Below are 119,660 nucleotides of genomic sequence, written 5' to 3'. Positions count from 1 at the left end.
TCTGAACAAAATTTTTTTTACACATGACATTGTAGTGATATCAACAATTTGTCTTGTTCAGGTTACTTTTTATCAAGCCAAATAATATTTCCATATATTTTATTTTTATAGTGTAGAATGAGTAATAAAATTGTTGTTTCCAAACACCTAAACTCATTAGACTTCAACAAAAGCAAACACCAACCAGTTATATGGCATCCATTTTCTTCTTATAATCATCTTCACCTCTCTTTCATTAGGATTCATCAAAATAGTTATTTTTTGCTTCCTCAAGTGGTTAAAAGTGTTGATAGCAATCTCGAAATTCTGGAAGTCTCAAGTTCGGTTCTCAAAAGAGGTGGAATCCATAGTTTATTGAACTTGAGTTATTAAAGGTATAAATAAAAATAAAGAAGCTTAGTTTGGTTTTAGGCTCATAGTTTAGTTGGACTTTAGGCCTGTAAAGATTTAAAATATGACAGTTATCGTGCTAATACATCTTTGATGTATCAATACCTTGTAATAAATTCCGTAGTCAATTTCCAAAAAACAAATATTAACCAAGATACAAAAATCACGAGTCGTTCTTGTTTTAGTTAGTTCAAGTTGAAATGTTTCTTCAAGTGCTACATCTATTGTTATCACGCTTCATATATCTTGTGGCACTGCTTCCTTCGAAGCCAGTACTTTTGTCAATAGCGCGTTAAAAAAACATGCATGGTAACATATGTCGTTGTATACATATTGTGTTGGGAGAGATTAGATCTTGCGATGACGTTTTTGGTCATATGCTGAAACCATGTAAGTCCTTTCCTAATTAAAAAAATGTTAAACTGTCACTAAGAAATAAGTGGATTTCCTACTAGTTATAATCATATTGTACAAGACAATCACGTGCCCCACACATGGTAGTGTACTAGGGAAGAGAGTAGTAGTTGGTGTCCTCAAATTGATTAAACTAGGGCTCAAAATGAATTATTCCTTTGTAAAACTAATACTCCACCATTTAGGAGATAGATATGGTGATCATTAAAATAGTAGGAGAAAAGCTTATTTACTTTTAATATAGATTTGGTTGAATCATGTACTTTTGCTAATTCCTACTATATTTTATTTCTTTTTTGAATAGTACTCCACTTGTCCTCTGACATTACCCTAAATCTCAAGATGATCCCCATGTCTCTTAACAAAAAAAAAAAAAAAAAAAAAGATGATCCCCATGTGTTGATGTGGCCCATGAACCATTATCACTCTTTGACTTTAAGTCATGGTATCAGGGTATGTGAAGCATCCACATGGGTAATGTAAATGGGCCAAAAAAATATAGGGCCACTTCAGACTGAATGTAAATGCTGCCCATTTCTATTGGATCTGTTCAATGAGACTCAGTGACATCAACATTCTGCTTGTAGTCGTCTCATTTTTCCGGTCACTAAGCATTTCTCCACATTTAAATGTCTATATGCGAGAGATAATAAAATGACTGTCATTTTCTTACAACTTTTGTAATGATGAATGTCATTTTCTTACAAGTTTTTGAATCAGGGAAGCTACCATCATGTGGATGTGGATATTGCTATGGCTTGAGCTTTCATAATCCCACTCAAAATTTATAGACATAGGCCAAGAAGACACGGTCCGCCCAATTCTAAGTGCATCGATGACACTTTCACATGCTTGATAATGTCTTCACTTACCCACTATCCATGTGATCCGAGACCCGTTGGCATCCCAATCTACCTAGAACAAGGTCTAGGCACTCGCCTAAGAGATGTGGGACTAAGTGTGGGCTTCATAAGTGTAACTGGCATCTAGGGTAACCACACACCCTTCCCGCCCCCCTTGAGTAGGAAAGGTTTTCTCGGTTCTGATACCATTTGTGACGACTCTACCCATGAAATCTTGTCTATGTAGTTCCCATTTTTACACCTTCATCCGAACCCAACAGATAATGAATTTGTTCTTCACATGTCACAAGCCCATCAAAAATACATTGATAATTTGACGTGACCAGTGAAGAGTCTGAAAACACACTATTTCCCTTTCCCATCATAGTACGCCGCAGTGACATTGTGGACCTGTCACATGCTCGATCTTGTCCTCACTTAGCATAGTGTGAGGTTTTGTTCTATGCCTAGAACCTTTGGAGAAAACACATGATTCCCCCAAGAATAAGCATTTTACCTTTTCGAGTTTGATATAAACAAAAACATTTGGAGAGAAGAATAAAATGGCATATTAATTTGATTAAGTTGTGGTTCACATTGTACATCTTTATTCAAATACAATTCTTGAAATCCCCATATACCCACCCCTTTATCAACTAAGTTTAAAAACAAAAGGAAAATTGAAACACAAAAAAATAAATTATTTTTGTGGACTGAGGTTAGCCCTTCAGATACAATAAAATTTACATTTCGAATCATTACAACTTACATAAGAAAAAAAACATTTACCAAATGCTCTTGTTGTTCGATGACTTCATAAGCAACGCCATTTGGTTTTTAAGACTTTACATAGATTCCTCCAAGCTGAAATTACTACATTTGAATCGAAGTCGAAATGGTTCTTCTTTAACTAGTTGACTAGTTCATGTATCGTCGGTAAAAATTTTGAAAATAAAATCACGAAAACGTTTAGAGTATTGTTTTGGATCAACGGCTGATATTGAAGTAGGGTCATACTGAATAGACTTATATGCATGTTCAAGCTTCTTGCTAATGTCATAATCTTGAAGTATATCTATTATACCAAAGAACAATACCACATCGTAAAATTCTCCTGTCGATTCTCCAATTAGTTGTGAATCAACATCACTTCTTCTTATCGTTTGTTCAACTCGTGCCGGCATGTTAATACCTAATCTTATAGTTGCCCACCTGTATACAGACGTTCGCTAATACATTTAGGAATTTCAATATGTGAAAGTTATAATATAAACGAAAATTTTCGTGGGTGGAACTCAATGTGTTCCAATAGTAGAAATAATAGGTTGTTTTCATAGTTACGTAAATGAAATGAGTTCGTTTTCATTAGAGTTTTTACCGTTGAGGGTCTAAAAGAAGCTGGTCTATGTCAACTGCAGAAAGACGAGGTTGTTCGCCCTCAGTATCGCCTGTATGAAGAGACCGAATATTCGTTTTAACCATAACGAAAACAATAATATATGATATTATAAGTAAAAAGGAGAACGAAGAATATATGACCCTTAGGAGTTCGAGTTCCAGAAATCTGACCATCCAAAAGCGGGTCTCGGTTATATGATGCATCTCTGAAGTGAACACCAACCAAAAGACTATAATCCATAATTCTTTCTTGTTCAAGCAATTCACAGTCCCTGTCCACTTGCCTGTATGTGTAAGTTATAAGTTAGACGAAACAAAACAGAGTTTCGTAGTGATTTTGTAATGGGATACTTATAATGTATACCTCTGAAATTCTTGGAACCACGCTTTTTGAAGTCGAAATATGAAGTTAAGATCAAGGTCTTTAAGAGTAGTGTTTTCATCAATATCTGCCTCTGCTTTATCCGTAGTTCGGCCATGGGAAGACCCTTTCAAATCAAAGCGCCTGTGAATTGTGTACTCTGTGCAGAATAGATTCCCCATTATGACGAACCGAACCTGATTCATTGACACAAATCAATAAGCTTACGAATGAACGTTTTAAGCGTACTTTGGTTGAGTAGTAACATGTATGTCTCACCAGTCACCTCTGGAGAGACTAGAGTTTGAATCTTAATGTTTCCAAATAAAAAATGTATGATATCTCAAATTCCTATTTTGGTTGTGCCGAGTGGTTTTACCTTCTTTTGTGTAGCACCGGTCAATTTTACACAATGTAAACCGTAAAACTTGGTCACCAAAGTATTCTCGAAAGCTCTAACATGGTTATAGTAGGCTGGAAGCATCCTTTGGAGTACCTGTGCGATGAATGAAACAAATCTCTTCAAATATAAGTTCATTTTGAAGCAAGAAAATGGTAGGATATAGAGCAACTCACTTTTACTTCTGATTTCTTCATTGTCTTAATCATGTAACGGTCGTCGTTAGTCAAGTAAAAGAAGCTTCCACTTTTTCCGGGAGAAGAGAGCTCTCTGAGGGCATCGTTCCCGCATATTGATAGCATGTAATCAGCTGGATCCACCTTGAATAGTTTCCGCAGTGTCCTGAAAAAAGATACTAGTGTTGGAAGAGAAAGTAAACATGATCGTATAATGCTTGAAAATGGTTTGAGTTTGAGGCCTGACTGACCTAAAGACCAATGGACAATAGTCCTTCCATCTGAAATCACAAGATTGGTGTGGTGGTGTATATTTGGTTCCTTCCGGTGGGAATTTCGTCCAAATTTTCTCTTTTGGATCAAAAGCGGAAGCCTTGAGATCAAGAGATGTTGATGGAGCTGGTCTTCCAACGGAATGCCTGTAAATCATATTGAATAAAAAGTTCATTCAGACAGTAAGATACATAATTTACAAGAAATAGTGCAAACTTATCAAACAAAAGCCATGTCAAAAGGCGAAGGGACGATCACATTCTAATCAAGAAACCACGAAGGCGAAGACAAAATTCGAAACTGAAAAGGAGGAAAGTAATGAACCTGATACCAAGTTGCAAATTGAGCATAAGTTCATAATTCTTGTGTCCTTTTGAGATTGTGGCACCTTGTTTCTTCATTTCTCTAGGTAACATTCCCATAAACGGCGAACGGGAACCACTTGAATCTCCATCTTCAATATGAAGATTACAAAAGTGATCTCTATCTCTCATAAACATAGAACTTCCATCAACACTATTGCGAACCATTGAATCGACATCAGAGGCCGAACTTCTACCATAAACGGTATCTGTAGTATGACTACCCGACCTTCCATCGACAGAATTTCTCCTCGGATTACCACTCGAATCTCCTCCTTTCGCTATCCTCCACCCACCTCCTTGCTTTTGTAACAAATCAACCTCTGCTGCAGACCAATTAATAACCTTTTGTGATGGCAACAAAGTGATTTTTTCATTAGGACAAATCTTAGAATCACTCAATTCGACATTATAAACCTCTTGAGGGTTCCAATCAGAACTATTCTCCATGGAAGAACCAGATGGAGATGGATAATATGTCCCACTTTGTTCATCTGGATCCTTACTCCAATTACCAACATAAAAACTTCCATCTGCCCATCGATATGTTCCATTACCTTTAGGTAATCCATCTTCCCAAGCTCCGTCATAACGATTACCACTAGTCCATATGAAAGAACCATTACCCGTAATAGAACCATTTCTCCATTGCCCAGAGTAAGAGTTTCCGTTTTTCCATTGGTATCGGCCATTACCATCTTGAGCTCCACGGTGCCATTCGCCATCATAAACATCACCATTAGAGTAATGTTTAATACCATTGCCATGTTTAAGATTCATGACCCAAGACCCTTTGTAAGTATCGCCGTTTGGGCTTGTATAAGTGCCTTTACCATCCATATAACCAGTTTTAAAATCACCTTCATAAGTAGCACCAGAAGGCCATGAGAATTTACCTCTACCCATGGTTTTTCCTCTGAACCATTCACCCATATACATACAACCATCAGTCCACAGATACTTACCCGTACCGTGTGGGTAGTTATCGGATAATTGACCTGTATAGAAATCACCATTAGAGAGAAAACGCTCCGAATGGTATATTTCATTGCTGCTGTTATTGGTGGTGGTGGTAGTTGTGGTAGCTCCACCACCTTCATCATCATCTGCAACTTGAGCAGATGACATTGGTGAGCTTGCAAAGAATCCACGAACACGGTTCTTTGCAGCGGCTTGTGTTTTACGAACCGTGGCTTCCCATGCTTTTACACCTAACTGTTCTCTCTTCATTCTTAATTTCTCTTCAAACTCTCCCCTGCCTCTCTCTGTCTATGTTTTATGTTTCCATTGTCTACACAAGTTTCCTTATCAATCAATCTCTTGAAATAAATCAAACCTAAACACAAATAGTCATCAAAACAAATGTAATAAGATTCCAAATGGAAATGTAATAGTCATCAAAACAAATGATCTATTTTAGATTGATGGAAAGAGAGAATGTTGTTTGAAAAGAGGGTTGGTTGAAGGAAGGAAGACAAATATAAGTTATTGTTTTTTGGGTGTTTGAGAGGTCAAAGATAGGTTTGTGCAGAATCATTTGGTTTTTGTTTACTTTAACTTTGTTTTGTGTAATTTTGTTTGATACCTTACAAATTCCTATTCAATCTCCTACAAATAATGGGGAGCCACACATTTGGAGGGAGGGCCTGGATGAATGGGTGCTCATTTTATGCATGCCATTTTTAGGTTCAAATTGTAGGCAAAGCCCATTCCTAGGCATATGTGGCTTGCCCACCTACCTTTTTCTACAAATTCAAATAGGAAAAAAATACAATCCCTATTGGTCAATCTTGCAATAACTATATATGACTAGACAAAAGATCACATAAACATAGTACTTTTAAAAGTCACACTCTTGGAATAACTATCTTCAAACAAAAAAGAATTCTTGGAATAACTATATATGACAAAGTTCAACAAAAAAAAACTATATATGACAAGCCAAAAAATCACATGCCCTAGTACTTTTAAAAAATTTATTCTCGTAATGTACTTTCATACAACTACACTACGTGTCATTATTTATACCCTTAATAAACAACAGTTTCTAAATCTTAGATTTTACAATGAGAATTGGATTTGTGACCTCTAAGACATCTGAATTTTGGAATGAGTATTCGACCACAGCATCAAGAGACACTGGATCTTTTTAAAATTTCTCCGTATTTTTTTGGTTCCAAAAATACTTTTTGTGTAAGTTCAAATATATGAGGAGAAGATATTTTTCTTATAAAGTTGTAGGAGGAAAGTTTGTGGAAAAAAAGAGTTGAAATTGAATATGAAAAAGACGAAAGAGAAACTTATTAGGATCATCCTTACAACGAGTTGTCAATATAAGGAATTTCAATCTTAAAAGGCCTAATTGGGACCTACATGAAATCAAGGGTTTCCATTTTCAAGTCAATGATCTTTCTCTCTCTTGAAGAATTTGTTCATTCTTGATGAATGGTTGTTCCTGTGGGGGTAAGAAATCGCGGGTCAAGAAGTCAGCTGGACCGGCCCGTTGGCCGGATGTCGAACCTCCACCTGTTAATATTTGTACGGGCACCGACGACGTCTTTGGACTTAACCTGTAACAAAAGAGACAAGAACACACGTAACCGTAAGTCCCTTGGGACACCGGGATGGTGTCGGCCTAAGGGAGCTCCGACGGTCAAGTCAGTAAGCTTGCAAGAGAAGTGATATGTACGTGGGTATTAGCCTTGGAATTTTACCGTTGGTTGGATAACGATCGGAGTTTAGGCACGGCTCGTAGAGTGGTCGGAACTCGCCCTCTACGGATTAACTAACTTTGTTGGAGAGAGATTATGACAGCCTATGGGGTCTGTCCTTGACTCAGGCAGTGCTGGTGAGGTATACCTTACACGAGGGTATGTATCGTAAATAAGTGGGAAGCTTTAAGGACCTAACCTTGTAAATATTCATGTGGGTGAGATAAGGAAAGTCTGACCTCCAGGAGAGTTAAAGTAGCTTGCCTACGTTGATCATTAGGAGAGATAATGGTAGGCCGCCCTTCCTTGGTTGTCAGGTCGCCCAAGAGAGAGAATGTAATGGTCAACCTTCCTTGGTTGTCTGGTCGCCCAAGAGAGAGAAAGTAATGGTCGATCTTCCTTGGTTGTCTGGTCGCCCAGGAGAGAGAAAGGTATTAAGTGATCACTCAGTATGCTCGTTGATGATCGGATGGTCCCTCTGTATGAGAGAGAAAGTAGTCGAGTGTCTTAGGTGATGATCAGATGATATTAGAGTGCTTGATAGTGATATCAGTGGAATATGAATAAGTTCGGCGATAACCAGATGATCGAGTGTTTTAGTCGGGAATTTGATGATAGTACTGAGTTTGTACTTGATGTGTTTGCCTAGAATCAGATGATCCGTATCATCTTCTTCTTGGTCCTTTTATAGAGTCTTTGATCGATCGCTACTCGGTGATGAGTTGTCATCTTTAATGATGGTAACGCATGGGTTGTCACAATTAATATGGATTTCGTAACTTCCTAACGGATATATCCAGGATATTGTCATCTTGAATGACTGTAACATCTCTCCAACGGATAGACGGCAGGAGGTCCGTTGAGGATTTAAGGGTGGACCTTTTCATCCAAGGCTGGATGTGCTTCCGTACTTGGGTCTGCTAAGAAGGCGAGGGCAGGCCTCTTCTCCTAGGACTGGAAGTGCTTAAATATTTCAGCGAGAGCGGACCTCTTTCTCCAGGGCTGGAAGTGCTTCTTTACTTGCCGTTGCTTAGGAGTACCCGAAGGTAACCGGGTCGGGCCCATTAACGCTTAGTTCATGGGTTTGATCACCGAGTAAGTCCGTTAATCGTGAATTTCTTGGGGCACTCCTGGTGACGTATTTTGGCCCATACAGTTCCTATTTAGGTCTGGAGTAAGTCTACTTTTTTAGCCTCTTCTATAATTTTCTAAAAGAATATCCAAACGAGCTTAATTCGGAAGTCGAAAAGAAAGACCAAAGGTAGCCAAAACGCAACGCCGAAGAAGATCCTAATGAGTTCAATTCAGAAGTCCAAAAGAAAGACAAGAGGCGCCCCAAAAGAAAGACAAGAGGCGCACCCATGCCAAGAGGCCCCAACCACCCCTGAGATGCCCCAACCAAGGTTCACCTCTTGTTTCCTTCCATGAAGATAATAGAAATATTTTCTAGTATTCACTTGTTCTCAAATATTCCACTAGAATGCTTTTAAAGAAGAGATTCAAGGAAAGATAAGGATTCATATAGAGATTCAACTGGTTGTACATTCCTCTAAAAACTAGAAGGTCGTGAGATTGATACTTGTTAGTTGTGCACTAAATAGACATAAATATCAACTATTATGGCCTTCAAGGGTTAGTTTCAATTGCCTTCAAGTTTAGTTAACATAGCAATTATTCTCTTTAAGGCCATTGGAAAAAAGATATTTGAATTAATGTCTCAGTCACTCAGACTGCATCTGCCATCTGATTGATTCCTCGAAATCGCAACGAGCTAAGTTTAAACAAATTATCACTATTTCAACAATCTCGGGTCGAGGTTCCTATTTTCCTCTTCTCTAGTCTAACAGATTCTGAAACCAATGTTGTTAAGTAAACAAACACAAGATACAATCCAAACAAGAAATGCACATTTGCCCTAGTAACTGATACATGATATTGTATCTTCTGCCTTTCTTTGCGAAACAAAATTCCGGGACTTCTAAATGAACTTCAGGTCAGCACAACTAAACTGGTCGCTTTTACTGAGGATTTGAACCATGTTGTGGTGCTGGTGGCGGTGGTGGCAGAGGCATACCGGTAGGATGACCCATGTGAGGCCCTGGATTCCCACTCTACAAAACACAGGCAATACAAATCAAAAAACGATGTGAAAGAGGCCCAAAACTATATGGGAGATGATGTATTTCTCATTGGCTTTTAGCCTATATATGAAGTTGGATTCCAAAAAAAAAAAACTATATGGGAGATATGCCAAATCCCACCAATCAAAACCCCAAAGCAGCAACTAATGACTCGTAGAGTGATAGTTGAATAACAAAGATTTGTGGAACTTCATTAGATAAGTCGGGTTTTACTTTCAAGACGGGAAATTATCCCGAAGGGCTAAATATGTATCTGAACTGAAGCACCTACAATATGTATGCTAATCAATGGATTTACCTGGTAGGGGTTGAGTCCTGGAGCCATTGGCAATTGTACACCTTGAGGACGGTTGAATGGCCCACCCATTGGATACATTTGCCCAGGTCCACTTGGACCAGAAGGCCCCTGCATGTTAGGCATTCCATTACCAAAACCACCCTGTGGAGGTTGCAGAGAATTAGGAGGTATTTGATTCATGCCCATGATGTGGCCTTGTTGCATTGGAGGGGCCATCTGATTTGCGGAACCTGACATACCCTGAATGAGCACATGAAACCACAAGTTATCAAATGCTATTCTAAATAGAACGATTGATAGGAAATTGACATTTGGCAATGAAGTCAAGTACCATTTGACCAGGCAATTGCGGAGAGTTAGAGAGTGTAGACATGGACGAAGAACCCGGCACTGATGGTAGTTGAGGTGGGGGAGGCCGAGGTAAATGAGGATGTGATAGCATCGGTAAATGAGACGGTAGTGGCTGCATCTGTGGCATATTAGGAGGTGGCATTTGAGGTAGAAATGGTTGATGCTGTTGTTGCGGCATACGATGAGGGAATTGTTGATATGCTTGACCAGAAGCAAGAAGGGATGGATGTGGGCCTGGTGGAAGTGGAGGAGGTCCACCAGGCATAGAAACTGGTAGAGGCTGCTGGTGCTGCTGCTCTCCTTGATCAGACATGTCAAGGGATGGTATAGATAATGGCATCGCTGCCCCAATACCAGGAATGGTTCCTTCATTTCGAGGCATACCAGTTGCAAAGGGTCCTGGAGTTGTTGGCCCTTCAGGTACTGGGAAATTACTGGCTATACGTCCTGCAAGTGCAGGATTTTGCTCACCAAATCCTGAAAAAGATCAAAGTTGATGAACAAATTGTCAAAAACTCAAACATAAAAGGAAAATAGGCAAAATTAAATGACAAAAAGAAGCAGGGATGCGAGTGGTTCAGCAAAAAATACATCCACTTGGAAGAACTCTTTTCTTGTTCTCTTTTGTGACCTTGATTATGATATACACAGCAAAAGGTGGACTTGGAGGAAAGGGATGATAAGAAAGATATGCTGTTACAAGTAAATCTAGCAAGAAGTTATAAAAAGAAAATGATAAGCGAGCCAGTACATCGCCCCTAGTTTTACCATACAAATAAAGGAAAAGGATTTTACACCCCAATTTGCCAGTTCACCAACTTTAGCCCCACAACCTAACTTCGTTAATCAGTATTGGTTCTTATTCTTCTCCTGTAGTATCTACTTCCTCTTAGTTCAGGTTTTATGTACAAAATTTTCCTTTGTTACTCCCATCTCTCCCAAGATATCAACCATCTACCCACGACAAGTTTGTGGAACCACCATCAACGTCTAGTTGCTCCTTAATTATCCCTCCAATTATGCTCTGATGCAGATCATCTTTATCTCAATTTTGTCATTAGAACACATCTTAAGAAAAGAACAAACCAAGGTACTGAAATAACTCTACCCAATTAGACTTGATAAGAAACACACTAAAATGTAGATTGTGAGCTTTAAAATGATCAAGGTGGAGAACTGGAGATGAATACTTATAACAAACTAATATACTTATCTCCCTCAGGTTGTTGGTTGCTTAGTTATGAAATATGATAAGTAGAAGAATCCTCCATATCAAGCAAATATGCGAAAGACAACTAACCTTGATTGTAGCCAGTATTGACTTTATCACGGGGAGGATCTCCTGGTCTGTTTCTACACCAAAACCTTGTTGTATGATCATTGCTACCACTGCACAGGATATAGACTACATAAATTACATCAAAATGGTGCACATTCAAATTCGAGGTTTACTTCAAGTATAGTCCCAAGGCTAACACTCGCAATGCATTAGAAATGTGTCGACGAAAAACTTCAAAGGAGATCATACAGAACACAACTAACAAACGGTACCTGCAAAGGATATAACCAATAGGATGCCAAGCAAGATCCCAGACACTATTTTCATGTGCACCATTTATTTCAACCTGAGGACTGTCGTGCCTGTGCATTTGAAGCAAAATGAGTGATATTGCATATCTAACAGTTACAAAATTGAGGGTTCGCCAAGAAAATGAAGAAAAAGAGTAAAACAAGTATGTTGTGGGCCCAGTTGCTATTAGGAGCTATTGTAGAAACACCAAATAACCATGTCATAAAATGTACTCCTCTTTCTTGAAATAGGTTTTATATCCTTACAAGAATGATTGGAGTCGAGGTAATCACTAGAAATTTCGATAAGGAACCAGTAGTTACCCGACAAGCCAATGAAAGATGGACCCATCAAAACTGCCGCTGACAAAATATTCTTCATGGAATGGATGCCAAGCAAGAGCTAGCAACAAAGAGCATAACTTCAGTAACAAATAAACCATATTCCACCAGATGAAAAAAATAACAAAGTTACAAATCTGTTAGCCATAAACATAGAAGCAACGGGTGCTTCTCAGTCAACAGATGCTTCTCAGTCAATTGCCTCAGCAAGATTACCATACCTTTTTTTGGAGAAATTAGAAGAACTCGTCTATGCCAACATGCACTATATACGAGTAAAGGAAAGCTCTGTGAATTTGGGTTTGGTCCAAAACCGAGAGAGATAATAAGGTCTAGTTACCCCGATGCCAGACCCCATTAAAATTTAAATATAAATTCTATCCAACTAAAAATGTAAAACAGCAAATATATAGATCCATTCTAACATATACAAACAAATACAAGTGACAAAAATCACTGTGTTATTCATAGATAAGCAAGAGCTTTACTAACCAGTAACATCCTTCCGATGCCCCCGGAACGATTCAAGTTCTTTCATAGCTCTTATATCGTAGAGCTGGAAAACAATGAGGATGATTGATGTTAAGTGTCATTCTTAACCAGTAAGTTAAATAATAAATAGCAGGGCTTTAGGTCCAAACTTATACAGGGCAGAGAGAAACAAAACTGGACTAGGAAACAAATTATCTTGGTTAATCATACGAAAATGTTAGCAACATAAATGCAATTATCTGGTAAAAATCAAACGAATATCTGATAGAAATACTATTACTGTGATAAAATGATGAGGATAAATGAATAGGAACCGAATGATAGGTATGAATTGAGTTCTCAAAGCCTGCCTCTACAAGGATACCTCATATCCCATAAGAAAACCAAGCATCTAGTGATTCCAAGACCACGTCACCAAACTAAATATACACCATTTTTTGGGCTTCATACTATGTTTTGGCTGATTATGGTCTGTTGATAGTGGATACTATGTTTTGGCTTTTCACGGACTCAAGTGGTGCACATAAAATCATGGAGTTCAGAGAAAGGCGGCAAGGAACTAACTACATCAAAAGTGACATTAAGGACTTGCTCGGGAGATCACTATACATTTTGGATTACTTTCTCGGCTTAATCTGAAGACTTTCATCTTTTTGTGCTTTAGTTGTTAAGAAAAATGCTCAAGTTTAAACCGAAATTAGTCGAGTGCTCACGCCCAAGTAGTTTGTGACTTATCTTTCAAAATATTGTATCTGATGGATGCCATAAACTCATATTCATGTTATTCTCCCACTCTTGTATAAGAATAAATTCTGCACATGGGATTCTTTAATTGCAACGCATATCCATCCGCAAAACAAATATTGTTGCACAAAGTTTAAAGTATTGACACCTTTAAGCAGGATGTAACAATACTACTAAAAAGCCAATTATTTTCGCGAAATTCTAATAACCACAGAACCGGCACGGCTTCACTTCTGTGTATGCTTGCTATTGGACGGGAGATGAGAGTAATTAAAGGGGGAAAAAACGAAAGAGAGCGATCATAGCCACCAGGGGCCGGCTTTCGTTAAAGCACCTACAGGTGATGGCCGATCTAACACTTGACTTGAAGATAAAGAGCCACAGTGATTATATAATTCATTTCGAAAGTAAAATAGTTTGAAGAATACTAAATGTGTAGTTCATATCTGCTTTTCTTCATCAGCTTGAACCACAAGATTGGCAATACTTAAATCAAATATAAGAAATTGCTCAATTTTAAAATTCAGAAAATACTTCCAAGGGCATACCTTGATTATTTGATCCTTTGAAGCAGTCAGCACCCAATTGCCGTTTTCATTCCATTTAACACAGAGAACTGTATTCTTATGACCATGGCTGCAAAACACGTACATACATAACCAAACAGCAAACAAACGATAGAATGATGACTTCACAAATTAGGAAACAATACTTACAAAGAAGAAAGTTCTCTCCCACTTTTAGCATCCCAGAGTTTAACTAGGTTATCTTTGCCACCTAATAAAGATGGTAAAATGTCAAGGTTGGGAGCAAGAGTTAGATGCCTAAGAAAAACAATGAAAACAAAAGAGTGTGCAAACCTGAAACTAGTAGAGACTTTGTCGGATGCCAATCAACACTCTTTACATCCCAACCATGGCCTGCCTGAGTTCAAAGCCCATACACTAGACTCTTAGGTTTTCTCGAGAATATTAAAGCACATCGAATATACTTGAGAACATTCAGATGTGAAAAGGCTCTAAGAAAAATTCAAATGTGCATTCTCAAAGAAATTAACTAATATAAATAACTAAAATGGTAATCCAAGCAACAGGGATATGAAGTCAATGACATAAATAAAGCATGATCTCATGTCATAGCAACAAATAAATAAATATCTTCTATATTCAATGTGAGAGAAGCAAAGTTTGAGAACTGAACCACCCAAATGATGCAGTTGCAGAACAGCAGAAGCATGATGAACCAGTTGTTGTCATTGTTACACATACACCCTACTAGCCATTTTTACTTCACGTGAGTCGTGCCAGTTTCAAGAATCAAGAGTAAGAAGTTGAAACCGAAGGAACAGAACAGAAATTAAGAACCAAGATCCAACTTAACTTAAACGGCACGAGAGTGGCATGATCACTAAACATATTTGACACCATCATCAGGATGACTTGCCATGCTCAAGGAGTTACAAGTTTAGGACCTCGAAACATTCTGAATAGAGATGTTTCCAGCACTGATTTATCAGACATGAAATCGTACATGTCTACCTCAAGGGACACAGTGTATATGGGGCTCACAGGTTCCTCAATTATAGTACTCCTAGCATTGTCAAAACTAAAAGTGCTGAGAAATGTTTACAGAGTCAGAGACAATAGCTCCTTTAAACTGCATTCGGTGAAAGATATTGATCTATATGACCAACAAAGAACCTCTTTTATTAGAAAATAAAAGACCAAAGTTGTTTTCGTTTTTACATCACTTCGAATCCCAAATCTGAACATTTTTAATGTTTTTACTGGTATAAAATGAATTCCTAAAGGCATTTATCTCTCTAGTAAAATCAAATATTCTTCCTGACATAAACGAACGTGATGATTTATATAAAAACGTCTATTCTAGGTATTATATTAAAGATAATTTCACATCGGCAACAGATTGTCAGCTCACTCGTTCATCAAACAATGAATGATAATTGCACTGAAAGCACATAACTGCATAAGTACCAACCACTGATGAACCTGATGATTTCTTAAAGGCACATTACCAGATAAAGAGCGCTCTTCCTGGCACCGTGCAAAATCCCATACTTTAACAGTAGTATCATCAGAACATGAGCAAAACTTCAAATCAGTCCTGGAGAAGCTGTTCAACAAAAAGGGTTGTTAAACAACCTAATACGAAAGACTTCATGCTGACTGAACTGTAACGAATATAAAGATGTACCTCAGGTCACGGACCGATTCTTTATGGGCAGATTTATTTGCCTTCACATTATTCATGTTATTCTGCCAATACCTAATAAAATATTTAACATACAAAATATATTACAGTTCTTAGAAAAACATATTTATCTCATATAAACAGGAGCCCAACCAAATAGTAAGAGGCTAATCATACTTAATTGAGCCTCCATCGTCCCCAGTGACCATCCAATTTTCATTGTGACTCCATATCATAGACCGAATTGCTTGATCATGAGCCTGCACAGAAAGAGGTGTTCGAGACGATATTCAGTCTATGTTTCTTTTTCCACTTTGAAATATTGTGACTCAATATCTCATAACAGGAACCGATAAAGAAACAACCCAACTACAAGTCCATTTGTTATACCTGAAGAATCATTTCAAAGTTAAAGGACTGTCCGTTCCAAAGAGTAAATTCACCACTTTGAGAACCAGTAATGAGTCGTCTTCCTGTAGGAGTCCACTTTAGTAGAAAACAGTAGTATGTTAGGCATTAGATGGATAAAATCTCTTCAACCGACTGAATGCAACTGTTCCATCTTCACACTAATCGATTCATTTTTAAGAGACTAACTCACGAGATTTTAGTATCATTTTATTGACAGTCTTGCTTTTATTGGTAAACACTTTCTTCCAACATTATGCACATTCAAGCTTTGGCATTTCATAGACCTAAGCAACATCGACGCTCATTTTGATATATTTATAGTGCAGATACTAAGATACAGCTACTCGTTTCAGGCTTTCAGCTACTTGGGTAACTAAAAGTCACTTAAACTTGTATAATGTGAGACTATGAATTTACATCTTCCTTTTACTACAAGCTCTAGAGAAGTTTCCAGGTTTCCAACACAAGATTGCTTAACAGGAGGATGCACTCTCTGCAAGACATAGGCTGAGTCTTTTTTTATGAACAATTTGATTTAATTGGTTGAAGAAAGGGGATGTACAAAAGGCCCCTAGGGGCAATGAGGACATATGATGAGTCTGTCAACCACTTATTTCTGCATTGCGAGGTAACGAGAGTTTGGAAATTCTTGTCAAATTTTAAGTCTCAATAGGGCACACCTCAGAAGGTGAACAATGGCGTGGAGCAATGGGGAGGGCATCTAATCCCCAAAAGAGGCAAGCATAGTTGGATGGTGATCCCTAACGGTATCATTTGGGGCATTTGGGAAGCTAGAATCAAGCTATTGTCAGTGGGAACTCAGACCCTTACCTTCTCTTGTAGAAGAGATCCAAGGATATATCAACTTCTAGAACTGAGCTGAAAAGTGGGCTAAACTCCTATTTGGAGTTCACTGTTTCTTGGGAACCCTTACTAGCAATATTAAAAAAAAAAAATCGTTCTCTGGGATTACAGTGTCCTAAACTGATCTAGCTGCCCTTTTGGTTTCAGAAGGGCAGCTAGCTCTTGTACCGCTTTTCCTCTATCAATATTAATTCAAATTGTTCAAGAAATATCTTGTGTTTATTTGAATAAAAATGTTATGGATCCATAACATACCACTCTATGTTAATATTATTTCTGTATAGTTCAAATTCCAAATTTAACAATACTTGATCCGAGATTAAAGAATTCCTAGGCTGAAGGACCTGACTACAGAGAACAAAATTGGGGGCACGATCACAGGCCCGTATTAGGATTCTTTCATGTTGGCATATTAAACACCTGCACCAATTTCCACTTTACATAGACATGGACTGTGAACTCTATACTTAATGTAGGTCAGAGTGATACTATCCCATTGGAATGGACTTCAATGAACTCACCAGGACACGGTTTATAGAACACCTGTTTTTGTTAGTCGATGCATGAACAAACTTTGTAGCAAAGCTTGTGGATGGATTATCTGCATAGGCAATTGTCGGCAACATCTGCACATTGGTAACAATATATTCGAGGAACATCATTAGCATATCAGCACCATTATCGTGGTATGGACGACTAACGAAGAATATTTAGGTCAAAGTAAAACATAAAAGAAGAATCACAAATAGGTGAATGCATGAAGAACAGTAAGCAATTGACAAGCTAGGGAAACTAACATCTATTGCCGCAGCTGGTGTAGGTTGCAAGACAGTCCTATCCCTTGAATCTCGTTGCCAATTACGAGTCTGGAAAAAAATATATCCAATTTATGTAACTTACATTCAGAAGAAAACAACATAAAGTGAACAAAACTTTATCAGTGAGGTCAAGTTCGTGGAAACAAAATAGTAAAAGACCTTGGTGGAGTCAGCAGTGCTAACTGGTCGATTGCCAATGTATCACCTATATACCATATATCAACTAGCATCCCAGTACCAAATACAATATACCAAAAGACAACCTATATTACTCTATAATTTATTACCCATATATCTGGATGAAAATAACGGCATACCGTACATACTGCAGATATATCAACCATAATGGAACATAAGCGGTCTTCTTCTCTAATTTTTTCCCGATATTGTTCCCAATATATCAGTCATAACGTTTATTACCCTTTGCTGTTAAAGAACTATATGAACACATCGATATAGATATAGTGAAAACGTCTTTTGCATTCTACATAGTTAAGCAGTCGTCCAACTAATTACTGACTAATGCGCTTACAGACCAAGTTCCACACAATAACAAAATTCACCTGCATATACCGCACAACAGTGCTTGTATAATCAACTGCTTTCCTCTGCACTAGCTTCCTAACTCTTTTAGCAGTGAAACTGTCTGCATGAGCTACAACAAATCCATAGAAGTGAGAAAAATAATGGGAACAAACAAGAATATGACAGGGATTGCCTAGTATCTGCCAAATCGTTAATCATTCATCATAAAGCACAACACGGATGAGGGAATGAAAAAAGACCATGTATCAATATACATAACACAGACGAATACCTGAAAGACTACTTTAACGAGAAAATACATCTTAGACCAATATGTTAGATGGAACAAAATATGAAAAGTTCCGAGACGTCATTTACACATGAGTTAAACTTGGGAAATCCAGAATTAAGAGTACAATTCTTGTTGAGGTTTATACATAAAAATGACTGCCGAAAGTAGAAATACAACCTCAGAAATAACTGTTCACATCCAAAAGAAAATTCTTTTTTGGTCCTTCCAATTAACAACAAGATGAATTTGGTCATTTGGTGCACGTCCTTCAACTGCACTTCTTCACGCTATTAGTGAAGAATAATGTTTCTGACATTTGAGGTTTGTGTAGACTATCAAAACCAATCTAAGTTTGACATTTCTTTCTCAAATTCTAACTAATGGACGAACCAAGCATATATTCTGATATCCTAGAACTTGCATCGATGGGAGTACAGATACAAAAGCAAACCAATTTTGGCATCCTTTGCAGCCTTTATATTCAGCTTGGAGGTAATAGTGAGTAAAATGTAATCTTCTCATTGGTGGTACTTGACACCACAACCCTAAGGGTGCCAACCCTTTGTACAAAATTCTTGTATATATTAAATCAAATGTTTCAAACAAAATAAAACTGACCCATAATACTAAAAAAATAAGGTACAAGAAACTAAAAAGTTGTGCACTGTACCATCATAAGGAACCGGACCAGTGGCGTGTTGATAATCAGAGGTAAGATTTGTCGAAGAAGCTGATGGCTGTCGCATTGGTGGCCCCCTATGAAAATCCATGCCTTGTTGATGTTGCTGCATCTGATGAGGGTGCTGCTGCATCTGATGAGATTGCTGCTGCAAATGATGAGGTTGCTGCTGCATCATATGATGTTGCTGCTGCATCTGATGAGGTTGTTGCTGCATCTGATGAGGTTGTTGCTGCATCTGGTGAGGTTGTTGTAGCAGTTGAGGCGGTGGCTGCTGCTGCAGCTGATGAGGTGGTGGCTGCTGCTGCAGCTGATGAGGCGGTGGCTGCTGTTGCAGTTGATGAGGCGGTGGCTGCTGCTGTAGTTGATGAGGCGGTGGCTGCTGCTGCTGCATCTGATGAGGTGGTGGCTGCTGCTGCATCTGATGAGGCGGTGGGTGCTGCTGCATCTGATGAGGCGGTGGCTGCTGCTGCATCTGATGAGGCGGTGGGTGCTGCTGCATCTGATGAGGCGGTGGGTGCTGCTGCATCTGATGAGGCGGCGGGTGCTGCTGCTGTTGAGGTGGCGGCGGTTGGTGTTGTTGCTGCTGTTGTTGATCATTATACATCATCCTTTACTCGAAGTTGTTATTGTAATCCTAACTGAAAAGATTGAGCAAAAAATAGAACACATCATCCTTCAGGTATCTTCACCATAAAAAGGGTTACCTATCAATCTATCAATACTTCATTTTCATATTGTATAGTTCATTTTACAAATTTGAAAAGTACAATGAAGAATGTTTTATATACCATGGGTCAAAAAAAAAATCCCACCAACAATTGATGGGGTTAAAAGGACTAAACAAACTAAAATCATATAATCACAACTTAGAGAGATTCTTATTCACCTAAAATTAGTAAACCCGCTCTCTCACTCACTCTTAATCAGAATCCTGATTTGCGAACAACCATTGACAAATTCACAAACACATTATGAGCACATATCTTGATTGTAGGTCTGATTATAAATAAATAGATATCAAATGAGCATAAAGAAACTCAAATCAATGCCTATAAGTAAAACAAAACCCTAAGAAGAAACTTTGTACTCACCGAACTTACTGATATTTCCCCTAACTTGCAGAAAAATTCGACTTTGAGCGAAATCACGAGATCAGTATCGATGGTGAGTAGATTTCGTAAACCCTAGCGACGTTGTTAGTGGCGGGAGAACCTTTTGGTGTTTTATCTTGTACTAAATCTTTTCATTTTGTCCTGTGGGATAGAGAGAGAGAGAGAGTGAAGAGTTTGCGGGGTTATGAACCGAAGAGTACTTCTTACTTTCTTGATCTCCCTAAACCCTTCCCAATTGGTACAAGGAGATCGATGTAGAGATTAAAAAATAAATAAATATTTATTTTTAAGACCCATTTAAAAAAAAAAAAATTAAAACATGATTACATTTAGGTAGAGGTGGGAATCGGGCGGGCTCGGGCTCGGGCTCGGCTTAGCCGAGCCCGAGGTAGTGAGTCGGGCAGATCGGGCCGGGCGAATCAATGACTTGAAGTGCCCGTAGCCCGTCCGAGCCCGGCTACTCGAACGGGTTTCAAAGGGCTCGGGTCGGGCGGGCTCGGGTTTTAAAGAATTATTAAAAAAAATAAAATAAACAATAATTTAATAATAAAACAATTATTTAATAAAAAACAATAATTAATTAAAATACCAATCATTATATATATGATTATCAGATTATATAATAAACAAAATTACATAATCACCCATGTTAATAACAAAAAGTACCAAAAGGTCCAAAATATAAACAAAAAGTTACATTTTCCTCCATTAATCGAGCAATTGAACTTGAGACATGCTAGGACTAGGAGTTGGTTCGGGAAACCCGTCGTTTAACGGATCAAACTCCTTCAAAGTAACATTAAGCTCATGTTTCCACCAATCCTTAAGACAAACACAACACTCCAACATTTCCGAGGTTAGGCTACTCCGATAGTCCCCCAAAATTCTTTTACCTAAAGAGAAAGCCGAATCGGAAGCAACAGTCGAAACCGGGACGGCAAGAACATCACGTGTTATTCGGGACAATATCGGATACCTCTTTTCGTTCTCACTCCACCAACCCAAAACATCAAACTTTTCAATATTATCGACCGAAGGATCTGGCTCCGACTCATATCTAGATATTTCTTCGGAAGCGGTAGCTATGGGGTCCTTTCGGACTCTCTTAATACTTCTCCAAAAAGCACCACGCCTAGACGATCCATCAGGCTCACTCTCGGGTTGATCAACAATAGACGATGAAGAAACGGATGTAGGCACACTCAAATCAGCCGTATACTCTTTAAATAATTGACGTAACTTGCCGATCATGGTGATAGATTGCTCAGTAGAACACTTGATAACATGAGACGAACTATCGAAACAGTTCTCAAGTTCAGTTAAGAGCATATCAACTTTCATTTTGATCCTTGGATCTAAAATACATGCAATACCAAACAATACGGGAGTTTCACCCCAATACTTGCAAAATTTAGCTTCCATCGAATGAATAATGCCCGCGAACATAGGATCATCTCGATTATCCAAAAATACCATCCCAATATCAACCAAATACTCCAAGACGGAGTTAGAAGTCACATAATCAACACCAGAAAAGAAGTTGGTTGCCTCATAAAAAGGATTCAAAAACTTGTACAACAAATTGGCGCGCTGCCAATCACTACTCGATAAGACAAAAGGTGGAGATCGATCAGATAAGAACGAGTCAATCGGATCCTTAAACGGAAAGGCACTTGTCAACATAAGATAGGTTGAATTCCAACGATGTTTTACATCCAACTGCAATTTTTTAGGAGAATAATTCTTTGATTCACAATGTGTTCGAAATTGTGCATTTCGAGTCTCCGATGCAGCGATATATTCAGGACAACCTTTTAACCGTGTAAGCATTTCTTTAAACTGAGGAACTTTAAAACCATCCTGAACAACTAAGTTCAAGATATGACAGCAACATCGAACATGAAATAATTCGCCTCTCAATGGTAAATGAGGCATTAACTCGATTAATCGAGAAACAGACACTGTATTTGCACTGACATTATCCATTGACAGAGAAAACACTTTGCCAGATATCATCCAATCATTAGTTAACTTATCATACAAAACATTGGCAATGTGTTCCCCAGATATCAGAAGTAAGAGCAATTCGACCAGGACACACCAAATCTCATCGATGTAATGCGCAGTTATGCACATGTAACTAAGCCTCTGGTTCGAAGACCAGATATCAGAAGTAAGAGCAATTCGACCAGGAGCACTAAGTAAATCATTTCTAAGTGCATCTTTTTCTTCCTTAAAATATTTAAGGATATCATTTCTAACTGTGCTCCTAGAAAAAGACTTGAACCCAGGATGGAAGGAATCAGTAATATAAAATTCAAAGAAAGGGTCCTCCACAAATTGCATCGGCAACTCGCGAAGGATTAAAAGCTTGATCGTGTTTTTGCGAGCTCTCGACTGACTAAACTGGAAATGAACCATATTTCCGCTGTTTGGATTTTGTACCAACTTTGATTGAGATAAGTCGATTTTTAGTGCTTTAGCACACTTAAATGTGTGTCTCTTGAAATGGGTTGTCCCATTAGAAGATTTCGAATTTCGAGAAACACCACAAAAGTTGCATTTGGCCATTTTAATGTTCTTGCCTCCATTTTTAGGATCAGGAGCATCATGAAAGGAATAAAAGTCCCAAACCTTAGAAGTTCTGCCTCTCGTACAGGTTGATTTTCCAGTCTGCACATCTACTTCGCCTGTGGGAGAACCAGCAGGAGCAGACACACCAGGAACAGGAGGATCAGCAGTACCAGCAGGAGATATTTCTCCATGAGCACCACTCTGACTCTCCGTCAAATCAACCTAAGTAGAACCACAACCAACATAGAAAGTCATTCTACTAAGCTGAGTTCATGTGAAGAGAACTAAGATAACGAAATTCATCATCGGTTTGTAGGAACATCAATTTTCGTTCGGACATTCAATTTCTAACCAGCTTCCTTGAATCACCCATTTTGGTTACAGTGTTCTAACAACAAAGAAGTGTCCACAATTGGGAGAACCATTTAGGTTCTTCATCAATTCGGTCCTTCTAAGTGTTTAAACAAAGCATCCAAAATTGGAATGACAAGTGATCCAGTCTGAAATCATGAGTCCTACAGAGAAGGTAAGAAACATAGAAGTTGGAAATATACAAGTTCAGAACAAATAAGTTTAAGAACTTAGAAGATAGAAAAAAAGAAGTTGGAAAAGAAGGTAGAAACAAAGTAGTTAAAACTTAGAACACAGAAGTTTTAAAAAAAAGACAGAGAAGGGAGAAGAAAGAGAGAAGAGAAGTTTTAGAAACATAGTAAGTTAGAAATATTGTTGTTTTAAGAAAGAAAGAGAGAAGAAGAGTCTTGTTGTTTTAAGAAAGAAAGAGAGAAGTTTAGAACCAAGTTTTAAGAAAGAAAGAGAGAACTTTAGAACAAAGTTGAAAGAAAATAACTTAATTGTTTTAAAAAAGAAAACTTGGTTGTTTGAAAAAAACCAGAGAGAGAAAGAGAGAAGAATAGTTGAAAAAAAAAAAATTTGAAAATGTTGTTGTAGAAAAAGAAAACAGAAAGAAGGGAGTTTAAAAAACTTATTTGTTTTAAAAAAGAAAGAAAAACAGAGAAGATTAGTTTGAAAAACAGAGAATATTGGTTTAGAAAACTCCTAATGGTTGATGAAGGCAAGATCATTAGGGCCGATCGTATATTTGTATGATATCTCTATGACTATCCATTATTCCATTCCATCTAATGGTTCTGAAACAGAAAAATCTTATCTATTTGATCAGACAGATCGATAGTCAGATCTGTCTGATTAAATAGATCAGACTCAAATTAGATAGATCTGTTTCAGAACTAAAAAAATATTTAAAACATCCTCTACTTTGTATGTGATAATCATAGTATCATACTTATCAATGAACTATGATAGTATGATACTATGATCTATTTATGTAATCGTTCTGAAACAGACACTCTGATCTGTTTGATCAGACAAATCGATAGTTAGATCTGTCTGATTAAACAGATCAGACTCAAATGAGTTGAGTTCTGTTTCAGAACTAAAAAAAAAATAATCCACTATTTTTTCTTGTTTACAAGTACATCAACCACAAAAAAAAAATTACATGACAAATACATTATAGATCTGATCTATTTGATCAGACAGATCAAAGGTTTAGGACTGTGATCTGTCTGATCAAACAGATCTGACTCGTTAGAGTCGAGATCTTCACATATAATCATAACAAATAATGTTATAAACATTATTCATTACACATTACAACCGTTAACAAAAACATTCAATAAATAACATCAAATAAATTAAATAACATCAAATAAATAAGAGATCTGACCCTAAGATGAGTTTGAAGGCTTAACCGTGTCCTTTGATCCGAAGATCATCAGCGTATACCCATTATGAACTAACCATCAGAGAGATCAGAGACTTCGACCATAAGTAATCATAAACTTCGACCAACTTCAACCCACATGTAGTCTTTAACGGAAAATGACAGAGAGATGATGATGTACTAACCATATTGAGAGGCACCAAGGCAAGGACGATCAACAATAACCTTCGAGTTCGCAACAATGTTTAACCCTAGTGTTCTTTAATGGAGATACTAGAGAGAGATAATAGTTTGAGGCTGAAAGAGAGAGAGAGAGGGGCGGAAAGAGAGAGAGAGAGCGGCGGAGAGAGAGAGAGAGAGATGCAGATAGGGTTCGGTGAGAGGCATTAGGGTTTTTACCCAGAGAAGAGGGGGGTATTTATAGGTGGTCTGATTTAATCCAACGGCTGAGATATTATTTAATCTCAGCCCTTGGATTAAAGAAAAACTCGCGGACTTTCGGGCTTACCGACGGGCTACTATTCGGGCTCTACAAACGACCAACTTATCGGGCTATACTAACGGGCAACCAATCGGGCCGGGACTCGGACGGCTTAACGGGCCGGGACTCGGAATTGAGAACCTGTCCGAGTCCCGACCCTATTAGCCCGATATATCGGGCCGGGTTAGCCCGGCTCGGGGCTGCTTCGGTCATCGGTCTCTCACGGTTCAGGCCGGATCGCGGGTTTCCGGACCGTTTTCCCAGCCCTACATATTTACATTACATTTATGGTTTTGTGACCTCAAATGACAAAATATGCTTGTAACTGGCGTTAACTATTTTGATAAGACTCTTTAAGGCCGTATAGATTACCCTATACGTCATTATTTATACCGTCAACCTCTGCTCTGAATCGAACTTGGGATCTTCGGGGTTCTAGAGTTGATATACTACCGACTAAGCTAGCAATTGTTGGGTCAAAATCACTTGGAAAAAGATTTGATATCTCTATTTTAGATCTAAATATAGGTAGGAGATTTTGTTTCGTCAAAAAAACAAGTGAGAGATCCACGGATTGGAAAGGGAGTTTTGTGCCCCTCCGCATTTTCAACACGACGCACCGAAGAAATGACCTAGTGGGAAATAACGTATTATGAACAAATATTTATGTAGTACGATAGTTTACAATGTGTTGTGAAAGTACGAAAATTCTAAAGGGAGAAAGAAACGCCTTAAAAAATATGATTGCTTTTTGTTTATAAAATATTATGAACAACTGTATCATGATAAGCTTGTTAATAAGGTATTTTGTTGTCTTGTTTGTATTGAAAAATCATAATGCAATATGCGAATTTGCGAAATTTCATAAGCGGTGGATATTTTGGTTCTGGAAAAATTATTTTTCTTCCATTAATTTTGTCTAAATATAAGATTGATTAGAAAAATTGGACTAATCACTTTTCTTTTGTCGAGCGATGACTAATTACCCATTCCGTGTCACAAAATTGGATTTCGGGACTATCTTTTCAAAAATTTATAAAGACTAAAGAAAGCGAGATTAAAAAAATTAACCCTTTTCTCTTCTTTTTTCAAACTCAAATTTGAATAAATCATAGATAAAGATACAAAAAAAGTATAGGAAACGAAAGCAAATTGTTTATGATTTATTTTTTTTAGACATACCAACAAACTACAATATCAAAATCAATAAACATCACTCCAAACAAAATTGAGTTGAACATATCGATAGACTTCAAAACAATTGCGTTTCAATTTGTGTTTCTAACAAGAAAAATAAATTTAAGAATATAAACTTGTTTCATTTATGTTTGATTATTTTTCGAGCAAACAAACAAAAGAAAGAAATAAATAGATTACTCTTCGAGCAAACCAGATCTTAATTGACATCAACCGTAAAACTTCTTATTCCACGTGGTTGCATAGGCCCCCTGGAGTTCAACGGGGTTTCTGGTCTAGAAAAAGAGAGAGAAGATGGTGAAGTAGATGGTAATGGTAGTAGGAGAGTGGAAAGACGAAAAAAATATTTACGGTTAAGTTTGACTAACGAAATCATTATCTCGGGGCCAAAATTGTAATGTTAGACAAATACGAGGGCCTGATTTTTCAGTTGGTCACAAATCGGGGCCAAATTTGAAATTAACCCAAAATAAAAAGAAGAAACTCAAAAGTCAAAACACACACAGTGAAAGGGTTTAGGAACCACCATCATCTTCAAGTTCAACAACAAAAAAAAAAAAAAAAAAAACAGGCAACAGCAGCAATCAGAAGTAGTTGTGTTTTATATGAGTGGAGATTAAGGAAAAGATGAATATCCTGATCTTACTTTCAGCCTCAGTTGTTGCTCTTCTCTCAATCTTCTTGCTTCCATCTTTTACTCTTCATAGATGTAAGTCTATAATTCTTCTACAAAACCATAACCAAATATGAACTCTGGGTTTTGTTTTATTTTGATTGATTAATTAGTTAAGGAAATTTTCTTCTCCTTGTTCTCTTGATAGTGGGGTTAGTGAGTATGATGAAATCATCAACAAAATTAACAGAGTCAGAGGTGGGAGCAGCAGATTTGGTGGTAACAAATGCTTTAATCTATACCAGCAATTCATCTCTTCCTTTTGCTGAAGCTATGGCTATTCGTAGTCATCGTGTTATCCGAATAGGCAACCTTTCTTTTGTTCAGGTCTGTTTGTTCTTTACATTTCCATTCTTCTATGATATCAACTCTTCCTTCAATTTCTTTTGAGAAGAATAAAACTAGAAACCCATGTTTGGCGCTTGAGAATGAAATGCAATTACCAGGAATCACATTCAATATTAGTGTTTGGTGCACGGGAATGCATCAGGAATCACATTCCGAGTGAACACTATTGTTATTCCTACGCAAGGGGAATCCCGAACACGTCAAATTGGTGTTACTTTAAAATGTTTGTTTATGTTAGGCATGTATCTTTCAAAATGACTCAACTTATTTCTTTTGTATTAAATTTTTCTTTTTCATCCTCTTGAAATATTGATTATGGTATTTGTGTATATGTCGTGACTTATAAAGATGTAGTGATTGCAGGAGTTACTTGGCGATGGAACTAAAGAATTGGATCTTCAAGGGAAGATTGTAGTTCCAGGATTTTTTGATTCTCATGCACACTTGATTTCTGGAGGTTTGCAGGTTTTGAAACACCCTAATTTTGTGAAGTCCCCCTCCCCCCTTTTGTAGTAGTCTATGAAATTTTTTAGTATGGATGTGATCTCCTAACTTTATCAACTTATCGGTGATTGAATCCGGATATTAAGGGTGTCAATATGAACCACATTCTTGATCCTGGGCCAACCGTTTTTTTTAATGAGTGAACCTAGGTCCAGGGTTTAGAATCTTGGCTTCGTCAAGGAACCTTAAGCCTTGTTTGAACCTGGACTGACGGTAGTTCAAGTATTTTCTCTTTCAAAAAGAATTTGGCTGATCACGCCCTCCCCGTCCAAGTCCGAAGGTTATTGAGCTTATAAAGTTTTTGATTAGCCTATCTGACCTTGGTTGCTTGGATAGAGTGTGGTTCTAACCATCCCAGGCAGGACTGAATACTGAACGGAGCCCGAAATCACCATGGCCCATTGCTATGCCTAATTCCAATTGTTATAGAGTTTTAGTAGGAAGCTAATTTTGATTTTCATCAAGATTTGACAATGGCCCATTTCCTCTTCAATCTGTTCAGCTATTTCTTCTGCATCAAATATCCTAACATTAGTCAATCCTTTCATTTCTTATTGGAGCATGTTTTGTCTCGTGCTTAAAAAAGTGTGGTCAATTTGTGAACATGTCATACAACTATGCTGTATACTGTATACGTATCTGGCCAAATGTTAAACTGATGGTAATATGATAACTGTGGATCAGATGGAACAAGTTGTACTCTATGGTGTAACTAGCAGAGAAGAGTTTGTACAAAAGGTGGAAGAAGCTTTAAAAGGTAAACAACTTCATTATGCTTCTTACATTTTTCGGATTTCCTTAATATACCCAGCATCCTATACTGTAACAGAATAATGTCGACCACTTGTTGCTGTTTTATTCTTACATTTCAATGATTTCATAATAGACTAGACAATTACATTGAGCGTTGGATTTGATTTCCTCACTCCGAGTAGCGATCCATGTTCTGTTTTAGGACCTAGGAGCGAATCAAGCGAAACAGCTTACCTATCAATCACAAAAATATCCAAACACTCTCTCGACCAACAGTACACTAAACCTCACGTACATCTCTGGGCGGGAGAGTTGAAGAGATGTTTCCTTCCCCTGTCTCACTGTGTGCAATTGATTAGATGAATTATCTTCAAATCAATTTGAAAAGGTACAACTGTATACAGCCTAAGGCTGGACTTTGTAAATACACTTGCTAAATAAATTATGGGTTTTAGGCTCTTTCAGTCCTCTTGAACTTCAGTCACGTTCTCTAATTTATGCTATGAAACATTTTCCTTACTATTTGCGTTTTCAGATAAGCATCAAGGATGCTGGATATTAGGTGGTGGATGGAACCACGACCTATGGGGTGGAGACTTGCCGACTGCATCTTGGATTGATGATATTACGCCTAACAATCCTGTGAGAAACCACAAATTTTTAAGTATATAAGCGTGCTTACGGCATCTAGTTGTGCATAATGACGGCTATAAGGATCCTCTAAAATCTAGGTCTGGCTGTCACGCATGGATGGTCACATGGGGGTTGCAAATTTATTGGCTCTAAAGATGTCTGGAATTACTAATTGTACAGAAGATCCTGTTGGTGGTACTATTGTAAAAACCGCTAGTGGAGGTAAAATTTGAACTTTCTATTTTATCATGTTTTATGTGTGCAGTATTTAATATATCATGTCGTCGTTGACAATTGGAAAAAGCTTTGACAGGATAATTTACGAAAAAATACAGTAGGATATAAAAATGGTATGAAAGCGAAATAAATTCCTAGTGTTCTAAATAGTAATTGCTACTATTTCTTTAGACATCGGTCTCAAGTGGTCTTTCTGCATTAGTCGAAATTAGATTTATATGTAATAATTTCTATGTAATGAGGTGTTTAATCTGAGGCTAAACTAAGTGAAATACTTTATCTTCACATGTAGAACCAACTGGGTTGTTGATTGATTCTGCAATGAAGCTTCTTTTCCCTTTCATTCCCAAGGCTTCAGTGGAAGACAGACGGAATGCATTAGTAAGAGCTAGCGAATTTGCACTTACGAGAGGGGTGACAACAGTTGTTGACTTTGGAAGATTTTTTCCTGGTGCAGATGTAAGCAATGTCTGGGAAGATTTTTCAGGTTTTACTACTCTCCAACTTCCATTCTTACTATGATGCTATAAAGAGTTATTCCCTCTTCTCTTGCTTCCAATATATGTTTTTCCCCTCCTGTTGAATTCCTTCAAATTTTGGTGTTTATATTCTTCGACTTCAACCTTGAGTGCTTGCAGTAATCCTACTTTCATTTCCACAGATGTGTACCAATGGGCCGATTCAAAGGGGCAAATGCTGATCCGAGTTTGCTTATTTTTTCCAATGGAAACATGGTCACGTTTACTAGTACGACATTCTGTTAGACGACATTAAAACTTTTTCACTCTTTTTGTTAATATGTTTCAATGTTTCATTATGCTGGAAATAGAGAACGATACATTTTTCTGGTTAGATAATCCACGATGCTTAACAGTGTCAGTTCATCTGTTGTAACAACCAAACCTATGTATCGTGGACTTACTAAGCATTACGAGTGATACTTTGAAATGGAAAAAAGTGTGAGAAGGTAATGACTAGAGCAGAATTCTAGATATCTTTTACTGTCAAAATCTGGCCAGCTTCTCCATTGAAGTCTTCGACTCTTTTCTTCTTTGAAGCAACAACTAGGTAGTCAGAGTCTGAGAGTTTAGGGAAGCTCCAGATCTGTAATTTTATGTGCTTATTCATTTCTTCTTTTTCTATCTTTTGTTAAGGATCTTGTCAGCAGAACAGGTAGGGTTATAAGCGAATGGCTTTACTTGGGTGGTGTTAAGGCTTTTGCTGATGGATCCCTGGGTTCCAACAGTGCACTTTTTCATGAGGTTATGCTCGTTATGATGTCATAAATGCACTTTTGAAATATCTTTAACAATAATATATTTTTTTTTGAACAAGTATGTGATGTTTTCATATCACTACATGGAGCTGCAGTTATAAGTAACCCTACCCAGAATGAGATTCATGAGAGAATATATCCGTCCAAGTCATTCATGAAATGTCTAAGTTGTTTAGGTTCTATCTTTATTGTTTTTTAGAACTGTATAGAAATGCATGTGAAACTGAATATCTTAAGCCTATCCCTGTAATCATACGTAATTTATGGCAAGCTCTCAACGGTATATATAGTTTGCGATATCAAGATATAGGTTAGTTTCTTAAAACATGTTTTTTATCCCGAATGATATTCTGGTTTGATTTCTCCACTGCTGTTTGGTTGTACTACGAAGCATGATTTCTTGGTTTTGTATATGGTTCGAGTTTTTTCACTATAGACTAAAAGTATCTTATGGCTGAGTTTTACAACTATTTTCTCTAGCCTTACGTGGATGAACCTGATAATTATGGTCTTCAAGTGACACAACTTGATGCACTTCAAAATATGACGTTGGCGTCGGATAAATCAGGTCTCCAGGTTGTCTCTCCTCCTAACAACTCCCCACTACTCCATTACTAAATTTTCTCCCTAAGCTTGTTGAATGTAGAATTATCATTAAAAGTTCGGGTTGTCTAAATTCAGGTTGCAATTCATGCTATAGGTGATAAAGCAAATGACTTGATATTAGACTTGTATAAATCTGTTGCATCTTCAAACGGGAAGAGACATCGAAGGTTCAGGGTACTCAATCTATGAGCTCAACTTTTTTTATTTATCTCTTACAAATATTTAAGTAATCGATATGATCTTAATGGTGAATCTGAAATTTATATTGTCATGGAAATGAAACGTTTTCAGGTTGAACACGCCCAACATTTGGCACCTGGATCAGTAACCCGTTTTGGTGAACAAAGTATCATTGCCTCGGTGCAGGTTCAGCTAACTCTTTTCATCAACATTACTATTCATGCTTTTTCAGTAACATTCTATTCGACTCTTAATTTCCTCTTCTGGGTACTGAAATATTGATCTAACGTGTTATATGTTAATGTGATTGAATGATACCCTCAACAGCCAGATCACTTATTGGGTGATGCTGAAACAGCCGAGAAGAAGCTTGGTGTGGAAAGGGCTGCAAAGGGACCATTCATGCTTAGATCGCTCTTAGCTAGCAATGCAAAGCTAGCCTTTGGTTCCGATTGGCCAGTGAGAGATTTATCCTCTTAATTAACGATTTGTTTACTCTGTTATTGTTTAATTTTATGTTATGTTATCATTTAGCTATGATTGTGGAGAATCTTGAAATCATGATCAGCTCGTTGACTGCAGGTAGCAAAAATAAACCCATTGGGAGCGATTAGAACTTCAATGAGGAGAATTCCTCCCGGTTGGAAAAACTCATGGATCGAATCGGAATGTATTACACTTGACGATGCTTTAAAGGCGTAAGGAAACCTAACCCATTTCGATTCTTCAACATGATCTTTTGCTCTATCAAATACCAACTAAATATTTTTATTCTGTTGTCTCATATGACACTGAGAATTCATGGATTTCACTTTCCTTTTTCTCTTCTTCGTCTTTCAAACTTGGTTGTACTGCAAAATCCATCTCTTCATGGATCGGCTTACCTATTTAACATTGATTTCTACTTTGACTAATGAGCTATGATGTTGTTCTGAACTGATATTTGGTACGACTACGACATGGCAGGTCAACAATCTCAGCTGCTTATGCCAGCTTCCTTGACAATGACTTGGGATCTTTATCTCCTGGAAAACTGGCGGACTTTGTGGTGCTTTCTACCAGTTCATGGGATGAGTTAGAAGCAGAGGTATCTGCATCCGTCGAAGCAACATTCGTTGGAGGCATACAAGCCTACCCACGCCTTTGAAATTATTCTGGAATATTCATAGGTACTTACTTGGACAAAAGGGAATATGGGTTCTTATCGTACGATCAAAATGGTGGATGTCGGAAATTGCTGACAGAAGAGCGGCATATCCCAAGATTTCTAATGGCTGTCTCTATTCCATAAGTCAGGCATGTCAGTTGTTCAAAAAGCTGTATAAGATCTTAAATAGTGTTTATCACCAAAACATATTCCTGCAACCTTGCCTTGTTCACTATTTGGAATGTTGATGTACAATGTTTGCTTGTACTCTCTGTCACTTTATCCAGTATCCATAATATAAGTGGTCATTAAGGATATATTAATACTATCATTTTACAACATTTTAGGGACGCCAAAAGCGAAGCTTATTAATTTATTTGAGGTGAAGCCTGCGATAAACTCTTCGACTGATTGTGGTGGTGGTACGGAAACAAAAGTGAAGATAAAAAATGATTTCATTCACGAACTCGACAACGAGTTATACCATTAGTAATACATCATCTCTGATCTAGTCAATTGATAAATACAATAAAAGAAAGATATTCTCAACACAGAATCGACCGAAAAGAAAAGGGCCGAGTAAAAAAGAAAATGTGGTGCAAGTAGAGTAAGCATCACCTTATAAAAGAGGTCCAGATCTAATTGCATTATCTAAGTCAGCAATCAAATCATTTACATCCTCAATACCCACAGATATTCGAACAAGATCTTCAGTTAAACCCCTTGACTCACGAACTGAAGCAGGTATGCTTGCATGGGACATGAAACAAGGCATGCTAATGAGTGACTTCACGCTTCCTACAAGAAGCGATAAGCATTGTGGTTATAGTCGATAACTGTAAGCAGAACTTTTCAACTATTAAGATGAAAGGGATCGATATTTACCAAAACTGACGGCTATGCTGAAGTATTTAGTTGTGTCTACTATGTGCTTTGAGAGTGCTACTGAGCCAGTTAAAAAGCTAAGCACTGAACCTGCTCCAGTTGCCTGAAAGAAGACTTGGTTAATTTCATGCGAGTCAGTATGAAAATTCAAAAGGGAGACAAGATTTTGGTACCTGAGAATAGTGTAAAGATCGTCCAGGATGCCCAGGTAGACCAGCATAATTAACTTTCTTCACTCGAGGATGAGATGAAAGAAACTCAGCTATCTTTTGAGCATTCTCCTGACAAATGAAAAAGACACAAGAAAAACGGTTTAAACGCAAAATTTCTATCTAGAGGAACAAAAATAAGGAAAACTTAAAATCTCGACCAAGAACCAAAACCGAGAACAAGGCAGCGGCGCAGCAGTAAGTTGTAACCATCAGCTGCTAATAAGCAATGAACTAAAAATCTGCAATTTATTACACACCTGCTGCTTCTCCACACGTAAAGCCATGGTCTTAATTCCCCGCAAGCAAACCCAACAATCAAATGGAGCCAACCCAGAGCCTTCCGCATTTTGCAAGAAAGCTATTTCTTTTGCCAAGCTGCTCCAAATAGGGAAAGATGGGAACAAACAGAACACGAAACCTTAAGTGACCCACCACTGGATATATGGAATGTTGAGATGTAGAAGTATAACTCGTAAGGAACTCGAAGTTATAAAAAATGAGTAGCATGTTTGCTAAGTCACCAACCAAAACCACAAGCAAATTTACATAAATGCAGGGTAACTGTAACTAGGACAGTTGATAACTCAATGATAGTATATGTACTCAGCAGTCCAGACTCAGGATGAGGAAAAGGCTATACTGAAAGGAAAACCCACATCTGTTGCAAATACCAATCTCAAGGTAAATCAAATTTCTAACTTTCTGAACTGCAAAATCTCGTTTTGGTCAAACTTATAGTTTGAATACCAATAAATAATTTTACTCTTTTTCGATCTGGAGAGAGATAAAAAATAATAATAATCTAAATAGATCTAGCCGATATTATTCTAAATTTTCACATTCTAATTTTTCTTCATCTTCAAATCTCGTTTTACATGCATAAATAGGCACACGGTGTCATCATCATCGTCTTCTGTGGGAGCAAAACGATTTTGTTTTGCTTTCTAAAACAATCATATCCTTTTAAATTTTTTCTCTGAGTACTACATCAACTGTTCAGCAATGGATTTGATTTCTCCTTTATTAATCACCATTATGTAAATAAGCTTACACTTTGTTTGCACTTGCAAATGAAAAGAGAGAGATGGCTCGGCTTGGTAGCAAATGAAATTTCGCAATATTTCACATTCCATTTATGCCTTAATCGTTTAATATGGTTTTCTAGCTAGCCCACATTAATCAAGATATGATTAGTTTAGCTAAACTTCATGTATGCTAGCAAGAAATTGTCCCGTGCTACGTTACTCAAGTAAGCACCACCATCGCATCAATGAGGTGCAAATATTTGCAAAGGGTGCCTCAGCTAATTCAAGCCTATAATTCCATTACTTGCATAATATTTCCACTTAAGTTGTTACTATTTCCACATTGCAAAACTATTTGCACAGAATATTTCTCTTTCCATTGGAAAAAAAATTTAATTAATTCCTTCAAGAGAAGTATCGTCCGATTAAAAATAAACAAGAAAAAGATTTCTATCATGTTAGTCGAGCAAAATGCAAACCTTTCTCCCTTGACAGCAAGAACACCTGCCATGACGTCGCTATGCCCAGCTATAAATTTGGTAGCCGAGTGCATCACTATATCTGAAAAGATGGAAAAATCGAAATTAGCAAGATAAATCATGATTAAATTCCGGTTTCACGCACTGCTGAAAATTGTAATACTTCGGCTACTCTGGAGATAATTGCAAATTTATATAATGCGACATATCATACAAACATTAATATATCATCTCAAATGTTGGAAGGAATTTCAGGATGATCTACTTAAGAAGAAGACTATGTTCCCAAATTATCATAACCTTAGCTTGTTGCATGTCCCCTTCACGTATAAGTGTATGCAGCATTTAAGCTTAATTACGTCTAATTTTTTGTATTTCACAGCAATATAGGTGTATTTGTATCTTGAGGATAGGAGAACACATGAATCGTGTTTCTAGAGGAGAAGAAGACAATGAAGTCCTAAATTTATTTCTTTGGTCTTTGGTGGATGCACAAAATCTTGAAGATGAAATTAAACGATGTGTGATTTACAAGGCGTTTCTCTAACTCTATCAAGATATGTTTCGAGCATATTTATTCTACAATTCTCTCTAGATATATTTGATTACTCTATTGTTTGCTCGCAATTGTTCTTCCATATTGTTTTTTTCGCATGTTCTGACTGAAGGCCAAATAACATTCGACGTACTAATATTTTGACTCTTTCTCAAAATTTCGGTCAAAACATATTCTTCGGAGAAATAATTCCTCATTATTATGGTCATTTTAGTGTAAATCTGAACCAGAGATATGATTTTGAGTGTACGTGTTATCTGAAATTAAAATATTTCATACTTCTCGCTGGAAACTGTCAACATTTAGTACCATGATTACAACCTTAATACACATGTAATTACCTGCTCCAAGTTCTAATGGTCGTGATAATACAGAAGTCATTATACTGTTGTCCACTAGCACAATAGCACCATTTGCATGAGCTATCTCCGAGACTTTCTGGAATCAAAATAAATAATGCGAAAAGCCTTGAGAAAGAGATAAATGAATCATAATTTTTTCCTCGACCAAAGAAAGCTATATAAAAGATATGTTACCACAAGAATGCAGCAAATGCAAATTTTACAATATTAAAGGGAAAAAAACTGCCATCAACAAGAGCTCAGGTAAACCATAAACACGACAAAAGCCGCCTAAATGCCATAATTTATCGTTCCACAAGCACAAATTTGACTCAATTCCAACATAAAATAGCATAAATACTTAATGACTTCATTTTTCCAATACTCTGAAACTATAGGCATCAGATACTGTATAAGTTAAACAAGACGGTAGAAACAGCCACTAAAAGTGATATCAAATGAAGATTTCCCCAAGAAAAGAAAGATTAAATCTCCATATGGTATTTCTCAAACCTCCGAGCAACAATAGTACTACACTTTTCAACCCACAAACTGGTTAAGAGCATATGTATGAACAAAAAATGATGAGATGAACTCTTCTCATCAATCTACTGTGGTATTTCTTAGGAGTTCACTTTCTGAACATTTAAACTATTATCTACAAGTTAAAGCAGACAATATGACACTTGAAAACTTCCAGAAACAAGAATGTAGTGATCACTTTAATCTTAATATCACTTCTCTAGTCATTCAAGGTAATCAAAATATCCTTGGTTGCTAGTTATCACCTCCATCCACATCGTTTTATGACTCCATTTAGCATATTTGAAGTGTTCATCTTGTAACAAAAACTAATTCGGTACTTCCCGTTGGTGTCACTTCTGATTTTAAAGTATATTCGCACTCCTCAGACATGTCAATCATGTTCCTTTGATCATATCCTTTATGATCCGTGCCACCCAGTGACCCAGGTTCCCTGCCCCCCAATGTAGTCATTTTTATTTTTCGGAATCATTACTTATTTTTACGGGCGCACATTCATGAAGTTCATAAAATTATAAAATCCAAGAAAAATTTCTATTGGGGCATAATCGTCAGACCTCTATTTTTACATTGAGGCATGTACCTAAGGCGCCTGTCAATGAGATCAAATTAAGATTTCACCAGCAAAAAATTTTGAAGTCGAAAATATATTTTTGCATTTCAAAAATCTCTTCAAACGAAGTAAAAAAAAATGTCTTACGCGTATATCAGATATCTGGAGGCGAGGGTTTGTTGGACTCTCCATCCATACTAGCTTTGTCCCCGGGCCAATAGCTGATGCAACCTCGCTTAGATCGGTCATATTTACACGTCTGCATATTCAAAGTAACACAATTTCAGCTCTGACTTATAGAAGTTACAGACACAAACAACATTAAGAGATAACAAACTAACTTCACCACCACTCCTTTTCCCGGAACCACTCGCGAGAGCAGCCTATCAGAGCCACCATATATATCATCCCCGGCAACAATTTCCTGACCTAGATTTGAAAGATTTGTCCATTTCATATCAGAAAGAGCAGAGTCTAGATAGAGCAAATGCAAACAACATAAAATTAAAAAATATTGACGATTTTAAAGAGTGAGTGAGAACCTGCTCCAACAAGATGTGTTACAGTAGCCAAAGCAGCCATTCCGCTAGTAAAACAAAATGCACGATCTGCCTTATCGAGCTTGGCTAGGAGCCTGTTCATTTAGCTCGAGCAGTTATTACGCATAACCTTGTAAGATATACATATATATACATACACGAAAAACAGTAATTTATACTTTTCCAACACGTCTCTGGTAGGATTTCCACTTCTAGTGTAATCATACGGGCCGTTTTCTGTTCCAGATGGCTGCATAACAAAGACAAAAGACGAACAAAAAGAGGAACATGAACCTGAGTGTTCCATCGCCCAGATGAAAATTTATTTCATATGTATACAATTGACAATCGGACACTCTGTCAATATATACAAGTATAAGCATATGAAGATGCAATGTTAAACCATATATGACAAGATAAGACATCAAGTATAGGAGCTCGGATGTTAATAGAAAATACATCAATTTCTAGGTCGTAGAGCTCTCTCTAAAGTGCACTTGGGGTCCTGCTCCAGCAGTAGTGCATCCACTCTGAGGGTAGAAGACCAAAACTCGGTGGAAGTGGAAATCCATCATTTGTTGATTCTATGCCACTAGGATATGAATAATGATCTATAGGGTAGTTTCTATCATAGTGTTTGAGTGTCTTTAAGACAATTTCATGGCAGTTATGAGCATATTTAGTCCTTATGGTGTATTTAAGCCGAAAGATATACAATGTCTGATTGTCTATTATAATCTTGTAATTCTGATGTTCAAAAAAAAAATCTTAAAGTTGTTACCTGCTTAAATGTAGCAGTTTGGTAAAGAGGGGTACTAAGAGCACCATAAGGATCAAATGAATTATCAAAATTCATCAAAATTGTTGAAACACTTGGTTCTTTATCCACCACTATCCCACCTAAATCAAGTAAAAAAAAAAAAAAAAATGAGGGGAATTTCAAGAATCACACAATAGAACAAAATTGAAGTTTAAAGAAGTGAAATTGAACAATGAAATTAACCGATCAAGCATTACCGTCCGCCAAAGATGATGTTTTTACATCCATTTCCCGATTAATAGAACACCTTAATTCAAGTTTCTTAAGAACAAATGATGATCTAAACAACTTCCTGCTACTTGCAAATCTCCCCCCTTGAAATCCACGCGATAAACCCTATAACATAACATTTTTCAAAAGAGAGATATTAACCCTTTATATCGGTTAGAGAGAGAGAGTGTGTGTGTGGCAGTGTGGGTGTTACCTGTTGGTTGTTGAAGTGGGTAGAGAGAGAGGAGAAAGAAGGGTTGAAAGTGGAAGCAGTAGGAGCCATTAATGAGTGAAAGAAGGAAGATGAGGGTGGTTTAGGGTTTATGGGTAGTGTGCTTCCAAATTAGTCCGACGCGACCACAATAGTCAAAACTTACAAACAACCTCCATGGACGGTGAGAAGGTGATAGAGGGACATAGAAGAAAGCCACTAAGCTAGTGTTTGTTTTTCTTCTCCCAAGTGGAAAGCACTTTTTCTTTCAACATAAAAAAGGTGGAAAGCACTTTTTAGTGGGTGGGGCCTTTTGAAATGTTAAAAAAAAAAAGATAGGACCACTTTTACCAGGTGAAAAGAAATAAAGTGTGTGGCAATAAGGTGAGGTGGCAGAGAGAGGTAACGAGATAGAAGAGAGAGAAATGATGACTAAGTAACGGTGTTATAACGGAATCTAAAAAAGGGGGCCATTTGGGTATTTTTGATAAAGTAGGGGGCTAGGCAGGAAACCGGTCATAAAGTTGGGGGATATTAGGGAAATAACCCTATAAATTATCTTGGTAATTATTATATTCGGAGAAGGATAAAAATGTTTTTTTAGCACTTAGAAAGTAAGTGCAAAAAAATAAGCTCCAAGTTAGAGCTTACTTTTGGCCAGCGCTTTGGGGAAAGCTAAATAGTTTCCGGGGTGTGAAGACTTGGTCAAAAATTGGTCAATTTTGTTTGACAATTTTATTTAGGGGCAAAGCAAAATACTTCTCCACCTCAGCTCTCTCTCTCCACCTCACCTCATCTCACCTCACTCTCTCTCCACCTCACCTCTTTATCTTCTCCGATTAGGTCGCAGGTCTGAAAATTTTCCGGTCGGCGACCATGAAAAAAAAAATAATTTTACGCTCTCTCTCTAGCAACTCCGGCGAAGGGGTTTCCCTTCGCCGGAGTTTCTAGAGAGAGTGAGTGAAAATTTTTTATTTTCTTTTTCATGGTCGTCGGGCGGAAAATTTTCCGGGCGGCGACCTAATCGGAGAAGACAAAGATGTGAGGTGGAGAGAGAGTGAGGTGAAGTGGAGTGTTTTTTTTTTATTTCCCCGGAAAATTTCTAAAATTCTACATATTCCCTTTAAAATTTCACGCCCCGGAAACTATTTAGCTTTCTCCAAAACACTGGCCTTACTTTTTTGCACTTACTTTGGCCCCACTACAAGTGATATTCACTTATTAAGTGAAAAATGAAACAACTTAAAATTGCCGGCCCACAGTCAACAGTTGGTAGCCCAAGTGGTTCCAAGGTGTTGACATAAACTCCAGAAAGCCCTGGAGGTCCCAGGTTCGAATCCCAGAGAAGGTGGAATCTTTGGTTATTTGAATTGGGATTATTAGGGTGTAAATAATGTTGTTGGCCTTTAGGGCATGTTCTAGTTGGGCTATAGGCCCGGTCCTGTGAGTGTTTGAGTGGGCGGTTATCGAGCTTATCACATCTATGATGTATCAAGTGCCAAATGTAACGATATACGTAGATCGTAGTCGACTTCCAAAAAAAAAAAAAAAAAAAAAAAAAAAAAAAAAAAAATTGCCGGGCCACACTTATTAAGTGATGCAAAAATCAAACACCCTCAAAGTGTTTGTCCGAGAAACGTCCGACTATCAAATCAACTGAATCTCCCCCTATATATTGTGAAATTTCAGGACCCAAGCCCTCTTTCTCCAGTTCTCCCGCCTCTTTCTTCATTTTTCTCGTGAAGTCCAGGAACTCTAGCTCCAAGATAAACCGGTTACTCAGGTCTCTCTCTCTCTAATTGATCTTATTTTGTTCAGTCAACTAAAACTTACTAGTTAGTTTGCCTCCTCTAGTTTAATGATGTTTAAATTTTGGGGGTTTACTTTCTCTCTCTCTCTGTCTCTCTCTTTGAAACTATGGGTTTATCAATGTTTATGGTCTTAGGTTATGTGAAGATAATGAACCCAATACAAATTATGTGATCGTTTATTTTTTGTTGTTGCTATGGCCTATGTGTGAAGACAATGAAGTAGTTCAGATGGTTCTTAATGTTTAGAGAAAGTAAAGATTTTTAGTTGGTTTCACTTGTGCTTTACTTGGGAACACTTTATGGATTAGACCTTGATTCACATTGAAAAACAGCATACTAATGGTTACTGAATTCAACCAAAACACAATTTGGGTTTAATCTGAATTCTTATTTCAATATCTTAGGATGCCGACTACTGGTCACGATTCACGCATCAGGTACAAAGGATTTGATTTGAGAATTCGAGTTTTGTAGTTAGGGCCCCACCAAAACCCTCATACCCAAACTAGAGAAGAGAGGCACAAGCTCTTGCCAAGCCCCTTCGTCTTGTCTTCTTCCCTCAGCAGAGCCATATATTCCGACAAGCGATCGATTTTGCTAGAAATCACCCTTTCTAGTAGTATTAGTAGTTGCTTCCCTAAATTTAGTTGGGATTGAAGTAACCAAATTTTATGGTGTTGTTAATTGTTGTCATATTGTAGGTACGAACCAAGTGGCGGAGCACAGTTAGGAGGGTATATTTGGGGCTTCTCTTAATATCTCTGCTTTTCAAAGAAAACATGAATATGGTATGTAGTTTCTGGTTTGCTCTTTTCTACATATCTCCAATATGTTGATTGAAATAATTGTTTCTTTTCCTGTTCAATATTTAAAGGAACAAGGTCCAGGCTTAGAAGATTGTTTGAAGCTCTTGAAAGGAGAAAGAGATGAACAACGACTAGCTGGTCTTCTTCTGGCCACTAAATTTATTAAAGGAGATGACTATACTTCAATTCAAAGGGTTTATGATGCCGTTGGAGTCCGATTTCTTGACCGGCTTTTAATGAGTGGTATCTTATCCAAGTTTTTGTTATAAAGTTAGTGTCTTTCATATTTATTGGCTTCATTATTATCATTTTATCTCCTTTGTCAGGGATGGGGAAAGGGGCAGCGGCTGTCAAGAAAGGAGATAATCAAGATTCATACTTAGAGCTTTCAGTTACTATTCTTGCTGCCCTTTGTCGCGTCCCAGAAATTGCTGCTTCGAAAGATATGATCTCAAAGGTTCCAGTCATACTTGAAATTCTATCAGATAGGTGAAGTTTTTCTTTTCAACTCCAATTCTATTATAAGTACTATGATTTTGAAAAATTACTTTGTTTCATTTTGTCGATACTGACAGTTAGCTGTTAGCTCTCTATATTGATAGTATATGATATATCCTTAGTTTATTTCATTCGAGTGTACTGTGTTTAAACCAAGGAATGAAATGTCGAAAAGTTTCGGTCGAAATGACCGAAACTTTTCGGTTTTTCAATATAGGTATACAGAAACACACATACATAAGTTTCGTGTATGATTTCGCTCGAAATCAATCGAAATTTCGCTCGAAATCAGTTTAGGATACTTACTTTCATTTGTTCTTCATTTTTCTGGTTTAATATTCATTTTTCTTCACTGTTTCTTCTCAGATCTTCAAGAAATCCTTTCATTTCTTCTTAACAAGTACTTTATCTCATATTACAGGTGAAGATTCATCAAGAAATTGGGGTTTTTAGGGGTTGATTGTGATAGAAATCTAGAGAGAGAGCATGTCAGCTGGAGAAGAAAACGATTTGGGTTTTAGGATTTTTTTTTAGGTTTAAATGATAATTTATAAAGGCGCTCTTCTTTACAGTAAAGGGCGCCTGCTTCACTCACAGGGGATGCGATTTTCATACTTATAAAGGGCGCCCTTAACACTCCTTTGGGATGTCTCACTCTCACATCATTTCCAAATTTCTAATATTTACTCCCTACTATAACGGCTTCAAGTTATCTTTTTTGAAGTCAGCCCCCTGGTATTACTGTTTTATTAGAGATTAACCCTGAACTTAACGAATTTTGTCACAAACCCGTCAATTATTTTTCAAGTTTATCCCGTATTTCATGTCAGAGTCAAGACTACATATTTTTCATACTTAGTTATGGTTGAAAGTCTTGTTATGCACAACTAAATCACATTTATATCATTTCCGTAGATTTGTTAAATTTCCACACTGACCGAAACGTTTCCACGAAACGTTTCCACTTTTGGGCCGACCGAAATTTCCACCGAAACCGAAGTTTCATTCCTTGGTTTAAACCTTTCATAATGGAAATGGATTAGGAGGATTCGAGAAGAAAAGATATATTATTGTTACTATTATCTAATAAAGATGCGACCAAGTCCAGTTACTTTTTTTTTCTTATGTTATTTAGGATTTGTAAGGATTGAGGCTTGTTATAGCCTTATAGGAGGGCACTTTCAATTTCTATGGTTTATTAATTCAGGGTTCAGTAGTGTCCTAAAGTTTGAAACCTAGTAGCTGAACTGCTTACAAAATCATCTTGGTTGATACTTTATATCTTCTGTATACCTTCTAGCTGTTATTTGTTAATCTTAGTTTTTATTTTAATATAATCTAGTTATAGTTGTTTTGGAGCTTAATTCCGTTAAGGTGTAGCATGTGTGTTTGTCCATAGGGAAGTTCGAATCTCACTCTAATCAGAAACTTAAGTAAGCAAGTATTCGAGGTAATAATCCAGAAAGAGTTGAAGGTGAAATTAGACTAGAACATATTAAGTAACCAAAATTCGAAACTCGAAAGTAGTATGAAGCAGAAGACTATTTCTTCTTATGCGTCACTCGAAACTACATGAACCTGGATTTGTGAGAAAGACACTGCAAAAAATCGAAGAAAGTAAAATTAAAGCCTCCTCTGTTCTCATATAATGACTAAGAATCCCTATGAAATGTCCAGCTAACATAGCTAACACATTGCCAGGTAGCAGGTAGTATCATGCAGTTATATCACTCCCCATATAAGAACATTATTGTAATTACATTTGTCACGGTTATACTTACGATATGGTGTATCGTACAGGGCGAGCCCTTCTATCTTCAATGAATGCTATGAATTCTTGTTCTTGGTGGCAAATGCTTCCGCAGATGGAGTTACTAATCTCTACGAGTCTAAAGGGATGAAAGTTCTTGCTTCTTGCATGTCTTCTTTGCCAGATGGTAATTTCCTTAGTTGATTAACAGTGTCTGATGTAAATTTATTACGTGGCTCCAAAGGAACAGATACAGATCCTCACAAAGATAGCAGACTTTTCCTCCTTATAACTATTCAGCCTCTTGAAACAATAGGGTGTTTAACTGCATCTACATGATATGTCTATTTATGATAAACTGATGGTTGGTTGTGATGTAAAGGTTCTAACTCAGTGGAGCTCACTATGAGGATTGTACAACTAATATTGACTAAACTTCACCAAGAAATCATTTATACTGAGTACGCGTCCGAGCTGTCACGCATGGTTTGTACCTATGTCATTTCTAAGTGAGTTCATTGTCTTGTTAACTTTCTTTAGGTCTTCTACTAGTATGTAATTTTTTTTCATCTTTGTAATTTGTATTATTTCAGGTGGCAAAAATAGCTAGGCAGTTCGCGTTGTTGCACAACAACCTCAAGTTTGATGCTCTCCATCTACTCTCTGCTATTCTGTCCTCAAGATATGTTGTATGTAATCTTTCTTATTTCATTATTATTCACGGAAGACTAGTAATGCTTCTGATGTTTTTGTCTTAAGAATGAGCAGTGGCCACCACTTTTTCTTCTTGCATGCCCCCACTTGAGCTTGTTAGTGGTGTTATTAGGGATTCTTCGACATTACTAGCTGCTGTTTTAATTTTTAAATAGGTGGATTATTTGTGTTAAGAAATCAAATATACATGAAAGTTTCTTACTTGGCTCAGCAATCGGAATAACACATCAGTAATTTATGTCGTAGTAAATGGACTTTACATGACCCTATTTCATTGCCGCTCTTATTGTAAAATCCTGTAGTTCCAAATATATTTTCTTAACTTTGTTATTAGGTCTTTTGTTTTAGTTTTTTACTTACAGCTCTCTGCTTTTGGATGTCGTTATTGCATTATTTGCATAGGATGTTAACTCAGGTGACATTTTATGGTTCGTACACGGTTGTGTGCATGCTCCCAGGAGATTTATATACACAATGGAAAGTCTGAAATAATGTTATTGAATTGTATGAATTGGTTTTATGTTTTTAAATCAAATTGTTAAATCAAATCCTAGATTATGAGATTCATTTCTTGCATAAGAGTTATCCACACAGATATCATGCATATTATCATTATTATGTTTCCCATTTATTTCTTATGTAATATTATGCTAATTGCTACTCAAGAAAATATTATTTTCATGGATGCGTTTCTAGTGATATTGATATAAATATTACGTGCTTTATGTAATTTCATTTGTTTCGTACATGATATCTAAAAAATGTTATGCATATTAGGTTTGAGTTAGAATTTTATTTTCCTGATTGGGTAGAATAAGTATATATCATGACTTCCCGTTGCTACTTTTTCTTTTTCTTTTTCTGTTATCCAATTGAATTTGGTCATCATATCTCAAATGTTTCAAGGTTATTTACATTCACATATAATATACTAGAAGCTTGTGAATCGACAGCAATATTCTTTCAATATTTAGGCACCAGTTCGTGATGCACTTCGTGTGATGTCAAATGATGATTGGGCAACCTATATACGTGTTGGTGTTGTTGCAGTTCTGCAAGATTGTTATGGTATGTTCTTCTAGCCTAGGTTCCTTGATTTCATTCATACCTATCACTTAGTATTAGTTGCGCATCTTTAGGGCTGTCTACATCCTATGAAAGGAGGCCTCTTGTTCTCTTTTATTCAGCAGTCGAAAATCAAAATACAGTAATCCTTTTGGTTGCAACCTTGTCTTTCTTTATTGCTTTCGTAGTTCAGAATGTAGTTTATTTCACAATTTATATGATATTAATATAAGTGATCTAATTAATGGTGAACTATGAGCAACTCGTCAGTTACTCGGCTTGGTTCAGGACTCAAGTCACACTGATCCACAATTGAGTTCTGAGACCAGCTACTTGGGTGTAGTGTATGTTAAATGTATGATTAGGTTCATCAATCCTAAGCTATAAAGGAAACTACTTGAGCTCCAAGCAGATAAATCTGTGTAGTCGGACTCCGGTCCCAGACTCGAGAGGAAAAGAGAGCTTAAGTATACGTAAAACATCTGCTCTCTGATTACGGCAACAAGTGAATTTCACCTGTGTAGAAGCAGCAATCTAAACTGTATATTCCTAAAAAATCAAAATAAGAGTGCATCTGTCCAATAATAGATATTAGTCTTTCTACAAATAAATTTCCTTCTGTGTACGTTGCTCTCTGTTACCAAAAGGAGTTTGAAGTAGTAGTTAATGCTCCTCACCTCTTTGTGGATTTTGTAGCTGGACTCTGTGGTTTCCTCTGCATGAAAACGTGTTGATCTTTCCTTATGTTTCAACTGATTTTATGCTGTTTTTTCTATGACAAAATTGGGTTTCTTTGAAGTGTTGGGTTGTGAAGAACCTTGTGACATGGTATAGAATGCCTGCAAAACGTTACTCTCTTGAACTTGACATATTTGGTTTGATAATTAAGAAATGCGTGCATCATTCAACTGATATCCTTTCATAGTGTTTCCACCGTAAAAGTAACTTGTAATCCAGATTGAAGTAATTGATCTTTAATCTTGTGGCAACCATTGTGCAGCTTCTAAAAAGCTTCAAGCTCTTATTTTGGCGGAGTCAATAATGTGTATTGTGGGAGAAAGCTGGCTGATTGATCAGAAGATTGTACCCGGCGAGACAGAACCTATTGCAGTTGACAGGTAAAACATTGTTTTTTTTTTTCTTTGCAATGGTTTCATTGAGATATTATTGTTGGTAGTTTAAATGGTCTAGTTTTTTGTCAACCATTCCAGATGTCTATTGCTTGTCTTGGAGTCTTCAAGGGTCGAAGTTGCTGTCCTTCTTAATGACATTTCCTGCTTGAAATATGAAGCTTCTAAAGATTCCTCATCCACAGCTGAAACCTTAACAATGAAGCAACAAAACCTTGCTGTGTCATTTTCATTGATAGAGAAAATAATTAAACTGATTTCAAGCATCTGTGGCGACGAAGGTATTTATTTATTTGGCTATTTTGATTTATTTGTCTACTATCTCGTTCTAAAGTTCTCATCTGAAGTTTGACATGTCCATATAACTTGAGCTTTATCAAATTGGTATTTAAACTTAAATCCAACTTTTGATTACTTCCTAATTTGAGTTCAGTAAACTTCCCTAGTGCTGCATTATTTTCCAAGAAAATATAAAAAAATCAGGTGAAGTAACAATTCGTAATGATGCATTGAACCGCTACGCCTTACTATCTCTATTGCTACAATAGATTGATCATTTAGAGAAGGATAGAAACCATCTAATTCCATCTCATCATATGCTTCTAATGTCTTATGGACCCCAGCTATCTTCCTGTGAACATATGCAGAGAGCCCAATCAGTGAAGGGACTTTGAGCAAGGTGATTGCTGGGCTCAATGAGACGACCCAGGTAGTGTTGGAGTTTCTAGAAGATGCCAAGGTAACACTTTTGCTGTTGTGATTATGTTTGATTTAGAAAATTGTGTATTTAGTTAATTATTTATAATTATCAATTGTAGGATCATGGACAAAGGGAAGGAAACGATCTTCTTGCATCAGTGCGCATTATTGGGAGGTATGTCTGACGATCATTTTGGTTAAGAAAAGTATTATATCAGGTGAGCCATACACCACAAGGCATATGCGTATGCGTGTGTGTATATATGTACATACCCATCACCCATGTATATCAATGCATATAATACATGGATATATGTATGTATATATCATATATGATATTTGTTTTATAGATAGGCCTGCCACAACTCTACTCCACGTAGTGAAATTTCAAAAGAAATCGGTCGTGAATGATCGAAATTTCACATTAGGGAACGAAATTGAACATGCATAAATATGAGACTTGTGCCAAGTGTTTTGATGTTTAATCAAAATCGTATAAATCAAGAGGTGAAATGTCAAATTACTGAAACTGTTCAAGAACTGGTTCCATGTTGCATTTATGATGCAGTTGTTCTTCCCATGGTAGTGATTTATCTTGTTTCCGTCTCTCTTAAATATTTTTATTCTCTCCTTGTTGAGTAAATGACAAGGCAATTCTTAATTCTTTTTTCTTCTGTTCCTTTTTCATTTTCTTTTTGAGTAAATGACAACGCAATTCATAGAAAAAAAAAAACAAGATCCTGAGAACTGTTTCGCCTGGTTCAACACCATCTTTAACAATTCTGTCACATTCTTTTCATAAGCTTAAAGCTCTTCTTCTGCAGCTATTTAGCGGAAACGCCCTATGCATCCAAGGAGAAGGTTCAAGATCTTTTGGAATATATGCTCTCTATTAAGGGTGCAGATGAACCAAGGTTTTTGACAACCTCAACGGCTATCAGAATTTACTTTGTTGCTTGTATTTACAACCTAATGGTCATACTGACATTGAAATATTGCTTATTTTGTTACAGCCCTTTCTACTCTATATGCTTTTTACTCCCAATGCTGTGCCAAGTGACGATGGAGATTGAAGGATGTAGGATGTTAGTTTCATTTGGTGGGCATAAAACTGTAAGTCTATTTGGTTAATCATGGCATTTTCGCTTCTGCTTTTGTACATATATTCTGCTATGGTCTAATTTAAAAGGGAATCTTTCCTGTAGTTGCTATAATATCTGTTCCTGATACCACTTCCTCAGGTTGGTATTTCTTGAATATTTGTATGTACTGACACTCCAAATTATGCTTGAGCTGTACAGTTCTATTGGTTATTTGTATACAAACCTAAGACTGTATCTGCATTTAGCATACACAAATTAGGCAAAGTGAGTTTGGTACTTGATTTCAAATGGATGCAAATCTTGTGGCGAATTAAACATCTATGCGATACCAAGTGGAGCCAACGAGCATACTCACTTCCCTCACTGTTGAAGCTATGATGAACCATGATTTCACGAAATTTATGTTTGACCTATCACTATTACCACTTGGTGGAATGTTAAAATGATATTGAATTCTTGATAGAGTTTATTTTTTTATTATTGGCTATGTATATTAGTATATCTTAGTAGGTGTGAGAATAAGAGAAGCTGGATTGTTCTCTTCTACTAGTTTTTGAAGATGTTAATCGAGAAATGCATTTTGAATTTATTCCTTCAACAGGTTGTGGAATGCCTAGTCAGGATGATCAGTCATAACATACCAACGGCAGAGGAGAGCAGTACCATCTTTTTGGCATGTGATACCATCATGAACCTTCTTCTGAAGGTAATTAATTGCTTTTGGCTTCAAGCTTTGAAATCCTTTAGCAGTTATTAATTTCTGATTCATTTTTTGTAACTAGAGGGGGGAAATTCCGGTCCCATTAGATGGATCTAGCGTCGTTCATCTTTTAAGAGCATTGGCACATTGGGCAGGTATATCTGGTTTTCAAACTTTCCAATTTTCCTGTTTTATATCTTCCGTTGTCAGCTGTGTGTGTTTTAACTATTTAACTAGACCTTCCATGCTCATAGTTTCTTATACACTCTTACTCTTCCAGTTTGTAATTTTGTGTGACCTGTGTTTTCTGTTTTGTTATGGTTCTATTTGCAAAATTGCAAACCGAAAAGTTAAGTTCCTGGTAGAATAACAGATTGTACATAAATGATATTTCTTCTCAATTTTTATATATCTTACTGAATATTAAGGTGATGCTAGTCCGAAGATTAACCTACTCAAATACATGTAGCCATGGCCCATGTGGACACTACAACCACCAACTATAACCACCCGAATTTGGGCAACAAATGGCCGAAGGAAAAATGAAAGAATTCTTTTGTATCAGGGACACATACCTCATCTGTAAATTCCTTTATGCCAGTCCACCACATTATTGGTTTGACGGGACTTGCCTATTCCTGTAAACATCTCTTTTGCAAATCAATAATACATGCATTGACATTGTGTTACTTTTAACCTCTAACTCAAATCTCTTGATGTTGTCTCAGAGAATATAAATGACCAATCTGTTATCATGATGGCTGCGACTATAAGTTCTCTGATTTTTGACTCAACATCGGAGAAGGCTCTTCTGAGACATCCTGACTTTGACCACAGCATTCTCAGTAGTCTATCAAAGCTCATTGTAAGAAGTTTGGCAACATATGGTCAGGTAATTATTTCACCCTTCTCTGAAAGTTGAAAATGGACAGAAAAAGTAATGTGCTGTCTAAATAGCTAAATTGTTAGGGGCAAAGGCAAACAGAGTGGCGAAACAGAAAAACCTGCCATCAGGATGCTGGTGGTGCACCCATGTCAAATTAGATATATAATAGTATGGCTATTGGTATACATTATATTATGATAACTAATGGAGGTGACTGATAATACACACATAAATGTGTATATATATATATATACATATATAGGAGTGTCAAAGGCCCCTTGGGCAACATATCTAAATGCCATTGCGCTACAGTGTACAAGATTTCGTCATGCTTTGGAACATTACTATTCATTATGCCATCGTACCATTGTGATAATCTACAGATTTCGTTGCAGGGAATGTCTGATGACTCTAACGGAGATGCCGATCTTCAGCAGGTTATTGCTAAAGGTTAGTGTTATCGATTTTGCAGTTTTTCTATTATCATCTATTCGTAATTAACAACCTTTATTTCTAGTAGTCCTAGTTCTGAAACTCGACAATGGGGCGCCATGTTTAAAACGATCTTCTCAGATTGAAGAGCTAATTGTTGGGTTTTATTTCTTTTTTGTACACAAGTTATACATTTTTACCGATTAACATTGGAGTTGTAAAATATAAAAATACCTTCACGCATATTATGCTGAGATACCAGGTTTTGATCCGATGAGTGTTAAATAAGTCACCATTTATGAGGAGATATCATGTTTAAATGTTTATACAAATGTTTTCGTACAGGGTATGCTAGTTGGGCTGATCGTTTCCCCTCCATTAAAAATCATTTGAGCTGGTGAACCCCTCAGATTGAAGTTTCATGCTTTTGTATTCAAGGTTTGCATCTGATGCTCGCTGCGCTTGCTTATTTAGTAAGATCGTTTCACTTACTGGTTCTTCTTTGTTCCCTGACTGCAGATTTGTTGGGTTCACGAGAGTGCCGAGACTTCTGGGTTTGGATCATAAACGATGTGGCCATTGATCATGCACCGTAGATGAAGGAAACCCGTCTTCATTTCTCTGTACTTGCTTAAAGCGATTGGTGTTGATAAGTAACTTACTTTCTAATCAATGTAAATTACCCTTATAGACCCTTATAGATCTTGGTCTAGTCTGGACTTGAGGTCTCCTTCAGCAGTTCCATACTAGGTCAGTTTTGTTCTAAAATTGAAATACAAGCTGGCAGATGCTTTTGTTATAGGTGGTTATGTGCATTTTCTATATGGCCCAGTTTGGAATATGTAGCGACGCTCTGAGTCAGAACTTTAAATTGGAGCCTCACTGACCATTACCACCATTGTCAAGCTCAGCGGACATCACCACAATTGTCTCGTTCACCCACCACCATAATCACGACCGCTGTCAAGAGCTCTCACTGTCTCTGGCTCTCTTTATCTCTCTAGGGTTGTGGGAGAAACCCATTTGTCTTAGTTATCACACCCAGATTCTTATCGTCTTAGTTATCACACCCAGATTCTTATCTCGGAAACACTACTTCAAAAGGTTCTGTCAAGGATAGAAAATTCAAAATGCCGCTAATGAAATAATATAGCGCTTCGGTCTAGTTCCTCTATTTATGGTTGATTGATTCCACTCAAAAATATTGTGTTCTAAGTTCTAACTGCTACAAGTTAGGAATGAGAACTCATCCAATGCTGGTACTTCAGGAAAAAACAAGAAAATTTTAGGTACAAAATCTTGGGTGAACAAAATTTTTGCCCAATTTTTTTTTATGGGTTACTTCCCAAAGCCCGAACACCATTTAAATCTAGTATATCTTGGAAGTTTCTCGGCTAAAATCTAGTATATCTCTCTCTCTCTCAGCTTTCTCGATTGAATGCACAGGGATTCAGTCGACTAAACCCCCATGGTTTTAGTTAGCTGAAACCTAGAGCCTCGGGCGAGAGAGAGCTTCGGTCGACCGAAAGTCGAGCCTCAGTCGAGAGAGGAAAAACAAATGATGGTTTTGGAAGTGGTAGTGGTCTAAGATTTGGTGGGTGGGGGGGGGGGGGGGGGGGGGGGCGTGGAGTTCTTCACAAAATTTGACAAAACCACAATTTTCTTTTAAAATTGTCCCGCATTTTTTTTTGTTTGTCAAGGGAGGTCCTTTGCATTGTGACTCAATCTACAGAAACAAAGAATTATAAAGTTGAGCAAGGCATCTGAGATATGGTCACTGACAAGTACTGACCCATTAGAAGTTCTTGATACTCTCCATTCATATCGACAAAAATCATAGTATTCCATTTTCCTTAGATCACAGGAGGTCAGAAACATGATTGTGCTGTGTTTGCTGCCATGTTCGACCGACACCAACAATATTGCTCATTAAATAGAAGCAAATGCATAGTTATGCCAAAGGGACCACCTTTATTTCCAATGCAAAAGCTAGAAAAATAACAAAAACATGGCCTACCTAAACCAGACATGAAAGGAGTCATAACATGAATACCTTACTATAAAATAAAATAGAAAAAAGGAGAAAAAAGTAGAGATGAGTAAAGTTGAATTAGATAAGGGAATGGAAGTATATACTGGACATACATTATTATGCTGAAGAGACCAATGGCTGTGTGCTACTAGACTCTAGTTGAGCAGAGTAATTTATGGGCTTCATACAAGGTTGAAGATATGCTTCGATTCTGCTCCCATGCTCCGTTTCTTCTGTCAAGCCATCCTTCTCATCACGCTCGTCATTTTCTACCGCATTCTGAAACAAAAGAAGACTCGTCTTAAGATCTGATTTTGTATATGAATCAACTTGTGTAAAATATGAAACTACCCTTAACTATTAATCATATCAAGATTAATCTTTTAAAGAAAACAAGCATACCCAATTTCTAAAAATGAAGACATGTTGACGATTTGTACAAAGATGCGAGAATAGATCCACATGAACAAAGAGCATTCTCATGATCAAGAAGATATCTAATCTGCTCAATGCTAGCTGGTTTTGAGTTGGATAACTACGAACTTAAAATGAAACCAGAGTAACCCTAACACGTGATAGGACCAAATCACAAAGACCACATGTGATAGGCCCCGCAATCCACACGTGCTACACTCAAAGAATGTCAAGGGATGGAGAAAGCTTGAATAATCCTACATGGACAAAAGGTATGTTGATAACAAAGAATACAATATCGACAGTTCCACTTTGTCCCATTTGGTTTTGAGTTCGATATCCACAAACTTGACAAAAAGTTCACCCATATATATAACATATACATCACGTGGTGAGGAGAGCGACATGATCAAAGACTTCAAATCCGAGTACATGAGACACAATAAATGAAGAATTATTCAACTACTATAGTTTAGGATTTGCTTTCACGTTATTTCAAGCACCACATATCAATAAAAATGAAAAACTACAACTTTGTTGCAATCAAGTATTTTCGTGTTGGTTACATGTTTTAGTTCCATGATGAAGTAATAATTTACAGGATAAAATAGAGTATACTACGTATTACCTAAAGCAATAGTTTTTTCATATCATAATCAACATAACAAAATATTATAAGCATAAACTCTTAGATGCGACTGGAATTTGTAATACCTAATATTTAGCATTAGTTTTTACCTGTATAGGGTAGTTTGAGAAAGTTGGAAGAAACCGGATCTTGCAGTATTCGCTAAACAAAATAGTGAACAAGGAGAGCAGTATCGTTGAAATTGATGCCGCTGGCTTTGACTTCAAACCGAACACACCAATCATGGTGATTTGCATAAGAATTATGGCAGTTATAATATACTGATGAATGTGCGGCCAGTATTCTCCACAGGTCTCGTAAACAATGTCATACACATCTTGAATCTGTCAAAACAAATAACCCATGGATAAAATTTACAACTTTCTCTAAAACTACGAGGACCGCCAAAACAAACATGCATGGAAATAAAACGATTTGCTACTCATTCTAGTCTTTCAACTTAAAGTGTATCGAACTCGAACTAAGCTTTTTCATCTGTTTTAGAGAAGAACATGTTATGATACCTAGCTCACTATAATGAGGTGCTTGAAATAATATTTTTTCTATCTAACCAAATTCCCAAAGACGTCTCAATAGTAAGACTCGCCAGAAAAAGATACGACCTCTCAATAGTAAGACTCGACAGAAAAGTAATTTGTATCTCATAGACACCATATGTTATGAACTTGTGATCATAGAAGACAACCTATAGCCGTTGTTCTGTTTCGCTTTCTTACAATTCAAAAACGTTTTATGTCCATGATATCTCTAACTATGAAAGTGATGAACGGAGCCATATCTAACTGGCCTAGAAAACGAAGTGAATGCTTTCTCGCATTTAGGGTCATCTAAAGTCAGCGACATCTATGCTTATGAGAGAAACTTATTGCACCCAATAAATAAAAGCGTAAATGAGCCCAAGTTGGTACGCTGAGAATACAAGAAAATGACCTCGTTACAAGCTTAAAACGCAATATTAATTTGAAAAAAAAAGTTTACCTGATTGACCCAAACCATGTAGCCAAGAAAAAAGTATCCAATGAGAAACGGAAGCAGCAGCGGGGCGATGACTGCATATACCATCCCAATTAGGATAGCAAGTGAGACGTAAGGAATAACTCTGTAATACGGCATAGAAAAAAGATAAGGATTTTCATTTTCGCTTCGACCAAATGTGTGACTTATCAGACAGTCCCAAATTAGTAATCCAGGTTGAAGAATCTCCAGCGAAAACCCTGACAACCCCGTGAGGATGTATGTCATAAAGAAATCTGCCTAAAACACAAAGAATTATAAAATTAACAATGTGCATAAAGAAATCTGCCTAAAACGTATTACAGAGTTATTCCTTTCGTCTCACTTGCTAAGGAGTCAAATGTATGTGGAAAATACAAATAAAACCTACTTGGGCAGAGACAGCACTTGCAAGATGGCTAGGGAACTCCCTCGGGTGAGTTACTGATTCTCCAATCTGATCTAGTAAGGAACCCGATAGCAAACTCATAAAGAAAACGTTTCCAACTAGAAAGTAGAAAACCATGCTACAAGCTTTGATCTCTCTCTTGCTCCTTGATACAAAACCCTCTTGTGTGGCAATTGCTAACATTGCGAAGGGAATTACATATATGAACATGTTAAGAATGAGGCTTGGAAGATACCCAGTCACGACAGAGCTAAGACCTGGTCTGCAGAATCCCAAGAAATGTATCAAAACTACTTGATTATCATGTACCTTCAATTGCCTAACCAGAATAAGCATATACAAAATGGAGGCAGACGACATATCAAAGCAAAAAAAATAGCTTAAACTCAACATGTAAATTTAGCTCGCTCTACAGGTATTCTAACATAAGATCATACAACACACCAGGAGATCTATTGGATGGAAACTATTTGGTCACATATAAAAACCCCAGAGACGAAAAATCATGTGATATAAAAGCAGCTCTTAAGCGGACTACTTACATCAGTTGTATGGCCATTGCGGGAGGAAACCATTTCTTTAGTGATTCGAACTTCGCTATTCCTTGAACCGCAGTGACTGGTATAGCGAAAAAAATGGTGAGAAGCGAAGCTGCGAGACCAGATCCAATTTTGTGAAGGGGCAGATAGTTATATGTGATAGACAGATTATGCCATAAAATATCCCTTGGTTCTGGTGACAGTTGAGTAATCCATAAAAGCGGATTTTCATGGTGTTGGGATTGGGCAGCCAATATAGCACCCTTACGAGACTTGAATGAAACAAATGCAACAGGCAACTCCTATAAATGGAAAAAATTGATCATCAGAATCCTGAACAAGAAAAAAAAAAAAGACATATTTAGTTCAAAACTTTGAAGAGACAACTAACAAATTCATCCTGATACCTACCGAAAGACAAACAAAAGATTCTGGATATGTGGGACAAGTTATATTCAGTACAAGAGTGAAACCAAGAGAAAGCAACTCCTTGGATGTATATGGTAAGTTTGATTCAGTAAAAAGAATGAAAACAAAAATTATCCATATTTACATTATAAAGCCCATTCAACAATTTTATTTAGTCGTGAGTGCTTATCATGTAGTTGATGAGCTCCTCCAAAGGGAGCCGCTCTACTATTTAATTACCATTATTAATATTTTCATCGGAACTAGCAACCAACGAAATCAAGCTACACATCCAAGTTATCGGTAGCCCATAGATAATGTTTTCTATGGTAAAGATTACAACTATAGTTGCACGTCTAACATTGGGGCATAGGATGTCTCAGAACAACTGAAAGGATCAAACTTGGGGACATATTTTGTTTTTCTTATATCTATATGTACAAATGCTATAGTTGGTGATCCCACTATTTGAAGACCCGAAGGTCACAGGTACAAACATTGTCTCCTTCTTCATGTCTCCTTTTCTATCACCTATTCTTGTTACCCTTATTATTGTGCGGTTGTAAAATCAAACATGTGAGAGCTTGTAACTCACTTGGCGTTATCACTTTAAGTAACCCGGAGGTAGCTGCTGCACCTCCTTGTCGTTCTCCCTTTTTTTTTATTACCCTTATTGTTTGTTTTTATGGTGTATTAAGTTAAGTACTTTATATAGGGAAAATTGCGCACTAATCAGATATTCATGACAGTGGATGCATTAAACATAATTTTCATGCACAAAAGCTCAAGAGCAGCACCCAGGGTAAAATACTGGTTCTGCCTATGCAGGAAACGAAAACAAGCATATAATAGAATTACCTTCTGTTTGAGCATATTTCCACACTGAATATGGCGTATCTTATGACAAAGCTCTTGAAGCTTTTTTTGATGTGGCCCAATATCTTCGACGACACTTCGCTGAAAGAAGCCAAACAATCGGGATTTCTTACTATGTTTCTGGCTCATGGATCTTTTTTTCAAGTTCTTAATCTTTTTCGCAGTAGACTTTGCCTCGTCCTAAGTAAGAAAATATTAAGTAATTAGCAAACATATATAGTACAAAATTGGATTTGGCAGTCTTGTATCAAGAATTTGGAGAAAACAACTAATTTGTGAAATGAAAGTTTCAACTACTGCAACTTTGAAGCCAGATTTTGGACATCTATGAATTCTTTACTATGAAGAGTCCTCTCATTCTCCAAATTTCCATATGAGTCCAACCGAAAGAAGATAAAAGGCTCCTTTACATCACAGTCGATAATGAGTATCTTCGATACTTCAGCGAACCCAACTCCGTACAGGAGAGGTAAGGAAAATAAAAAACTAGCAAAACGGGACGGTTTTCGTCAACAATACTATAATCCTAACAAACCAGTCCACTACTCCACTTACATTAACCCTCTTTGTATATATATATATATATATATATATATATATATATACATATATAATGTTGGATCAAAATCTTCATTCAGGAGAAATCAGATGATGAAACTGACATCAGACTCCCAAGATTTCATACTATCAATATACCACTAGATGTGAGCATTACGGATTATGGAACCTCTTTAATGAAGCTATCGTCTAAATCATAATAAAACTGTTTCCTTTTTTCTTCTATATCATGCCAAAAAGTAGCTTACCAGGAAATCCTTCAGAACTGTTGCATCATATACCATCTGATAAGATTGATAAGCAAATGGATGGTGTTTGGTGAAAAAGTGATCCACATGGCATCCACGTGCCTTGTGTTCATTGCAAAACGGAATCTCTCGAACTAGAATTGTGAATTGATCAGGACGACGCCTTACGGTGTGGAGGTGTTGAATTCTTCTCACTAGTATTTCATTATACTCCTGCAGAAAAACGGAGCCAATGATCCAAGTTAACTGTACTGAAGTTAATCGGTACAACGTAAAGTAACAAAAGAACCAAACACAAATATTACCTTGTACAGTAGATACATCCCATGAAAAGATATAATGCATAAGCATAAAAAATGCGCCCAAAGCCTGAATCAAGTAAGAAACATAAAGTGGGTTTCATTGATTATTCTCATCAAGACATTAACTCTATTGAGAAAATTTGAACGGGATAATACATCATTCATTTTTATCTCCATTTCATTTCATGCTTTTCCAAGTAATAGATACGTAAGTCGACTCTATACTTTCAAAGATAAATATGTTGGAAGCTCTTGCTTGCTATTTTGATCGCAGATGTTAGCGTGATACAAAACGCTCTATCATTAACTCCATTGCTAGTAAAAACAGAACGGAAGGGACCAAACGTCGGCTAAACTACCTAAGTCCCATATGCCTTCTTGTTCATAAAAGGGATAACTCATGTTATCATCTACACAGAAGAATGCTTAAACCTGTCCAAACTGTTACATTTGATCCAATTTCGAGCATAAAGTATAGTTTATATACTTAAGTTTAAAGACCAAGCAGTTAGGAACGGGAATTGTCTAATTGTGATAGTCCCTCGTCGCTCACGAGAGAGTCCATAGTCTGGGCTATAGGTGACGCTCAAGCTTAGTAAGTGTCAAGGCCTTTTGGGGGGGATCGTGGAGCCTTGGCCAAGAGAAAAACCTCGTGTCCTGCCCAAATTCTTTCCTTCAAAAAAAAGATGTGCTCCTTCTCTTTCACCTTTTTCTCTTCTCTCTCTATGCATCAACAATTTTTTTCAGGTTAAGTTTTGGATCACCAATTCACTTGACTTGAGCACGGGTCTGTGAGTTACTTGGGTTTTCACTTAGATCAGAGAGTTGACGAGAAATCAGCTCAAGCTACCAGCCCGAGTTGATTCCAAGTAAATTAAAAATCCATCCTCATCCCAATTGCTTAAGTGCAAAACCAAAGAGCCAATAACTCAAAAACAAGCTTATAAAGTTTCACTTCTTTGTAAATTAACTTTTTCTCATTGAGCAATGAAGAAATTCATACCTATTGGAACCACTTTGAATATTAGAAATTGTAAATGCATCCATGGAATGAGATAAACTGCATTTTGGTGGAACTCCCTGACTGGTATAATTTACTGGAAGAAGAATGACCAATCCAGCGGCAGAGCAAGTCAAGAAAAATTTTATGCTGCAACACGAGAAAAACTTAAGAGACAAAATAGTGTACTACGAGGTTCATCCCCACTAATGTGCTACATGAAAATCCTTACTACCTATTAGGTAGTTCGGTTACTAAGCAATATTGATTAGGACAAGTCTCGAAACAACTCAAGTAGTGGTTGTTATAATATCCTCAGTATCTAATGATACAACCAATGGTGCTCCCACCTCTTGGTGTAGTGGCTGGACCATCCTCAACCCGGAGGTCCCCATTCGGTCCCATGTAAGTAGACATCCAGGATTTATTAATTTGGTATAAATGAAGTAAAGGTAGATTAGATGGGCTTTAGGCCCGTTAGGATGGCCCTTTAAGGTTTGATATATATGACCTATAAGGGCTCAATATGTCTTAAATCAGGTTGTTATAGTGCTTATTCACTTCATGAATCTTGATGTATCTTTATATTATTTATTTACGATGTATCAATGCCTTGTAATGACTCTTGCAGTCTCTGTCAAAAAAGAAATATGATCCTACTAGATGGTTGTATTTAAAATTCATCTGCTCATGTCATAAATTGCTTTTGAAATGTATCTATCAGATAACGATATCATGATGCTAATTGATAATGTGAGGTACCACAAACAAGTATAACCCAAGATATTTCAACAAAAAAAAGATATTGCAAGTAACTAGGCTTTCCACTTCTTTTTTTAGTAAAAGCCATAACTGGGCTTTCCACTTCTAATTAACAGTAGGAGGTGCAGTTATCCCACTTTAACATCCAACGAGTTCTACTACTTTACCTACGTATTATATTCTTATGTCACTGGATCACTTTTTTTCACGTGGAACTATTCTCACACGTCTATCGATATGTGGGGTTCTATGATCCTAACACATGCTTATTTTCTATTCGGAGCCCAAAGAGCACGTGTTATTTAAACCTATCATGGGTGGGTCGGAGTCACATACCAAATTATTTTTTGGTCATCCAACTCAAAACAGGTGAAGGACAGACTATTATATTAGGCCAGCGTTTTCGGAAAATCAAAATAGTTTCCAGAGTGAAATTTTTTGAAGGGAATAAGAAAAATTTTGGAGATTTTTTTGGAAAACAAATTATAAGGAAAACACCACATTTCTTTTTCCTCTTCTTCTTCATCATCTTCAACTCCGACCACCAACACGGGTCACCACCATCCTCATCTCCTCACTCAGTCTCTCTCTCTCTCGAGGAGGGTTTCGCGGGTTTCGTAGTGGGCCGCCCACAACTTTTCGTGGACAGTCGGCCCACGAATTCTAGAACTCCGAGAAAAAGAGCGTAGGGGGAATGAGAGTGAAACGAGTATTAGGGTTTAGTGATCAGAGAAACCGAGATACAATGAGAGAGAGAACGAGATATAGTGAGAGAGAGATTTTGGTGATGATGGTGGTGGCCGGATTCCGGTGACCTTTGACAGAATGGAGAAGAAATAGCAAACAAATTTGTTTTCCCCGTGACAATTAGAAAATATACTGGTCAACTAAAATTGGCCAGTGACAAAGTCTTCATACCCCAAACTATTTTGATTTCCCAAAGCACTGGCCTTATATTATCTCTTTTTCCAAGGTGGGACTATTCTCACATTAATAATAGTACCATAGTAGGTTAAAAATGTAAGCAAACCTTAACAAGTGACTCCAATAAGAAAAGAAGAAGAAAATAAATTAATCGACTAATGACAAAGAATTAATGGATTAATCGAGTAACAATATTGAGTTAAGAAGAGTGTTAATTAATTACTAACCCAAGTTTGAAGAGTCTGATAACAACAAGAGCATCAAGACCACTATTTTGAAGAATCTCATCTTCAGAAACCCTAAAAGCATTACGAATCCAAGAAACAGATGGGAGAAAAGATGAGAGATAAAAAGTGGGAGAAAAATGAACGCGATCTCCTTTGGAAAAACGACTGGCGTAATAAATGAAGGAATTAGAAGGATGTTTTTTGAAGATAGAGAATAGAGAGAGAAGGAATAATGATAGGCCTATGTTAATGGCCGCCGAAGCAAATAAACTCTGTATATTCATTTCATCCAAGAAGAAGAAGAAGACGATTTACTGATGTAGAGAGAGAGAGAAACAGAGGAAGAAGTGGAATAGAGAGAGAAAATTTGATGTTTGGCAGTTACATTTTCTAGTACTCTCTGTACTACGTGGCGTTTATAGGTACGTTCTAATAGGGTGACGTGTACTCAAGGGCCTAGAAAGAAAAGGGAGTTGCGGGATTACAACCCAGATAGGGGTGGGATTTTGGCCCGTGTGCGCACGTAGGAAGAGTTCGTGGACGTCTGGTGACCGAGTCGGTTAAAATCTGCTTGTGTCCGAACAGTCTGTTGACGCCTAGTGATCGGGTTGGACAAAACCTGCATGTCTGATAGATGTCTAGCGGAATGACGCGTGCAAGGAGGCATAACCGGTGTACTATCCGAGTCAGCTCGTTTAGGTTGTTCGTTTACCCGTTCGTATAATATGTCTGTAATAAATATTAACCATTAAATGTTTAGATTAAGATGGTAGTGTTAGATTAGATTAGGCTATGACATATAACTTTTGAAATAAGAAGTTCAATCTTTTCTTTCCTCTTCTCTTAGACTCTCTTCAACTCATGTCTCTTCTTAATGATTGGAGAACCTCCACTATGGACATGCTTCAAAGGAGGACATTGCTAGCTTTCTTGAGTACATTGGAGAACCTCCAACTCTCAATCAAGAGTCGGATAATAGGAAATGGAAATCGTCCGAGGATGAAATTTTTAGTGTAAAATCTTTGTATGACATTGCTTCCAATCAAGATCATAGTCCAACCCAATTTCCGGTGAAGAAAGTTTGGATGGAAAAAGTACCCACTAAGGTCTCCTTCCTTTTACGGGCTTGTATCCTCAATTCAACCCCCACTATGGACATGCTTCAAAAGAGGGGCTTTCAATACCCAAACATGTGCCTATTATGCAGATCGGCTGAAGAGAATGCCTCTCACTTGCTCATCTCCTGCAACTTTACTGAAACCATGTGGAGATACTTCCTCCCGGTGATCGATTGTCCGTCTCCAATGCCATCCACTTTGGATACTTTCTTCAGGTTTTGGAAGTTTGAGAAGTCAGATACGATGAAAGGATTCCTTCGGCAGATTACTCCCTTTGCCATTTGGTGGTGTATATGGTTAGAGAGGAATAATCGTCTTTTCGTGATGTTGCTAACTCCACTGATAGAGTTATTATGTCGATCAAGGCCACCCTTTTCAACTGGGGCTTGCCAACTAGGTACTTTGAGAATTTATCTGTCGGTTTTTTGTTCAATTCTTGGGAGACTATAGTTTCTAATATGTTAAGTCTCTCAATCTCCATTGCTTTTGTAGTTCTTTTTTCGTGTTTCCTAAGCACTCGGTTAATATATTATCCTTCTTAAAAAAAAACTCATGTCTCTTTTGATTCTCAAATGTGAAACCCTTACTCATAATCGATGTGATAGTCTCACATCGCTCACGAGAGTGTCCGGAGCCTGGGTTATAGGTGTATGCTCAAGCTTGGTAAGTACCGAGGCCTTTTGGGGGAGTCTGTGGTGATCTCACCAAGAACAAAACCTCCTACCATCTGTGCGAGGGTGGTGGTGAAAGGGAGGACACTATCGGCAACTGCTGGGTTTGGGGCGTCACAAGTGGTATCAGAGTCGAGGGCGGCTCTTCGCTGAGGGTGGGGGATTGTGATAGTCCCACATCACTCACGAGAGTGTCCGGAGCGTGGGCTATAGGTGTATGCTCAAGCTTGGTAAGCACCGAGGCCTTTTGGGGAGTCTGTGGTGCTCTCGCCAAGAACAAAACCTCCTACCATCCGTGCGAGGGTGGTGGTGAAAGGGAGGACAATATCGGCAACTGCTGGGCTTGGGGCGTCACAATCGATGCTTTCCTCTCTTTTGATTTTTCTCTAAGAAAGTTCTTTCTAATTGACGATCATTTATCTCGGTGTTTTAAATTTTGTTGTTATTGTTCATTAAGTTAATTTGGTGACTTTTATTTTTTTACAAATTATGATGTATACTTGGTCCCCCCCCCTCCCCCCCCCCGACCGGTGTCTGGGATGTCTGGCTAGAAAAACGAACACGGTTGGACGTTTTTAAGAGAAAAATTGAAATGTCTGTTTTATCCAGTTGTCTGAATGGACAAATTTGAATTACGTCTGTTCCACGTGGACCAGATGGTAGTCATTAGACTTTTTATATTTTTTTTTTTTTTGGCTTTTTTTGAAGATTATGACTGGACTTAGGTGTGTTCATGAGATGAAGTAATTTGGATGAAGATAGTTTGGTCATTCATGCAATAGTTGTCATGAAATGTCTTACAATGAGTTGAAATGTGTGCAGAGACATTTTGTTCATAAATATCAGGTGGAACTGGAAATCTCTATCCACTACAATCCAACAGAATAATTGAGGGAAAACAGGTATTTGGCGGACAAATTTGTTCTGGACATATATGTGGCTCAAAAGTTTCCATTAATATTTACAAAATATACTCCACTTGGTTACAGAAAAGTTGGAAAGAGTGGAAGACAAGGAAAGTCCTTCTTAATTTCTTAATTCTTATTTAGGTATGGAAAGCCTAAAAGAGCAAGTCTTTCTTCCCCAAATTAATGGCATGGCTCTATAGAGGAAGATAGAGAGCTAGAGAGAGAGAAAGTAGAGAGAGAGATAGAGGGAAGTTGTCTTTAATAGGGGCTACAAATGGCAACTAATGATAACAAGGAGTACACCACCCCACTGCTAGACAATAACACAAATATTGAAGAGACCAATAGGAGGTTTTTTATTGAAGGTGTGGTGAATTATAGAGGAGAAAAAGTGATTGATAGATCAAAATATGGTGGATGGAAATCAGCTTGGTTCATAATTGTGGTTGAAATAGCACAAACTTTCACTTACTTTGGGATCACATCAAATTTAATTAGCTATCTCACCGGTCCGCTCCGACAGTCCACGGCCGTTGCGGCTGCCAATATTAATGCTTGGGTTGGAGCTATGTGGATGCTCCCTCTCCTTGTTGCCTTTATTGCAGACTCTTATCTTGGTCATTTTCGTACCATCATCTTCTCTTCTGTCATTTACATCTTGGTTAGTCTTTATTCCATTATATTCATCACTCATTTGACTTTTGTTTGTAGATTTTTTAACATGAAAATGTTAAGTTAGTATTTTGTGATGTGCTAGGGACTTGCATTGTTAACTCTATCAGCTGTACTTCCTTCTCTAAAGCCACCTACCTGCACAAACGGCATCGACAACAATGACAACAACGCTTGCGCAACTCCTACTTCTTTCCAAATCAGTTTCTTTTTCAGTTCCCTTTACTTGGTAGCAATTGGTAATGCTGGATACAAACCATGTGCTCCGGCATTTGGGGCAGATCAATTTGACGAACGAGATCCTAATGAATGCAGATCCAAGAGCTCATTCTTTAATTGGTGGAATTTTGGAATATCATTTGGTGGCATTGTTTCATTCTTGGTCTTGAACTATATCCAAGATAACTTTAGTTGGGGTCTTGGATTTGGCATTCCATGTATCTTCATTATAGTAGCACTACTTGTTCTCCTTGCCGGAACTAAAACTTATCGTTATCGTCTCAAAGAGAATAAAGACAACCCATTTGTGACAATCACTAGAGTATTTATTGCAGCTGTAAAGAATTGGAGACTCACCTATTCTTCAGCAACCATTATTGAAGAAGAAGAAGAAGAAATAGGAATATCTAGCTACACTCGCCCCATCGACACTCACCAATTCAGGTAAGAAATATGTTTCCATCTTTCAATTGATCATAAACTTGAAGTTGTATATCTATTTTGTAATAACCCAACCCCAACAGTCTGTGCAATATTGTGCTTGATTAAGCACCACCATAAAGCTCGATCACGCCTCTCTCAAGCAGCAAGCCTCGCAAGTTCGGGTGATGTAAGAATAGTCCCACATGGGAAAAGGGTGGTCTCTTAACCAATAAGATAATGTCTAGGTCTTCCACACTCATAGCCAATTGGTTTTGAGTTGGACGACAACGAACTTAACGTGGGAGACCATCCTTAGTGTTACATCGCTTAGGGGAGTTACCAAACATTGGGCTAGGTAAATGCCGATACTTAGGTTGTTGTGTTTAGGACTTTTTAATGGGTTTCTCTGAGCACATACCGGTTACCAAACCCCGACCACTCAGTATGGCCAATTTTGGGGCCTATTGCACAAGTCATTGAGTCTTGAGAGTTGGGTTACCCACATATCTTCACATTTTGAAATACTTTTTTACCCACAATTGCGCTATTATCTTTATCATTTTACTAATGTTATTGTAATAATATACGTAAACAGGTTTCTAGAAAAGGCATTGGTTAACACATCAAGTGATCAGAATGGTTCGGGTAGACACAATCTGCCGTTTACCATTAATCAGGTAGAAGACGCTAAGGCAGTATTAAGGTTGGTTCCGATATGGCTTACATGTTTGGTATATGGTGTTGTAGTTGCTCAACCTTTGACATTCTTCGTTAAGCAAGCTAGCACCATGGACAGATCTATAGGACTTAACATCCAAATACCAGCTGCCTCAATTCAAATTTTCACTAACTTGTCTTTTAGCGTGTTCATTGTAATATACGATCGTATCTTTGTTCCTTTAGCTCGAGTTTCTACAGGTAAACCTAATGGAATTCAATTGCTTCAAAGGATTGGCGGTGGATTCCTTTTATCATCAATATCAATGGCAATTGCAGCTATAGTTGAGAAGAGAAGGCTTCAAGTGGCTTTAGATTATGGGTTAACCAACATACCTGAAGCGACGATTCCTATGAGTGTGTGGTGGTTGGTTCCTCAATATGTTTTCGTGGGTCTTACTAGTGTTTTTGGGATGGTTGGTTTGCAAGAATTCTTCTATGATCAAGTGCCTCGAGGTTTAAGGACTATGGGTATCTCCATTTACTTTAGCCTTTTTGGCATAGGGAGTTTCATTAGCAGCCTTTTAATCTCTGTCATCGACAAGCTAACTAGTCGGGGCGGTCGGCATAGCTGGTTTGACAATAACCTTAATCGAGCACATCTTGACTATTTCTATTGGCTCCTTGCTGGACTTAGCATTTTACAGTTTGGTTTTTACATGTATTTCACAAAATCCTATTTGTATAATAATAGGACTATGTGAGTGATGCTCATACACACATTAAGTTTACAAGATTCACCCTTGGATTGCCACTGCATTTGTTTTGTTTGTGGATGATTTTGATATTTCTTATTTAACGAAACACCCATTTGAGAACTAGGATTTCTAGGGTTTTCATGACTTGACTGAAGTTGTATCCTTTGATGCTTCTCAATTATCCTCTAAACTATGAAGATGGTAAGAAGATGAGAGAAAGAGAGGGGGGTGTGGGTGACTTCAGTTAATAGCCTTTAAAATGGGTAGTTTTGTCATGTACAAAATTTTTAACACACTCTTTGACGTAATCCGTCGATTGGAGGGGTACTTTCAAATACCAACAATACAAAGGACCGTCTACAATATAATTATATTTGCCTGGGTGTAAGTCAAATAAATCAATTCTTTATAAAGTTCTAGGGCTATTTTGTCATTTGAAAAAACCACTGTCAAAAAGATAGAATGCTTTTGTTTGCATGTGAGATTTTCAATCTTCAACAACTTTTCAAGTGGGATTAGTTGAGTTTCAAAAAGTTAAGCTTAAACTAATTTTAAAAAGTTTTCAATTGTTTAATAAAAAATAAAAACAATTATTTAATTATGAGCTAATTCCATTTAACCTTCAATTTGTGACCAACTCACCATTTTGGCTTCTAATTTGTGACCAACTCACCATCTTGGTCTCCATAAGTATCCGACAGTTTGATTTAGCTCCTGACCATTTTGGGAAGCCTGCGAGCGTTCCAGTGTTATCTTGTGAGATATGAGGTAGATCACAACCATTTTGTCAAGAATCTTTACATTTATTGAACATGCTGTAGTGCCCCTAAACAAGTTTGAGGTGCCTTTAGCACCACTACCCACATGCCTATTTAATAACCCTAATCACCCACCATTCTTTTCCTTTCTTTTTTCTCTTTCAGCCGTGGGTTTTAGAGAGGTAGGGAGGCATGAGGTTCTAGTGAGAGAAAGTTTGGAGGAGGGGTGAAGCCAAGAAAGGGAAGGAGGAATCAAGGTGTTGGGAGATCTTTTGCTTGGTTGGTTCTTAGTGTGGGGGGGTTCTCTTCATTGTTTGGCTTTGGACTAAGGTAGATTTCTACTCCTCTAGGGCTTGAATAGCCATTTTTATAGAAAACCTAGACAAATTAGATAACACTACAAACCCTAGATTTTAGTATTACTTGAACATAGATTAGGGTTCTTGACATAAATATATATGCTAGAAGTAGTAGATCTATATTTGTACAAACTCATTTTTGGTCACTTTGAATCTCATCTATGTGTTAGATTTTTTAGGATATTTGCTATAATGACATACGTGATGAACCATACAACCTTCATTTACATTTCCATGCTAGATTCATGTATGACAATGATATTTAGGGCTAAACCTCTCTATTTGCCATGATTTTAGTATATAGCTCTTATTATTATATGTCTCTCACTATTGGACAATACTCTCTATATAGATACATGAACATTCCCTAGAACTCAACATGATATGAGAATTTTAGGTTATTATCATCATTGATTCATTACTTGCAAAATTACAAATATGGAACTCGTATGTCGTAATATGTTATCGAATATGATTTTGATTTATGTATGTTGTGGTGTGATGCTATTATATGTGTGTGATGTGATGGAGTTGGTGGAGGGTTGTGAGAGTTTTGTGGTTGGTTCGACCCTCTCTACCGGATGTGATATTGGTATGGAGCGTATGGGGTCGGCGCTGACACAATGGATGACCTTGTGGGCCACACTCTCATACAACGTGGATACCAACTTGTCATATTGCTTTTGGTTGTTTATTACAAATGGTGCGATATTATGTATGTGTGACATGATGGAGTTGGTGAAGGGTTGTAAGAGTATTGTGGTTGGTTCGACCCTCTCTACCGGATGTGATATAGGTATGGAGCGTATGGGGTCGGCGCTAACACAATGGATGACCTTGTGGGCCACACTCTTACATAAGGTGGACACCAACTCGTCATGTCGCTTTTTGTTGTTTGTTACATATGTGGTACATTTTATTTCTAATGGTCACAACTCGGATACTATACTTGGACATCTTCTCATGATAAGTGGTTGTCTATTTGTTTTGGTAGCTCTTGAAACTGTCTATTGAGGCTTTAGAGGTTTCGAAATCTACTTGTTGGGGTCTGACCCAACCTTTTATTTTTCAGGACAAGGAAATCGGGAAGTGCCACCTGCTTGAGTCATAGTTAGCATTGGAGGAGTTTCTTTAGTGATTTTTCTTTCTTCCTTTAGGTAGTTATTTGGAGTTGTATCTCCTAAACACTTGGTGTTATTTACGTTTTAACTTGTCCGACATTTGTGTCGATGATTTAGAGACATCCTATGAGTTTTGAGAAACTTGGTAAAGTTTAAGTAGTTGATTTATTGTTACTTTTTGAGCTTCATGTTCGATACTATTTGTCTCCTTGATGAGTATATCGTATATGTTTACTGTTCTGCGAAGGAATGCTTTAAGTTTAGGTTTTCATGGCGGCCGACGTGGAAATCTGGATTTGGGGTGTTACACATGCGATACGAAGATACAACATAAACTGAATAATACAATGACCGAGATACTACGACACTTGAGATCCTTAAAGATCAAAAGATCACCCTTAAAGGCCAGCTCTAAAAAGCCTTATAGGATTTAGGAGAGGATGGAAACTATTGACCAAAGGCTCATTTGCCAAAGTTTATTTTGTTATATGGATATGTTATAGTTGGAAGCAGTCCCATTAAGCAAATCCAAGAACCAACATGTCGACCAAGTGAGACGTTCTATGTGCCTACATTTGTACGACAATAACTTTCTTCGATGAACATTCTCGTTATGGATTGGCTTTTGGAAAACTAGGACGTCGTGATTGCATATCCCCAATAATAATAATTTTTTATATTCTCTAAAACACCATTTTTTTAAATTTTTATGGGAGAAAATGCCACAAGACAAGCACTTTTTAACACACTATTGGATACATAGTACTGTGATGATGATCTTATAGGTATAAGCATTTTTAAGTTAGTTTCCACTCTCACAAACTTTGTCATGGCTTCATGGGGTAGATGGATAACCCTAGGAAATCTTTAGAAAGAAATATTTTGGAAGTTTCATTTAATTTAGAAAATTTGAGATAGCAAAACTAATATCCTATTTTTTTGGGCAAAGTCATACTAGTGTCACCACCTAATTATGAAAACTACGATGTTGGTTATGTACATTGTCTATCTATTGGCGAGCAAAGTTCAAATTTATTATTACTTCTCAAGACACACAGGGTAGAAGCAATCTCCTATTCTCAATCACTCTATTTTTTGTATTTTACTCTCGTATTTCTTTTATCAATTACAAAGTCCACCCAAATGATGGTGGGAGTTTGGAAACGAAATAAAAACAAAAATTTTGCCAACTTTTATGTTTTCACCCAAAATTTTGTACTACCAGAAGTTATTTTTCCTAATTGGTGGCTAAAAAAAAAAGTAGATGACCAATTGAATGGACTCAAACCGGTTCAACAGATTGGACTGACTCCTAGTCACTCATATACCTAGTCCCAATGTGTAGGTAGTAATTCTTAAAAGGAGAGGAGAGGAGAGGAGGATATGATAGAAAAGGCTGTATGGTCCCCCACAATTACTAAACTTGGTTGGGATCATATTACCAAGAGGAAAAGGGAAAACAGACAGTCACTGTTTGGATGCTCTTGGACTTTTTTGTCTCCCCTACTAACCCTTCCAACTTTCGGCAAAATCAAGTGTAAAAAGTATATGTATAAGTTCTCTCTCTCTCATATCACAAACTAAACTACTCCCATTACTTTATTCATCATTAACATCATCTTATAAGAAATTATTAATAAGAAAAAGATTAAGAAAGATGAGCTGAGCTAGGGTATGGAGTCCCATTATTTTATCTTGTTTATTACTTGTCTCATATAAGGAAAGTTTCTCTCAAATTAGAGTTCACTATAATATGCTATTTAACAATGTATGTGGTGGTATCTACAAAAAAATTTGTAAATCTTTTTTATTTCTATGCTGATTTTACAGTAGAAACTAGTCTCTAGGTAAAATTGTTACTTTCATTCGTAAGATGATCTTATAGCAATAACCAATAAGAAGGAGTTGAGTGGTAAACTTTGTACGTAAATAAGTTGTAATTTTATAAAAGTCAAAAGTGGGACTCTCCCATATAAAATATAGGAATTCTCAAAAATAAAAGTGAAGATGAAGATTTGAGTCACACTACAAATATACCAGACTTAGATAGACTAAAATATCTTTCTATACGCTTATTTACATACCATCTACCTAAATGACTACGTTGATATCTCATCGGGTTAGAAGACTTTTATATGATGATCATCTAAAGTTATATAGAAAATTGACATCCACATTATCCATATTCTTGTGTTTCTCTTTTCTAATGTTTGTGACATTGCCCTATCCCCTATCTTAGGAAAATAAAAAATGCTAATCTTAACAACTCTGTTCCTTTTTGCCACTATGAGTTGTCCAAAACAGGCCTCTTAACTAATTCACCAAGATGCCCTCCTAGAAGTGACCAACTTTTGAAATGGTCCTTTAAACCTCCGAGAGAGAACATCTTATCTTGATCTGTTTGTACTACAATTTCTTTATCTTCATCCTGGATATACACTTTCATTAGATGAAACCTCGAGACCTCTGTATTCTAAAGTAGATGCACTGCCAACTCCGCTACGGATTGAGGGCAAAAACCCTTTTTAACACATTACCTATTGTATTTCCATTAGATGAAACCTGGATATACACTTCCATTAGATGAAACCTCGAGACCTCCGTATTCTAAAGTAAATGCACTGCCAACTCCGCTACGGCTTGTGGGGAAAACCCCTTTTTAACACATTACCTATTGTATTTCCTAAAGAAAAGTATAAGGTCAAGGGTAGTTTAGTCTTCTCAGTATATCACTCCTTTGAGTGAAAATTACAAAACACTGACCCCCCTTCCTCTCCTCACATGCTCTCTATTTCTCTCTCTACATGAGCAAGAACCAAGACAAAAACTTACTGGATTTCAGAAACATCTCTGCTTGGTTCTAAACATTCTCTACTTACTAGATGATATAATCTCTGCAAAACCAAATCCAACCATTAAGTACCCATCTTTCATCTCTTCTTCCCTTTCTTCTTATTCATTCTTCTCTCTCTGGAATCCTATGTTCTGTTTCATACCATCCTTTAATGGCTACTACTGCAGATATCTTCCATAACAACAACAACAAAAATGAAGTTAATAGACAAGAAATTCAAGGTGCCATTGCTAAATCTGTTGAACTTAGAGCTTTACATGCTTCTTTAATCCAAAATACAAGCCCTGTAAATCTCAGAGTCTTATCAAACTCTGTTTCTCCATCATTCTCTCGCCCTTCTTCTCAGTTATCATCTTCCCAAGATTACCCTGTTTTTACTCCTGTAAGTTTTACTCTCTCTCTTCTTTTTTTATTAATTTCATCTTAAATCTATTATAATCTTGTTTGTTTATGTTTAAATCTGATTGTTCATGAGTTTTATGAGATGGGTTTTTGATCTTAATCACTATAATAAAAACTTCATTTAATAATTTGTAATCTGAGTTGGGTAATTTTGAAACAGAGTTATGAAGATGATCCATTACCTGGGTATCAACAAATTAGGTTAAATAACTTGACTTCATCAGAAAATTTTGATGGATTTAGGTTAGATAGAGAAGATAAAGATGACCCTGATTTCTTAAGTTCTAAAAAGGTAGCATCTTTGAGAAGGAAGACATTATCTCCTAACTCATTTAATGGGTTTCAACACAACAATCCAGCTTTCGAAGATCATAAATCGGTTTCGAGTTCTAATTATGCAGATCATATAACTAATCTTCAATCATCACCAGGTCCAGATATTTTTAGGTCAAGTAGAAGAACAACTGGTTTACAAGAATTCAAATCTTTTACAACTTGTAATAAATGCAGCAAACCTACAACAACTATAAGTAATTTAGCACCCGTATCGGATTCTCATTCGTCTTCTCTGTCTCAATCGAAGAATAAAGGGCAGAAATTTTCATGGTTATTTCATAGATTGAAGAAGAAAAACAAGATCGAAAGATCGCCAAATCGAGCCGAATCTGAAGATATGTCACAAATGTTCAAAGATTATGGGATAATGTCTATTGAATCATTGAAGAGAGAGTTGTTAGAAGCTAATGAGAACAAACTTGCAGCTTTAAATGAGGTTGCTCAAATGAAATCATGTTTAGGAGAACTTAAATATAAGTTGGAATACCTAGAAAAATATTGTGAAGAATTGAAGAAAGCTTTGAAAGAAACAGTACAAGTAAAGGAAACCCAAGTTTCAGAATGGCCTAGAAATCTTCTTCCTACAAGAGGAGAATCCATTAATGGGGTTAAAGAAAATTTCATGCCAGTTAGCCATGAAGTAATGGTGGAAGGTTTCTTACAGATAGTTTCAGAATCAAGATTATCAATCAAGCATTTTTGCAAGACTTTGATAAGTCAAATCGAAGAAACAGATTCGAACTTAATCGAGAAGTTAAATGTACTTCTTGAACCGTATAAGCTAAGTTTGAATTCGAGGTATTCGAAAGTGGTTTTATATCATTTAGAAGCTCTTATAAACCAATCTCTTTACCAAGATTTTGAGAATTGTGTATTTCAGAAAAATGGGTCACCTTTAGTATTGGATCCTCAAAAAGATCGAAAAAATCAATTTTCATCATTTGTGGCATTAAGAAATTTGAGTTGGAATGAAGTGTTGAGAAAGGGTACAAAGTATTATAGTGAAGAATTTAGTAAGTTTTGTGATCAGAAGATGAGCTTCGTTATTTCGACATTGAATTGGACTAGACCATGGCCTGAACAACTTCTTCAATCATTTTTTGTGGCGGCAAAATGCATTTGGTTGCTACATTTACTAGCTTTTTCATTCAATCCACCAATACCCATTCTTCGAATCGAAGAAAATAGAGATTTTGATTCTCATTATATGGAGGATATTTTCGGCGAAAGGCAAAGATCTCAATCTCCAATAAGAGTAAAGATAATGGTTAAGCCAGGGTTTTATGTTCAAGATAGGATTCTTAAGTCTAAGGTTCTTTGCAGGTATGAAAATGTTGTACCCTAAAATTAGATTTCAATTTGTTTTAGCTTTATCTGTCAAAATTTGTTCACTTTGTAGTTTTAGTTAGTAGAAGGTTTACATTCAAATTGTGGGTCACTTTGAAGTGTTTAAAAGGAGGGTTTAGTTCTGTTCTCAATTTGCAAGAAATATAGAACTTTGAAGCAAGAATTTGGTTTATAAGAATTTGAAATGTGCATTGAATGTGATATTTGTGTATATTTAATTGTTTTCATGTTTTTACCTAATTATACATTTGAATTTGAGAATAAAACATGTTTTAAGATCTGATTTTAGTGGATTGAAGAGTAAATGCAAGAACTTACTTTATACAAGTTAAAAATATATAACGATAAGTTTTAAGCGTATTATTGTATGGGTGAGATTGATTAATCAATGCGTGTTACGTTGGCTCACTTTATGTAAGATCGATATAATTTCTTCATATTTTAAACGTATGTACATTGTTAGGACACTTATACTGTATAAGGTATATGTATAACCTATACATTCTCTAGATCATAAGTTTACTTGGTTTGTGTTCACATATTGTACTTTTGATTTCACCTCTAATGAAGCATGGTTTTTGTTTATGTCTTTTAACTTTATGTTATTCATCCTCTAGATCATAAAGTAGTTTTTGGGCTACTTTGTTCTCTGAAAAATCCTCGTAATGACACGTTTCGAAAAAGATTATTTGATTGTCGTAGTGTTGTTACTGATTTTTAACCCACGATGAGAGAATCCACTTTCCATTATGCTCGGGGCTTTGTCTGAGTGAGACTTGGATAGAAGTTCTTACATAGATTGTCATGACAAACCGTGACTCGGAAAATATATGGTCAATACACACATAGAACTAAAACAATCAATCTAAACAAAACTATAAAAAGAAAAGGAAGAAGACCTGCATTTGTCTTGGAATCAATCTAAAATTTATAAGGACACAAGCTCGGTAGAAGACTTTCGAGATTTTCGGATTTTTGGTCTAACAAAATGGGCTTAAGAATCACACTCGTAATAACATAGGTTGTAAGCCCATACATTGGAAAATGACGTTTCGATCTTCTGACTTATCTATGCACAAAAAATAATAGTATGCTATAAACAATTATATTGTCGCTAAAATGACTAGTTGGTCACAAAAACGGTCCAAACAAAATTAACACAAATAATTGTGGGGTGGGTCTATAGGTGTTCCGCAAAGATGCCCTTAACCCGCCCTCCTTCTTATCGTTCCCACAGTCCGAGCCTAATTTTGTTTTTTTTTTAATAAACCTTTCATTCATCAAATAACAATGTCCACAATTAGTAACATTACATCAAGGATTACATAATAATAGAACTTGAAAGGGGCAAAAACACATGTTGCCGATATTTTGGACTTATGTTGAATGCGCTAAGTCAAAACGCATCAGTGGTGCTTGCTCTTCTGGTGAATTGAATGGTAATTGAAGGCCTAGATTCTCTTAACGCTTGGTTTCATTCCGTTATCTCCGAGGGATGTTGTATATGCCGTCCGAGGAAGAAAATACCAAATCTTTGGAATCAGACTTCAAAATATCTCTTGAATTCCTTGATCCTATTTTAAATCTAACCCCAAACTCCACAGAATTTTGGAGTTCAATAGAAAAGAAAAGAGATTCTAAGAATTACAAGATAACAACAATAAAGTAACAAAACTCTAAAGGTTACGAATCAAGGACCCTAAAGGTCACGAATTAAGGATCATATAAGATCAACAATAATAAAATTATACTAAATAAGTAGTAATATGACGATACTAGAATGAATGCCATCCAACACAGAGATTATGATGTCGATTCTCTTCTAGTGATTTTATACTTGAAACACAGATCTTAGTTATTTTTATACACAATATGTGCCTCTTTTGATAGATCTATTTTCTCTCTCTAGGAGTACAATCTCAATTCTCAATTAGAGAGATTTACCACAATCTTCTAAAGTTCATCTTCATCTTCGTTCAACACTGATGCAAAAATCGATTCTCTTTTAATGGATCTAACTTTTGATGGAGAGTTGTCGATTTGGAACTTATTTCTGTCGAATCATGAAGTTTAAAGTGAATATTAACTGAGAAGATGTATAGAAATGGAAGACCAGGGATAGATTTTGGAGTCGGTTTGAGGAATTGTAGGGAGAAAATCAAAGATTCAAACAAAAAACCGCCAATAACTGCTCCGGTAGGAATTAGGAGGTTGCGCCACCAACCCCTAAAATCCCTCCGCTGCATGAAGAAGAAATAATTTATTGTTGGAGAAAGAGGTGTATTAGTTTATTTTCAATCCCTCTGTTCCCTCTTCTTTTGAAGTGGTTAGGATAGATCCTAATTTTGTTAGACTCGAACAACACAGACTCAAGCCAGTTCGAGTGTCTTCAGGTGCCCAGTCTGTAGGTCTCGGATTATTGAATCCGAGGCCCATGGAGAGTGGTAAGACAGGAGCCGGCCCAGAACCAAAAGACGGGGTCTAAGCAATGCGCGCTAAAACCCTATAAAAAGTAGACATGAAAATGGCGGGAAAACTAGCTCCACCACCAAATCTGCCAATCTAGAATTTCCACAGGCCTGATTCGCACCTCCAATAGGAAACCCTAACCCCCCCCCAATTAGTCTCAATCTTCATGGACAAATATGTAGTTCATCACCCATCTCATCCCGAAACCCCTAAACCCATCACTCGAAGGTAATTAATTATCCATTCACTCTCAGTATTTTGATTTCTTTCTCCTAATTCCTTGATCAGAGATTTATCTCCAATTTAACGAATTGATTAATGCCATTCTACTTGTAATTCTAGGTCACCATGGAAAAGAAGTGTTCTTGAATTGACTGGCAAAGTTTCTTCAAAGTATCGCCATGAAATTTCCTCTTTGTTGCTTGAATCTTATTCTGAGGTATTTATTTCAAAGACCTTTCATTTGATAGTTGATATATGTTGTAACTATCCAGTTTAATTCGATATGTTCATTTGGGTGTTTATTTTTTGGGCAGATTGGAGCTTTTGCTCATGTATATCATATTGGTGAATCAAACTGTCAAACTCATGTATGGATTTCCATTTATTACCACATCTTACTTTAGGTTTTACATTTTGTAGCTTAATTTGAGTTGAGAATTCTTGGATTTGTACAGATGAATCGTATGTTCAACATTGCAAATGTGGGTAACCAAGTACCTCTTAGAAGGTTAGTAATCATACTACCTTCACACTATCCCAAACAAAAGATTGACATTTAGGTTGAGTGTTCGAACGTGGTAGTTGATTGTTGCCCTCTTGTTTTTGAGTCTTAAGTTTGAAATAATTCTCTCTGTAACTCACCCGCAAACCCATATTCAATCTTGTAGGTCGGCGTAGTATTATAATTAATATTGCGGGTAAGTTCATGCCTTGGTAGATTGGGATTCATGTCACAATTGACCATGAGATATTGGATTTGCTCCAACTAATAATTAAGCCATGAAAGTAATAGGTAACAATTTCAAATTTCCGACTATTCGATATTGATCGTTGATGCCCCATAGCCTACGTGTAACGCCACAAAACCTGATTACGAGCAACGCGTACCTTTTGATGTTTCCAATCATACCCGCTTCCTGTTCACCATGTCTTGCAAAAACAAAATGTAACTAAAACCACTTTTAATCATAAAGTTGACTTCCCTTGAGGGAGTGCCCTTATGGTAACTCGATTTACATCAAACCTAACTGTGTTGTTAATATGTTTATACTGTTTTACATGTATCTTCTTCAACCATTGTCGTTTGCTCAACTTTTTATTTTATTTTAATCTACAACTTTTGCAGGGAGGGCGTAACTGGACTAGAATTTGACACCAAGGTGAAAACTAGATCCTTGTATTTAGTTTCACATTTTGTAAAATGAAATGAAAACTCCAAACAATTCATTCACTTTAACAGGTTCATACTTCATTTGATATGCACTTATTTATAGGTTCGCTAAATGTTATAATTGTTTGCAATAAAGTTGTAATTTAAGGGGCCCATAGTTTAATTTTAATTTTTTATCACTGCTGGTTCGAATTGATGGCTTTTAACCACTTGATCAAGTAGAAATACATCATTTCTCACACTTTTGTCACAAATATTGGACATTTAATTTCCTACTATTATTAATGAATTGTTGATTTTGATATTTGTAGGGAATATATCTGGCTTCAGTAACAAGTTCTGGTTGTCTCACAGTTCATGACTTTGAAACTCTATATTGCCTCAGCAATGGCCTATCGCCATGTAAGTTTCTGATTAGCCTCCATTACACTATAGCATGTAGTTAGGGTGAGGAATGTAGTCCAGATAGGATGTCTCATGTCTATGCATGTTACATTCCAAGTTATCATCAGAAAGCCAAGTCCGAGGTGAACCATTTTTCCGAAGGAAAAAAAAAAAAGTTTTACTCCTTCAAGTGAACCCCACTTTGGTGGGGTGGTATCGTGTATGTTTCTCCACTGCTGTACCAGGGTTCAGTTACAGTACATTATGGCATGTAGTTAGGGGTGAGTAGTGTCGTCCGGATGTCTATCATGCCTCCAGACTTTCCCCGCGGGCAACTATGGTAACACGTGCACCTTGCATGTGCCTACGCAAAGGTGCAAAACAAGGAAAAGGTGTTTCATGTGGACTTAGAAACCCTTCGCATTTGTTATGTATTTTATGCATTTTGTTGGGTTTTATTATGTTCGTGCCTTGCTTCACACAGGCATGCTTTCTGCAGTGCCCCTTGTGCCTAAGATTACACCGCTACCAAGAATGATATTGGAAAATGGAAGTAGATCCGAACTCTTGACATATCGCTCTTTGTTTGGTTCAGGAAGCAATGTTACATAAACATGCTAGAATGCATTGATATTTTTTGAAAGATTAGAATGGATATATTGAAGAAAAAAAGGATTTACAAAGAAAAAAGAAAGGTTGTAAAAACGATCAGTTCGGATTGATGATGCATTGATATTGTGTACATTATGTGAATTTGTTGGCAATAACGATCAGTTCGGATAGATGATGAAGAAGAAACTATCAAATTTAGGTTTTACTAATGAGACTTTCTTACTAAGTTAACTTCAAGTCATCATAAATTCTTGATTTATGTTAACATGTACTCTAAGTAGGCTTTTATGATTGAACTACCGAAAGAAAAAACTCTAGAACTTACAAAAAACATAAACATGTGCACACTAAAGAGGAAATGGCAGCTGGGGCTGATAGCTAGTGCCAGGCTTTTCAGGTTCAATGCGGATCAGTAGTAGTTTTTTTACTCCTTCATTACCATTCAGCTCAAAATATGTGGTAGCATGCATGTTCGCGAATCAATTCAACTGCTATTTGAATTTATATGTGCCAGAGAGTGACGGCATTATTGAGAAAAACATTATTGTTCTCAGAAATTACAGAAAAAATAACTTTTCTTCATGAGTTCTAAGGCCTTCTGGCTTCAGACTTAAAATAAAGTACCGATTGACTTAGTCACCTGATTCCGGAATTCCTGCTGCTGAAACTAAAAGCTCTCTAATAGTTCTTAAAATTGTTATATCCACTGAAATTATGATCTGTGGTTGACAACTGGTAGGTTTGCAGGAAGATGAAACAAAACAATTGTTGCACCTTAACACTCGCCAACAACTTGATGTTGTCCGATGGAATACTGCCAACCAAGATGAGGTTTGTACCTGGTTACTCTTCCAATCTTGGTTTTATTTCATTTGGTAGAGTCCCCTTATAATATTGTTTATATGTTGTTAATGTGTAAATTTTGACCTTTCTTGTCATAGATTGAAGTTTGCAATATGAGAAGGCATAGTTGGACTTTAGATATGTTGTATGCATGTCCTTTACTGTAGATCAGTTACACCCTTGGTTTCCAATTATGATTTGCTAAGTACTAGTTCTTATTAACAATCAATTTCTTGCTTTCCGCTATATATAGAAAAAATTGAGCTCCGATACTTCAACTTAGTTTCCATCTTTCTTGGGTAAATCAGTAGCAAGGGTCGCAATTGCGCTTCCTATATGTAGTCATAAACTCCTAGAGGGGTAACTTAAATTATCAAAAATTTGAAGGATATATCTACCTTTCCAAATCCCAAAATTAGAAAGAAAAAGGAGAACATGATGCCTCATGTCTACTACTTCCTTTACTACCTATCCCATCGCGCAGATTAGTTCACATTGCTTTTAACCAAATGGTCTTGTTAACTAAACAGTTAATTTACGTCTAAATTTTTACCCAACCTTAACTTTTTAATGATAAAACATCGAAAAACATGTTGTTTTGCCAGCCCCACAACTCACCTCCCTTGAGACACTATGAAATATAAGCAGTGCATGTTAAACCTAAGCATATAAAATCAAATTTATTCACATTATATATCAAAGCTAGCACACTCAATCAAAAATTCAAAGGCAATATGATAAAAAACCGAAGTAGGTGCTTGTTTCACAGGCCGTTATCTGTTTTGTTGTCTGAATTGCTTTCTGTTGTTAAATTTGAAGAGCTTAACTATGTTGTTATTTTGTTCTGTAGGTTGCATGTACATCTAGGCAAAGTAATGAAGTTCTTATTTTCGATATTGGTTATGTGTCTTCAGAACCAGTTGAAGTAAGCATTTCTTGTTACTTTATATTTTCCACATCAAGTACTTCATGCCTCGGTAAATATGTTGATGTGTGTAAACTTCTCTACAATATGACATGAATAAGTTAATTTATCTTGAGCATTTTGGATCAAGTCACACTTCTCTACATGATGACATGATATCACATTTAAGAAATAAGAACTGCATCTTGCAACTTTCTCAAAGCTTTTTGACTTGAACACCCTACTTACGGCAGAAGTCTTATCAGGTGTTAAGGAAGAAACCCACTGTCACAGTTCATGGATGTCAAGTGCCCAGAGGCTTATCCGATATTGCTTTTACTTTGAGTGACAAGTCAAGGTTCGTAAATTAAGCTTTATAATAGATAATTGTTCTAAACATCCTTATTTTTCTACATCTGGATTTGAATTTTAAATAACTTCAGTTACAATTCTATTTTCCCGTTCACTTCTCCTATGTATTTTCATAATTTTTCCAAATTTTTGATTTACTTACTTCCGCACCTTTATAGTTTGTACACTGTAATCATGATCCGACAAAATATTCTAGTATCCAACACCTTAGGCCTTTGGCGCCGATGGGCTTGGCGTGTCCCGTACCCAAATGTATATGTGACAATTTGTCTAGTTCTAAATATAGGTTTTGCGTGATGACATAGGTTCGGGATGCACTATTGTGAATCGTACAGACTGAAATTTGTGGGAAGTCACTTCTGGACTTGGCATTGCCACTTGTGGGAAGTTATTATAGTCAACATAGAGTTACACAGGATATATTAACTATTATCTCGTATTGTGTTCCTAACAGCATTAGCCTATATTACATCCGCTATTCCTCCCAATCAAGAACTGTCCGTAATTTTCATTCATTAATGACTCTCATTAAGTCATTGAGATCTCGAGGAGCTGAGGGTATTGATGCAATTATACTCGTTTTCCTAATTGGTTTCTGTCCCATTTATTGTCTGCTATCTCAGGTTGTTGGCATCTGATGTACATGGTCTTATCAACATATGGGACAGGCGGACTAGCAATCTTCCATATCTTGAGCTTAGTACTAATTCACGCAGCAACCTTAACAGTATCCAGTTAGTGGAAAATCAAGTTAGTGGTGTACTTCATAACTTTCGTCATGTTGATTAAGATTCCATTACATGATAATCTGATAAAAGTTGTTATACATATTTTTTTTTCCAAGCAACACTTTTTGAACTACATATGTTCCTGTTTGTCTTCAAAGTTTCTTTGTTTCATCACCTCCTAATGTTCCAAGCCTTGGTTATGACCTATGAGAATTAAAGGTTGCCAACAGATTGAGCGGCTTCCAAATGGGTGGACCCCATGCTTGATGCCCACATGGAGGTCCTTGAAATTCCAAGATTTATATTATTTTTGTTTATCCATTCCACGTTTCGTTACTTGCATATATTTAGGAAAACTTGCTTGTCAAGATTTTCTAGAATTAGTTAAATGGAATTGAGAAACTCAATGTGGGAGGGCTTGTTTTCCTAATATGAGGAGGTGATAGGGTTTAGGGGAATTTAAGATACAAATCAGCTTAATGTTATATATTTTATCTTAATGAAGTTCAAATTTTACAATCTGAAGAGACTAGTTGAATTAGTAAACTAAATAAAATGGGAAACTTATCTAAACAAAACCTACAAATTTAGTAATAAATAATATCTAAAAATATAATGGAGAAAATAAGAACTCCTCCTAAATAGTAGTAGTGGTTGTCTCTTAGGGGAGTCCCTTCTGAAACTTCGGGTCACATCAATAAGACACTGAAAGATACTTCTCTTAGGATACAAGATGTCTTACATAAATCTTGTTTGGGAGATGCTAGAGTGACTTAGAGGATGACATAATGACGTGGAATTAACTAAAAGACAAGATTTTCTCAATGTTTGACTACGGTGGGGACCGCTTTTGTTTTCAAATGAGGAAACATGTTATCCTCTAAGTACCAAATTCTAAGTCACTCTATCATTTCCCATCTTGTTTTGCATGCTTTGCATTTTCCTCACGTTTGTGCTGTCTTGTTGTTGCTGGAATATGTTTGAAAAACTGATTTAGGTTGTTTTATTGTTAAACAGATTGTTTTATGTTTAAATAGATGGTTTTATGTTTACAAAAAAATTCTTCAGGAAGATCTTTGTTCTTCATTATTGTAGATTGTTTTTGGAGCTGGTAAAAATGGAACTATATATGCTTGGGATCTTCGTGGAGGAAGAACATCTTGTGCTTTTCAAAGTCATAAAGAGGTATAACTGGACTCGCGTGCACTTTACTTTCAATTTGTGAAGTTTTGATTTTCTATTTGTTTTCATACAATGTCATTCAATTATTTATTGAGTTATCTTCAGCTTAACTGTACTGGCTAAGCGTTTCTTGCTTCCTGAAACACGCCTCTTTTGAGTTTACATAGTGGTAGTGAAAGTGTGAAACTCAGACGCAGTGTTCCGAGTTTTTACAAAAAAAAAAAAATCATACATTGGAGTTGTACATTTTAGTTTCTCTGATTGTGTTCAAGTACTATGAACCCAATTTGATATTCAAATTATACTTTATGCCCACTGAACTACAGAAGTGATCACGAGTATCAATCAAGTTTCGAATTATCCACTTTGACATAAGTAGCGTTACCCGATACAGCTAAAACTCTATCGAGTATGCATTAAAATTCAACATCAGCATATATTTGCGATGTTTCACTCCTAAAATTTGTAAATGTAGATTCAATTATTTAACCTTAAAAATACATCCGTGTCAAACCCTTAAATATAACTTTAATGGAAAACTTACCTAGAGATTATCTTCAAAAGTGAGTAAAATCAAACTTTATGAATTCCTATTGCAGGAAATTGAATAGCCTTTTTCCTTGCTTATTACTCTTTAACAGGCCTCTTGTAATTGTCTCCTCTTATTGCTCTTATTTTTATGGATTAGCTACACTAACCTGGTACAAACATACCATTCTATTTATCAAGTATATGCATTGGTTTTGCTTTCATTCAGGCAAGCCATCCTCCCTTAACATCTTGGAAGCTAGCACCACTACTGGAGAGAATTCCTTCACTAAAGGTATTAAAAAATTATGTTTATGTGCCACTTAGTATTCAATACTTGATTTACAGTTTGTTGATTATGGCTTGTAAGTTAACCGTTCTTTTAATTTCCCCTCTGGTTTAATATTTCGTAGGCACAGTCCGATATCCTCTCGAGGGAGATTCACTCAATTGATCTCGATCCATCTTCTCCATATCAACTTGCTTTTCATCTTGATGATGGTTGGTAGGTTTTGGCGTTCCTTTATGCTTCTAATTTTTATTCAATTCAATTATTTTTATGTGTTGTCACTAGGTATCTAGAATGATTGTTGCATGGGCACCTTAAAGGCACAAATCTAACTCTTAGACTTTATAATAAACATGCATACATAACTGGTGAATCAGCTTTCCCACACATACGCCAGGCAAATTGATTATCCCCACTAAAGATGCATAACAAAACTCAAGCTAGCATGTTTGCCAGTTACAAATGGATATAGAAATAGAATTGAGTTAACTCCTTGAAGTTTGAGGCTCACAAATAGATTGCTGACTTGATTCCGGTAATGGTTCCATGTTTATGTCTGCGGTGCAATTTAACCTTTATGGATTGTCTTCATCTAATTATTGGACTTTATAATGGCTATTAGGTGTTCCAACATCTACTCTTGACCTTCATCTTTCAGATGTTCCATCAACAAGAAATATTGCAATTAAGTTCCTTTGTTTTTGCTATTTTATGTACTTTCTCTCTTTCAAAGTGTCCTATGTGTACTTTATCTTTATTTTTTGACGAATTTGACCGCATTCAAGTTTTTTTGGTTAATAAAGCTTTCTGCTTGTGAAAGAGAGTGGCCTGGTCATTATATGTCATAACCAGATGCTTCGAGAAAAGTGTTTCTTGGAGTTCCGTTTGTTTCCTCACTTAACCTTTTACTGTTTATTTTAGGTCTGGAGTTTTGGATACCAGTAACTCCCGAGTGACTCATATCCATTGCCCACCCCCTGCTTGGTTGTAAGTAGAGTCAAACAACTTATTACATGATTGATACCTTACGAGTTACGGTTTTGTTCTTACACTTACCACTTGTCTTTCTGTGGATAACTTAGAAATGGCCCAGAAACGTCCATCAATTGTACTTATTTAAGGAAACCATCATGGTTGCCTACATGCTCGGTAGGTTTTCGAAACCGTTCTCTTTATTTGCTGCTATTTTTTTCGATAATATGAATACATGTGCTTCTGCCTAATTGTTCTCCCTAGTACTCTTCATCGAACTACAGCTCATTAGGTTATAGGTTACCACTACCAGTAGAAACAAAAATGATCTCATAATTCGGAAAAAAGATTGTATAACTAGCACTCAATCTAGAGAATTAGTCAACGCTAATAGCAGCAGCACACAAGACGCATCTGCTTGCATCATCTCATAGCTTTTATTTGCAGTAGCGAACTCTGAACCTGGGATACAATAAATCACAATTTTCTGATAAAGAAGTGAAAATAATAACTGTCACCTTATATTTATGTTATTTAATGCTTCGGATCTATAAGCCATTTACTTTTTTTTGTTGTTGAAATATAAGCCATGTACTTGCTGGTTTTGTTTAGACTCATCATTTGACCTAATGACTTGTGAAGATCTATGCAGTTGGGTCGTCTTGCAATAACGGCATTCATCTTTTAGATTTCCATCCGGATCCTAACTCAGCTTGCTACGTGGTGAAGTAAGAGCTGTTAATTTGTAATTACAATAAAGAATTACTTTCGACAAATTAATTTCTTATATTCCATAGGTTAGATTTTTTGGACCTATTGACGTGTATACTACAATACGTAGTTTACTTTTTACTATTTTCTTGTTATTTCCTGGTTCTTGGGTCATCAAGATCTATGGAAGTTCAAACTCTGTTATAATGGCAAAACTACGAATGGTTTTTCAATTCTGCTGAGTTGGCTTGATAGATTTCGTGAACCTTGCCTGTTATTGTCTTAATAGTTTGTTCTGAAGTTCTTGAATATATTTAAAAGATCACTTACTCAGTTTCTCTTTCTACAGTGACGAACTTCAGAACTTAGCTGAGCAAAATAATCACAAAATGCAAAATAAGTTTATTCCCTTGTCAGAAGGGGTTTCTATTTGTGCTGCTCATCCCCTTAATGGGACTATCGTTGCAGGAACAAAGGTTTGTATTTCGCGACATAGTTCATTATATTTTAGTATATTGAGTGATTTGGTTACTGGTTACTTATCATTATTTTTGCCACTTCTGCTTACTAGAGTTTTACCTACCTATCTTATCTTTTGAATACACATAAACTGCATTATAGTATTATACTAACAGAAGTGTAGGTAGAAGTTCGATATATTACATTTTAGTTAACCCGCTTTTAATATGACTATTTTAATTTCAGCAATCTTCTTTGCTTATGGTTTCTCAAAGACGGCAGTCGTTTCGCACTGAGGATTGCAACCCAAACAATGAAGAAGCTAGTTAGAATTTTGACATATACAAGTCTGACAAAGAAACAAACTGACTTGCTTTCAAGCCAATGCAGCAGAGTTGTTCAGCCTAGCAATTCCTCATCCGAAATTTCAGATGTCAGGCAAGAAGTTGCTTCAAACGCTGGACTGGATCATTAGCTAACCAAAGTTAATAGAGGTGACTGAGTTCTTTACTGAGTACCAATTGCAAAAGCGTGAGCTTCCTTAACCACTTCAACAAATAGGCGGTGCTTTTGACGGCAAAAAGTCAGCACCACCATTACCTTCCTTGTTGTTATTGAATTTCCCAATTCTTGGTTTATTTATTTGTGAGCAACTCTGTATGTAGATCTCTTAAAAGTTGTAAAAGAAACAGGTTGTCTCAAGGTGAACAAGTTCAAATAACTTCATTTTAAATGCAGTCTCCGATACGAAATAAAATCTACTGTAATGCTGAAATGCTTGTTTAAGATTTAAAACCTAATTATGCAAGATTTGTTTTAGAGTTCGTATCCATACAGAACACGAAAAATAGAACAGGCTGAACATCAGTGGAGCTTGGGAGCTGTTCAGTCAGCTATAAAAGGAAATGAATACTAAAAGAAGCTGAGTTCTCTTTTACTTCTTATTCACACTCTAAGAAGCTAGTCTAAGCAAGCATCCTCCATGGTTTTTCGCCGCAGGTTGATTTGGAACAAAGAAGTTCGGGCAGAAGTTTCATTCTGGGTTGGTGTTTCTCATCGCTTTTTAAGACTTCAGTCTCAATTCGAAACATATTTTGCCATCTTTAGCTCCATGACGAACAATCCTAACGCCACTTTGGATCGATGAAAGAACTGTAACATTTTTTTTCTTAAATAAATTCCAAAAGTCACCGTACAATTTAATCATGAATGAATACATGAATTGAATAAGCTCGGTAACTACCATCATCAAAGACTCTTGGGCTCTAAAGGTCATCATAAGTAAATGAAGTTTGTTCCCATTTTTACTTTATTTATACCCACAAGTTAATGACAGATGGATTCCACCTCTACTATAAATCGAACCTATGACTTCCAAATTTTAGAGTAGATGCACAACCAACCAACCAAACAGTTGTTGGCGAAGTCTTCATCATTTCATGGTTTCAAAGAAAGCAACACTAGTTGGTATTTCAAATCAACTAGGACATTTGGTACCTAATTAGTTCATTGTGTCACGGTTCATTGACATAGAATTTTTGCATACTAGGGGTACCTTTCACAAGCAAAAGGGCTCAAGCAAAGGAATCCTTCTCTTCACCAAAACAAAGAGAGAAAATGATAGCAGTGGTCACTAGAGGTTGTGATGGTTAGAAGTGGTCGTTGAAGCTTAAATGGTAAAAACATTGGTTAAAGATTAAGAACTAAAAAAACAAACATACAGAGTATTTGATTTTAGGGCTTACCATTGGGTTGCTCTTTAGTCATTTCGCATCCAACTAGATTGGTCATAACATTCTTAACAGAAAATTAATAACCCTAATTTCATTAAGATATACTAATAAACCTGACAAAGTAAGAAAAACAACAAACTATTACGTAAGTCTAAGATTTCACAAAAACCCTAATCTACCCATTAAACAACTAATAAGACCAAAATCAAACAAAATACTCCTCTTGTTGATTAAACTTATTATTAAGCCCTTTCACCACGAATTCTACGAGCAAGTTGAATATCTTTAGGCATAATCGTAACCCTTTTAGCATGAATAGCACAAAGATTTGTATCTTCAAACAAACCAACCAAATATGCTTCTGCTGCTTCTTGAAGAGCAGCTACCGCACTACTCTGAAACCTCAAATCCGTCTTGAAATCTTGAGCGATTTCACGAACCAATCTTTGAAACGGGAGCTTTCGGATCAACAGCTCGGTACTCTTCTGGTACTTTCTGATTTCACGAAGAGCGACAGTCCCTGGCCTGAATCTATGGGGTTTCTTCACTCCTCCGGTTGCCGGTGCTGATTTCCGAGCTGCTTTTGTTGCTAGTTGCTTTCTTGGTGCTTTTCCACCTGTTGATTTTCTTGCTGTTTGCTTTGTACGAGCCATTTTTCTATCTCTCTCTTGATCTTACAGACTCAGTTTCTCTCTCTAGGGTTTGGAATGAGACGCTTGATGATGTGAGAGAGGAGTGGAGTTATTTATGGAGGGAGAAAAGAAGAAGAATAAGGCGGGAGTTTTGAAATTTTTCGGGAAATTTGAATTTTATGTGAATTTTTTCGGGAAATTTAAATTTCATTTGGGGGGAGTGCTTTATTGTCGTTGATTTAGAGGGTAATTAACGGTCCAGATCTGTCTGGGTGGAGTCACACGGATTTGAATCTGTGCGTCTCTTTTGACTTCTGAAAGAAAAGGATTAATTCAATTTCGCCCCCTATTTGTGACTAACTGTAACTTTTGGCCCCATATTCGTATAACAATTTTATTTCGATCCTTCAAGACTTATTTTTGTTAGTCTAGTTTAACGGTCAACATTTTTCCTTTCATACCCCTATTTTAAAAATTAAAAGTATCTTTTTCTCTATCGTTTTTCCTATTCATTAGTCTAAAAGGATCGTCGGCAATGACTGGTCAACCATTGGCAATTACCTTCAAGGGAAAAAAAATTTCATTCTCTTCCCATCATCATCACCACCACACAGTCTTCGTCTCCATCTCTCCCTTTCCATCCCAAGAAACTCAACTCACCTCTTACGGACTAATATATTTTTTAGGTTAAGAGCATCAACTTTTTGTTGGATTACTCCTCAATAGATCCGAAGTACTCCTATTATTAGGTAGTGATCTAACCTATCTCAGAGTTTACTGTGCGCCAATGAACGTAGTTGTGTAGCAACAATAACTTCACTAATTGCTGCATGGAGTTCTTCCTTTAGAAGTTCATTTGATATGGGTGTCACAGAGTCTCGATTTTGAATAAACAATTGCACTTTTAGGTTGGTTATTGGAAATGAATATTTGTAACTAGTTTCTTACTAGTTACCCAGGCAACATAAATATTTACTACCCAAATCATCCTATTGGATAAATCTGTAGTATCCTGAGGGGTTTCTGGTTGAGGCGTAGCATTACCTCCAACACACCATATATTTTCACTAGTAAGCCCTCTCTAATCCTAAGAGTAACTCGAAATAATATAGTTCCTGCCTGAGAGTCCAGCAGTAATGAATGTCTCAAGTACATGAAATCTTCATGCTGTTACTACATTTCAACACTAGAAAAAGGGAAAGCGCAACAGCTAAACGAAGAAAAGCACTCAAAATCAAACTGTTTGCACAGGCAGAATTGCTCAATCCGAACTCTTTAACCCAAAAACAAAGTACAAATCGTTCATAATAAGAAGTTTCCATCAATCAAATTATTAATAAAGCAAGATAGGGGTCTTCCTTTATCTTATAATTTCAGCATAAAAAACAACTTTAGGAGTTTCACATTCAGCTTCAAACCAAAGGAGCTCGCTGATGCGGATATATGATTTCTTAGAGAGAGAGAGAGAAAGAGAGAGAAGCCTTCAGTAATACGCCTTCCTCGGGTTGTTCTGCATTTTAATTAAATACACAAAATCAATGAAAATTTCAATGTCTACGCAGGAAATAGAAAAAAATCAGAGTGAATGGGTGTTTTACAAGAGGGTTAGGTCTGTGACGGTAACCAAGCATCATTCTCTTTTTATACTGCTCATAGATGTCATCCTCGGGGTTGACCTCAGCAGGGTGTTCAGCTCCAACACCCAATGTGTTCAGTTTTACATTTCCAGCTGAGACCGGATCTGCACGTCCACTCTTTGAGCTCCCAAGACCCTCACCTTCAACAATTTGTTCAACATTTAGGACGCATTGAGTATCGGCTAATCAAAGAACAAAATGCAATATAACCCACTTCTACATTTTGGAAGTAGAAAGGACAAAACCTCCTTAAACATACAAAAAGCACAAAAAACCACTGAAGTTGTCACCCTTTTGGCTGTTTACACTAATGTATTTTAGTACTCTTGTGCTTTAAGCGGAGGACCTAAAACAGAGACCCGTTCATTGCACGTTCCCCAAGTCCTGGCTGAGAAAAGTCTGAGCAAACTATACATATATGTTTTTAATTGATTACACAGTTTGTGGCTTAATACAAATATCACGAGCAACAATAAATTCGCAAAGTATGCAACTGGTTGCACAGATAAGCATAATATGATGCTATTTGGGTGCAATTAACGAAATAAAGATAAAATAAAAGGTAAGCAAGTAAGACGTACAATATTTAAAATAAATAATATCATCAAAGATGGTCGGTCGCACAGTAAAGCTAGGAGAAATCCAAAAGAGATTACCTTCTTTCCAACCCATTTTGGACAAGAGCTTATGCCCAACATTGTCAGCTTGGATTTTGGACCTCTCGGCAGCTTCCAATACAGATTTTCGAGCAGCTGCATCATTGCAGCTTGCTAAGAATTTCTCCAGTTCTTCAGGAGGTATGTAGTCACCCATGTGATGTCCCTTTTTGCTTGGACCTAGAATTAACCATAAGAAACAACATATGTTTGTTGCTGGTGTCTTCGAACCACAAAAATATATATGCAAGTAATGCAACAACATAGTGAAGGGAACAAGGATGCAAAACACACCTGGACCTTGGAGAGAAGCAGGTGGAGGCATTTCATCTTTTGACTGTCTAGGCTGCCTCTGCCTCTCTTCTTGTGCAGCCTTCTTCGCGTAGAATTCCATCATAGCAATAGGATCAGCTGCTCTAGGCGCAATGGGTTCACCTACAAGCCCAAAATAAGTCAATTTACAAGAGAGGAGATTCTCATTCACGATATACATAAATCACAGAGGCACCTATAAAAAAAAAACTGAAATTCAAAACATGCAAGGACAGTACATGTATTTACATAAATGATATCCGATGTTTACAGCCTTTTGCCTAGCGATGACATCATATTTGACGTCAGCACTGGATGTAAAATCGCGGCCGTCAACTTTGAACGGCTGAAATGAGAATCTTTTTTTTAAAAGGAAGCACAACCAGCAGTTGCTGGAGCTAAACCTAGAAGGCACCGTGTCATACTGACCGGAGAAAAAACGCCAGTGTAAGGATTTCTTTTGAGTTTGGGTGGTCTGTGAGGGTTGATATTTTTCTGTGGTTGGGTTTTCGATTTATTTCCAATCCTAGGTTTCTGCTTTAAAATCGAATTGTTAAACCTCAGATTTCTCTTTTTTCCTTTGCCAAGTCAGATGTGTGATTAGTTGGGTCGTACGGATTTATCCAAATTAATTGATGAAAGCCGATACATAATAAAAAATAAGATCAGAGGCAACAGCTAAATAAGCAAAACCACCACTAAACATTTACTCTCGTTCATTTATTTCAAGTTGATATATTTTCTCTCATCTGTATAGAGATTTTTAGCAGTTGTGTAGCTCTTTCAGTAGTGAGTTCAAGTTAAATCAGGTAGCATGCCAAGTATACAATCTTGCGTGAATTTCCATCAACATATCAGTGCAATAGCTATTAACAAAATAAAGTGAAAATGAAAATCATGATATATAGAGGTCAAAATATAAATCTCGATGTCATTCTCAGAAAAACACATACAAACACAATCACCCTCATGTATAAAGACATGCAAATCAAAATTTGAAACAAGAAACTCAAACCAAAATTTGACGAGCATACCAGAAGAGGAGCTCCTTCCTACCGACGACGCTTGGTTTGATGTACGATATTTCTCGTCATTCTCCTCATACAATGCTGAGGCTGGAATTTGGTAGTTAGGTTGTTTCTGAAGAGAAGTCCTCGGAGTGCTGTTTGGCGTTTTAAAAGCAGAATAATCTGCGCCAGCTGAAAGTTTTTAGTATAAAAAAGACAGATCCATATTTACCAGAATATGCAAAAAAAAAAAAACGAGCAGGGCGAACAACTGTGTTTTATCGAACAGAGAAATAGCATCTTATTTGTGATTGTTATTGTTCATAACAAGTGAATGTACTGTAGAGCACCACAGTTGAGATCTTTTTGTCAATGATGCAATAACAGTTGACCCAAAAGTAAAAAAAGTGGGTTGATAACAATAAAGACATAACAACTAAGCGACAAAAAAAGATGGATAAAGTACTAACCACTGGGTGGAACTTCAGTAACTGATGTTTGAGCAAGAGCTTTTTCCTCCTCAATAAGTTGATATTCATAATATTTGTAGTCGGCAGAACTTGTATCAAAGAGAAATCTGCAAATACGGTTCAACAAAAATTTATAGCGGCAGATTATTTGCAGTTTCATGAGAACACCCCAATTTAGCTATGTAATATGATAACTAGTACGGGTATCAGTATCTGGCACCGGTACGAGGTATTCGACACGCCGAGTGAATAATGCCAATACAAGGAGAAGGCGGTTCACATACATTCTTTTTTCCAGATAAGAGGCCCATTATTTTATACATAATTTCTTACTTTTGATCAACGATTGTTATATTGCAGAGGATATGATTCTATAGTGCCATTTAACAGACCTAACACGACAGAACTCAAGTTAACACACGATGTACACACAAAAATTCACATGATATCCAATAAATGACTTGAGTATCAGAGTCTTCAATACAGAATCAGATTATTGGCATATCTGACAAGCCAAAAGATTATTAGAAGGGGTACTAGGGTAGCACATTCTTTTTAGGTATCTTCAAGCCAAAAGATCATTTTTAAATGTTAAATGAATAGTATTAAGAAAGAGAATAGTACAAAGGCATACAAAAGTGAGGTGCTAACTCCCTCAATTTTGGAGTAGCACCCAAAGAAACAACTCTAAAAGAAAATTACAATGTTGCATCTAGAGTCTCTCAATTATAGACGAAATAACCAAGCTAAATCAACATATCCAACTTAATTATTAGCACATTAAGTTTCAGTACCATACATTCTTTCTATTCAGTTCAGGTAATAAAAAAATTTAAGCGCTACATCCACAAGCTAGCCAAGAAGGGAATTTTATTCTAAGGCACATATTGCTTCTCCCATCTTTTAAATTTAAAGAGTCTGGTATTTATCAATATATATTGGAATTTTCATTTAGGCATCTGATACCATTTCAACATCCCATGAGAGAAAAATGAAGTTGTAATTGGTTAACATCAATCCAATCATAATACTAAGCAGAGTGAATAGGCGAAATACTGAACTAATATGAAGGAACTGCCATGTGAAGCAAATACTAATCTGAATATTGTTTTAAAAACATACTTGAAAGGTGTATCCCCGGGATTTCTTTGTCGTGTAATGCTCTCAAACTGTCTTCCATTTTTTGCTACAAAACTTGCTAATTTGTCTGCGACATTTCTCACTGCAGGATCCTTGGGGTAAGGTGGTGCTGCATGGCACTTAAAGAACTGATTAATACCGAGAGCATAAAGAAGTGAATGCAATTTACTCATTTAGCAGGCTGTTCCACATTTTCCATTTCTTTCATTCAACAACTCTTTCCACCAAGATTGACAGTCTTAAAACATAAGCTGCATTAATGAGACAAGAAACTTTCAAGAATGTCTTGTTCTCTGAAAACAGTAGTAACAGAAGTTAAGAGAAGTACTCAAATCTCTTAAAGAGACCACATTCCCGAAAGAAACTAATGCAAGAAAATTATTTTGTAGTAAAATTTTCAGGATGAAAGCAGCCAAATGCCACAGATACAATAAATTGATGGATTGTGGATGTTTATGACACCTCTGGGTTACTAAGTGAGAAGAGTAGTTAAACTGGACTCGAAGTCTCAAACTCCATGCTTCTCATTGGAAAAAGAATATTAGCCTGACTAACTCATCTATATACCACATGAAAGGTCCCTGGCTTCATATCTATCACAACAAAATAAGTCTACTACTCTGATAAATTGTTTGGAACACAAGCAAAAGATCAACACAAATAAAATTGTCTTCCAGAATCCTTATTCAAATCTCCAAATTTATCCCAGTTCTGGAAAAAAAAAAAACTAAATGGTGCAACGACAGATTGGAGTAGGGCGCGCAGAAGTATAAAGGCAGCATATATTGATTTCATATTAGAATATTAGATCGCAAGTAACTGTTTGATGAATTATTCAAACTCATGCATAAGACAAGCGAAATACAATAGCAACTATCTACAATTTGAAGCCCAAAAAATGTAATAATGATTTCTTCATCTTTTTCCAACTTATAACAAAATATTTATAAAATAAATGGAAGTAGATCAGACTATTTAGATATTTCTTTGTTGTATAATCTATTATGAAACTGTTTATCGACAAACAAAAAAAGGAAAAAGTATGTTAAACGAGCAATTATTACCAACATCCTCTTGCTTAATTGCCTTGTTGGAGGTTTCGACAAGACCCAACTTCTGTCGTTTGCTCGGTTCATCAGTCGGAACGTTTTTCACATCCTCTTCATCTTCATCCTCATCAACACCTAACTTAACTGGAGCTGCTGCAAGCTTTGATTTCTGCTTCAAGCTGAATGCAAGTTTACCCCCAGAAGAGCCAAGGCTCACTTTCCGTTTGTTATCTGCTCTCGAATCCAAAGCTGTCATATTGACACTAGAACGAGAAGTACCAGATGCACTTACGCCTGATTGAGACTCTTCAACTGCACCTCCCTTCTGTTGATTCTGTTGAAGTTTCTTAAACTTCTCCATAAATGACCCATCATTTACAAAGAGTGGAGAAGCAAGTTTTTTATCCATGGGTACAAAACCAATAAATCCCACTTCTTCGACGTATCGACAATAGGTATGTCAATATAGTTATGCCTTCTCTACAAGTAACTTCACTTGTCGATGATCTCTCTAGTTCAGAACTTACTGCATTGCTTAAGCTTCGTATCAGGAAAAATGAAACAATTTCCATGGATATATGGATAAAGAATAAAGCTAAAAACGAAAACACGACGAAAAACAACAACTTTTTCTAATTACTGAAACTTGTACTTGAAAATTAGCATCTATCACACAAACCTGTGCAAAATCAAACTATTTTTGTTGTTTTTCAAGATCAATAAAACCACAGATAGAAGAATAAAATGAAGAAAAATAGCATCTTGAAACAACATAACAAGAAAAAAAGACCTAATTCTATGACCAACACAAAACTGATTTTGATAATAAAATTTAATACACATATAGTTTTGGGTGAAAGGTCTACCTAATCTTCTGATTACATAGAGTTTGAATTGAAAATCTACAAATCTTCACAAACCCTTTGAAAAAAATTAAAAGTAAAGGGATGTATCTACAAGGCAAGGGAAACCCTAAATCTGAAAAAGAAGGGTAGATCTAAATAATACACGTATTACCAAAGATGTTTGATAAGGGTAAAAGAAGGCACCTTCTTTTGTTGTTGTTCTTGGCGAGGTCAGAGTTAAAAGATAGAGAGAGAGAAATCGTTAATGGCTTCTGATAGGGATTTGGAGGCCGACAATTCCTTGAATTTGTTTTATCAAAGCAAGCTAGGAGAAATCAGAGGAGGGATTTTCTAAGGGCAAGTCCAATGTTGGGCTCGCTCACCCAATATTGGGAGCCCTTAATTTTAGACCCGGAGCTTTGTCTCAATTCCAACGTCAGGCTCCCAATAGAGGCTCTCAAATCCAAATAATATACGTGTGCGAAATTTTGATTTTAGATTTCGACTATGAATTATTAGATTTCGACTATAAATTAAAATGTGATATTGTCCGAGATAGATAATTTCAAAAAGAGAAACACAAAAGAGAAAAAATAAAAAATAAAAATAAGATATAAAAATAGTTCAAAACATTTTAAGAAGAATAAAAAAAATCAGTTAAAAAAAATTAAAAAATTAATAAAATGAAGTGGGGACTCCCAACGGCCATATTTTGGGGTTGGGAGCCCCCCAGCCCGGGCTCTCGGATTGGGAGCCCAGCCCCCTAACATTGGATTTGCCCTAAGAGTGAAATTTTGGGGATTCCTAAATAATGTCAGGGCATTCGCGTTTTATTTTGGGTGGAAAAATCTTGGATGACACGGTCTCTTTTCGTTTTTCCAATGCTGAGTAGTTGAAAAGGTGATTCACAAACTCACATCCCCGACGACCCTCTATTAAAATTTTATTTTCCTTCATCGACTTCTCCTCTACCACTATCTATCTTTTTATCTCTTTTCTCTTATCTCATGTTCTTTATTTCCCCTTTCTCTTTCTTTAGCAGAAGCGATTATATCCTTAGTCGAGACAAAGAGACGGAGAAGAGGAAAGAGAAATAGAGTGGGTGAGAAAGAAATGATAGCGGAGGAGGAGGTGGCGGGAGGAGGAAAAAATTCTTTTTATTTTTTTTAACTAAGGATTGCCCGCAATAACAGTTTGTTACTGACCCTTCACGGACGACTGGTGTGAAAAGAAGTAGAAGGGACTGGAGAAATCCAAGAATTTTCCATCCAAAATATTGGTTCTAAAAATTATTTTGGATGCCCAAAAGTCATAACCTAAAACGATATGTAATATTTTCTTGACTAGGTTATGTATGCAATATTTTTTTGGTTTGGGTTACTCCGTCAAACCTATACAAACCACCGACGTGTAAAGTCTTGCCTCAATGATAGTCATACCGATAAATAACAAATAAAAACATTTGCTTAAAATTTTGACATTTTTTATCAATATATGGGTTGAAAGATACAAACGAATGTGTAGCATATGATATCGGCAACAAAAGTACCGTCAGATAACAAAGAACACCATTTGTTTACAATTTTGAAAATTTGTCGTTAGTAAGAGAGTGTCGATCGTGTACTTTACATTTCGGTAAGATACCACTGATGGATATAGTATGAGCTCGGTATATAGTCATAATGACGGATGATAGCGGCAAAAAGTGAACCAATATTGTACTCTACGAGTCGAAAACACGTCACTGATATATAACATATGGCCTCGATAATTGTCCTACAGATTGGTAACTAAGAACAACATTTATTTACAATTTTGAAAAAAATTCCGTCGATAAGAAGGCTATCAATGTTGTACACTACAAGTCAGAAAGATATCACCAATGTGTATGGGGTGGCCTCCGTGATATCCCTACCCGACTGATAACAAAGATCAACATCTGCTTATAACTTGAAAAGCTTTTCGCCCATAAGCAAAAGGTTGACATTGTAGTCTACCAGACGGAAATACACCCTGAAATGTTTTTCAACTTCTCTTTTGTGGAATCTCACTCTATATCTCTATGCTCTGGGATAAAAGATGACCAACATGAAGATCTCCAATATATTTTCTTCTTGCTATAGAAGATGGGAGAGAACATGAAGATGCGTGAGAATAATACAATATCATGAAAAATTAAGATATTTGTATAATATCATGAAAAATTAAGATATCTATATAAGAAAACAGAAGGGAAAACGATGACTGAGACAAACATCCTTTTTTAATAAATGATATTGTCTAGAAGTCCTTCTCAAAATTTAAAATATAGTCCTTTATAGAAATAAAGTTACCTATTTAAAAAACAATAATCCTTTCCTTCTTAGAAATAAAATAACTAATTTAAGAAAAAAAATAAACAAAATAAATTTTAATGGTTAAAAAAAGAAATTAAAATCTTCCTCTCTCAATAAAATAATAACTAATTTAAGAGAAAAGAAACAAAAAAAAATAATAACTAATAAAAATCTCTCTCTCAATAAAATATAACAATAAATTTCGTAACATTTGATTGATACAAGTGTCTGTGCCTTAGGGCACGGGATATACCCTAATTTGTATAATATCATGAAAAATTAAGATATCTGTACCTTATATATCCAAAGTAAGGAACAAGATGATCTTCTTATATTTCTTTAATGGAATGCATATAATAGGGTTGGAGGCTATACAACTCTAAATTCTAAAATTCCAGTCCTCTAACCCCTTGCAACTCAAGGATTTTACTAACCAGAAAAGTTTTCAAGCCGATATAATATCCAACAAAATTAAATTAATGTGGTGTGCTTATGTGACGCAACGGAAAATTCCGGAAAGAATTAGATCTTCGTCTACAACTTTTAAAACTTAGAAAAAAAAAATCTTTAGATCTCCGTCTTAGACTTATAGAACTTGAAACTAAGAAGAATTAACTAAAATACTGAACTTTATTGATTAAACTGGATGATTAAAACAACTACTGAATCCCCTTTATATAGCATTAGGGGTTTCCTTAACCTAAACAAATTATAATTAACAAATTCTAATAAATAAAATACTAGTTTCCTAAACCTAATCAAATTTCTAATAACAACTTCTAAAGGGGAAATCTAAATAGTTTCCGGGGTGTGAAATTTTAAAGGGAATATGTAAAATTTTGAAAATTTTCTGGGGAAATTGTCCATCTCACCTCTCTCCACCATACATGTCTCTCCACCTCATCTCTTTCTTCTCTGACGAAGGTCGTTGGTCGAAAAAATTCCGGTCGGCGAACTTCAACATAAATTTTTTTCTTGAACTCTTCTCTTTCTCTCTCTAAAAAAAAACCTCCTTCTCTCTCAAAATATTCCGGCGAAAGGGGTTCCTTTCGCCGGAGAAACCAGACCAGAATCTGGTTGTTAAAACCAGATCCCGATCTGGTTTGAAACCAGACCGGAATTCGATTTCATCAACCAGATCAGATCTGGTTTCTTCGGCGAAGGGGGTTCCTTCGCCGGAGTTTCTAGAGAGAGAGAGAGTGATTTTTTTTTAATAGAAAATTTTCCGACCGGCGACCTAATAGGAGAAGAGAGAGATGATGGTAGGGAGAGAGAAGATGAGGTGGAGAGAGAAGATGAGGTGGAGAGAGAGAGAGGTGAGGTGGGGTTTTTTTTATTTTTCCCTCTAACAACTTGCAAAATAAAATTGTCAAACAAAATTGACCAATTTTTGACCAAGTCTTCACACCCCGGAAACTATTTAGCTTTCCCCAAAGCGCTGGCCATCTAAAACCTAGAAGGTTTCTTAAAAATTTAAAACTACTAAACCTAACAATTATCTACTAACAAAAAACTGCGAAAATAACTTGATTTGATGATATCTAGGATTTTTCAGAAAATCTTCTGAAAATCTCCCTGCATCAGTCTCATCCACTTCAAAAAAATTCGCCTCGAGTTTACTGTTTGACTTGAATGTTATCTTGATTGGTACTCCCTTGATATATCCTTCTCGTGAACTATGCATAGGAATTACCAAATTTTTAGATTTGACTGACGATTTTACTAGGCCATAAAATATTTTTTGTCTGTAATTGTAATGTGACTCAAACTCTCTTTTCACTCAAAATATAAACTTGTACATATCATGAGTATAGTGATTGCAAATTATGAACTTCGATGAAGACTTCCGAATAAAATGATGCAGGGAGATTTTCATGAGATATTCCAAGTATCTTGGATATCTTAAAATCTAGTTATTTTAGTAGTATAATATATTTGTTCGTAGAGAATTATTATTTTTAGTAGTTTTATATTTTTAGGAAACTTTTTAGGTTTTAGATTATAGTATTTTATTTATTTAGAAGTTGTTATTAGAATTTGATTAGGTTTAGGATAGTAGTATTTTATTTGTTAAATTGTTATTTGAGTTTGATTAGGTTAAGGAAACCTTAAGTCTATATAAAGGGAGATCTAAGAGTTGTTTTATTCATTCAAGTGGATCAATAAAATTCAGTATTTTAGTTTATTCTTATTAGTTTTGGTTCTATAAGTCTTAAGACGGAGATCTAAAGGCTTTTTCTAGGTTTTAAAAGTTTTAGACGGAGTTCTAATTCTTTTCGGAATTTCCGCTGCGTCAGTATTCGAATGAATAACACTTCAGTATTTTAGTATTACTTGTTCTTTATTTTGGTTCTACAGGCTTTAGACGAAGTTCTAAGACTCTTTTCTAGGTTTTAAAGTTTTAGACGGAGTTCTAATTCTTTTCGGAATTTTCCGCTGCGTCATAAAATTACTTGTTAATCCATGTGAAACAATTTGAGATTCGCAAAATTCTAAGAACGGATCTTCGTATGAAGGAAATTTAATTGGACTAAAGTCTAACTTGCGAAGTTTCTCACCTTCTTCTCAATCTACTTCCTTTGACTCAATTTTTTGAACCACTTCAATTTCCTGAACAACGTCCTTTGTCTCAATTTTCTGAACAACTTCATTTAACTCAGTTTTCTGAAGAACTCTCTTTGAGTCAATTTCTTCAACAACTTCTTTTAACTCAATTCCCTGAACCAATTCTTCGTAAAAAATTTCTTCATTGTGTAAATTGATATTAGGAGACTTATCCTTGAACACAATAACGTTGGATTTTGCTTCATGAATAATAATGTTTGAATCTTCTAGGGTGACAGTTCAACATTCTTTAGTGGTGCTTCTTTGATCTTTTTTGTATTAAAGCGAGGTTGTTCTTCTCTCCGAAATCCAAAGTTCCTATATTCCCGCTCCTGAGCTTCAATATTTAGGGCCAAGTTGTATGCATCTTGAATAATCCATAAATTACCTAACCTCACCTTTTCTCTCAAAGTACATCTCAAGCTAAATTTTAATCTGTTCAGAAATCAATCTATCAGAATATTTACAAGTTCTGTAACGTTTCCATACTGTTTCTTTGAGCCAATTTTGAGAACTCCTCGTAATATTCATCCACCGAACGCAACTCTTGTCTACAGTTCTTGTATATCCTGAACAACTATTGTTGATAATCAGGAGGTATGAACCACTCCTTCAAGTTTCTTTCATAGACGACCAACTCTAGATTGGAGCCCTTCCTTGTCTCATCCTTATAAGTTGTAATTGATTCCCCCAATCTGCAACACTCCCTTTGAGTCTATAAGCAATGGTTTTAATTATCTCTTCATTGAGAATAGTAACCCACATACTGACTTGTCGTTCGACCTTATCTAGCCAATCCAAGAACTCTTCTATAGTTAAATACCCATCGAAAATTGGTATCTCTTCACTGATCTTGTACCTATTATAATCTCTAAGTGGGTGCACTAAAAAATTAGGGTACATGAGTTTTAGGCTCAAAATAAAATTCAAAAAGGGATTAAGGTTCAATCTTCACAGAAAATAGGATTTTAGTCCTTTTCTCTTTTGGAAGAAACATTGTTGATACATAATGTGTTATGTATGACACATATAAAAAAATGAAATAAAGTATGAAACTTTAACAATAAATAACACGTTATTTATGAAACAAAACAAGAATCAATAAACAGAAAACACTGTAACTTTGACATTTAGACATACTTTAACTATACTAAATGTGTTCTGTTGTAGAAATATACATAATTGATACGAAATAACGTGTATATTGCGAAACAAATAGTAAGTTTGAAATCAATCGAAAAAATCTGAGAAAAAAAAGAAAGAGAATTTTGGGGATTAGTTTTCAAAAGTGGGCTTTTTCTTATATAAAAGATTATAATGGGTATTATGATTAAATAGAAATGATAGAGATATATTTTTTTTTTATAGAGATGGGTCAATTTGGACTAAATATTCATTATAATTATTATTTTGACTTACAATCCTATATTAATATTAGGGTGGACTAAATGTGTGTTTAGGTGTTGATTTTTTGACTAAGAACCCAAAAATTAAAAAAATTATTACCATGATAGTATTTCTCCATATTGATTGATGGATAACAAAATAGGAAAAATAATAATACTGTGATTCTTTTCTTTCTTTCTTTCTTTTTTTGATTTTTTTGTTTTAAACCAACTTTAGATGCATCTTTGGCAAATGTGTCAGCGATTTGTTCTAAAGTGATCTTCGCGTAGATGATATCGAACTAGACAAATCCTCGCTCTTGATGCCAACTGACGCAATGGAAAATTTTGGAAAGAATTGGATCTTCGTCTAAAAATTTTAAAACTTAAAAAAGTCTTTAGATCTCCGTCTTAGACTTGTAGAATTTGAAACTAAGAAGATTTAACTAAAAAATCTAAAGCCTAGAAGGTTTCTTAAAAATATAAAACTACTAAACCTAACAATTATCTATTAATAAAAAATAGGAAACTACTAAAATAACTTGATTTGATGATATCTAAGATTTTCATAAAATCTTCTGAAAATCTCCCTGCATCATTATGAAACAATACGTTTAATCCTAAGTAAATGGTATAGAAATAAACTACATTTTCGAACATCTCATACATGTATATACGTACTGACACACATCTCTCAGATGATAGGTGGGATTGGTGCTTTTGTGCTAAGAGATGGCCAACATGAAGATTTTCAATATCTTTTCTTCTTGCTATAGAAGATGGGAGAGGAGATGAAGATGCCTGAGAATAATATAATACTTGTTCATGAATGTGAAGTGAGTAATCTCACGATTGCAATGGAGAAACCGAGAGAGGAGAGGCTAGAGAAATCGATTTAACAGATAAGAGTTTAGAGATACAAATTCAATTATATTTCTCTGTATATTAGGGTTTACACAATGATGTATATATATAGGTATACATTAGATAAGCATAAGGGAAAGATACATAAAGATACATCAAATCTAAGATAGCTAAGGTGGTTGTGATCTTTGGTGAGGCCAGTTGAGATCTTGCATGCTTGCATGGGTCGACTTGGGTCGACTATGGAGGTGCTCGGTTGGTCGGTTGATCATATGGGTCGGATACCCATAATAATGAAGATGATTAATAAGATCAACAACTGTGTTCCAGGATAAAGACAGAAAAAATAATTAGTGAAAAGGTTAAAACGGGGGAAAACTACCATCAACAGAGTTTAGACAAAAAGGTTCATCTAGACATTCTGTGAAAGATAGGGAGTAGAAAAACTCGACCATATACAAGTGACAACCCTTGTTTTTTTATTGTTTAGGTTGGGGTTGTTGGTGGATGATTTGGAGAAATAACAATATTATCCGAGGTAGAAAATTTTAAACGAAGTATGTGAATTTTGACGAATTTTCAGGGGGTGCAGAATTTCAAAGGAAAACAAGTCATCTTCTTCTTCCACACCAACTTGAGCTACCGCCACCATTTTTTCCTTTTCTTCTTCTTCCTTTTCTCGCTTCCAGTAAAACTACAACCTCCATTTATCTCTCTTCTCTCTAGTCATCCCTCTTTATATTTCTCTCTCTACTCCTCCATTACCATTTTTCTCTCTACTTCTCCCTCTTCTTTTCTCTCTCTACTTCTCCCTTTCCTCTCTCTCTCTCTTTATTTAATCCGACGAAGGAGAGGATCCCCTTCGTCGGAAAGCCATATGGTCGGGGGTTCTCCCAAACATGAATGGCCTCCCAACCATTGCACTGGTTGGGGGTTCCCCCAACCATCTCGGTTTGGAGATCCCAAAACCTCTCCTAAAATCGAACTGCTTTAGGGATCCCCCAAACCTGTATGAACTGGTTAGGGGAATCTCCAACCAGTCACTGGTTTGGGGGAAAACCCCAAATCGCAACAGTTTTTTGGCGATCTGTTTGTCGGAAAACGAATAGATAATAAAAGAAAGAGAGAGGGAAGAGAAAGAGAGTAGGAGAGGAAAAAAGAGAAAATACTTCACTCAAAATCGTTTCCCTCTAACAATTAAAAAAAATGAGTCAACTAAAATTGACTAATTTTGAGAAAGTCTTTGCACCCCAAATACTTTTCTTAGTTTTCCAAATCACCCATCTTAGGTTTGTTGTAGAGTTCTAATCTCAAATCATGTTCATATATAAAGTTATAACATTGTTATTGGAGTCGTGCCTCTCAGATTCTAGTTCCCCAGGTCTGACTTATTTAAATCTCGCTTGTTTAGGACATACTTGTTTTAGTTAAGATAACAATATAGGTTTGAAACGAGTCAGTTTTACTCAAGTAGAATAAAAGTTAGTCTTAAACGAATCTGACAATCAGGTAAAAGAAAAATAAAAGTCAGTGTTTGAGAGAAATAAAAAAAAAATTCTAGAGAAGAAAGTTTTGGGTGGAAACAATTATTTTTTGTTTCCTCCAAACACTACCCACTTTTAAAGCTTTTTATTTGTTTTTTCTTCTATCTTCCCTCCCACCACAAACTCTGACGACACCACACCAAAACTAATTCCAACAACCATTAACTTTCCCCATCTCTTTCTTTCTCTTTCTTCACTATTTTCCCTCTCTTTTTAGTCTTCTATAGTTCCAGCGAACCCTCATCAGAAAAACCACACGAAGCGTAGTTTGGTTGAACCAGATGAAGAGTTATGGCGAAGGGACCATTCCCTTCATCAGAACTTAGAGAGAAGGAGAGAGAGGATATGACAAGAGAAAAGAGAGATGAAAGATGATGAAGTCGTCGGCCATCTCCGACCACATCCGACCGACGACTTTCTGCCGGAGACTTGTAGGGTGCGTTTGGTTTGATTTTTTTCGGTTTTCCACCTTCTTCTCTGAGATTTTTTCTTGTTTCCCCAAAACATTGACCAAAATAAACCGTCTGAAATTCAACTCAAGTCAATTGACCAAGTGTCAAACTAGAGCACCTCCACTGTCATTAAATTCACGAAAAGAAACTAAACAAACTAACTTGGAACTACAACACTAAAAGAATACTTTAGGGTGTCTTGGTACCTAGCTCGTCAATGCACATAGGCGGTTCTTTACTTTACCCACGCCACACATCGCTTCCCATAGTAATGTCTTTTTTTCTTTTTGTTTTGTTTTCACTTTTTTGTTGATGTGGAGAGCTTTAAAATGATTTGTCTGAAATTAGTTTATTGAGACGATGAAGTAGGTTTTTTTGATTGGTACTTCACTTTCACTTCTTCTTTCGGCGACATGTCATGTACCTGTCATCAATACGTGATTTCATTCAAAATCAGTACATGATTTTAGATGGTAGGTACTTGCATGACTTCACACGATGTGAAAATGAGCACCACGGTCCATGCACGTATGTGTATATATATATAAGCTCGACCTAACATGACGTTAGACGAAGTGAGTGAGAAATCACGGTACACACACTCAGAGATCGATGAAATGTAATTTATGTGTAAGATTGAGATTTAATCTAATACAATGGCGTTAGAGTAACTCCAATGCAAGACTCAATCTTAAAATCGTAAGTGACACTTAGGATTTTAGAGTTTTTTTTAAGAAAAAAACCTCTCAAATGCAAAACTCAATTGAGATCGAAGATGATGTTGAAGCAATTAATTTTAAGATGACTCAATTAAAAACTTTATTTTTGAGATCTCTTTTGAGAGTTTTAAGGGTTCTAGGTCATCAAATTTGGGAGTCCCGTCCCAGCTTTTGACTGCTTCAATCCGGGAGCCCCGGTGCTGGGCTCCTGGTCGGGCTGGGAGACTTCCAACCCCAAATGTTACTATGGGCAACTCTCAAGATCTCACTAAAAAGGGATCCACCCCACTTTACTTATTTTTCTTTTAATTTTGTTTTGCAATTGATTTTTTCTTTAATTTTGTTTAATGGTTTTGAACTATCTTTTCTTTAACTTTTTTTTAATTGTTTATCTTTGTAAAATTATCTCTCAAGAATAATATCAAATTTAAATCTTATATTTGGAACTAATAATTTATAGTTAAGAACAGAAATTAAAATCTCACACACGTGCATCACACACGTACATAATTTGGATTTGGAAGTCCCTGTTGGGAGTCCGACGTTGGAGTTAAAATAATCAGAGGCTCCCAAAATTTGGAGCCCGAGCCCTTACATTGGACTTGCTCTTAGGACCAATGAAGAATGTTTATCTCTTAACTACTTTTTCCTAATAAATATATGTGTGACATGTGTAACTATTAGAGTTTTTTGGACTGTTGCATTGGAAAAGCACTTGAAGTAGAAACACTCATGTATGCCATATAGGAAAGATAATCTCAATTGAGAGTTGACACATAAGCTAATTAGAGTTTTTTTGAGTTTTGCATTGGAGATGCTCTTAGCCTAAAAAAATCTACCGTGTTCGTAGGATGCGGTGAACGCCTAGTATATGTATATAAAATGATTATGTATGAGAGAAAGAGAGAGTGGGAGATGGGTAGTGGAGAATCAGAAACAAAGGATAAAGAGAACTTAAAATGTAGAGGAACAGGTCGTCTAGGTTTACCATTTTAGGATTTGTTGTTTGAGATTTGAGAGAGAAAAAGAGGGAAGTCACTCTTCCAAAATGAGCCGTTATTGGTAAAAAAATCGTTAGGCATGTTTCTACTCATTAGTTTTTGGGCACCTGCCTAAGTCTGATTTGTGTTCTTCACACGGTGGCCCCTAAAATAGGTTACCCAAACCGAAGCTTTGCTCGCTTTGGGTCTGGCTTGACCCTGAGATATCTTGACCGATTTTGGTATTTAACTTTTTTTTTTTTTTTTTCATTATTGGCACTAATACATTTTTACTATGACTAGATTTACATGAAGATGATTTTATATTAGTTATTGAATGTGATCTTTATAAAACTTCCAACAAAAATAGACAACCTGACTTATCTCTCCCATAACCGATCGACCCATTTTATTGTAATAGGCTTGGTGAGAGAGACACATATTAACATTGACAACAAATTAAACACAAATTGACGCGGTTGATATTTAGCAAATTCACTCATAGTTGTGATTGAAGTTAATCACCAGTTAAAATTTTCTCACGGTTAATATCAAAAGATTACGTCTTTTCCACAAAATGGAGAAGTTATCCACTTTTTTTTTTACAGAAAAATGAAAATCTTGCTTTTATCAACGTGTCTTATTAACTTCTTTTTTAGGAATTTTTTTGTCAATCATATGAAAATTTTACATTTTAACAGAAGGAAATGAATTGAAGAGTTTGCCATTATGTAAGATCCTCAAACCGCAAGCAATTGTAGAATTATTCTTAAAATTACGACCTTGAAGTTACGTGATATAAAGCGGTATATTTGTAAAAATAAAGATTTGCAACTTGACATGAAAAACCATGGTTTTTTGAAAACTATGGGCTCGTCGCCGCAGTTTGGAGAAATAACTATGGGCTGTAGCTCTATATAAAAAGATACACCATAGCCACTTTCTTTACCATCTTAAGAAAATTTCTATCTGAAATGATAGATATGACGTTTGAGATACACAAAGAAGAGGGCAAAGGGATCGGAAATAATAGTAAGTTTATCTGGTTCCGATTTTGTCCAATTTATTTTATTTTGAATAAATTTGATTCTATGAGTTGTGTCTGGATCTAAGTTTCTTCTAAAATTTCTTTCACATTTTTGTATAGAATTGAAATATCATGTCAATAGGGATGGTGAGGAAGTGAAACCATATAGGAATGTGTGGCATGGGAAAGCAAACAACTTCCTCAGTAAAGTGATGGATCGGTGGAAATCCATCGTACCCATTAAAATGGTAATTAAATCACTCAATATGTTCGGAATTTTTTTTTAACATATTTAATCTGTCCATCCATTTCTTTTCTTGATTGTCAAGATGTGGTAGCGTTTGTTATTTTTTTTTTCAAAATTAGATCAGAAATCTAATTTGATATCTTAATTGACTCGGGTGGGTTTTAGGTTGTTTGATTTTTTATTTGACACATGTATCAGATTCATTTGAATTGTTAATTCAGAATGATTTTGGTTCTATTCGAACCAGACATAAATAAGTCTGAATTAAGAACTCATTTATCTGAAATGACTATTCTAACTATGACCATAATAAATTCCTTCTAGATGATGGAAATTCAGATAAATCCGTCTCAGACGTGTCATATTCAGAGAACAAACCTCAACTACTATATAACGTTATTTGCAACTTGAATACTTTAACACGATCTTTGATTGATTGGACTTTTCTTTAGTCAAGAACTTGTGGTACCATCAAATTTGTGGTCATGAATAGTAACCAAGTAGGCCTAGTTACAAAGAATGAATTAGTAGATGTGAAATAATCAACTTTTTTAGTCGTAGTGTATGCTGTTGCCAAGCTAAAATACTCAACCTAATGATTATTTTAACAAAAAAAAAAACCTAATAATAGGACTAACTAAGGCAGAAGAGATAGGAGATTTTGTTAATATGGAGCATGTTGAAGTTATATTAGACATTAGAGATAATAAAAAATTAAAGAGTCTTCCAAACATGTGTCACAAAAATATATATTAAAACATTAATTTTTTCTACTTGTAAAAGAGAAATACTAGAACAAGATCACCTACAAAGAAAGTTGGACATGTATTCGTCAAAGGTGGAACAATATATGACGTTGCATTTATATTTTGACACGTAATTAAAGAAAGTAGAGGTAGGAGTGGATGGGCTTTCAACCCCCTAGAATGATCCTAAGGGTCTTTATATGATATTTCAAACTCAAGATGTCTTAATTGGCGATTACAGTGCTTATCTAAATTCACGATGTTTTGCATATTGTATTCATGATCATGTATCAATGTCATCGAAATGTTTTGCATAATGTTACGTTTTAAACTATATAGTTATACATGTTTGATTCATATGATAACTAAAATACATTAGACATTTCGAAAAAGAAACAATGGATATGTTGCTCTTACTGAAATATCTGAAGTTATTGGTTTGTCGTCTTTCCCCTCTGTTTGAAATTATTCAAAAAAATTGAACTTATCAAATCCATGGTTGTTCATTTTAATCTTCTGTTAAACAAAAATTCTTTGTTGAAGTGTCCTTGAAGGCATAAAGTTTGAATTACGATTAGTACAAAAGTTTGGGTTATTTGTGACGGACTTTTTCCGACGGACCTCGGAGAACAGTCGCAAATACTCATGATATTCCAACGGCGGAAAGAAAAGCCGTCAGAAAAATGTCTATTTCCGACGAGTTATTTTGTATCCGTCGAAAGTGGTAGGTATTAACGACGAGTGCTTACTTAACAACCGACGTAAATACATGCGTTGCAATTTGCCAAATTTTTTTTGTTCCGACGACTCTCTCTCTACCCACGAAAAAAGTTTCTATTATGACGGTAGAAAAGGTTTATCAGTCGGAATACGAAATGATTTTCTAGTGCGAAATATTTTTCGTGAAAACTATTTTCGTCGACTTTAGTCCCTGGAAAATACTTGCCCTAAAATCTATTTCTGCGAATTCTTTCTATCCCTTGCGTGTATTGTCTCTCCAACTATTTCACCATTTACACTGAACTCCATCCCTCCAACTCTCCAAAATTTTCATCGAAGGTTTAACCGATTTCTTCGTTGCAGACATCAACTCGAATTTCGAGCAGGAACATTAATTGGATTGCTGTGATTTGAAGATTTGAAGCCCGGTGTCACCTAGGGTTCATTAAATCGAGGTAAGGTTCAAAGATCTTCTTATTTCTCTTTCTATCTCTCTTGTGGTGAACTCATTGTTGTGGTTTAAAGATTTGAAGCTCAGTTTATCTCTTTAACTCTGTTTTGACATCAAATCACCTCCTAACAACAATTCGGTTTGAAAGTACTTTGCTATATCCTTTTCAGTGTTTTGAAATTTATGAAATTAATCTAATTTTGCCTTAAATTGTGCCCTAGATGTCTAATGTGATTAATTTGGGAGAAACTGTCCTAGTTATATGTCATAAGTGTTCTGAAATTTATGGAATTAGTACGATTTTGCCCTAAATTGTGCCTTAGATGTCTGATGTGATAAATTTGGGAGAAATTGTCCTAATTATATGTTAGAAGTGTTCTAAAACTTATAGAACTCGCAGTTTTAATATATATCTTGGTTGTTTTTCTTTGCTTGCAGATTGTTGAGACAGGGATCCAACGATTTTTCGAAACACACTGTGGCCAGGTTCGTCCTGTCCTCGAAGACTTGACATTTCTACCTAGGTTTCATTAATTGCTTCTCTAAGTTTCTGTTGGTTGACATATTCATAGGTTTCACGTATGAGGGTTCTGGCCGACAATATTCACCCAACGAGCATCGCCTTTATTGAGTTCTATTCTAGTAAGTTTTATAATATATATGAAACACAACACTCAAGAAAGTAACATGAAACATACCTTTATGTACTTAACAACACCATTGCACAAAAGGGGCGACTGGACTGTTCGATAACTTCTTCTTCAAACGTGTTCATAAAAAACTTCCAAAAACCACCAAATAAGAAAAAATACCAATTCAATATGGCTGTTATAATAAAATACACAATCCAATCTTCTCTACCTTTTTCTTTTACTCAGGTGGTAATTTCAAACTTATATTTTCTTACCCAGGTGAAGTTGTTGTTGTTGAGTATCTAAGTGCCCAAACTTGCATCTCAACTTTGTTCATCATACACACAGCCAAACTCCCATTCAATTCAACCAAGTAAGGAGTATAAGGATCTCTCGTATTCACACAGATAGGCAAGACATGAACTCTGTACTCGTCAGTGATTATGTTGATTGACAGTATATAAGTAAGTTGATCAAAGCATTCTGAAGTCACTCGAACTTCTAAAGATGGTAAAGGGACTGTGAATGAGGACTTTACTGAAAAAGAGTAAGTTTCTTTTCATATTAACATTTGATATGTTTAATATCTTATTATGTATATGACATATGTGAACACTAATCAACTTTATATTGTTTGACAGAAATAAATGGATGAATTAGAGGGAGATAGAATTGCCCAGAGTACTCCAGAAGATTTTGACGGCTCACCAAGTCCGAATGACGTATTTGACACCGTCATGGGACGTGAGCGAGATGGCTAATGAAGTAATGAAGTAATTCGGGAGGTGCCAATAACATTAGCACCTCCCATCCAATCTCAACCGGATCAAGAAGGTTTCTCAAGACCATATTAGAAGATTAGTTTCCTTATTATTTGTAAATTGAAATATCCTATTTCTATACTTGTTATTATATTGTCTCCTTTTATTTTCTTCCCATACGTAAATTCTGAAAGATTTAGGTTTTGGGTTGAGGAAAACCATGTACCTCCATGTTTATTTATAATAGAAGAGAATTACAATGCTTGGAAATAAATAATGTAAACATAGAAATAATCCTAATTCTAGTGTATCTATATCTTGGAGATATATATGAGAATATTTCCCTGGGTAGGAATTGTTGACTTGAGTACCACTTTTACCCTTATTACCCTCCCGCAAATTGAACGGAGGATCAAACCGAAAGTTCAATTTGAGAAATAACTTGATGAGACGATTCCTTGACACATTCTTCATTAAGGCAATCATTGAATTGGTTGATGAAGAAATTTTTATTTTTGGTGAAGATCGATAGAAATATTACAGCAGTTTCAACGAACAAGCATGACATAGTAACAACGAGAAAGGTTGCACTTAGTGAGCATAACCATTCTAGGTTCAGAGGCTCATGGCAACAACATGAGACGTCTGCCTTGTGAAGACAAACTGACAAAATACCGACGAGGAGGCAGCAACCTTGCACTCCAAATGAGACAAACAACGACGGCCGATATTATCGATCGGCAAAAAAAGAAAACCACCACTTTGTTTTTCTTACCGTCTTGCACCTATAATGAATTAACCCTACACTTTCTTGAACACCAATTTAAGTCCATCCACGAAGCTCATTAAGATTGAAGATCCCATTCCCTTTATAAATAATTCGTCCATCATTGATAACAAAAACCTCCCAAACCCATAACCGATACTATTGATAACTAGAATCTCCACCATTGAAACCTTATTGGAAAAACATCAAAAACTTCGATTGTAAACCTTCACTAAATTTATTGTGAAGTATAAACTAAACTAATTAAAAAACTAGAGAAGAAAATAAAAGAGAACAAAAAATAACTATGATTCCGGCGGACGGTAGTCATGGAAGAGGCTACCGCCGCCGGTTAAGCGGAAGCAAAAGTAGGATCGAAACTATACTCTTTAGAGTTTTGTAGCTCTGAAACCATGAAAGATTTAGGTTTTGGGTTGAGGAAAACCATGTACCTCCATGTTTATTTATAATAGAAGAGAATTACAATGCTTGGAAATAAATAATGTAAACATAGAAATAATCCTAATTCTAGTGTATCTATATCTTGGAGATATATATGAGAATATTTCCCTGGGTAGGAATTGTTGACTTGAGTACCACTTTTACCCTTATTAAATTCATTGCTTGTACAATTCTATATATATTTGTTTATCGAATCAATAAAGCTACCTTTGATTCTCAATTATTTGTGTCGGAGGCTTTTTTTCACATGGTATCACGAGCCTAGGGATTTCTTCGTTTTTCGATATTATTTGAGAATTCTTTTCGTTATTTCTAAATCTTTCAGTCGACACTCAAAGGTCAGTATCACTGTTTCCACCATTATCAATTTTTTAAAGCTTTTTTTGTTAGAATAATACCTAGGTCTAACTAACTGCATAAGTAAGATATGTTTTTAAACTTCCTTTAGCCCCTTAAGACATACTCGAGTTTATTCGGACCAATAGGGTATTCAGACATTTATAGGCCCCGGACTACTCACAACGCTTCAAACGGGACCTCTATAGGCACACCCACTTCATAAGAGTCGATTCACCAATACCACGACCCGTTTTAAACCCGGTTCATAAGCCACGGTTTACCGATTGTAACATCCCAGGTTTTGATATAATAGGAATGAAAGAATAAGGTTGAGGAAGGACTATCAAGGCAATTGGGCCGAGTTAAAACAGGACTAAACTTGCAATCAGGTCAGAATTGGGGGGCGTTTTGCAATCAGAACAAAAACAGGGACTGAAGTGTGAATTTTAGTTGTAAAGGGGAGAAATCAGGAACGATTTTTTCCAGTTCTTGTTCGTCAGTTTCAGGGGGTTCTTCCCCATTTGAACGATCACAGTGAAGGAGGTTTAGGGCTAATGGGTGAAGGGTAAGAGAGATTGATGAAAATGTTGACAATGGTTATTATCTAGGGGGAATTATATGCCATTAAAGGTTGGAAATAAGAAGAGAAGTTGCTAGAGAGGGACAACCAAAAAAGAAGGAAATGGAACCATGGTTTAAAAGAAAGGAGTAGGAGTCTTTGTGGAAGAACTTCACCCTATAAGTACATTCGAGTATGAATTGAAGGTAAGAGTTGGTAATTGCTTTAAACTTGAATTTGAGTTATGTTCTTCTTAAATTCTAGGGTTAATGATTTTAGATTTGGGGGTTTTCTGATTTTAGGGTTGAATGAGTGAGATTTTGATGTCGTATTAGTGTGATGCTTGATTTAAGAGTAAGGGTTCAACCTAGAGATGAAAATGAGTCCGAAATTAGAGAATTGCACGGAGTTCAGCTTGTAACAGTGTACTGTTTGGGTCTGTTGCTCGACATAGAGAGTTCAAAAGTTTTTAGAGTCTTCCACAAACTTGTAGTTCGTCTCGAGACGATTCCAGAACGGTATGGTAATAGTCGTTTCGAGTTCGTATGAGAGAGTTATGGCCGTTTGAGTGAGCAGTGCATGTTCGGGGGACTGTGTAATACAGTCTGTTGACGGGCATTTCTGTGATAATTGAGTATCCGTATGTAGTTATACAAAAAGATGAGTTGTAGCTTGGGGTTTTAGCTTTCCGAATTGGTATGGTACATGTCGTTTCGAGTTCGGATGAGTGAGTTATGGTGGTTATAGTGCACATCACGCGGTTAGGAAAGTCAGACTCGCTGCTGTTTGTATTTTTGCTATTTCGAGGACTGTACTCTATAAATTTGACCGAGACACTAAGTAATGAAATGTGGGAAACTGAATTATCTTTCCAACGATGTATGGTATGATCGAAACGGGTCAGAGTTGGGTCGATAATGAATCTAATGAAGGAGTAGAATCACTCGGGTTCTTCCGACGTTAATGCGAGTCAAGTCTTATTTGTATTTCTTTTTCTTATGGTTCTTTCGGAGTTATTTTTGTTATGTTAAGATTCTTCATGGGTGTCGGAAGGAAAGCCGAAATGAGTTGGGGGCGAGATGCTCGAAGCAAAGCGGGGCGAGATGCTCGAAGCAAAGCGGATGAGGACGGAGTCCTGAATCGCTAGGTAGGGGTGCTCTCTTGTTTTCTTTTATATTATCATCTAGATTTATGCTAGGAGTAGGAGATATGCATGCATCACTATGTTTAGATGGATAGATGATCATGTTGCATGATTTATACCGTTGTTTTCAATGACGCTTACGACGTTGAATGTGTCTATTTCGTTAATGGTTTTACGATAAAGTTTGTATCGTTGATAGTGCATATCGATTGACAGTTTTGAGGATTTAGACGTTGATTTCAATGGAACTGTTATCGTGAACTTTCCTTATTGATGTGATGGTTTATATATGGAAAATATCTTACGAATGATTTTTAGAGAAATGGTTTTTTAAACGGATTGTAAATCGATGTTTTGAAAACGTAACGGTTTCGTATGTTGTATGTGATTGGTGAAGTGGACTGAGACTAGTCATGAGGGTCTTGGCAGTTGTAGTGCTCCACTCTCTGGCCAGGATTCTCGTTAGGTTGCACTCTCGGGGCTCAGGGATTTGCTACCCTTGACCGCTCGATTGGACTGTAAGCCTGTTTGTTCTTACCCTCGGGCTCAGAGGCTGTACACCTCGGACCGCCCGACTGGTTTGGTGATTGGGATCCCTCTGCACGTTATGATATGACTCTTGGTTGTGCCACTTCTGTGTGTGATAAGATAAGTAATGTTTTAAAAAGTCTATCTCAGTCGAGGGCGTAACGGGCGAGTTCCGAATATGCTGAGATTGTGGGTGAAGGATCTTTTCAAATATTATTTCGGTTGTTGACACAATAAATGCTTTTCCAAAACAAGAAGGGATAGTTGCATGCTAGGGTACCGATGAGAATATGCTTTTCGTCCTAACACGAATACTGGAGGGACGACCCGACTATTCGACTTCGGTGAAGCTAAAACGTATCTAGTTAAGCTAGGTGTATATATTTATCACGAGGTTAGCTTTTCAATGATTGTGGAGCCGCCTAGTGGGAGAGGGGCTTACCTACTGAGGGGTAAGCCACTTTCTCGAGAGAACTTGACTACCTGGGTTAGTGCCGGTATGGGACGATACTAGCCCAAGTACTATAGAGTTCTCTGGGTAACTCTCTGTTGATTGAGGAGCATACCATGGGTGCTGTTGTATGTTAGAGTAGGATTGATATATATTCATACGTGTGCATGTTTTATGGCGAAAATGGTTTTATCGTAGTTTTGTTTTGGGACTCCTCTACAAGTTAACTCGTGTCGGTGAGTTACTGACCCCCTACTAGTGTGTTAGTATGCAGGTTCCTAGTTAGAAGCATCTGCAACGATAGGGTTAGCAGATGGATTGCAGGAGTTGTGGCGCGGTGCCACTTGGTGTTATTTCCTTTCACTTTGGTTTTGATTTATCTTCGAAGTTATATTTTTATACACTGAACACCTTATAATGTAAATATATATGTATCACATAGACTGTGCAGGGATGTAAGGTTGTGTGCAGGTTGAGTTAACCTAGTGTTGGTGGTTCAACTTGGAACCAGAGTTTTTAGTTGAGTTATGTCTTATTTTTAGCTTCCGTTGTGTATGTTTATGTGAATGTATGGTTTGCATGACAGGTTACAGGTACGACCGGTTCGATTTACAAAGGAGGTGCTGCTGGATTTTCGGCTCGTCTGTGAATTGCCGGGGCGTGGTCGTGCCTAGTTATGGGGCACGGGGCGTCACATTACCACAACCCGTTTTTAATCCGCGACTTTCCCCCTTCAGCCCGAGTTTCATCTCTGTGATTCAAACCCTAAAGTATTTTTTTCTTCTTCATCGACTACAGTTTTGTCGCCGACGAACACTGCCGCTGCCTCACTTATTCCAGCGACCGAGAGACTACCACATCTTTAGAAGACCTTCTCTTTGTAGATTAAATTTTTCTGGCGAGAACAATATATTGCCATATGTTCTGTGACCATCTCTCTATCTCTCTCCCTCTCTAGATTCTTCATCGCCTCAGGTGATCGACCTGGTCGGTTTTCATTGGCTTCATTAGCCTTTGCGAATACCCTTAGCCCTGGATTCACGACCAACTGACCTAGATTGCCAACACAGACGTTACCTTGTTGCACAAACACAAAAGGATTTTCCCTTTCGATCGTCCAATAATTCTTTCTCTCTTTATCTCTTTACGTCCACAATACATCAAATGACCAATCTGGTCGGATCTTTACCTCAGATATACCGTACTTTGTTTTGGGGCAAGCCCCGACCATTTCACGGCCAAGAATACCATTTTTCCGGGAAACCTTTAATATTGGTGGTTTACAAACAATCATCGACTATACACGTTGCAATATTTTTTGTTGCGCATTCTTCGGTCAATTGTGGACGCATTCTTTCCGACAATGCATAATTTGTTGACCATCACCATGACACCATTATTTTGGTTGTTACTTATCATTCAATATTTTTACATCCTGATAATGATTTGTTGTCAACTTTAAACACAACATTGTTTTTGTTGTCGCTCTTTCAATCAATATTTGACATTTTTTCGACAATGACTTCCTTGTCAACTATAACGACAACATTATCCATTTTTGGTACTTTCTCATTCCATATGTTTTTGACAATGCATTTCTTGTCCAACATACCTCGAACATCACTTTTTTCGTCCCTAAATTTTTCTAATTTTGATTTTTCCGGATTTGACAACCGCAATTTTCCTTTCAGAAATAGTGTGACATCCATTTCGGTATGTTATAATTTTATCCGAAAATTCTTAAAACTTATTCTCTCGAAGGTCTCAAATAATTTTTGCGTATCAGTGATGTCTGTTACTTCTCCTTCATTACGAAAGATTAATTTTCCCCGTACAATTGTTGGTGACCTTAACTCTACGGCTACAACACTTTTCTCGGGAACTATTCTCTCCATCCACCATAATTCGTGGATCATCGACAGTGGAGCTTCAAACCACGTCTGTTTTTCTTTACACCATTTTAGTTCATATGAACTTGACCCTCGATCAGTTTATGTTCAAATCCCTGATGGAAGCACACTTTTGGGTAAACATATCTAGTAAAGTTATATTTTCTGACTCTTTACACATTAATAATGTTTACCATATTCCCTCTTTTAAATTTAATTTGATTTCTGTACGACAATTATGTAAATCTTTACAATGTCTTGCGACTTTTTCACCTTCTCAATGTGTCTTTACAGACATCTTAACGACTCATCTGATTGGACAGGCTGATGAGGTTGGTGATCTGTATGTTTAACGTCATCAATCTTCAACACTTACTCTCCATAAGTCGCTTACCTTTGGAACAGACGATTGGGACATCCACTTTGGATCGTCTCAAACACTTATCTCAGCGTTTTGATTTTATTAGCTTTGACTACTCGCATGACTGCACAATTTGTCATATGGCTAAGCAAGCTAAATTGCCTTTTCATAAACGTACTTATGTTAGTACTTTTCGTTTTCAATCAGTTCATGCTGACATTTAGGGACCTTTTCCTGTTCCTTTGCTCACAAATAAGCGATATTTTCTCACCTTAGTTGATGACTATTCCAGATATAGGTGGACATTCCTTATGCAGTCCTAGTCTGAGACTAAGAAATATTTAGAATATTTCTTTAATTTCACAATTAAATAATATCAAAAGAGTATTAAGTCCATTTCTTCTGATTTGGCAACAAACTCTACCTGCCCTATTCAGACTTTTCGTTCCGACAATGAAACTGAATTTCTCACTAAAGACTTACAGTCTTAGTTTCAGTCGAATGGTATTATCCACCAACGTAGTTGCATTCATACTCCACAACAAAATGAGTTCGTTGAACGCAAACATAAACACTTGCTAGATGTCGCTCGTGCCTTGCGATTTCAAGCTAATCTCCCCCTCAATTTTTGGCGTGAGTATTTAAAGCGAGAACTTATTTAATTAATCAGATGCCGACTCCAATTTTATCACTTAAGTTACCTTATGAGGTTTTATATAATACTCGACCAGATTAATCGACCCTCCGTGTTTCGGGTTCTGTGATTTGCTCATAATGTGAAAGCTACTACTAAATTTGATATGCGAACTAAACCAGGAATCTTTATCGGGTACCCTTATGGAAAGAAGGGTTACACCATTAATGACCTAGAGACTAAAACTCTTTATGACTCTCGAAATGTAATTTTTTTTGAAAATAAATTTCCTTTTGAGTCAGTTACTGACATTTCATCTGACTCACACATTTTTACTCCTTCGAATATTTTGGATGGCCATGTGCCTTTTCCCAACACTTTCCAATCTCCGTCGCGACACAATATTTTTCCACCTCCACCTTTGGTCGAGTCTTCTCCCTCGCGTTCGGTTGATTCTCCTCGTTTCCCTTTAATTGAGTCAGTGCCTCCTATTTCAGTTGGGCCTCTGAATCCCTCTGATTTCAGTGAGGATTTATCTTCACAATCTCCTGTAGAGGTGCCAATAACTTCTTCTGATAATGCATCTTCTCCAGAGTTTTCTGCTTCCGCTTCTCCTCGACCTTCTACCACCAGTGACACTTCACCACTTGACTCTCCCGCCGAGGAGTCTGATAATCCTACACGACCCATTCGAGCTAGGAATTCGTCTGCTTATTTGGCTGACTATATTCTTCCTAGTCCAGAAACGACATCTTCGCGCACTCTTTATCCACTGGTCGACTATATTTGTTTCGACCATTTTAGTCATTCTCATAAGGCTTTTCTAACTTCCGACATCACCACAGAAGAACCCAAATCTTACAAAATTGCCTCTGCTTCTCTAGAATGGTGTGAGGCGATGACTAAACAGATTTCAACCCTCGAGACTAATAATGCTTGGTCTCTGACTTCCTTGCCACCTGGCAAGAAATCCATTAGTTATAAGTGGGTTTACAAAATTAAATATCGTTCGGGTGGATCCATAGAACGTTATAAGGCACGCCTCGTCGCAAAAGAGTATACCCAGGTTGAAGGTGTCGACTATCATGATACTTTTGCTCAAGTTGCCAAATTGGTAACTATTCGTGTCCTCTTATCCCTTGCGTCTATCCCAGGATGGTCGTTGCATCAGTTAGATGTCAATAATACTTTCCTCCAAGGAGACTTGGAAGAATAAGTCTATATGACCATTCCTCCAGGTTTTAGTAGCAAAGGTTACACTAGAGTTTGTCGCTTGAACACATTATTATATAGTTTGAAACAAGCTTAATTTTAGGCAATGGTTTGCTAAATTTTCATGTGGTTTAAAAATCGAAGGTTTTTCCAATCTTCGTCAGACCATTCTCTTTTCAGTTATTTTAATGGTCCGACTGCTATCTATATTCTTGTCTATGTAGATGACATCGTCATTACAAGCAATGACAACAAGAAAATTGACTCCTTTAGACAACATCTCGAGAAACGGGTTTCTCTTAAAAATCTTGGGCGACTTCAGTATTTTTTAGGCCTAAAAGTATCTAGGTCCCCTAAGGGTATTTTCCTCTGTCAACGGAAATACACTTTAGACATTATCCGTGATTCTAGACTTCTTGGAGCCAAACCGAGTTTATTTCCTATGGAACAACATTTTAAATTATTACCTACAGATGGTACACCTTTAGACGATCCCACTTCTTTCCGACGTCTAATTGGTCGACTTCTCTATGTCACTGTAACGAGTCCAGATTTTGTCTTTTCAACGAATTATTTAAGTCAATTTATGCAACATCCCCGTTCAACACATATGGATGATGCAACTCGAGTGCTAAGATATTTAAAGGGGACCCTCGGTCATGGGATCTTTCTTTTATTTTCTAGCTTTTTGACACTTACGAGTTTTACTGACTCTGATTGGGCCAGCTGCTCCATTGCACGTTGCTCCACCACCGTCTACTTCACAATATTTGGTGCGAGTCTGTTATCTTAGAAATCTAAGAGAAAATCGACCGTCTCCCGATAATTTGCTGAGGCAGAATATCGTGCCTTTGCTTTCCTTACCGCCGAACTCCAATGGTTGAAAAACCTTTTTCAGGACCTTTGGATTTCAATTCCAGATTTTTTCCAGGTCTTCTGTGACAATAAGGCAGCTATGCATATAACTCCCAATCCAGTTTTCCACCAACACACGAAGCATATCGAACTCGATTGCAATTTTGTTCGCGAGGGTGGTCTTATTCATATCTCTTATGTTCGCACCACCGATCAGGTGG

The 119,660-nt window shown here is 36.6% G+C and overlaps 11 protein-coding genes and 2 long non-coding RNA genes across 21 annotated transcripts; 7 read left to right on the top strand and 6 right to left on the bottom strand.

The window, feature by feature from the left end:
* Positions 1-2,191: 2,191 nt before the first annotated feature.
* Positions 2,192-6,527, bottom strand: LOC147560038 (phosphatidylinositol 4-phosphate 5-kinase 6-like). 2 transcript variants are annotated; one of them, XM_086662031.1, is made up of 8 exons: positions 4,579-6,527; positions 4,233-4,400; positions 3,982-4,147; positions 3,785-3,901; positions 3,409-3,602; positions 3,216-3,328; positions 3,025-3,094; positions 2,192-2,858 (listed from the first exon to the last, which is right to left on the bottom strand). In XM_086662031.1, the coding sequence occupies exons 1-8, from the start codon at positions 5,844-5,846 to the stop codon at positions 2,570-2,572; spliced, it is 2,385 nt and encodes a 794-aa protein (XP_086518157.1). In that variant the 5' UTR covers positions 5,847-6,527; the 3' UTR covers positions 2,192-2,569. The 2 variants fall into 2 exon arrangements, with proteins under 2 accessions (XP_086518157.1, XP_086518156.1); XM_086662030.1 differs by having other exon boundaries at positions 3,186-3,328; positions 4,579-6,186.
* Positions 6,528-9,016: 2,489 nt separating this feature from the next.
* On the bottom strand, positions 9,017-20,474 carry FY (Transducin/WD40 repeat-like superfamily protein). Of its 4 annotated transcripts, none has more exons than XM_086662035.1 (19): positions 20,159-20,474; positions 19,056-19,705; positions 18,132-18,214; positions 17,548-17,616; positions 17,272-17,376; positions 15,866-15,961; positions 15,653-15,735; positions 15,479-15,550; positions 15,300-15,397; positions 14,125-14,184; positions 13,981-14,041; positions 13,813-13,900; positions 12,521-12,584; positions 12,011-12,089; positions 11,669-11,758; positions 11,418-11,506; positions 10,098-10,594; positions 9,767-10,006; positions 9,017-9,438 (listed from the first exon to the last, which is right to left on the bottom strand). In XM_086662035.1, the coding sequence occupies exons 2-19, from the start codon at positions 19,672-19,674 to the stop codon at positions 9,346-9,348; spliced, it is 2,586 nt and encodes an 861-aa protein (XP_086518161.1). In that variant the 5' UTR covers positions 19,675-19,705; positions 20,159-20,474; the 3' UTR covers positions 9,017-9,345. The 4 variants fall into 4 exon arrangements, with proteins under 4 accessions (XP_086518161.1, XP_086518159.1, XP_086518160.1 ...); XM_086662033.1 differs by having other exon boundaries at positions 18,132-18,223; positions 20,159-20,471; XM_086662034.1 differs by having other exon boundaries at positions 18,132-18,223; positions 20,168-20,430.
* A 6,196-nt stretch (positions 20,475-26,670) lies between these two features.
* Positions 26,671-32,849, top strand: LAF3 (Amidohydrolase family). Of its 2 annotated transcripts, none has more exons than XM_086662027.1 (15): positions 26,671-26,884; positions 26,997-27,175; positions 27,560-27,661; positions 28,385-28,457; positions 28,989-29,095; positions 29,185-29,308; positions 29,616-29,810; positions 29,985-30,070; positions 30,478-30,585; positions 31,080-31,175; positions 31,281-31,379; positions 31,497-31,571; positions 31,713-31,844; positions 31,968-32,083; positions 32,352-32,849. In XM_086662027.1, exons 1-15 carry the CDS (start codon positions 26,803-26,805, stop codon positions 32,530-32,532), a joined length of 1,755 nt encoding a protein of 584 aa, XP_086518153.1. In that variant the 5' UTR covers positions 26,671-26,802; the 3' UTR covers positions 32,533-32,849. The 2 variants fall into 2 exon arrangements, with proteins under 2 accessions (XP_086518153.1, XP_086518154.1); XM_086662028.1 differs by having other exon boundaries at positions 26,674-26,884; positions 27,560-27,653.
* A 120-nt stretch (positions 32,850-32,969) lies between these two features.
* LOC147560035 (cystathionine beta-lyase, chloroplastic-like) lies at positions 32,970-39,200 on the bottom strand. Its single transcript, XM_086662029.1, has 13 exons — positions 38,910-39,200; positions 38,683-38,821; positions 38,447-38,565; positions 37,845-37,915; positions 37,669-37,760; positions 37,468-37,555; positions 37,274-37,385; positions 36,031-36,127; positions 35,134-35,215; positions 33,887-34,004; positions 33,591-33,698; positions 33,418-33,520; positions 32,970-33,330 (listed from the first exon to the last, which is right to left on the bottom strand). Exons 1-13 carry the CDS (start codon positions 38,976-38,978, stop codon positions 33,152-33,154), a joined length of 1,377 nt encoding a protein of 458 aa, XP_086518155.1. The 5' UTR covers positions 38,979-39,200; the 3' UTR covers positions 32,970-33,151.
* Positions 39,201-40,491: 1,291 nt separating this feature from the next.
* On the top strand, positions 40,492-51,299 carry LOC147560034 (neurochondrin family protein). Of its 2 annotated transcripts, none has more exons than XM_086662026.1 (20): positions 40,492-40,689; positions 41,419-41,505; positions 41,592-41,766; positions 41,850-42,012; positions 43,822-43,958; positions 44,154-44,257; positions 44,365-44,460; positions 45,460-45,553; positions 46,551-46,668; positions 46,762-46,961; positions 47,328-47,419; positions 47,499-47,554; positions 48,204-48,293; positions 48,393-48,492; positions 49,084-49,188; positions 49,265-49,337; positions 49,911-50,074; positions 50,464-50,518; positions 50,846-50,938; positions 51,020-51,299. In XM_086662026.1, exons 2-19 carry the CDS (start codon positions 41,497-41,499, stop codon positions 50,899-50,901), a joined length of 1,887 nt encoding a protein of 628 aa, XP_086518152.1. In that variant the 5' UTR covers positions 40,492-40,689; positions 41,419-41,496; the 3' UTR covers positions 50,902-50,938; positions 51,020-51,299. The 2 variants fall into 2 exon arrangements, 1 of the variants encoding a protein (XP_086518152.1); XR_015234723.1 differs by having other exon boundaries at positions 40,528-40,689; positions 50,464-50,522.
* A 1,152-nt stretch (positions 51,300-52,451) lies between these two features.
* On the bottom strand, positions 52,452-61,245 carry LOC147560033 (Early-responsive to dehydration stress protein (ERD4)). The gene is made up of 10 exons (XM_086662025.1): positions 60,842-61,245; positions 58,932-59,078; positions 57,932-57,995; positions 57,627-57,839; positions 56,803-57,000; positions 55,540-55,838; positions 54,980-55,259; positions 54,574-54,849; positions 53,685-53,918; positions 52,452-52,811 (listed from the first exon to the last, which is right to left on the bottom strand). The coding sequence occupies exons 1-10, from the start codon at positions 61,123-61,125 to the stop codon at positions 52,650-52,652; spliced, it is 2,157 nt and encodes a 718-aa protein (XP_086518151.1). The 5' UTR covers positions 61,126-61,245; the 3' UTR covers positions 52,452-52,649.
* Positions 61,246-63,314: 2,069 nt separating this feature from the next.
* Positions 63,315-66,323, top strand: LOC147560032 (protein NRT1/ PTR FAMILY 5.10-like). The gene is made up of 3 exons (XM_086662020.1): positions 63,315-64,199; positions 64,296-64,873; positions 65,448-66,323. The coding sequence occupies exons 1-3, from the start codon at positions 63,813-63,815 to the stop codon at positions 66,271-66,273; spliced, it is 1,791 nt and encodes a 596-aa protein (XP_086518146.1). The 5' UTR covers positions 63,315-63,812; the 3' UTR covers positions 66,274-66,323.
* A 4,921-nt stretch (positions 66,324-71,244) lies between these two features.
* LOC147560031 (DNA double-strand break repair RAD50 ATPase) lies at positions 71,245-73,645 on the top strand. Its single transcript, XM_086662019.1, has 2 exons — positions 71,245-71,741; positions 71,922-73,645. Exons 1-2 carry the CDS (start codon positions 71,511-71,513, stop codon positions 73,440-73,442), a joined length of 1,752 nt encoding a protein of 583 aa, XP_086518145.1. The 5' UTR covers positions 71,245-71,510; the 3' UTR covers positions 73,443-73,645.
* A 2,146-nt stretch (positions 73,646-75,791) lies between these two features.
* LOC147560030 (Transducin/WD40 repeat-like superfamily protein) lies at positions 75,792-86,047 on the top strand. Its single transcript, XM_086662018.1, has 18 exons — positions 75,792-76,141; positions 76,256-76,352; positions 76,450-76,503; positions 76,591-76,643; positions 77,262-77,295; positions 77,618-77,708; positions 79,042-79,133; positions 79,996-80,070; positions 80,316-80,407; positions 81,045-81,171; positions 82,245-82,334; positions 83,089-83,154; positions 83,273-83,364; positions 84,070-84,135; positions 84,231-84,297; positions 84,763-84,848; positions 85,181-85,307; positions 85,537-86,047. Exons 1-18 carry the CDS (start codon positions 76,080-76,082, stop codon positions 85,618-85,620), a joined length of 1,455 nt encoding a protein of 484 aa, XP_086518144.1. The 5' UTR covers positions 75,792-76,079; the 3' UTR covers positions 85,621-86,047.
* A 1,052-nt stretch (positions 86,048-87,099) lies between these two features.
* Positions 87,100-87,744, bottom strand: LOC147560029 (histone H3.2). Its single transcript, XM_086662017.1, has one exon. The coding sequence runs from the start codon at positions 87,674-87,676 to the stop codon at positions 87,266-87,268; it is 411 nt and encodes a 136-aa protein (XP_086518143.1). The 5' UTR covers positions 87,677-87,744; the 3' UTR covers positions 87,100-87,265.
* A 1,168-nt stretch (positions 87,745-88,912) lies between these two features.
* Positions 88,913-95,219, bottom strand: LOC147560028 (SURP and G-patch domain-containing protein 1-like protein). Of its 3 annotated transcripts, none has more exons than XM_086662023.1 (9): positions 94,976-95,219; positions 93,942-94,452; positions 92,860-92,986; positions 91,738-91,844; positions 91,295-91,450; positions 90,243-90,383; positions 89,949-90,128; positions 89,254-89,432; positions 88,913-89,165 (listed from the first exon to the last, which is right to left on the bottom strand). In XM_086662023.1, the coding sequence occupies exons 2-9, from the start codon at positions 94,333-94,335 to the stop codon at positions 89,139-89,141; spliced, it is 1,311 nt and encodes a 436-aa protein (XP_086518149.1). In that variant the 5' UTR covers positions 94,336-94,452; positions 94,976-95,219; the 3' UTR covers positions 88,913-89,138. The 3 variants fall into 3 exon arrangements, with proteins under 3 accessions (XP_086518149.1, XP_086518147.1, XP_086518148.1); XM_086662021.1 differs by having other exon boundaries at positions 91,295-91,459; positions 94,976-95,197; XM_086662022.1 differs by having other exon boundaries at positions 91,295-91,459; positions 93,942-95,149.
* An 11,386-nt stretch (positions 95,220-106,605) lies between these two features.
* On the top strand, positions 106,606-108,823 carry LOC147560027 (uncharacterized). Its single transcript, XR_015234031.1, has 3 exons — positions 106,606-106,687; positions 106,803-106,930; positions 108,759-108,823. It is a non-coding gene; the product is annotated as an uncharacterized LOC147560027 (long non-coding RNA).
* A 3,424-nt stretch (positions 108,824-112,247) lies between these two features.
* LOC147560026 (uncharacterized) lies at positions 112,248-115,034 on the top strand. Its single transcript, XR_015234721.1, has 2 exons — positions 112,248-113,512; positions 114,748-115,034. It is a non-coding gene; the product is annotated as an uncharacterized LOC147560026 (long non-coding RNA).
* Positions 115,035-119,660: the final 4,626 nt, after the last annotated feature.

The sequence above is a fragment of the Eschscholzia californica genome, unplaced genomic scaffold (genome assembly GCF_041429995.1).
Source record: "Eschscholzia californica isolate CP2 unplaced genomic scaffold, dmEscCali1.0.p SCAF_2, whole genome shotgun sequence".
Lineage (NCBI taxonomy): Eukaryota > Viridiplantae > Streptophyta > Magnoliopsida > Ranunculales > Papaveraceae > Eschscholzia > Eschscholzia californica.
Note: the sequence above shows the minus strand (reverse complement) of the source record. Positions and strands in the feature narration are given on the sequence as shown.

Coding starts and splice junctions, on each gene's coding strand:
- LOC147560028 (XM_086662021.1), bottom strand. CDS start 94,335: ATGGATAAAAAACTTGCTTCTCCACTCTTTGTAAATGATGGGTCATTT. Junction 92,987..93,941: donor AATTAAGCAAGAGGATGTTG/GTAATAATTGCT, acceptor AGTGCCATGCAG/CACCACCTTACCCCAAGGAT. Junction 90,129..90,242: donor TGCTTCTCTCCAAGGTCCAG/GTGTGTTTTGCA, acceptor GGTTAATTCTAG/GTCCAAGCAAAAAGGGACAT.
- LOC147560031 (XM_086662019.1), top strand. CDS start 71,511: ATGGCTACTACTGCAGATATCTTCCATAACAACAACAACAAAAATGAA. Junction 71,742..71,921: donor ATTACCCTGTTTTTACTCCT/GTAAGTTTTACT, acceptor ATTTTGAAACAG/AGTTATGAAGATGATCCATT.
- LOC147560035 (XM_086662029.1), bottom strand. CDS start 38,978: ATGGCTCCTACTGCTTCCACTTTCAACCCTTCTTTCTCCTCTCTCTCT. Junction 37,916..38,446: donor AAACTGCTACATTTAAGCAG/GTAACAACTTTA, acceptor TTTGTTATGCAG/CCATCTGGAACAGAAAACGG. Junction 33,699..33,886: donor TACGTGTGGAGAAGCAGCAG/GTGTGTAATAAA, acceptor TTCATTTGTCAG/GAGAATGCTCAAAAGATAGC.
- FY (XM_086662033.1), bottom strand. CDS start 19,674: ATGATGTATAATGATCAACAACAGCAGCAACAACACCAACCGCCGCCA. Junction 17,377..17,547: donor CACCAGCTGCGGCAATAGAT/GTTAGTTTCCCT, acceptor ACCAATGTGCAG/ATGTTGCCGACAATTGCCTA. Junction 9,439..9,766: donor CAGGACTCAACCCCTACCAG/GTAAATCCATTG, acceptor TGTGTTTTGTAG/AGTGGGAATCCAGGGCCTCA.
- LOC147560030 (XM_086662018.1), top strand. CDS start 76,080: ATGGACAAATATGTAGTTCATCACCCATCTCATCCCGAAACCCCTAAA. Junction 76,142..76,255: donor CCTAAACCCATCACTCGAAG/GTAATTAATTAT, acceptor TTGTAATTCTAG/GTCACCATGGAAAAGAAGTG. Junction 83,365..84,069: donor TTTCATCTTGATGATGGTTG/GTAGGTTTTGGC, acceptor TGTTTATTTTAG/GTCTGGAGTTTTGGATACCA.
- LOC147560034 (XM_086662026.1), top strand. Junction 41,767..41,849: donor TGACCGGCTTTTAATGAGTG/GTATCTTATCCA, acceptor CTCCTTTGTCAG/GGATGGGGAAAGGGGCAGCG. Junction 45,554..46,550: donor AGTTCTGCAAGATTGTTATG/GTATGTTCTTCT, acceptor ACCATTGTGCAG/CTTCTAAAAAGCTTCAAGCT.
- LOC147560038 (XM_086662030.1), bottom strand. CDS start 5,846: ATGAAGAGAGAACAGTTAGGTGTAAAAGCATGGGAAGCCACGGTTCGT. Junction 3,902..3,981: donor TGAAGAAATCAGAAGTAAAA/GTGAGTTGCTCT, acceptor TTCATCGCACAG/GTACTCCAAAGGATGCTTCC. Junction 3,329..3,408: donor TGGTTCCAAGAATTTCAGAG/GTATACATTATA, acceptor TTACACATACAG/GCAAGTGGACAGGGACTGTG.
- LOC147560033 (XM_086662025.1), bottom strand. CDS start 61,125: ATGAATATACAGAGTTTATTTGCTTCGGCGGCCATTAACATAGGCCTA. Junction 53,919..54,573: donor ACATGGTTTGGGTCAATCAG/GTAAACTTTTTT, acceptor TTGTTTTGACAG/ATTCAAGATGTGTATGACAT. Junction 52,812..53,684: donor TCTCAAACTACCCTATACAG/GTAAAAACTAAT, acceptor CTTTTGTTTCAG/AATGCGGTAGAAAATGACGA.
- LAF3 (XM_086662027.1), top strand. CDS start 26,803: ATGAATATCCTGATCTTACTTTCAGCCTCAGTTGTTGCTCTTCTCTCA. Junction 29,096..29,184: donor ATATTACGCCTAACAATCCT/GTGAGAAACCAC, acceptor TCTAAAATCTAG/GTCTGGCTGTCACGCATGGA. Junction 30,586..31,079: donor ACAGTGCACTTTTTCATGAG/GTTATGCTCGTT, acceptor TATTTTCTCTAG/CCTTACGTGGATGAACCTGA.
- LOC147560029 (XM_086662017.1), bottom strand. CDS start 87,676: ATGGCTCGTACAAAGCAAACAGCAAGAAAATCAACAGGTGGAAAAGCA.
- LOC147560032 (XM_086662020.1), top strand. CDS start 63,813: ATGGCAACTAATGATAACAAGGAGTACACCACCCCACTGCTAGACAAT. Junction 64,200..64,295: donor CTTCTGTCATTTACATCTTG/GTTAGTCTTTAT, acceptor GTGATGTGCTAG/GGACTTGCATTGTTAACTCT. Junction 64,874..65,447: donor ATCGACACTCACCAATTCAG/GTAAGAAATATG, acceptor ATACGTAAACAG/GTTTCTAGAAAAGGCATTGG.